The sequence below is a fragment of the Silurus meridionalis genome, chromosome 10, assembly GCF_014805685.1.
Source record: "Silurus meridionalis isolate SWU-2019-XX chromosome 10, ASM1480568v1, whole genome shotgun sequence".
In the NCBI taxonomy this organism is placed as follows: domain Eukaryota; kingdom Metazoa; phylum Chordata; class Actinopteri; order Siluriformes; family Siluridae; genus Silurus; species Silurus meridionalis.
This window is the reverse complement of record NC_060893.1, coordinates 22,289,132-22,408,589: the sequence shown is the minus strand read 5'-3', so window position 1 is coordinate 22,408,589 and position 119,458 is coordinate 22,289,132. Positions and strand designations below refer to the sequence as shown.

Here is a 119,458-nt window from a genome sequence, read left to right as displayed (position 1 = left end):
CAAATGCCGGGTTGGATGGATGGGATAACAGTAAGTTTTTCTGGATAACAGTCACACTTTGAGCATGTCACTTGAATTTCTCAGCCTGTATCCACTACTACATGGTTTGCAACAAGACTACTAACTTGAACATCACTCCAAAAATCTTTGAACTCTTTAAGGGAGGTCAAGGATTCAGCAAGACTTTTCAAAAGATTTCAGAACTGTCCGAAAAAGGTTCATCAACTTGCTTTAAAAGTCTGCAAACTTCTTCCGAAATATTTTCAAACCTTCTTTGTAAATTGTGGAACCTTCCTCATACTTTTGAGAACTTTTGAGATTTGAGAACCTTTTCCATAAAGTCTTATACTTTCTCCAAAGAGATTCTTCAAGCTATTCTAGAACCTTTTTGCCCCCCCACTCTAGACTCTAGAATCTTCTTCCAAAAGATTTGTGAACGTCTGTTAGATTTAGCAACAATCTTCGATACATTCTGGAACCTTCCTTATATATTTGAGACCCATTTTCATTCTGAAACCTTCTTCAAAACATTCTGGAACCTTCTTTAAAACATTCAAGAACATTTTCCCAAAATATTTCTGATCTTTTTGTGAATTTATTCTGGAAACTTCATCAACACATTCTGGAACCTTCTTCAATACATTCCATAGACAACATTTTCTAATCATTCTGGAACATCTTCCCTGAAAGATGTGTGAACCTTCCTCATAGATTCAACAACCTTCTTCAAATCATTCTGGAACCTTCCTCATAGATTCGGAAAAATCCTTCACAAAATTTCACAGTTTTCCTTGAGACATTCAAGAACCCTCCTTCTAGATCCTTTCCAGAAGCTTTGCTCATAGATTTAAAAAAAAAAGTTTGTTGTAAAAAGCCTGGAACATTAATCCAGTACAACTAAGTGATGTGGAAATTGATTTTTTTTTTTTTTTTCCTCAAGCAGAAAGCATTTAGGAGTCTGGCTCTGTGTACAACAGAGAGACTTACAGTCTGGAAAAAAACACCACATAGTGTGTGTTTCTGTATTAAGGTGAGTCATAATTCAGAAAGAGAACAGGGAGGGGAAAAAATTGGGTCCCTGCATTCAGGCTTCTCCTCATTTGTGTGGGAAGGATTACTTCTAAAATCTCTCAAATATACAGTATATATCGATTTTCATTTCACCGTTCTGTAAAGTGCAAAGGAAAACGATGTGGTTGGAAATCACATCAGAAAAAGAAACCACAGATACGAATGTAGGTTTGGGCTTCACATTAGAGCGCTGGAACCTCGGCCTTGTTTATAGACACAGTTTTTTTTAAAGATGCTTGACCCAAAACCTTCATAAAAGAAAGTTAATAGGACTTACATAATGGTGTAATGCATTATACATGAGCAAATGTTTAGATCTTTCTAGACTAGCTTTATTAGCATTTTTCCCTGAAGGACTCCTTTCTTGTAACCTGAAGAGGCAAAGTGTGTGTTAGAGTATAATAAAGAACAAATGTAGAGGCTTTAACTGGTACATAAACATGAAAATCAACAAGATGGGTTTTTTTTTCTGTAACAGCTCAACCCCCAAGTGGTTTATTCCTTATTTCTCGAGAAGGAAATGTGTTTTTAATGGAGCTAAACTAAATAACTTAAAAGCAAAATACAGTTTAAACACATCAGCAAGAGAGCTAAGAAGTTCCTAATGGATAAAGGAATCTTTTTTTAACACACTGAAACCTGGTTCCAAAATATTTCAAATATTTCCTTCATGGATTCTGGAAGTTTCTTTGAGAAGTAGAAAAAAACAACAAGATTTGTGATAATTCTTTTAAGGAAGTTTCTGGAACCTTTTGCAAAACATATTAAAACCTTTTTTCCTAATTATTTTGGATCCTTCCCATGTGGATTCGGAAATGATCGTCGGGACATTCTAGAACCCTTTTTCAGAGGATCTGGAACCTTCTTCATAGATTTGAAAACGTTCTTAAAAAGATTCTGGAAGCTTCTTATTTCTGATCCTTTTTTATTGTGTTGAGAAACATTTCTCAAAACATCCTGTAACTTTTTCTCAGAATATTTCAACATCTTTTAAAGATTCTGGAAATATTTCAACAGATGCTTCATTAAAAAAGATTTAGAATGTCTTAAAAATTAAATAAATATATAACAAAAGTAAATACACCCCACAGATTTTAGTGTATTTTGTCACATGTCCTATTCATCATGTTGATAATTTTGTCTGTTTGGCAGAACCATACAGACTTGTGTATCTTGTATTAGAGCAGTTATAATTTTGTGCTTTGAGTTCAATTCTCTCATACTGAACACTGGATGTTCAACATGCACCTCATGGTAAAGACTCTCTGAGGATTTGAGAATTAGAATCGTTGCTGTTCACAAAAAGGCTATAAGAAGATCAGTATCACACTGAAACGGAGATACAGTACAGTGACCAGGGTCATACAGAGTTTTTACCAGACGGGTTCCATTAGGAACAGACCACGCAAGGGTCCATCAACCCTAATTGACTTTAAAAAACAGACTCGAGTGCTGCAGCATTGCTTTAGAGGTTTTAGAACCAGAAGGTCCACTTGTCCCCTGGTGGTGTAGTGGTTAGGATGCGGTGCTCTCACCGCTGCGGCCCGGGTTCGATCCCCGATCAAGGAACCAACCCCAGCCACTCTTAGTGCTGGTCCCGAGCCCGGATAAATGGGGAGGGTTGTGTTAGGAAGGGCATCCAGCGTAAAAACATGTGCCAAATCAAACATGCGGATGATCCGCTGTGGTGACCCCTGATGGGAGAAGCCAAAAGAAAGTTTTAGAAGCAGAAGGTCCACTTGTCATGTCCCTTTCCCCAAAATATTTTATATCTTATTTTTTCCATGTATTCTGGAGAATTTTTAAGACATTCTAAAACCATCCCCCAAAATGATCTAGAACCACCTTTATATTTTTTGAGAACATTTTTGAAAATATTCTGGAAGCTTTTTTCCCCAAAATATTTCGTATCCCTCTTTCATGGATTCTGTACCCTTCAAAACACTCTAGAAAACTTTCTGAAATATTTCTAATCCTTCCTTCCTAGACTAAATTTTTTATTTTTTTTTTAACCGTTCTAGGAAGTTTCTTTATAGATTTTGCAAACATTCTTGACTTCTGGATTGAAATCTGGATTCTGGATGTAACCTATCATTGATTCAGCCATCCTGAAAATATTCTGGAGCTTAACCATCTAGCTTGCTAAGAAGGAGATGTATGTAATAGTTAGCCAAGTTGTTTTTTGTTTTTTTTTTCAACACCAGATTCGGTTTCTTGCCACAGTTCATAAATTCTTTATGTTTTCTGATCAGATAAATACGTTTAAATCACTTTCTAACTTATGAAATAAAATTTGGCTGAGTTTTAATGAAGTTTGTGTGTGTGTGTGTGTGTGTGTGTGTGTGTGTGTGTGTGTGTGTGTGTGTGTGTGTGTTTAATCCTCCATTTTAAGCCTGAAAGTTTTGACCCAAAATGTACATCCATGAAGCTTCACTTCACTACACAGGTTTTCTTTGAGGTAGGAAATGCAGGCAAGTTAAGGCACACACACACACACACACACACACACACACACACACACACACACACACACACACACACACACCTGCGTATTAGCGTAATCCTCTCAGGAGGATCATTGTGCTGAATAGATCAGGATAGGACGCTCTTGAGAGGACAATGAAGTCTCTTATTGAGTCTCAGAGGGAGGCGCCTCAGTTTCTTCACAATTCTGAATGGAGAAAAGCTGCTGGCTTCTTTATTCAGGACTTTGTTGGACCGCTTACATTTATACATGAACATATCCGATTCCAGAAATAGTTTTAAGCGACTTGATCTTCTGGGTAGCTTTTAAAGTACTATAATAAAATTAGAACAATAAGAGTTGTAGAAGGAAAAGCAGATTTCTTTACCTTCGAACTTCAGCAGTGTTTGAATCTTTTCAGACGTGTTGAAGTGACAGGAAGTTTTGTTCTTAAAGAGCGGCCTGACACCAAAACACCACATCACAGAAATATCTCACCATGTCAATTTTGTATCAGGAACCTTCTACTCTAAAGCAAAGAAGAAGGTACATGAGGGTGAACTGGATCCAGAGCTCCTGAGTACTGCAAGAGAAAAGTGTCTTATTGTCTATGTGTCACAAATTTAAATTCCGAGATGGCAGTGTTCTCTGGGTGGGAGGTATGGAGGAACAGTTTTTCTCTGGTCTCAACAACTCTAAGTCTTTAAGCTCATGAAAAATATAAGGACAAAAGTTTGTAAACACCTTTAGACACAATCATGGAACCATAAGGAATGAACTTTCGCTGTTGAGGATGAGGACGGGTTCCCTTTGGGGCCTGCCTCCTTAAGGTTTCTTCCTCATACCATCTCAGCGCCACTGGCTCACTCATGAGGGACAAAGAGCATAAGATTGCATAAGATTGTTTTATTTTACAAAACATTTGCATGTGTTTGTTTTCAAATGGTTAACAAATGATTCACTTTCCACATCAATGAAAAATGTAAATAATTGAAAAAATTGTACTGATAAAAAAAATAATAATTCAATCTTGTGGAAAATAAATTGAATAAAAATGAATTGGGTAAAAATTGTGTATATATATGGTCTTTTTTTTTATTAAATGTGAAAAAAATTATAATTATCATGGAAATGAAAAACGCAACAAGTATAAATACGCACGAGTGTTGAAAAAAAATGACTTTTTTTTTTTGTGTACAGAAAATACAATGTCAAGAAATTCAGTATCACACAGGATGTGCTTTAAATACATTGAGATAAACCAAGATGGGGGATGGTTCCACATGAAGAGCCTACAATCCATCAGGTAACTGTGACAGGTTCATCTCTAGACCAATGAAGATGGATTTGGTCTGTAATTAATATATAATAATGATATATTTATTATTTAATATTTATATATAATAATAAACAATCTGCTAGAACGGCGTAGGAATACAACTACCACGATTTACACTCAAGTGATCATCAGTGAACAGTTGATAAACCTCAACAATAATGGAACTATAATGAATGGACATTATGATGTCCCCCATATATGAGAATGGTTTCTTCTTCATACCATTTCAGGGTGTTTTCCTTGCTTCTACTGGCTCGCTCATTAAGTGCGAACTTATAGGGACTATTTTATAAAATGTATAAAAGTAATCTTTTTCTAAAGCAACTTTGGCACTATGTCCATTGTTAAAAGTGCTTTATAAAAAAAAAAAGCATTGAATTGAACCTCATTAGTGAACCAGAAGCCCCCTGTTTTGAGCTTGAACAAGTGTTAGATCTGTGAATGTTCATATTCATTCTCTACCGCTTTATGGTGCTCTTATCTGTGACGGCGTTTCATCCTCGAAACCTCTTTCATCACGTCCCTAAATCCAGCCATGTGCACTCGTTCTTTCACGGCTTCTTATTCACTTTAGAATGTGGGATCAAAGGTCACGTAACTCACAGGAGGGTCTCTGTAATGGGCAGGAGAAAACGGGTTTCTGCATGGAGGTGGTAGATAGAGGAGGGGCAAGACGGAGTCTCGAGTCAAGTGTAAAAAGACAGAAAGGAACTTTTACAGATCAGGCGAGATTTACGGCAGAGATTTATACGTGTGAAGAAACACTAAAGAAAGGGGTTACCTCAAGGGACTGACGGTTTGACATAAAGATTAACCCTAAATGCAGTCAAATGTATACAGTGTTTTTCCACTTTTTAACCATTTATAGTTACCTTTAATCATGTGGAATATCATTGAAAGAAAGAGGAAAGACAGAAAGTTAGAAAATTGGGGTCAGAGATTAGGGTCAGCCATGATACAGCGCCCCTGGTGGAGAGATGGTTAAGAGCCTGACAGAGGCAGCTTGCTGATTCTGGGAGTTGAATCAGTAACCACTGAGCTACCAATCTATTCCAGTGAGCAACCCAGAGTCCTATTGAGCTACCATAAGTTCATTCTAGTCCAGGGCAGATCTATAAAAATAATTATTTATGGGGTGGCAAGGGGGTGGCATGAGAATTATGAGGGGTGGCAACCCTGAAGCAAGCATCCTTGCATGGCTCTTGTGGATTCAAGGAATGATATACATTGGTCTATAAAAATGTAATAAAGACTGATGTGTGATTGACTTTAGCTGAATCTGATGTTTGGATTGGACAGAAACTAATTAAATGAGATGGTAAGATATATATATGCTTTGGTTCGTTAAAAGAGCCGACTATAGTCATTTGTGATCAGCGGTCAGGCTGGTTGTGCTGAATGTGTTTGATTCACTAAAACAAAGCAGTTGATAAAGAGTCGTTTGTTCAGGCTACGCTTTAATGGATAGAAGGCATTTCTTGCCATTATTTACAGCTGATTTTTTGAAGCGCTGTAAATCGGTCAAGGAAACGGATTAAATTCCTATTTGATACATTGGGATACCAGTGCTGGGGTGGCAGTTGGGGTGGCAATGCTTATTCTTAGGGTGGCAGTCGCCATCTCATGCAACCCCGATAGAGACGCCCCTGATTCCAGTTATCACTTATGTTACAGCAGAGTATAGACAGCAGTTGTGCCACTAATTTGTCTCTTTTTCTCTTTTGAAGTTAAAAACCACAAGTCTGTAAAGGGCTGATTTCCATACGGAGGAAAACTTCTTGTCCTGACACTGGAGACCCCTTCCAGAAAACTAATAAACGCCTCACAAATAAACTTCACCACATCAATCATTAGATGCTTTTCTGGGTCAAATCACATTTCTCTTACATCACACACACTTTTTTAAAACCCAAACTGTGCATTCATTCTTTCATGGTTCCTGGTTCACTTTAAAATGTGGGGTCGAAGGTCATCAAACTCAGAGATCTTTGCTTCTATTCTAAGCAGCAAGTTCATTATAGCAGCTAGTGATGGGAAGATCGGGTCATTTCGTCAAATCACAGGAAAGAAGAGAAAAGAGTGCTGCGTTCACAAACCGTGTGGGCCATGTTCTGGGCCAGTGCAGTGTCATTGTACTCATCATCATCATCATCATTTTCATCGCTGCCATGAGCCTCGAAGCTCCTGTAAAGAACTTGAGCACTTTGCCTTCATTTCAGGAATAACTTTTTTGACCATCATCATTATATTTGATGCAGGTTTTATAAACACCACCAGGAAAGAGGAAAAGAGGAAGACCAAGGAGGAGGTTTATAAAAGCGGTGAGGGAAGATATGCAGATAGTTGATATGAAAGAGGCAGATGTAGAGGACAGAGTAGTATAGAGACTGATGATCCGCTGTGGCGACCCCTAGTGGGAGCAGCTGAAAGAGAAAGAAAAATCTTGGTCAGATACCATAAGTGGTAGCTCAGTGGTTAACCCTCAAAAACTCAGTATAAATGAGATCAATGTTAAGGTGTCTACTGAATGCCGTAAACGGAAATGCAATAACAGAACCACAAGCTATGGGATTAGTAATATGAGCTGACGACACATCAGATACACCCTAACCAATGACGTCATGTTGTAGGTGTAACAGCTACCGCATGTATAATGACTGGAGAATTAAGAGAAACTCATTTCAAGTTCTAAATTTTTCCATACTTATGATATCGAAATCTTTCACCCACACTGCTGTGAAAATACACTTTAGTTTGCAAATAGTTACATCACAAGAACATGCGTCAGTAATTTCGTTTACTGCTTTATTTCGCCCCCTAGTGGAGCAAATAAGAATAGCTCAGCAGTCAGCGGATATATTCAATCCTAAAGTGTTCAATAGATTTTAGCTTTCTAGAGTCTCCTAGTGTAAATAAAGGGGAAATGCAACATCATCCAAACACATTGTTTACAATTTTTTGCTAACAGTTAAAAAAAAAGATATTATACTGGAAAAGTCGGGTGTCCCTATAACTTTGGCGAGATCATGTATCATTTTAACTCAAAAGTGCCACCTACTGGTGTAACGATGCAATTTACAGTGTCACTGAATGAAACCATTTACAATGAGATTCTGTATTCCTACAATTAGACCAACACAGTCCAAGTATGTAATTAATCAAAAATGGTCTTAACACACACCTACAGTTTATTATAGAGTAGGAGGATTTTGAAAACAACTCCTGGGCAGTTTTTCCATTTACAACACACCTGATTCGGCTTGGAACAATTTTGTGAATCCGATGCTTCATTTAATCCAACAGAGCAAAAACAATAAAACTGTGAGTGAACTTACTGCCTCGTGTGACTCTTGTCTGACATCAGGTGCTATATCTAATATATATTTTTAAAAAAAACACTTAAAATGAACCACCAAGTTTAGCGATGCTGGAATTAAAGAGTCTTTTGAGAAGATGTTCCACTAGATTTTGGCATGTGCTTGTGATGATTCATTCAACTACAAGAAGGCCTGAGGCAGTCATCATTCACATTCATCCAAAAGGTGTTCAATAGGGTTGAGGTCAGAGCTTTACAGCAGATCTTCCACTCCAACACAAATAAAGTAAATCTTCATGGAGCTGGTTTTGTGCACAGGGGCATGGTCATGGTTTGGGTCTGCTAGTTCAAGTAACGGGAACATTCACACGAACGCATCCAAAGATTATACAATTGTGTGGTAACAGTTTGGGGAGGAACCACATGAGGCCGGAAGTGTCAGGTGTCCCAATACTTTAGTCCATACATCTGCAATGTTTTATAGAGAAAAAAAATTAAAAACATTAGTTTTGGCCAAAAAGTTTCTCTGCTGAGCTCATCAAACTTTTTAAGCATGCGGAGGAAGAAATTTTGTCATGTGAGAAAGTGATGTGATCTGCATGGCTTCAGACCAAAAAAACAATAAAAAAAAAAGAAAATGTATCCTCTAATCTACTGAACGTAATCAACTAAAACAGGAAATTATTTTTTTTAAACCAGAAACGCTCCAATATAAAAGAGACCTGAATTGCTTTTTTTTTATTTGATTTTTTATTATATTTATAATTTAAACTTTATATTTGAAACGTAATTAATATGGATGTGAGAGCTGCAGCTTTGTGCAAGTCATGACTTTATCTACGTATTTCATCTTTAATTTCTTCAGAGGAAGAAGGGAAAAATAAAAAATAAAGAAAAACAATGAAAAAGGAAGTGTGGGGTGTAGGTATTGGCTAGTACTTAAGCTTCAAGTATCGATATTACTGATTACTGAAAGGAAGTGGTCTCGTGTGGTCTCTAGTCCAATATCACCATTATTACTTTAAACTGCCAAATAGGACAAAGTGTGCAGGTCATTACTTCATATGAGAGAGACAGAGAGAGAGACAAACAGGAGAAACAAATGTTCAGACCATCCCAGTTTAAAAGCATGAAGCAATTTCATTCATTCTCCCCTGCATTAATAAAGAAATGAGAGCGAATGGATCCCGTCATCTCCAAGTTTTTTTCAAACTGCTCTCTTCCCATAGAGGGACAATTAGATCCATGTGACACAAAGAGAGAGGGGTGAGGGGGATGGGGGGGAAGGAAAAAAAAAAAAAAAAAAGTCAAAGTTCACAGTAGTCATTTTTTTTTCCCTTTTAAATATTTTTTTTTCTTAAATATATACACCAGGCAAAACACATATCTATTACTCCGAGGAATCGGTTAACGTCTGCTCGCTTCACGTCTCCGTCCGACGTGGATGTTTTCGACAACAAATCCGACAGTCTATACGTATGGGTTTTTTTTTGTTTTTTGTTTTTTTACTTGGTACATTTTTAATCGTTACACCATCATGAAGAGCGGCGTGAATCGCGGTCTTCCAGTCACAGACGAAGCCCTCCACCGAACGGCCTTACTGAACACGTCTCTGAATACACTTGCTGAAAGAAGAAGAAAAAAAAAAAAAAAACGCCTTTCGGGTCACGTACACCGGCTTGAAGGCTCTAGAATATAGTTGTTTAAATATCTGGTAAATAAGTGGGCGTGAAAACAAAACGATTGGGGGGAAGGTCACGTCTGTTCACAAGCGTACATACACTCCGCGCTCCTAACTCGTACAGAGGAAACAGAGTCAAATTAAAATATTAATAATGAAAAAGAGGGGAGGGACCAAAGAAAAGAAACACACACACACACACACACACACACACCTGTGAGTCATAAATGTGTATCATATAAGAGCGAATGATCCGTGGAGCTCGGTCCTCGTGGCGTACACATAACGGACTCAGATCTACAGGTGTGCGTGGTCATGACCTGTGCCAACTAAAAGTCTCGGAGAAGGAAGGAACGAAGGGGATGAGGAGGAGGTGTGTGTGGCGGCATCTCCACGGTTCGAGCCGCCGCAGAAGGCCGTAAAACGTGGATCGTTCCAACTCGGCCGTGCTGAGAAGCTGCGTTCGTCTGCTCCGCTCCGGGACGTCAGAAATAAATCTGTTTGGCGTCCGAAGGGTTCTGTTCCATCGGACAGTACGGACACTTCAGCCTGCAGGGATGAGGAAGACGCCGTTATACACGGAGGACGGACATTTCAAATAAAAATCACTCGTAACAACTAGAGGTGACCCCGATTCCATGCTTCGATAGGAGGAGCCCGATTCCACTACCGAGCTCACAAGTGAATCTTTGCAGGATCATGCATTCTGGTTATATGGGGGTGCTCCATAAATAAATAAATAAATAAATCCAATCACCCCTGTGAAAGATTTAAGTTTCAACTTCCAACCATGTAGACGCATTCGGTCTCAACCAGATTTACCCATCTTAAAGTAGCAGGTTTTCCCTGATTGTTATGACACAGACAGACAGACAGACAGACAGACAGACAGACACAGACAGCCCTTCATGAGAAATTTACAACATAGGCATATTCAGGGAAAAACTAATCCTTTTTGGAGGTTGGATCTGTTTCATAAGAGTGTATTTGGAGAAGAAACAGTGAGGGGAGAAATAATTTTTTTACATTTCTGGTCACATATAAATAGTACATAGAGAAAAAAATAAGTAGGAAGTCTTGATCACTGTTTAATTTCTGTTTTTTTTTTATATATAGTGATTGTAATTCATGTTAAGGTGGCTGAATATATACATGTAAAGGCGGTTAATTAATAGCGCTTTTGAACTTTTGAATGATTCAAATAAAATAAATTGAGTAGAGATTTTAAATCCATTGTAGCTGTAAAATACATTTTGTAGAGTAAAAGGGAAAAAGTTCTTGTAACCACTACTTGAATTTTCACTCAGATTTACAATTTAAATCGTTTCTGCTATCAGGTTTGATACCTAGTTGTCGGGATTTGGAACAGAACCTACTTCCCCGCGTTGGTGAGTTTGTTAAGAGCGTCTCTGGAAATGACGTGACCGCAGATGAGCTTCATGGGTGGGTTACTCTCTGACGTCTGCTGCCTCAAAATGGGACACGCAAACACCGAGTGATACCAGCACTTCTTGCCCAGGTCGATCTCAATCTGAAACACACAACATAGACTTCAGTCCAAAACGTACTGCCACTCGCATTCATGACTACAAAAAGTAGACTTATTTTATCAAAAGCTGTGCTGGTTTACAGTGAATTCACCAAGCTGGCCCCTCGTTCCCCAACATCACACACATTTCCATATGGTAAACATTCCATTAAAACCCTGAACACTAATGAGGTTCAGCAGGGACAATCCTTGTTTGTTTTTTTATACACACTATATGGAAAGGTTTGGGGACACTTGACCATAAGACCGAAAAATTCATAAAAAGACCGAAATTAAGAGAACGGAGGAGGAGGAAAAAAAAAAAGAGCGAGAGAATAAGGCAGACTTACAGGCAGCTCGTCCTTGTGTGTCCAGACGCCACTACACTGCCTCTGTTCAATGACCTGCTTAATGTTCATCAACACTGGCAAGGCCATGCAACCTGCTGCAAAACTGAGGAACACACACACACACACACACACACACACACGTTAGCCATGTTATTTAAAAACAGACAATGTAGAACTAGCGTTTGTGAACCTCACCAATTCAGTCCTTTTTTTTTTAATGATTATTTCACAAACTAATGTAAATGTTGCTCAAACTTCACTATATGGCCAAATGTTTGTTTGACACTTGAGCATAAGATTAGTAGGTGCTTTTTGAACATCTCATTCCACATTCCCATTTGCTGTTATAATGACCTCCACTTTTCTGAGAAGATGTTCCACTAGATTTATGCAGATTCATTCAGCTGTAAGGGTGTTAGTAAAGTCAGGTACTGATGAAGGTGAGGTGAGGAGGCCTGGGGTTCAGTCAGCGTTCACCTTCATTCCAAAAGGTATAGGGTTGAGTTCAGAGCTCCATTTCTAATTTGAACCGATTCAATTTTTCTGCTTTGCTTGTTATTTAACCTACACAGGGATGAAGTTTACGGAAATGGAGATGATGTGGTGTCTGACCTGACGCTGAGCGGAGACTCTACGGACAGGCCGAGCAGGGCGCAGGCGTCTCGCGTGAAGATGTTGCAGATCTCGGCCCACTGGTTGGTCTCGAGAAGACTGCGGTACGGGGAGTTCTCGATGCCATTACGCAGGTAAACCAGGCTGCCCATTAACACCTGGATGTCTAGACACGAACAACAGACACAAGGCGCCAGGTCACACAGATCGAACTGGACTACTGGGCTAGAAATGTATAAACATGTCCTACTGCTGATGCAATGGTACATCCATTTTTATAGATTTAAACTAACAATCTGAGCTACTTTCTTTCAGTTTCAAGTAAAACAACAGTTAAGGTCAAACTTGGGCATTTACGTTGTCTATGTCAATATTCTTAAATGTGATTGGTCAAAAGTTGTGGGAATATTAGCGGTTGGATCATAGCTGATAACGATTAAATCGAACAATAGCTTTTTACATTTATACTGGATAAAAGCATAAAAAATAAAAATAAAAAACACCACTTCATGTTAAACAGTACTGAATAAAGAAAATGTGCTAAATTATATAATTATAAATTAATTCATATTTATATAATAAAAAATTTAAAATAAATATAATATCGCACTTTCCATGTAGTCTCGTGTAAAAACATACAGCAAGTGGCGTCAGCTCTCAGAATGAAAGCGGACCTTTTGCAGCAGCTCCAGCAACTGATGCTACCCGGAAAAACTATCTGTATGGATTTTTTCGGATTGTTCCAATAATCAACTATCGGTGTCAATCAGCAAAACCCGACGAATCAGTCGACATCTAGGCGATATGACTGGTATCTTGTTTTTCTTGTTGGAAATATAAATTTTTTTTGGCTGAAAGTTAAATCTGTGAAAACTAAACCCATTTACTGCATTAAATTGCCATATTACATCAAAATGCAAATACAAATAAATAAATACAAATATTAAAATCTATTCCAAATTGTCTTTTTTTGTGTTTGTTTTGGAATTATTTGAGTTAATCGAGGAATCGTTTCAGCCCTTTTGCACTGTGTTATTTATTAATAAATGAAATAAGAGCAGGTAAATATAAATAAGCAGAACAACATACACTTATAAAATCATGCTCATGGAGCTTATTATTAGAAATCTTTTTTATTATGATCTCTTTTTGATTAGCGATCCATCTCTCTCCGTGCGCTACCTCTCTGATGCTGCGTGGCGAACGGCTGGAAGTGGCGAGCGTAGTGTAGCGCCTCCAGCTGGTTTTCCACTCCCCCGTTCAGCAGGCTAATGAAGTACAGACGGTGCAGTTTGAACTCCAGACTGCTGTTCAGATCCAGCAGCCTCTGTCTGTTCGTTACGGCCCATCTGGCAGAGACCACACACACACACACACACACACACACACACACACACACACACACACACACACACACACACACACACACACACACACACACACACACACACACACACACACAATAATTGCACTACACAATTACAGTTCAAAAATATTTCAGAGTAAAGTCCAGAGTAGGTAAGGATCTCTACGCACTCTAGTGCTGGTCGGAGGTCCTGCATCCTTAAAGCCTCCAGAATGCGGTTGAGCTCTAGAAATGGCTGCTTCATGCTCATGTCGATGACCACGCCCGACTCCTGCCATGTAGACAGAAAGAAATAAAAATTCATTTTTCACAAGAAGGATTTAATCCAAAAAGGTAGGAACTGTAATAATAAGAAGCTGCACCTGGCAGAGGTCTTCAGCGACGCTCAGCATGCCCTGTCTGTACAGGTGCTCCACGATGGTCTCGCTGAGGTTCCTCTGCTTCTCAGACGAGTCCCACACCGTCTCGGCTACTACAGCGCTCACCTCCGCATCGAAGTTCTGCATAGCGTAAAAGGCCCAGTGAACACACTACAGAGATGCTCACCTGAATTATACTGACGTGTACAACAGCCTGTTCAATGTACTGTTCAACACACAGACATCTAGAGCCTCATGGTGAAGAACACGTTTCGTTGTGTTGTTACAGCCTGAAACATCTACAGGCTCACACAGAGGGGATCTTATGATTACTATGATGTGAAAATAATGGTGCTAATCAGAGACGGTCAGAGAAAGGCCGAACGACAAGAAGGATACGAAAAATAAAGAACGAAATTATACAAGAGTTGAAAAGAAAAAGTTCGATTCATGGCCGATAAATAAACGAACAACAAAAAAATAAAAAAAGACAGACAGATGAGAAAACCAAAAGAAAGAAAGAGACAAAAAAAAAAAAAAAAGGAACGTAACACAAATGAAAGAACAAAGAAGAAAAAAAGGGATAATATTAAGCATGTCTGAATCACAAAATAAAATTTAATACAACAAAAAGGAGAAAATAAAATAAAAAGGGGGATAAAAGGAAACGAAGAAAAAGAAAGACAAAATATATACAAGTAAAAAAAAAAAGAAGAGGAGACAAAAATTATAAGTACAATATCAAAAGTTAAATAATGAACGAAATCACGCAAGCAAATGAAAAAAAATAAAAAATTAATAATAAAATAAAAAAAGAGACACAATGTAAGGGGGATGAAGTGAAGGAGGAGGAGGGGGGACCCACTCTGTCGATGGCTTTGCCCACTTTGGACACGCTGCCGTGGATGTCTTTGTGGCGAGAGGCGAGCATCTGCACGGTCTCCTTGATTTCCTTACAGCACTGCGCCATCGTCTGTGAGAACACTGATAAATCTGTTTCCTGTACACCTGAGAAAAGAGGAGAATCTCCAGAACACAACGCATTTCTGCTAAATTAAATCAAATCACATACCACAAGAGAACAGAAAGAATATTAGACTAAGAGACCGAAAAAAAAAAAAAAAAAACTGACAGAAAAGGACAACAGACAGAGAGAAAAGGAAGACAGAGAGAAAAGGAAGACAGAGACCGAGAGAAAAGGAAGACGAAGACCGAGAGAAAAGGAAGACGAAGACCGAGAGAAAAGGAAGACGAAGACCGAGAGAAAGGGAAGACGAAGACCGAGAGAAAGGGAAGACGAAGACCGAGAGAAAGGGAAGACAGAAAAAAAAGGAAGACAGAGAAAAAAAGGATCTGACTGGATAAATCATGATCAGCCAGGTTTACAGGTGTTCCTATTAAAGGCGACCAGCGTGTGCTCTTACCGAAGGTGACCAGTTGGCTGCGCAGCTCACACACGGTCCTGAGCAGCTCGTCGAGACGTTCCTCTGACTGGTGTCCGTACGTCACGAACCTGTGCAGCACCTTCTCCAGCTCTCGCTCCACACATGCACACTGCTCCATGTCCTCACTCGTTCTTATTCACACTATCGCACATATGACAGGAGAGAACACACCAACACCTGCAACACACACACACACACACACACACACACACACACACACACACACACACACACACACACACTTATTTTAAGAACAATTACCCTCTAAAAAAAAAACAGGTCACATGATTTCTAAAGCAGCATCCAAGTATCAAAGTATAGTATAGAAATCAAACTAGAATATAGAGTATATAATAGAACTAGAATATAGAGTATATAATAGAACTAGAACTAGAATATAGAGTATATAATAGAACTAGAATATAGAGTATATAATAGAACTAGAATATAGAGTATATAATAGAACTAGAACTAGAATATAGAGTATATAATAGAACTAGAACTAGAATATAGAGTATATAATAGAACTAGAACTAGAATAGAGTATATAATAGAACTAGAATATAGAGTATAATAGAACTAGAATATAGAGTATATAATAGAACTAGAACTAGAATATAGAGTATATAATAGAACTAGAATATAGAGTATAGTATAGAACTAGAATATAGAGTATAGTATAGAACTAGAACTAGAATATAGAGTATATAATAGAACTAGAACTAGAATAGAGTATATAATAGAACTAGAATATAGAGTATATAATAGAACTAGAACTAGAATAGAGTATATAATAGAACTAGAATATAGAGTATAGTATAGAACTAGAACTAGAATATAGAGTATAGTATAGAACTAGAACTAGAATATAAAGTATAGTATAGAACTAGAATATAGAGTATAGTATAGAACTAGAATATAGAGTATATAATAGAACTAGAATATAGAGTATATAATAGAACTAGAACTAGAATATAGAGTATATAATAGAACTAGAATATAGAGTATATATAGAACTAGAACTAGAATATAGGTATATAATAGAACTAGAACTAGAATATAGAGTATATAATAGAACTAGAACTACAATATAAAGTATATAATAGAACTAGAATATAGAGTATATAATAGAACTAGAACTAGAATAGAGTATATAATAGAACTAGAATATAGAGTATAGTATAGAACTAGAACTAGAATATAGAGTATAGTATAGAACTAGAACTAGAATATAAAGTATAGTATAGAACTAGAATATAGAGTATAGTATAGAACTAGAATATAGAGTATATAATAGAACTAGAATATAGAGTATAATAGAACTAGAACTAGAATATAGAGTATATAATAGAACTAGAATATAGAGTATATAATAGAACTAGAATATAGAGTATATAATAGAACTAGAACTAGAATATAGAGTATATAATAGAACTAGAACTACAATATAAAGTATATAATAGAACTAGAACTAGAGTATATAATAGAACTAGAACTAGAATATAAAGTATATACTAGAACTAGAATATAGAGTAAATAATAGAACTAGAATATAGAGTATATAATAGAACTAGAACTAGAATATAAAGTATATAATAGAACTAGAATATAGAGTATATAATAGAACTAGAATATAAAGTATATAATAGAACTAGAATATAGAGTATATAATAGAACTAGAATATAGAGTATATAATAGAACTAGAATATAGAGTATAGTATAGAACTAGAACTAGAATATATAATAGAACTAGAACTAGAATATAGAGTATAGTATAGAAATGGAAATAGAATATAGAGTTTATCAGTTGCCCAATGTTTTTCCTATGAAGGACCAAAGATCAAACTTGATTGAAGAATGTGGGCAAACAAAAAAACAAATGTTGCGTTAAAACAAGCGTTCATGTTGCCATGGTTTCTCTCGTTTACATTTCAAATTTAAAAAGGAATAAATAAGAAACGTGACTCCAATCTGCGTAACTGATGCGGTTTTATATCAAGTTCTCCATCTATAACTATAGGTTCTAGTTTGTGCATCTTTGGTGTAATGTATAGAACTAGAATAGGAATGACAGCTGATATTTGATACACAAATTTTTTACAGATTCCTGAATACGTCACTGAGGTCATTTCCTGTGACAAACTGAGCAAATTCGTTACACATTTCCGAAAAAACATCTGGACTCGTTCCTCCGATTACTTCTTTATATACTTATAATACAGAACAGGTGTTAAGTCATTTATAAAAATAAATACATTTGTTTTACTCAAATCGAGCACCAAAATCCGGCATTTAAACCCGTCCGTGTGGAAACATGGCAAAAGTTCAGTTTGGTGTCCAGATAAATAAATGCTTTATGTTGGGGATGTTTTTCACTAATAATAAACAGAAAATTCCATAAAGCATCCAGATTTGTCCATGGCAATGTTGATTAGAGCATTAAAAACTTTTTATTCATTTGAGGTACATTTTAAAATGACGACGAATTAAAACGTGTGACGAGGTTGTGAGTAATCACGAGTTAACTCATGACAATCGTGCGATTAATCAAATAAATATTTTTATGAATTGACAGTCGATTACTTACACACACACACACACACACACACACACACACACACACACACACACACACACACACACACCATGGGGAGGGGGTAGATTGGGGAAGGAGAGAGAGAGGGGGGGTATAAGTAGGGCAATAATGTAATTAAAGTAATTTCCTTTAGATATAAAACAGGATATTGTTCTTTCTTTATATACATTTATTATATTATTATTATTATTGTTGTTGTTGATTGTAGGAATCTTTCAACAAGGCAAACACTTATAATTGACTTCCTTATATATTAATCATTTTTCACTCCAAAAATGTCACACTATAAAAAAAAACTTAAAAAGATCCCTTTTCATTTTAACAACATATTATTATTATTATTATTATTATTATTATTATTATTATTATTATTACTACATTTCATTAAAACCCTTAAATGTCTTAGTTGCTAGTCAACTATTACAACCAGGTTTATTTCCCCCTTTTTCACACCATCCTTATAAACAAACGTGTGGGTAATTTGGTAGCAGAATATCTAAATAGAAAACAAATAATAACAAATAAACAAACTAAAGAAAAAAAACTAAAACTAAACCCAAACATGGACAGTGCTCTATGCTAGCATGCTAATCAGGATAAACAGCTCGGAGGGTGAAAACATCCGGCATTTTTTAACTCTGTTTAACCGCTGACACTAGGGATAAAAGATACCATGTGGATTTTATGATAAAATAAAACTTATATATGTGGTTTATTCGCTTTGTGGAGGTTTAAATAAATAAATATAAACCGAGCCGTACTCGCCTGTTGTTGTAGCAGCAGCACTCCTCCACCAGACGTCCCCTGGAAACAGGAAGGTCCTTTTCTAGTAGGGGCGCGTCCCAATTTGTGTATAATCCTTCACCGAGGCCACTACGTAAAGTGTGCACGGGCTCGTCCGCTCTAACGCGGAGAGAAGGGCGTTCATGAAGGGAGCGATGGTGTGATTTGGAACTCAGCCAGCCGTTTTCGGCTCCTTCACTGCGGCTTACTGCCTTCTACTGAGCAGGGGGAGGAACATACGAGGAGCGTCCAAAAGTATTGAGACACCCGACCCCTTATGTGGTTCTTCTTCCCCAAACTGTTTCCACAAAGTTAGCTGGAGCACTGAACTTTTTTCTTCATTTAAATTAGAAAATTAAAACCAAAACCCTAACCAGCATGGCAGGCTGTGCACAAAGCCAGCTCCATGAAGATATGCTTTACATCCGTAAGATATGGTGGAAGATCTCCTGCTATAGGGCTCTGAAACACTGACTGCACCCCAGGCCTCCTCACATCACCTCCATCAGTACTTGACATGAATCTCCACAAGGCTTCACAAAGTCTGGTGGAACATCTTCCCAGAAGAGTAGAGATTATTAAAAGAGCAAATGGGCATTACATGTGAAATGAGATGTTTAAAAAGAAGTACTTAGCCATCCTACGGGCAGGTGTCCACAAACCTTTGGCCATAGCGTATATGTGTATATGTAGCAGAGGTGTTGGAGGTATTCAGGTCGGGGATTCAATCTGGATGGAATGTTAGTGCAACACACACACCTACAGACGCCCGTGTCCAGAGCGATGTACAGAAGTGCTTTCAGCCTCTATCAATGAATAAATCTAAACTTGGAAAGTTTATATACGTGCACACACACACACACACACACACACACACACACACACACACACATGTATAATTCACATTTTTGGACTAAATAGAATAGACAGTCGCACCAGCCTCCATGTTTCTTTTATTTGGACAGTGGAAGAAAACTGGACTTATACTATCTATCTATCTATCTATCTATCTATCTATCTATCTATCTGTCTGTCTGTCTGTCTGTCTGTCTGTCTGTCTGTCTGTCTGTCTTTGGCTTCTCCCATTAGGGGGCGCCACAGCGGATTATGCGTCTCCATACCCCTCTCTCCTCTACATCTGCCTTTTTCAAACCAGCTACCAGCATGTCTTCCTTCACCACATCCAGAAACCTCCTCCTTGGTCTTCCTCTTTTCCTACTTCCTAGTGGCTCCATCCTCAACATTTTCCTACTGATATACCCCATGTCCCTTCACTGCACATGTCCAAACCATCTTAATCGGGCCTCTCTTGTGTTGTTATCTAAATGTTGTTATCTAATACATGTATCCAGGCTGAATAACCACCATATAGAACACAAGCAGAGAAAAGATGATCTGGAATGTCACTGTTCTCAGTCATGTTTAGAGTGGTGAGACTAGGGAGCAGGTTGAGAAGAGCCTGGAGAGGTGGAGGTACGTGCTGGAATGAAGGGGAATGAAAGTCAGTAGAAGTAAGACAGAGTACATGTGTGTTGCAGGGAGAAGACGTGGAGAAGGTGGAGGAGTTCAGGTACCTGGGGTCAACAGTGCAGAGTAATGGAGAATGTGTTAGAGAAGTGAAGAAAAGAGTGCAGGCAGGGTGGAGTGGGTGGAGAAGATTAATAGCAGGAGTGATTTGTGATAGAAAAGTATCTGTGAGAGTGAAAGGGAAAGTTTATAGGACTGTGGTGAGACCTGAGATGTTGTATGGTTTAGAAACAGTGGCATTGAGTAAAAGACAGGAGGTGGAGCTGGAGGAGGAGGAGGAGGAGGAGAGAGAGAGAGAGAGAGAGAGAGAGAGAGAGAGAGCTGGTTGCTAGTTGTGCTGGTTGATAGTTGTCGCTGTTATACTAGCTCACTTGGTTTGAGAACAGGTAGGAATGTGCGTGCACCTACATTCCACCACGTAGGTTTTACCATTGTTTAGACAGCGTAGGTAGAGGGCAGGTGCCATCCATTGTATATTTCTGGTAGCGTAGCCTAGTGTAGTCAGCTAGTCTGTTGCTATTTGTTAGTTAGGTTAAGCTTTCAAAATACACCCTAGAGTTGACCTTTTTCTTATGTTCATTTCTTTGGCACTGTCCATGTTCTTTGCCGGTGTGAGTCTAGTCTACTTGACTCTGTTGAATACTTCTGGAATCTGTTTGTTACCTTACTGCACTTGACCATTAAAGCAATAACTACTCTAAACTCTGGTCCTACTTTTTGTCCAAACAACCCGCAACAAATAAATGGTTATTGTTCCCACATTGAACGTAACAGTGACAGAGGAGGGACATGGGGTATATCGGTAGGAGAATGCTGAGGATGGAGCCACCAGGAAGGAGGAAAAGAGGAAGACCAAGGAGGAGGTTTATAGATGTGGTGAAGGAAGACATGCAGGTAGTTGGTTTGAAAGAGGCAGATGTAGAGGACAGGGGGGTATGGAGATGGATGATCCGCTGTGGTGACCCCTGACGGGAGAAGCCAAAAGAAGAAGAGGTACTGGTGTAGCCTTACCACTTGTTCTGTCCAGCTCCACCCTCCATTCGCAAACCGCTGCCACATAATCATAATTGGATTATGGATTCAGTAAATGTGCATTTTGCCTCTTTTTCATTGTTGGACAACGGCAATAATTTTAGAATTAATTTCTTACGTCAGCTTATTTACTTTTAGTTACTTTTAATCCGATGTGATTGATTACAGGTTATTTTAACATGTCTGTCACAAGATGGTCGATCTAACAAAGATCATCGACTGGCTGAACATTTACAGGAATCATATAGATTTATGACCAGTTGATGAACTATTTAGGTTTTGAGATTGATCTATGCAGGGTCACAGACCCACCAAGGTCAAATGTCTGAAAGATGACCAGACTTCTGGTGGATAGTCATGATATAATGATGTATAACTTGAGTTTATTAAAACAGTTATAATTCTTTCTTTTATTATAAAACTCTAAAAAGTGTATGAATATCTGTTGTTGCTCAGGAGCCTTCCAACAACCACCTACTGCCAAAGACTGTGTGTGTGTGTGTGTGTGTGTGGGGTATAAACATCACATCCAAAGTGAATTGTCCCACCTCAATGCCAGCATTCCCAGGACCATCTCTGTATCCATCACAACCCCAACCCGATTTCCACTAACAGAAATTTTTCACATACATTTTACGGCCAAAGGTTTGTGGACACCCAACCATCAGATTTCTATGTGCTACATATTGAACCTCACTTTCCATATTTAGTTCCATTTGCATTCCACTCTTCTGGGAAGATGTTTCACTAGATTTTGGAGACGTGTGAAGATTACTAACACCCTTGTGGATGAATAAAAGTCAGGTACTGATGAAAGTGAGGTGAGGAGACCTGGGCTTTTACATCTAATCAAAAAGGGTCAGAGAAATTCCGGTGTCCAGATACTTCTGCTCACAGAGTGTAGGCATTCCGGATAATTTCCATAGATTGCATAGTAACTTTTATCAGTGGGTGTTGCAATGAGCTTCTTTTGACAAAAAAAAAGGAGATGCATTGTGCGAGCTCCGTCTTCATTCCCACGTCTACCCGGTGTGGCCAGAAGTTTTCATTTTGGTTTCGTTCTGTAAACGTTTCATATTTTGAAAACAAAACAAAAAAATGTCCATTGTGATTGACAGAAACCACCTCAGTGTCTCTACTGTAAAACTTTACTTATAATATTTTCATTTACACAAAGGAGTACAGTACAGTTGAAGAGGATTCTAACATGGCAGCAATGACTTTGCCCCACTTTATATACCCCCCCACCCCCCTTTCAACCCCCCAACCCCAAACCGGTGTGTTTCGTCTTCCGAGCACCAAAGCACACTCAGATTCGGCATCTAACACTCCATACAAAAACACACTCACGCTCTCTCACCCTCATACACACATACACACGCTCTCACACACATAAAAATGTACAACAAAAGTGTAAAACAGTGAGAACTGATTCTACAAAGTCCATAAATATGAAGAGACTAAAGGAAAGCAAACATGCTTTTTTGCTTCTTTTTTTGTTTGTTTTTTGTTTGTTTTTTTTGGACAAGAAAGATGGCTGCTGTGAAGATTACAACCAAAAAATAAGAACCAAAACAAGTGGGGCAGGAAGGTTAACATTCTGTGGATATCAAAAAGATGAATGATTGTAAGGCGGAAACATTGTTCAGACAATAAACACAATAAAAAAAAGACAATTGTCCTTCATTTGGAAATGTCTCTGGCAAGTTAGATTTCATTTCAGGCTGATGGGATTGAATAAAAAAAAAATCGAATCACATATTTCATATACGACAAGTTTGACAAGATTTAGGACCTAATGTAGAGCCTTGAGGTATGCCTTCTAAGCTAAAAACAAAAAAAGGCACAAACCTGTCATGGTTTAGTGGAAGTATTATTGCGCTGCATTCAGATGTGTACCAAAATATTCGAGAAGGATGTTCCTTGTATGTCATTCATGAGAAAATTCGTCGATCGAATGCCAGAAAGGCACAGGGAAACAGGTAATTTTGGAACTAGGGTAAAAACGGTGATAGTGTGAGTGACGGAAATTTTGTTGTCACAATCTCGTCCTGTCTGTTCGTGTGATTACAGCATGGGTGTGTAATTTTTAAAGAAATGGCTCAACCCAGCGATGATGCGTCAGGCTCCCCTACGATTCCATCTCGAGCAGCCTCGATATTCTGTGGTGTCCCACCTGGGGGGCTTTTTTTTAAGGCTGAACATATTTCCTCTAAATTTCGCTCACACTATCTCCAAGGCTTTTACAGTGAACGCTTGTTGCACACCACTTCACTGCTCCATTATAACTATTGGAAAAGGCTTTAAAATAAATGGGCACTGGTTCCAAACACTCACAGACGCCCCAGGGTCGCCAACTCCTATTTCCAAATTTTCCTGTTTCCCTGCATCAACCTGTATAAACGTTTATTTATGCTCCTTTTGATGGGTGCGGGAATGCCAATCATTTCATACCCTTTATAGTATTATAGTTACTTTTAAACTAGATGTAATGAGGTGTGTCAAAATATTCAACAAGGCTATATCGGAAATATTTCCATTCCCATGCTTCCTGCTCTGTATTAAACTCCTAATGATAGCGTAGACGATCTCCTGATCCTTTTAAGACGTTTGAGCATTAGAACCCTTAAAACAAAAGAACTGAACGCAGGTTTAAGGGAATGGAAAAATATTCTGGAAGAAGTGAGGGAGCGATTAAAACAAAGCACCGTAAAACGTGAGAACGTTTTATAACAAAAATGAGCTGAATGGGCGGAAATTTCATTTAGAAAGCTCATCATGGAGGCAAAGACACGGATAAAATCATCAGAATAAAGATCTGAGGAGGAAGCACAAGGGGTTTAAAAAGGGAAATTCCACCCAAATTGTTTTTTTTACAGTTTTTTTTGTGGCTGTACACTGTGTGGAGTTTTTTTTTCTCCGGTATATTATTATTCTGGTTGACTGCTTAAATAGACAAACTGAACAATAGGACCAAAGATATAAAAAGAAGAACACAAGATTAGACTGAATTGTAGAACTAAAGAGTGGTATTTTGTTTTTGGTTCAAAGTCCGTGCTTTCAGGAATCTGAAGTCAAAGCTTGTGAAGTGTGTTTTGGAGTTGGGACAGCAGTTAATTACCTCAGATAAAGGTGTACGATACGAACAAAAAAACAAACAAACAAAAAAAAACCACATCCCACGTACAACGTGCAGCACCGAAATCAGACCTGATGTCCGGAATGAAAGTGTAATAAAAAAAAATAAATAGTTGTGATCATTTCGGTTAGTTTTGTCGTCATCTTCACGACCAGCTTGCTACAACTTTGCAGCTGAGGCTTTGATTTAGAACCAGTGATTGCCAAATGCTTTTTTTTCTTCATTCAAATGAAATCTATGGTCACCGAATTCGGACTAAAGACGCAGAACCGGCCAATAAATTTAGACGATTTACACACCACAATAAAAGTGCGTTAGAGGGATCACAGAAGTCTGTAAGACTTGATTCTGAATTCACCCAGGTTGTCATTTCAAGCGGGAGAAACACCGGGATCCATCTCCACATCCTGAACAGATTATAACTTACAGGCATCCAAATGTTAGTACTATACCTATAGCCAAAGGATTACATCTCCCATCATCCCCTGCACATCACAGGTCCTAGTCAAATGTTTACCTTCAATTAGCATTCAAGACCCACCTTTATACATACAAATTGTCCTTCATGATTGTTGATGTTCATGATCTTCAGTGGCTCACTCGTTTTTTTTTTTTTTTTGGTTTGTGCTTTTTTTATACTTATTATGTATTTACATTTCCAGCATTTGGCAAGAAGCCCCCTGTCCAGAAAGATTTACGCTGATCTCATCTATACCCCTGAGCTGTTCAGGGTTAAAAGCAGAATTGGCTGTAGAGCTGGGATTTAAACTCATGACCTTCTGATTAAAAATCCAGTGTCTTGAACCCTGAGATACTATTTCCACTGTTTACATCTAGAATAAAACTAATACTTAAATCCAATCCCGGTCTCATTACTCGATAAAATGTGAGACTACCACAAGGTTCATGTGGGAACGTTGAACAGTGCTAATAAAAGGTAACAAAAAGCAGGTGTGATGTTCAGTGGAATGTGACTGGGACATATGACATGCAAAGGCTGATTGGGAGATGAAGTACTTTGGCTCTTGGCATGATCAGAATCTGAATCAGAATCAGGTTTATTGGCCAAGTCCTGATTGTCCTGATTGATCGGGTGGCACAATGGTCCAGTTAAAGTGGAGAATCAAGTAAGATGTTACTTCCAGAGTTTTGATGAACCAGAGTCCCATTTCTGAACCAATATTGATTCTTATCCAGAGTCTCGGATCTGACCCAGAATTTCAATTCTGAACCAAAGTATTGATCTCAATTCTGACCCAGACTCTGGATTTTGACCCAAAATCTCAGTTTTGTACCAGAGTCTTGATTCTGACCCAGAGTCTCAATTCTGAACCAGAGTCTCAATTTAGCGCTAGAGTCACGATTCTGACCCAGAGACTCAATTCACAGCCAAAGTCTTGATTCTGAACCAAAGTCTTGATTCTGAACCAGGCTGTCTATCCCAAACCAGAGTCTTAATTCTGGACCAGTCTTTTGATTTTGTCTCATAGTCTCAATTCTGAACGTTATTTCCTAACTATATATATTAAATTGAGATGTTGCCTCCTTGAAACATTTCAAACCATTTCTTGATACAACCTGGTATCGTTAAAAAAAAAAACGACTGGGTCAAAGCTTACTTTCACAGAATTTTTTTTTCATGTATGAGAAAGCTTTTTGAAATGAATACAAAATATATATGTGTGTATTTAAAACTGTTAACTAATTCGACTCAAACACCAATCTATGTCATAAGAACCAGTGTAAATCGGTTAAAAGTTTTTTTTCTGTAATTCATGCGTCATCTGAGTAACAACTGTTGTTCCACTGCCCCACTTCCTGCTTACCAGATGCCACGGTTTGCCAGAGATAAAAAATATAAACAGTAGGTGGAGGAGATGATGGTCATGATGATGAGGACAAAACCGAAAAGAAAACAACAAAGAAGCACCAGACAGTAACTCTACACCCAAAACAGGACTTCTGACTGAACAGCCAAAGGTCCACAGCACCACTTTATTTTTCCAGTCCGCCTTTCGTTGAAAAAGTGAACTTGGTTAAAGAAGGCAAGCCGACTTCTGTCTTAATGTCAGAACGCTGCCTGTGTCCGTTATAGTGGAAAAAGAGCTGCTTTGCATCCAGCTGAGAACACACACACACTAGCCGATCTCTGAGCATCTCTGGATAAGTGAGAGCGCTGATCTGAGATCGGATTCCCTGCTTCTTTCCTACAGGCTACAAAATTTGTACCTAAACCTGCCCGATGGCCGAGATCTTCTACTGTGCGGTGCATGATGGATGAATGCATGGATGAAGGGGATAGAGAGTAAACCCAAACCGCTCACTTCCCCCTATATGACTCGTCCTCTAAACCTTCCGTGACAAAGTCTTCGTCTATGCAACTGTCATCGTCCCAGTCGTCCTCGTCCCACCCCTTTTCGAATCCCTCCTCTTCATCCTCGTCCTCAAACTCCTCGTAATCCACCTCGCCGTCCTCATCTACATCGTCCTCCCCGATGACTTCCAGGCCCACACCTTCGCCCCCGATCAGCCCTTCCACCACTTCTCCTTCCTCGACCTCTGCCATGACGTCATCTTTCACCTCTTTAGACAGAGAAGGGGCGGGGAGCAAGTCTTCGTCCAACACGACCTCGTCCTCAAAGGCCGTTTGCTGCCTGCTGTAGGGCGCTTTCCTGGTGACGGGAGGGATGTAGAGATCGGCAGTAGGCGGAGTTAACCTGCACTTGGGTGGAGGGGATAGGACAGGCATTCCCGGGATATACTCGCGAATCTCTCCGGGTTCCAGGGGGTCAGGGCCGCACGGGTCATGCTCGCTGCACGAGAGCTTGCCGTCCAGCTTTGAGATGAAGAGCATGCCGTCACGGTGCTGCTTGCAGTACGAGCTGGGGCACATCTCGCAGAACGACGCCGCCTCCTTGCCACACTCGTTGCACTGGTGCCACGGGCACTCCCAGCGACCTGACGGCAAACACAAACACACACTTACTTTAAAGCAGGGGTCCCCAAACTATAGCTTGCAGTCCCCCACATTTGGAACGGCCCCCTGAACAATGCCAGAGACATATGTTGGAAATAGAATTTTAAACATGTGTTTTACTCATATCATATTGTGATAAAGGGTATCTGCAAGAGTGAAAGGGAAAGTTTATAGGACTGTGATGAGACCTGAGATGTTGTATGGTTTAGCGACAGTGGCATTGAGTAAAAGACAGGAGGTGGAGCTGGAGGTAGCAGATCTGAAGATGGTGAGGTTTTCGTTGGGAGTGATGAAGAGGGACAGGATTAGAAGCGAGTTTATTAGAGCAGCGCATGTAGGACATTTTGGGGACAAAGTAAGAGAGGCCCAATTGAGATGGTTTGGACATGTGCAGAGAAGGGACATGGGGTATATCGATAGGAGAATGCTGGAGGATAGAGCCACCAGGAAGGAGGAAAAGAGGAAGAGAAAAGAAGGTTCATGGATGTGGTGAAGTAAGACATGCAGGCAGTTGGTTTGAAAGAGGCAGATGTAGAGAACAGGGGGTATGGAGACGGATGATCCGCTGTGGTGACCCCTAATGGAAGCAGCCGAAAGAAGAAAAAGAAGAAGAAGTTTTACTCATATCTGGATTTGATAATAAAGGTAATACACGTTTTCCCCCTTTTTTAAGATTCAGTACTCATTTTTTATGTTTGTAATAAAGTTCAATAACATTTTACATGGAGTGTTATGTTTGTTTTTTATCCAGTATCCATTTTAAAAACAGTTGATTAATCGGTTATTGGCAAGTACAATCCAACCTAGCTATCAGTATCAGTAAAATACACTATGGGTCAACCTCTATTAGTTATCTAGCAGAAGTTATTTGTTTAAAGTATGCTTATCCCCGAGGTACATATTCACATGTTCATTATTTTTGTCAATAGGGATCATTACAGCAGTTTTTAAAATACAAACTCACTCCATTCTGTTTGGTTTGTTTGTAGCTGCAAATTCTGTACAAAAAAACAGATACTTTCCTAAGCACTGTGTGGCTCTGTTCTCACCTGCAGGTCTCTTGGACAGGTTCAGACAGTCAGCGTGGTAAACTTTGGGGCAGCCGGGCTTTTTACAAGAAATTATTTGCCCTCCATCTCCACAGTAGAAGCATTCGTCTTCATGCTCTTTCACAACCTGCAGCTGGCTCTTCCTCTTCGCAGACATCTTCTTCTTTCCTTTCCGGGCCTTGTCATCTGATGGAGGCTGATTCTGCAACAGCAGCAAGATGTACATTAGTACCCTCGACATACGCTATGTGGACAAAAAATATTGGGACACCTGACTTTTTTTATATATCTATTAGGGCTGCAAATCGATTGCAATATTATATAAATGTTATGCTTTATTTATGCTATATTATGCTTCTATATCCTTCCCTTAACAGTACAACTACTTGTTACAAATTACTTACTAAAGATCTGAAGGAAGCTCAACACTGAGCCCTGAGGAATCCCTACACTTGTTTTGTTCTATAAATCAATTTGTTTTTATGATATATTTGCTGATCTTATTTGTTTCATTTTATTTATTTCGTGTCATTCATAAAATTCATACACCAATCAGGCATACCATTATGACCACCTGCCTAATATTGTGTTGGTTCTCTTTTTGCTGCCAAAACAGTCATGATCCGTCGAACATTAACTTCTTCATCAAACCACACGGGCCAGCCGTCGATCCCCACGTGCATCATTAAGCCTCGGGCGTCCATTACCCTGCCACCGGTTCACCACTATTCTTTCCTTGGAACCCATTTGAAAGATACTGAGCACTGCAGACCGAACAGCCCACAAGAGCTGCAGTTTTGGAGATGCACTGACCCAGCCGTCTAGCAATTTGTCAAACTTCCTCAAATCCTTACGCTTCCTCATTTTTCCTGCCGCTAACATATCAACTTTGAGGGCAAAATGTTCACTTGCTGTCTAATATATCCCAAAGACTAACAGGTCCAGGTGCCAGTATCAAGAGATAATCAGTGTTATTCCTGGTCGGTGTTATACGCTCAGTTTATAACAGAGCGTATAACACCGACCAGGAATAACACTGATTATCTCTTCATAACACTGATTATCTCTTCAGTACAATGTATTTATTTTGTTCTGAGTTGGAGTCAGCAAAAGGGCTAATGAGTAAAAGCCTCACAACTCAACCATCAACCTTAGTTCTGTTTAGGAAAATGGGCCAGTGAGTAAATAATGTGCAGTAAGTCTGAAAAAAGAAAGAGGGAACCGTAAACCGTCTTCCAAATTGATTTCCTAGCTCAATAAAATGTTATTTATTTATTTAGAATACTTAAATAATTCCACAGGGAAACTGTTATTTCTTTGTATCCCGAAAGATGTTAGGAAGCTATGGTCAAAGTGGGGGGCTGTATCTGCACCCCTGGAGCACAGAGGGTTAAGGGCCTTGCTCAAGGGCCCCATAAGTGACAGCTTGACAATACTGGGGCTTGAACCCCTAACCTTTTGATCAGTAACCACCAATCTACCACTTTCCTATATCTAATGTTCATGTTGCATGCTGTACCTTTGGTCGCACCCCCAGGAAGCCGCTGCAGTTCGGTGCTCCGCATTTACACACTGTCTTGCCGTTTCCCAGACACTCCAGGTTATAGTTGAATGTGAGCTCGACACCTGAATAAAACAGTCAGAGGAGAGTGTTAAACGAGAAAAAGATGGACGGGAATTAACTGAAAACGGAGTTTTTTGAAAATGAAACTAATGTGACATGGAGGTAGGGGGAAGGACATTAACAGGCAATGGTTTAATACTAGAAGTCAACTGATAGTGGATTTTAACAAATAGCTAGTTTGGATCAAATTTGCTGATATCTGATGAATCAACACATAGTTTTTAAAATGTTTTTTTTTTTAAACCAACTCCCTATAAAATAGCACTGGACTTCATTACAAAAAGAAAAAAAGAAAAAAACAGTACTGCATTGTGAAAATGTGCTAATAAAATAAAAATTAATTATATTAATAAATACTGAGGAAAACTGTAACAAAAATGAATACTCCAAAAAGAAAAGCAAATACATACAAAAAGAAAAAACAATTCAAAATAAACAGCATGTGGTGTCAGTGATTCACCTCTATAGGCCGCTCTCATAATGTATAATGCAGCCCGGAAAAACTATTGGTATGTATAGCGATGAATGGGTTGACAAATGCTTAAAATAAAAAAATCTGACAAGAAGTCTGTAGAGATCAAATCAACTATCAGCATTCACAATGAGGATAAAGTTAATGACAAAAGATCTATCTCACCTTCAGGAATGTCCACGAGGGCGAAGAGGCCGACTCGCGTGTCCCCGTTCACTGTCCATTTTTGAGTCTCGCAGTTGGGCTGGCAGCAGTGGTTCATGAATCGAGCCTGGTTTCCTTTCGGCCCTGCATCAATGATTCGGTCCTAAATACAGAGAAAAAAAACGTGGCTTACGTTGGGGAAGGCGATACCCATTTAATGCTTCAAAAACATATCATTTGTGTTCAAGTTCTATACTATTATATTGAGTTTTATACTATTATATCAAGTTTATAGTATTACACAAATGAAGTGAGTAACCGTACAATCCGTGTCTGTTAAAAGTTTGGAAACACCTACTCTTTTATATTCTGACATACACATGCATGATCCTGTTGTTTATCAAACCCACACCCCCCACAGTCAAACATGGAGGTGGACGTTTTATGGTTTGGACTTGTTTTGGAGCAGGGTTAGATGCTGAGAGAATTTGAAGCTTTTATCCATCCTAAGGATTTTTTAATGAAAATAAAGTGGGATATCTGGACATTTATTTATTTGTTTGGTCAAAAAAAAAAATCTTAATACCCTTATTGATTTTATTGTATAGAAACAAAAGGAACATGTGTCTGTCAAAAACCAGAGTTTTCACACTCCAGCACCATAGAGTGTATGTTCCAGAGGTAGATGTGTCAGATAGTGCACCGTTGGAGGAAGTGTAAGGTACGGAAATTCAAGCAACTTGCCTTATCCAGTGTGAGCATGTAGAAGTTGCAGATGTCGTTCTCCTGTGCATGTCTGATCCTGGCACGACACTCCTCCTCGTCAATCACCTCGCCCACATACTCGCTCACGAATGCACCCTGAAAAAAAAAAGGGGCAGAGAATTAACTCCATGTTGGACTACAGCTGACCAAATGGAAAAATAAATATATAAAAAGTTTGAGGCTTCATTTTGGTTCTGTCATTGGTGTCTTACTCTAGTGTGTGCGCCTGTTCTGTGTTAGCTCACTGAGGTTTCTTTGTCTCGTTATGAAGTCTTGCCAAATAATATTTCAGCCTTTTCTCTGTTTCTATAATTCCTGGATTTAAACTGTTTGTTTCTATAATATGGATTATTCTGTATTATTGTTTCCAAGATATATTTTGTCTCTTGCTCTGGACTTTAATGATGATTTATTAACTTGAGTCATATATAATTTTAAGCCTCGTTTTGTCCCTGCTGTATTTGGACGTCTGCTATGAATTTGAATTGCTATGAATTTCATATATCGAGTCATTCGAACTGCATGCTGCAAAAATGAAACATATGCAGAGATCTGAAAGAAGGCCAACACTAATCCCTGAGGAATCCCTATGGATGCTTTTATAAGCTTTTTCTAATTCCTCTAACACTGCTACATTTCAGTAAATAAAACAAACTCTTTCATTAATATTTATCACTATGTAACAGCAAAAATGTCCTAAAATTAAAGGACAAGGAACAGTTAGAAAAGTAAAAGACACTGTGTTGTAGAACTATGCATCTCCATAACTGAGGCTGATGCGATTCACATCTGGACGTGTAGTCAACGAATACGATAAATTAAAGATACATATGAAGCAGCTACCGATACGATACGATTAACCCCTATTACTGTGCAGTGCGATCCGATTTCAATTATATTCAACACGATGTGATTTAATGGAAGAAATATGATGCTTTGCAATTCAATATGGTACTGCAATGCAAATAGTTCACTTTTATTTTCTTTGGTTCAGACAGACAGCAAATCATCAATGTACTTAAGTGCCTTCTGACTTCTAGCACATGGCCCTTTCACAAACACGCCTTTATGGTGGAAAAAAAAAGATGAAATAAAGCCAGATGTTCTTTTCCTGTTCTGTTTCCATGAAGATGCAGCTCTACCTCTGCCATAGTTATCTGTATTCTATGTTACTCTCAAAACACGCCTCTGTGTTGTGAAGTACGGCACTGACCGGATCTGCATGTAACAAAACTTTCTTTCGGCTTCTCCCATCAGGGGTTGCCACAGCGGATCATCCGCATGTTTGATTTGGCACATGTTTTTACACTGGATGCCCTTCCTAACGCAACCCTCCCCATTTATCCAGGCTTGGGACCGGCACTAAGAGTGGCTGGAGTTGGTTCCCTGACCGGGGATCGAACCCGGGCCACAGCGGTGAGAGCACCGCATCCTAACCGCAAGACAACCAGGGGACCTGACCAGATCTGCATGTAAAAAATGATAAATGTCCAGCATGCCCTCTCACCTTTCTGATGTCGTTGATGCTACGGAGCCCCCAGCCACGCGACAGTGTCCTGAAGATCTCCACTGGAGTGTACTCGCGTTTGGTAAAGCACTGGTTTTGGCACCTTTCTCCTGCAGCACACACCTGCGGGTGGCACTCGTACAATAGCATGCGGTTGATGCACTCCGAGTCCATTCCGCATGGGTTCTCGTCCGTGGCCTTGCAGTTACAACGCGGGAGCTCCGACAGGTCCGCCGTCACGATCTGCACCTTACCTACTGGACGGTTCACCTGGAGGAGAGCAAAGGGAGTGAAGGGTACGAAAATGAATACAGCTAACTCGTCAACCAGTAATGAATATTCAAAGCTTAAGCATATGTAAGGTTCTTCTTGGCAGATCTTGGGCATGAACAAGGAATTGAAACTCCGCTATATTTCACACTTTTGCAAAGAAAATGCGAGCAGATGTCATGACATTTTGGCGACAGAGTCAAAGCAGAAAGATTAAGTCCCACCTTAATGTGTCTGTATGGTGGGGGCTTCTTGTCATTCTTCCTATCTTCCTGAAGCTGCCTCATTTCTTTCTCCGCCTGGAGCTCCCGGAATCGCTCGGCGGCCTCGTTTAAAGCTGTACAAAATAAATATGGATCATATCATTCTTTGGGTTGAATTATCATCTTATTAATAAAACCATTGTTGGTCTTCCGGTGCAGTTTATTTTTCCCTGCTTCTTGTGTTATTAGTGAAGACTTGGGTTTCTGTACATAGAGAATTGTGACACTGTACACAAATATGCAGTAAAATTTACCTGGTCCCTTTGTGCGTCTCTTTTCATATAAGCTATTGAGCACTACAGTGTAGCGTGTAGTAGAGGTCGACCGATTAATCGGCACCGATAGGAACTATCAGCTATTGGCCAAAAATCCACACCGATAGTTTTTCCGGGAACCGGTCTGCTGTCGTTTCGAGAGCGGCCTCTAGAGGCGAATCCCTGAAGCCACCTACTGTTTGTTTTTACACTCAAGACTTTTGCACGCTATATTATGTTTTGTATTTATCATTTCTTGATTATATAATTATATTTATTAATAAATATATTAATATTTATTTTGTTTAGCACATATCAGCACTTAAATTCTTTTTTACATTTTAATATTTTTTTTTAATCCAGTATTATTAATTGGTTGATTAATCAGTTATTGGCAAATTGAATCTATCATAGCTATCGGTATCGGTCGACCTCTAGCCTGTAGCACAACGTCACAAATAAAATTCCATGGTCTTGGAAAATGAGCTGAGAAGCTAGATGAGGAGTCTACTGTGGCTTTTACAAGCACCTTTCTTGTAGACAGCATCTGTGCCTTTGCCCATTTTCTCCTTGTTGTGAGCGTCGCCCTCCATATAGGGAAAACAGCGAGCCTGATAGGTCCACACGTAGTCCTTGGAGCCAAAGAAGTGTACAGGGAACTCGCCTACCTCGTGCCTCATGCGCGAGATGTTCTCGGGTACGTTCTTGGGTTGGGTCACCTCGGCTGGCCACCACCTGCACAAGAAACAGATCAGCGGAAAGTTGTGTCACACAACAAAAAGGACATTGTTTGCTTTGGAAGCGGTTGAACTTGAACTCTGCGGAAGACCGACCTGTAGCGACCGACTTTTACCCACAGGATGTCCTTGTAGTGGGGTTTCTTGCCTGCTCGACAGTCGTTGCAGTACCAACTCTCTTTGGGCATCTCGATGTTCAGACACTCGCGATGGAAGGCAGCAGGACAGGACTCGCAGCACAGCAGACTGCCCCCTAAACCAAAACGCAAGTATTACACAGCAGCATCTGCAGGGGTTTGTCAGTATCTCATTCCTACGCTAATGTGAGCGACTTTGCAGTGCTTCTAAAGTGAATTCCTAACAAGAATTTACATGTATGACATTTGGCAGATGCTCTTATCCAGAGCAACTTGCAGCTAAGGGTTAATGTGCTTGCTCAAGTGCTCAGCAGTAGCAGCTTGGTGGTGCTGGGATATGAAAAATGACCTACTGATCTAGAATCCGATGACTAAACCACTGAGCTACCACCAGCCCAGGAATGCATTCATGATATAAATATGTATTGGTTCTTGCTAGTATTTTCCTACAAATGAGCTCTGCCTCCATCTCAAGGTCACTACTACTACCTAATACATAGCACTGTATTTAATCGGGAACACTCCATCAGGTTTAAAGACGTGCCAGACGAGACCTTCAGAGCAGACGAAGCACCAGCTGACGTTGATGTGCTCGTGGTTCTTGCAGCCTTTGCGGGGAGTGAAATGATTTGGACACAGAAAGCTGTTGTTGGCCAGCGGAACACTGCCGGCGGCCATGCAGTAGTCGTTTGCGTGGTACGCCACTGGACAGCGCACACAGCGGGTCAGGCGACCTGTAGCACACACACACACACACACACACACAACCACACACAGGTACACAGTCAGACTGAAAGCTTTTAAAGGAGAAGCAGGAAGTACTGTGGTTGATAATGGAGCATAAGCAGCATCTGGTACAGCAAGAAGATTTCAACAAATTGTGATTATAAATATAATGTTTGGTTTTGCTACTTATTTAATGTGTAAGAAATAATCCATAGCCAGGAGTTTTTTAATGCATGTTGTGGAGGCGAATGATGGCCCATCGCAAAGTCAATAATAGTGTAAATCCTCCCACCTAAGCGTGGACTCCTGCTTATACCATGGTCACTTGCCAGCATCAACATATTAAAGATGTAATTTATGTTTGCAGTGCAAAACTGACTGAATGGATCAAAATCATGGTTATTTTTGTTAATTATTTTCTTGTTCAAGAACTAGATCAAGAATTCTGTGGTAGCATAGCATTACATTTATTTGGATGTTTTTTAATTTAAAAAAAAAAAAAAAAAAAAAATATATATATATATATATATATATATATATATATATATATATATATATATATATATATATATATATATAAATAAAATATTCACAAAAATTGTGAATTAATTGTCAATGTTTTATTTATCACTTTAAATGAATAATACAATAATAAAATAGTTTTTTACACATTTTATGTAATTTATTAGTACAAACTGTTTTAAAATGGTACTCTGAACTCGCGACCAGCAGTTTTTTCACGAGTTACTCTTAGTCCGGTTCCAAATGAAAAGTCGACAACTATCGAGTGTCAAGGTCGTGAGTATGGAGGTTCCACTGTGTGTATACATATATATAATTATAAGCGCAAGTGAAAGTTAGAGAGAAGGATTTTGTGCATCTGTACTAATAATGAAGCTGTTGCAGTTTAACTCCTGATGCTGTTTTTCATTATATTTCTCATTTGAATGGATTCTTCTCCAATTCGTCAAATTCACCATGTGCCTCGACCCATTCATCAAAATCACTGTTATTAAACCTCACCGACGTACTCGTTAATCTCTGTTTGGATCTGTAACTATAAGTTACTGTGGTTATATTTAGAGTGGAAGATCTCCTGCGATAGAACTCTGATCCGTTAACACTTTGGGAGGAATTGGCCTCCTCACCCCATCTACACCAGTACCTGACTTTAATAACATCTGTGTGGCTGAATGAATCTCCAGAAATCTCCACAAGCACACTCCCTTCACTTGATCTAGGAGACCTGAACATGTTCCACCATGTCAATACACGAGGGCACAAAGCCAGCTTAATGAAGATATGCGCTACATGCGTTGAAGTGAAAGATCTTCTACTATAGAGCTATAAACCCTTTTGAACACTTTTGGGATGAATGTAAAACGCTGACTGCACCCCAGGCCTCCTCACCTACATCAGTACCTGACTTTACTAACACCCTTATGCCTGAATGAATTCCTTCAAATCTCCACAAAATCTAGTCGAACATCCTCCCAGAAGAGTGAAAGTTATTATAGCAGCAAATGAAGACTCAATGTGGAAAGTGATGTTCAAAAAAATTGTAGTTATAATTGTTTATAAGGCGGCATATCAATACAGAACAGTGGTATAACATCGTATTGCATGCTGTTACGGTATACAGTGCATACTGACACCAGGCTGTAGATTTTTATCCTACACATGACTGGACTACTCACCCTTGGAGCTAGAGGGGTTTAAGGGGTTGGTGATGTAGCAGGACAGACAGACGTGGAGAGAGCAGCGGAAGCCTCGGTTCTGTTGGAGCGTGGGGGAGAATTTCATTACACATTCCATGTGGTAGAACTTCCCACACACCGGGATCATACAGCGTCGCACGTCCTTGCCTGGTTTCTTACACACGAAACACGTGTGCACGCCTTGGAGAGAGACGGAACAGACGTAAATAAATGTTTTTTCATCAAAGATAGAGTAGCATTAAAATTATCACTAAACCTAGACAGACAGACAGACAGACAGACAAATAGATTAAAATGGAAGGATTGATTTACAGACAGACAGACAGACAGACAGACAGACAGACAGACAGACAGACAGACAGACAGATAGATAGATAGATAGATAGATATGCTTTATATGGGTTAGAGTGAAAGATCTGCTATAGGGCTATAAACTGTATTAAAAACCATTGGGATAAATGTAAACACTGGCTGCATCTCAGGCCTCCTCAACTCACCTATAGTATCAGTACCTGACTTTACTAACACACTTGTAGATGAATAAATTGCCACAAATTTAACTAAATATGGAATGGGATGCACTCAACCGTAAGAAGGAATTTAGAGAGGAAGAAGCCTTGCTCTTAGTAGGACAAGCAAAAACTACTTTTTTCTTCACTCACCTGTAGTGCACTCCTGACAGATAAAGCGTCCTTTCGGGGTCTCGCTAAGGCCGATACACTGGAGGTGAAAAGCTCCACAGCACTGTCCTTCACACAGTAGCAACTCGCCTGTATTCTCACACACCTTGGGAACACATAGCAGGTCATAAAGACACACTTGGCATGGAGACATTACACCTACAGATATACAGGTCTAGTGCATTCGTTTATTCAATTATACTACCCAATAAATCATTTACCTGGCACACGTTTTCCTTCAGTGAGGCGCCTCCACCTTTCTCAGATACCTTTTTACTGTTTGAGACACCCATTTCAGCAGTTAATGAGTCTCTGGACTGGACCATGTCTTCAGTCAGTGCTGGACCAAACACCTGAATAATAAAGCGAGCAGAACGAGGGATTAAAAAATCACTTCCATCATCAGCATTTGTGATATTTCACTCACAAATCACCAGAGGTGGGAAGTAACGAAGTACAAATACTTAGTTACTGTACTTAAGTAGACTTTTCTGGTATCTTTTTACTTTAATTCATTACATTTTTACACAAATATCTGTACTTTCTACTTCTTACATTTTCAAAACAGACTTGTTACTTTAGTTTTAATCTATTTGGTTAAATATCAATATTTTTTTTTCTCATTGCATGCCATTTTCAGCCCATCAACCTGTTTCCTGTCATTGATTTAAAAAAAAAAAAATATAAATAAATACATTTTAAAGAGGTGAAATTAAAACCTTCAGCACAACACATTTTTTATACTCATGTGTCAAGTCTCAAATAGGCACCCAAATCCGCCATGATGCACAAAATTAACCGTCTGGGGTCGACATACGTGCCGGCGCTTTATGTGGAATAACTCTGTCTTTTTTGATCGTTCAGATAAAAGCAATACATTATTAAAATCAGTAAAGGGTCTACTTTTATTTGTATGTACTCAAAATAACAACAAAATGCCGTGCTTTTGTAAAATAAAGAAAAATTGACAGGAGGCGCTACCAGCTGTGTCTGTCATCTCTCTTCACAGACATAAATAAAACAACCTGAATCTCAGTGAATACCTGCCTCACAGACATAATAAATACATGAATAGAAATTTAAAAATGTCTACTTTGAAAAACAAATATTCTCTGATTATATAATCTGTCTAAAAAATTATACATTTTCTCCGGTATCACCTCATTAACCATTCGATGAAGTATTTTAATCGATTGACAGCCCTAATATTAATATGATGTGAAGTCCGGTTGCCAGCGTGACACTAAACCAGGTAGTAGTAATGGCTACTTTTTATTTAAGTACATGTCAGAGCCCAAACTTCTTTAATTTAACTTGAGTGAAAAAGTGTAGTCAGTCCTTTTACCCAACTTTTACCAGAGTCTTTTAAAACATGAGTTTCTGTACTTCTACTTGAGTGAAGGATTTGTGTATTTTTGCCACCTCTACAATTATTTTAAAATGTATTATCAAGTATAATTGAAATACTAACCTGAACAGCTCTAAGAGACAGACCTGTTCAGTCAATGCAAATTCCGAAATCAATAAAAACATGAAAAATCAGTGTACACAGTGTACAAGTCGTAAATAAAATATATATTACCTTTATTTAAGTGTATTATATTCCCACCAGCAGGTTTTGCAGCATGACACATGAGAGCGTTGACTGTTTCTCACCTCTGTGTGTAAAGGTCCTGAGTCGTCACATGGTTTCATCTCGACCGTTTGGGGCTTAGTCGGACTGCTGTTCTCTCCCTGAATGTGGCTCTGGAAGACTCTGGGTGTTGTGGGTTGCTTTAAGGATGCCTGTGCATCACCCAGTTCAGGTGATATACCTGCGAACAAGAGACAAATTAAATTAAATAAACTGGATTTACATACAGCTAATATTTGTCAAGACCAGGTGGAAAAAGTGCTCACCTGCTTTGGAAGGAGGGCTGGACAGAGTGGTTTCAGGCACTTTGTTTTTCTAAAAAATAAAAAAAAATAAAAAATGTATAACAGCCAAACATTTGCTAACACAGATCTTTTTTAAAGTAAATGTTATTGGTGGGTGGTCAGATGTTAAACCTGCGGTTTGCAATGATCCTTTATTAGAATCTTTTATTTTGTAGCTATGAGAGAAAACTAAATTTCTGACAGCAAACACACCTTGAATGAGTGACAACATTTAAACTGACATTATCTTCCCCTTACTTGGTAAAAGCACTAAAAAGTGTTTTTTATTTGTCAAATGTCCTATACAGCATAATTAAATTCTGATATCCCAATGATGTTAGAAAGCTGGGGTCCGAGCAAAGGGTCAGCCATAATACAGAGCTCCTGGAGCACAGTCAGTCAAGGGTCTTGCTCAAGGGCCCTAAGAGTGGCAGCATGGGGATACAAGGGCTCGAACTCCTGACTTTCTGATCACTAACACAGTCCCTTACCCTCTAAGCTACCACTTCTCCTCCAATCACATATCCTAGCTTGTCAGAAAGCTGGGGTCAGGGCAAAGGGTCAGCCATGATATAGTGCTTCTGAAGTAGATAGGGTTAAGGGCCTTTGCTCAAGGGCCCCAAGAGTGGCAGCTTGGCGATGCTGGTTCTTGAACTCCCAACCTTATAATCAGTAACCCTTAACCACTGAACCACTACAGTCATAGTTCATTTGGTCTGGTTCCAGTGTTCATTTGTATATTCCATGTCCTTGTGAAGACTACCACCATGCTTCCTCAGAATCAAGCCAAAAAATCAGATCTTTTCAAATTTCTGCTTGTGCTATGTATGAAAAATCATCAAACAACCTTAATTTGTCATATATACATTACAGTATAATTATTTTATTCACATACACCAGCTTTTTAGGAAGACAGGGTCAGCAGACTGGGCCAGCCAGGATACCCCCCAGCTGAGGATACAATTGTGGCAGAATGGCAATGCTGGGCCTCAAACCCCCAATCTGCTGATCAATTACCAAGAACCACTAAGCCACCATTGTCCCAACTCTCACACTTGATAGGACATATCTCAAAGGATCTCTTTAGAACATTACTCATAATCTTACATTCCAGTTTCATGTTAGTTCCCACTCTCCAGTGTTCTGTATTGTTTAAAGGCTATAATCACACTCTTGATATCACCCAAATGAGGATGGGTTCCCCTTTTGAGTCTGGTTCCTCTCAAGGTTTCTTCCTCATAACATGTAAGGGAGGTTTTCTTGCCACAGTCGCCATGGCTGCTCATCAGGGATAAATACACATCGTTCACCTTAACTGTTAAATTCTGTAAAGCTGCTTTGAGACAATGTCCGTTGTGAAAAAAGCAATAGAAATAAACTTGACTTGACTTGAAAGAAAGGGCTATCTGCCCCCTTCCGCATACCTCAACTCACAATTGCCCATGATTGCCAGAAAGAAATGCCTTAGTGACTCATATTGTCAGGATTCAAACTCAAACATTAATTAAGACTAAACACAAAAAAAATCTTATACCTGAACATCTTCAACCACCACTTGTTGTATCCATTGACCTTTCAGCCTCGACTCCTGATTTGACACACACACACAAAAAAAAAAAAGATAAATATCCGAACGAATCACAAACTCTCATTGTGCGACTCCAAAGATTTTCACCTTCTTCTTTGGAATCCTGAGAATCGCATCCTCGAAAGTCAAGTCCATCACTTTAGTCTTCCGCGGCCTTTTCCTTTCTGAAGATGCTGCAAGATCGAGAGTCGGTTAATGCGTTCGGGTTGACACAAACCGCAAATGAGGGACTGTACCTGCATTTAAAAAAAAAAACGCAACCCTTACCTGTTTTCTTTTCAACCAATTCCAGTTCGACCGTAGGAGCTTTAGGGGGCGTTGATTTTGGTGGGGAAGAAGCGTTATCGGTTTCATCGAGAGCGAGTTGACGTTCGGGCTGTGATAGTTTTGGTATCCAAGACTCGGACGGCTGACTTGCTACTGAGCACAAAACGTCAGCCAACAAAGTTCTCGGCGTATCCTCACCAACATTAGTGTTATTAATCAAAGACGCCTAGAGGGGGAAATGAGGCATGTTAAAATTTGTTTCTTTTTTATATGTAAAAAGTAAATCTCTAAAAGTTTCAATCATAGACCATTTACATTTATGGCATTTGGCAAACATCCTTATCCAGACAACATTTATTTCGTTCATACAACTAAACAGCTATGGGGTTGAAAGCCTTGCTCAGGGGCCCAGGAGTGGCAGTTTGGAGTGGCTGGGAATTAACCTCATGACTTTTAGATACAAACTCCAATGCCTTAACCACTAAGCTACCACCTCCCAGACCGCATAGCCAAAAGTTTCATTCCACATTTAATCCCCACTTCCTGAATTTTCCCCTGGGAGGAAAACAATTATTGATCCATTTGATAGATAACAGTGATAGATAATTATTATCTATCACTGTCTCCAGATACCTCAGAGAAGTCAAACGCAATACTCCGTTTAATCTTCCAGGAACAGCATCGATGGAAAACTTACTGCTTTGTAGGACTCGGGGGTTTTCCTCGTTTTCTTCTTTGTAGTGGAGATCTGCTCGTAGTCCTCGCTCCACTCGATCAGCCTCTTGCTTGGCTTTCGAAGTCTTTTGCTCTCTGTGAGGAAAAAAGAATGTAATAAAACACAATATTGGTTAATTAATGCTTCAGGAATGAATCGGGCAACTGACAAAAAAAAATCCATATTGTGTGACAAAAAATTCTTCTGAATTCTGTGTACTGACTAAATAATGAATGAAACACAAGATCCATCATGGGCCTCTATTTCTTTTTTTTTTACAATAAAGCATTAAAAAACTCAAAACAGAATTAGTGGAAAATTTTTTGACTTAAATCAATGTACAAAAGGTCTCATCATGAAAAGAGCACCTAACCCTAACCCTAACCCTAACCCAAATCTGCCAACAAAGAACTCAGTTTATTCCAAAAAAATGGACCTTACTACCTCAGGAAACCTTCTGTCAGCCCATACACAGGAATAAGACATTATTTTATTTTTTATTACTGACAAAAAATCATGTCCTATTTGGATTTTCAATACAATACCACCAAATAAGAACAAATCACTTGGTTAGTGAGAATAAACCAGGAAGTGTAAACTCCATTGAAATCTATTTAAAATATTATACTCTATCTTCAATCGATTTTCTTTACCAGAAATCAGAACATGTAATAAATACGATCTGACCGTGTCATGATTGTCCATGCCAAATGGCCTGGTTTGATTATTAATACAAGCGTTTGAATATATAAATGTATATATTGTGTTGTATATAGTGTATATATTAGGGATGTACATCTCCTTGATTACTGAGGCCGATGCATAACCAACGATACAATACATTAAAGATACACACGAAGCAGCTACCGATGCGATACGATACAATTCATTCCTGTTACGATGCAGTGCGATACGATTAACGATTCGCTCAAACACAATGCGATTCAATGAAAAAAAATCTGATACCATGCAATTCAGTATGGTGCAGATCACTTTTATTTCTTTGGTTTAGACAGACAGTAAATCATAAATTTACTTCTACCACATGGCCCTTTCACAAACAGGCATTAAAAAGATGAAATAAAACCTGTCTCCAGGACGATGCAGCTCTACTTCTGCCAATGGTAATCTGTATTTTATGTGACTCTCGGGACATGAATCTATAGCGATGTGTCATATTCACGTAAAATCAATGGTTGGGAAACAGTTTAGCGAGGATAAATCAATCTACATATAAAATGTTGGTCACAAATGATTGGGATTTTTCTAAATAATGAAAGTAGGTTCCCTGGTGGTCTAGTGGTTAGGATGCGGCACACTCACCGCTGCGGCCCGGGTTCGATCCCCGGTCAGGGAACCTACCCCAGCCATTAGGGTTGCACAAGCCTTAGTGCCGGTCCCAAGCCCGGATAAATGGGGAGGGTTACGTTAGGAAGGGCATCCAGCGTAAAAACATTTGCCAAATCTAACATGTGGATGGTCTGCTGTGGCAACCCCTAATCGGAGAAGCCGAAAGAAAGTTTTTCTAAATAATGAAAGTATCTACTAATAATTATATATAAACAAATAGCTTTGATAATATGAATACCGATGAAAATATGTTAAAAACGATGCATAGTGATACAAATTCCAACTTGCATCCTTTTTTAAATGGATGCATTACGTCATTAACTTTCATGCCAATGCACCGATGCGGATCAGTGAATCTTACCATCACTAGTCTATACTGCACTTTTCAGACACAGTAGTTAATAGAGTTTAGTCAGAAAACATCCAGTGAGTAGCAGTTCTGGAGATGGAAATGCCTTGTTTAGTAGAGCAACAGAGAATAATCAGACTGGTTCAATCAGACAAGCGCTACAGACAACTACTCTGTACAATTGTGGTGAGCAGAAAAGCTTGCACAACATGTAAAACTTTGAGGTGGATTGGCTCCAACAGCAAAGGACCACAAGTTTCACTGCTTCACCCAAAAACAACACGTGATAGTTGTAGAAAACCGTAGCCTGGTCTGATGAATATCAAATACAGAATTTGGCACCGAACAGAATGAATTAATTAACTCAACATGCCTTGAGTCAACATTCCAAATTGTTAGAGGTGGTGTGATGGTGTTGGAAATGGTTTCTTCTCACACTTTGGCCCTCATGATCACCATTTACCGTCTTCTAATGGCCGCATCCAACATACTAATATCAATACAAACAAGTCAGAAAGTCTCAAACTGGTTTAATGAACTTGAAAGTGAGTTCTTCAGTGTTCCCAGTCACTGAATATGCATGGACCTAAATCACCTTCTGGTGTGCGGTAGAATTGGAGATTGACAGCATGAAAATGCTCCTGAAAAATCTTCAGGATTTCAATGTCAGCATGAACCAGAATCTCAGGAGAAAGTTTTCAACATTTTGTAAAATCTATTCCAACAAGAACTCAGGCCTTTTTAAGGCAAAGCAAGATGCTACCCAGTATCAGTTAAGCGTTCCTACTGAAGTACTAAAATAAACCAAAAACAAAACTATTCACATTTTGCATAAGGATATATGCTAATATATACTCAATATATACTCTACTTTCACTTTCACTCTGGTTTCTTTACATGTAATCCTGCCCTGCATTTCAATGTTCTAAAAAAACACTGGGTATAAGCTTGTGGGTTATATAAATAAATAATATGTAATGTTTTTTCCCCTTAACAATAATCTAACATCTCTCAGTGCTGGGTGCTTAGTTTCAAGATGCTGAAGCAATGTTGAGTGCTTTATTGACTCATTACCTAACAAATCTCCACATTTTACACATCTTTGATTTGAAGCATGTGACCTGACCATTGAGACAAAGCCGGAATTCAGATACAAGTCATATTTTTGGTTACAGGCTGCTTTCTTTTTTGTTTGTCAGTAGCTGTCTCTTTTACCCTCCGTTATCGGCATTGCTTGGTCTTTTCTTAACTTCTGCACTAGGGCTGTATATCGGCAAGAATCTGGCTATACGATACATACCATGACACGGGGGTTGTGATACGATATGTTGCGATACAGATATTATTTTTGGAAAGCTGTCATTAAGAACACACCACTATATGCAAACCAAAGCAAAACTATATATATATATATATATATATATATATATATATATATATATATATATATATATATATATATATATATACATACACACATATCGGCTAGCGCAATATATTCTTTACCGTTTTATGTCCAGCTTCAAGAATCTTTCTTAAAAGGAGAAAACCCTGACAAGTCCACATTTCAAGGGAGTAAATGAATGAACAATGGAAGTAATGAAGACATTTGTTAAAGTATGCTGAAATAAGTAGAACATTTAAGTAGATCATATCTTTAGAAAATGAAATATATGTTAAACATACACAAACACTGACATACACACCTGTATTACCAAATGGGGTCTAACAAATTCAAACAATTTAATAAAATTTTTCCATTTATTTGCATCAATTAGATTTATTCTATTGAATTTTTTTTACAAAATATTATTTGATTTATAATTTAACAAAGCAGGCATTTTATTTTAATTTATTTTGTTCCTGCACTTTTTAATACCATTTTAAAATTTTCCAGCCTGAAAACCAAACTGCACATAAACAAAACATATTGCTGTCGGCGCAAGTCAGTCAACGCTGCTATTAATTCTGGCGGAAGTAATAGAAAACAGGTGGATATTAACGCTAACATTAGTGGCATGCCCTTAGGCTAGTGCTTCCCGTCACTGTTTAAGTTCAGAGATAAGAAGACTGCGATTTATTTAGCGGTCGGGATTTACATTTAAAACGAAACAGCTACATTGCATTTTGGAGATTCGATACAGTTTCGCCAAACAAAATATTGCAATACTCACGTGTAGCGATTAAATACTTATTTTAGGAAGTAGGAGGAGCATATGGTGACTTATAAGAGCGGAGGTGCTGGATGATTGAGCAACTACTGCAGAATTGATAAGGGAGACAGCTAGAAATGACTTGGTGTGACATCTGGAAATAGAAAAGAAGAAAAAGAGACGTGGTGGTGGAATGAGGATGTGCAGGACAGCATAAAGAGAAAGAGGTTGGAGAAACAAAACTGGGATCGACAGAGTGATGAGAAAAGTAGGCAGGAGTACAAGGAGATGCGGCAGCAGGTAAAGAGGGATGTGGTGAAAGCCAAGGAAAAGGCATATGAGGAGCTGTATGAGAGGTTGGACACTAAGGAAGGAGAAAAGGATTTGTATCGATTGGCCAGGCAGAGGGACCGAGCTGGGAAGGATGTGCTGCAAGTTAGAGCAATAAAGGATGGAGATGAAAATGTGTTGAATAGTGAGGAGAGTGTGTTGAGAAGATAGAGGGAGTATTTTGAGCAGCTGATGAATGAAAAAAATGAGAGAGAGAGAGAAGGTTGGATGATGTGGAGATGGTGAAGCAGGAAGTGGATAGGATTAGTAAGGAGGAAGTGAGAGCAGTGATTAAGAGGATAAAGAGTGGAAAGTCGGTTGGACCAGATGACATACCGGTAGAAGCATGGAGATGTTTAGGAGCGATGGAGTGGAGCAGTGGAGTTTTTACCCAGAGGTGAGAGGATGCCTGAGGAATGGAGAAGGAGTCTGAAGGTAGCAGAGCTGAAGATGCTGGACGTTTTGGAGACAAGGTAAGGGAGGCGAGATTGAGATGGTTTGGACATGTGCAGAGGAGGGACATGGGGTATATCGTTAGGAGAATGCTGAGGATGGGGGCATCAGAAAGGAGAAAAAAAGAAAGACCAAAGAAGAGGTTTATAGATACGTTAAGAGAAAGACATGCAGGTAGTTGGTGTGAAAGAGGCAGATGTAGAGGACAGGGGGGTATGGAGAGGGATGATCCGCTGCGGCGCCCCCTAATGGGAGAAGCCGAAAGAAGAAGACGACTCACTTGTATCAATATTATCTTCCACCCCTATTCTGCACTGAAGAAGAATTCACTCGTCAATAATTACATGAAAGTGAGTGGAAACTATATATATTTTTAAATGTAAATTTGGATAGTTGCTCTTAAAATGCAAAACGGCCAGTAAATAATACAGTGTCACATCTATAGACATTTTGCCCAGGTAGCAACTCTTCCACAGCCTGGGACTGGGTTGTGACCTAGTGGCTGGGGATTTCTGGCTTTATAGATCATTTTTCTGCATTTTTCCCCATCATTTTTCTGCAGTTTGTTTGAACAATTACAGAAATCCCAATTTGCAAAGAGAAAAAAAGGGTTCAGACACCCTGTCAATGTGTTCAGTCGTAATAACTGCGTTGTGATCCGTCACCATACGGTTCTACTGACAAAAATTTCGAAGCAAGCAAACAAACTAACAATGACATCATGTTCTCACACAAAAAATAATAGATTATGCATAATTCTAATTGTATATCGTTGTAAAAGTCGATACTGTAGGTTTTAAACTCGGCACCTCTGATTTGACAATTCATGCAGATAGCTTTATGGTGCCAAAAAAGAAAAAATAAGCAGCTGACAGTTCTGTAATTCTGGAAATGCCTCAATGGGATTGGCCAGATAGGTTCAAACGGTCAGAAAGGCTATACCCATATAATCGCTCTTTACAAGCGTGTTGAGAAGAAAAGCATTTCAGCATACACTAAGCATTGAACCTTGAGGTGACTGTGCTACAAGAGTAAAAGTCCACACTGGGTTCCACTCATGGCTTCCAAGAACATGAATCCAGACCTTCTGCTGCATCTTCTGCTACTGTAGCTCCATCACCTCAAGGTTTGATGTTGTGTTCTGAACTTTTTTCTCAACGTGGTTGCAAAGAATATTTATTTGGGTACTATGTACTTCCTGTAAGATCAGGCCAATCTGATCATTTTCCTTTCATCTTTCTTATCAACAATAAATTTGCGGACCCTCGGCACACAGGACTCTTTTTGTTTTCTTGCACCAATCTGTGAAAACTTCAAAGACTATGGTGTGAAAATCCCAGATCAACAGTTGTCTGAAACCTTCAAACTAACCCATCTGGCAGCAACAAACAATGCTCACAAGTTGATTTTTTCCTCTCACTCTGATGTTTGATGTGAACTAACTAATTAACTAACGCTCTTGTTGATTTATGTATTGTGCTTCGGCCCCATGACTGGCTGACTGGATAACTGCATCAACGAGTAGGTATATTGGTGTTCCTAATAAAAGAGATGGCCAAAGCACATCTATGATTGGTATCCCTAAGTCGCTGTGGTGTACCTGACCTGCCATCGTCAAACAGTCAGTTCTAATAAACTAATTGCTGAGGTGAATTCAAAACCCTTAGCACAGCTTAGACTCATTTAATTTACAACTCTCTCAAAACAAAAAAAAAAAAAAAGGAATTAGAAAAGAAAATGTTGATTAAAAAAACAATAAGATATTGTATAACTGTCTCAACCAATGATTGGACCAATTGCGGGTGTAACACAGTGACACTATTTGTGACTTGTATACTGCTATAAAATATATGTATAGTACTTGAAGGGGACATACACCATTTCAGCCAATCTCACATTAATCTTGCATACCAATAGAATAGCCTTTTATCAGATTTCTGAAAGAAAGATACAGCTTTACGTTTCTCTCCGAAAACAGTTGAGCTCCTGGAGACATGGCATAGGTGTACCTAAACAACCTTTTGAGTAGCGATTGTCTCCGAGCTGTAACGTTGCTAAAAATAAATGAGCTCTGGCTAACAATCAGATCCAGTCGTACATCCAGAATCGGCCCAGGATCAGATCCCGAACCTAAAATTGAACATCAAGAACAATAGCAGCAAGAACAACTACAGCAGGAGGCTTCTATATGGTAAGTACAGAACAAGGTTGTCCATCCCTCACACCCAAAAACACACTTCATTTGATACTTTCTCCTCGAGCAAGTCCTGGGAGGGACTGAGACAACTTCCGTAAGCAAATGAAGCACGGTGATGGGTGTGCTCTCGCTCTCCCAGGAGATTTACCTGTACAAGGAAATCTGCTTTTCATCACATCACGAAGGGCCGTATTCGGAAAAAAAAAAAAGTATAGGAACCCGGAAGGAGTGTATTTGACACATAAATGCTCTGTCATACATCCAAGAGGTTTTTGGAAACTTTTTTGGCCATGTTCAGCATGAGAACCCAACTCTTTGACAATGTAAATAATGTATGAAATAGCATTAGACCCCCCCCCACTTTAAACCCACAGTGGAAATGGCTTAAAGCTCAACTGTGTCTGTTTTTTTAATAGACACCCTTGAAATCATCATTAAACCCCCAGATGTAGAAATATCATCGCTGTACAGCATGCAGTGTGAATTCTTTATGAGTGAGATTCAGGGTTAAGGGTCTTGTTTAAGGGACCAGTAATGGAAGCCTGATGTTACTGGGTTTTGATCTGATCCAACAACTGGGTTTTGAACTGCTACATCACACTAATTCATCAAAGCTGGATGTGTTAAGCTAGGTGCACACTGCGATTTTGGCCATGATTTGGTTGTCTGAGACCAATTTTGTAAATCCTAAAAGCTTCCTATCATCCTAGGCTAAAATTTGTAGTATTTGATCGCTGGTTTGTTTAGCTGATTAATTAACCATTGCGATTATATTTTTCCTCTGAAGGAATTCTGGCAGTTTCAAAAGATTTCAGACTCTTTCCTGCAACGTGACTTTTCCTACGAAGACTTTCAAACCAACTCGGGGGAAAAAGTCAAAAACGAGTCTGGTGGACAATACAGCAAGAAGAGAAACTTATTGCGTTACGGAGTGTTAGTATGACGTTTTTATTCTCAAGGCATGTCGTGAACGCTACAGATTATTTCTGTTTGCTGCTCGCTATCATTAGCGAGGGAACGCTAGTCTAAACGGTTACGGTTAGATGACGTAAAACTTTGGACGAGTCTTTTTCTTGTGGGCGAGTTTAAGATCCTAGAGTGTGACATGGGGTTCATGTTTGTACGGTCTGACAAGCAACAATCGACTATTAAAAATCGCAGTTTGAGCCTGTCGTAAAAAAGTTTACGCAGGTAATGTTTCTGTACGTACCTCCCCGTAATATTACCAAAAGAATTGAGTTATATTTTTCAAATATAAACAGACTCCCAGCATAAAGGAAGTCAAAGCAACCCAGAGCAGGCAGTTAAAAAGACATTGAACAGGCATTGTAAATATATCAAGCACAGCCTTTCTTTGTCCAGTAAACTTAATATCTGTGTGCTTATTATTATTGTTGCACCCTGCAGTTTTGAAGGCATTTCAATCAGATGCCCTATAAAACATCTCATATTTGTATCTGTTTAAAAGCTTATCTTAAGAACATGTTTGTATGAGCAAGGCCTCAACAAGACAGAAAAAATAGCCTACGTGCTCCATCTTCACAGGATCCATAACCTTCACCCCAGTGCCTTGTCCCAGATCTGCCACTGAGAACCGCAGAACAGCAGTGATGACATTGTTCCCAATAAAAGATACCAATTCTCCTTGTTTTTAAGTTTATGGCCACGTAACAGAATTTCATTTTCAAAACAGATCTTTTACACTTACCAGAGCTATCCCTCCTGTCCTTAGCGTTGACCTGGGGGCTTTCGTGGCTCTCTTCAAATACTCCGTTGAGTCTGGTAGGAGGCATGACCCTGTCTTGCTCAAGCAAGCTGCTCTGATCTCTTTTTGGCTTTGCCCTGTCCTCCTGCTCGGCATCAAACGTCTGCCAGCGCTTCTTTGGCGCCACTGCTGACATCATGCCCTTCCCACTGCCAGCAAGGACAGAACCTGTCCGGTACTTTGGCAGCTTCTCGGTTGGAGTCGCTCTCACATCATCTTGTTTCTTGAGCTCTGTAACCGGAGGGAGCAAGTTGTTCACCCCGTCATGTTTTTGAGGTTCTTTTTTGCCTGTGGATTTAGGTTTCAATTTGTTTGGCTTCAGGCTGCTTGGGGTTTTCCCCTGGGGCCCGTTTGGAACCCTAGGAGTCTGACTATCTTTCTTTTGAACCATGTCGGGAGTTGTACGTTCAGGCTGGGGCTGTGCAGGGAGGAGAGAGGGTTCTTCCTTGATAAGGGAAGACGGGGATGTCGGCGGGAGCGTCAGGGGCCTTCCTTCCTTCTCCCGGGTCTCATGCAAGTCCTTCAGCAACATAAGGTAGGTGGTGAATTTGTACTTGTCATCTGAACCGCACTCGTCTTTTACCAGAGAATGCAAAGAAAAGTCTTTAGGCTCCCGGAAAGCCTCGAAGGGTAAAGGTGATGGGGATGAAATGGAGGAGGAGGATGAGGAACTGCTTGATTCTTTCTTGATTTTTAAACCTGCGACTGGCAATTCCGCAGGTCTGGTGGTAGAATCCTTCCTTTTTCGATGAGAGCCGTTTAAAGAGGGTTCCTTGTTGGACCGGATTCTTGTTAACTTGAGCAAAGTTGGGTTTGGGGAGCCTCCACAGTGCTGAGATTTCGGATGTGTCGGATTGGCTACGGGGTCTGTTTTTACTTGCCATTGGTGCTCTGTGGTTTCTGGTATGTCCATGACTGGGGAAAATGAATCGTGCTCATCAGAGAGAGCTGGAGATGATGATCGGGATTCATGGCTAGAATCAAGCTCGTTCTTCTTTTCGGATAGCTCGTAGTTTGCGAGGGCTCTGGAGATAAGGCCGCAACTCGCCGGGAAGTAGAAAGAATGCATCTCAAATGTGCCGTCTGTTGATCCGGAAGAAGTGCGACTCAAGCTGCTGCCGTTCGAAGTGGTGTCCTTTTTGTTTCTGATTGTAGATGACTTGGGTTTTGTCAAAGCCGCGGTTTCTTTTGCCACCTTGCGGACTTTTTTTGCTTTTCTGCTTGTCCGTTCTGCCTTCGGTTCAATGCACAGTTCTTTATCTGACACCTCTTTAAGCTGCTCTTCCGGGCGTTTGGGGCACAGTATCCTGGGAACCGAATCAATGTCCAAGTAAGGGCAGTCCCTGGAGTCGGACGCCAGATTGTTTGCAAGAGCAGCAGGAGGTTTCGAGATGTCCGGCTTGGGGCTTGACGTCAATTTGGAGAACAATTCGTCTTTGTTTTTAACCGGGCTTTTGTGCAGCGAGCTGTTTTTCCTTTTAGCGGATAATTTCTTTTTGCTTCCCTCCTTAATTTTGGGTGAAGCGACAATGGGATGATCGTGTCCGTTTGAGAAAACTGGACTCGGTGAGGATGAGTGAAAGTCTGGGAAGGTCGGAGAAACGGATGTCCTCTCATCCATAACAGGAGAGTGTATCTCTCTGACTGAGGGAAGTTGTAGTTTACTCCTGAGATACTCTGGTAGAGCTGCCTCTGCCTCCAGCACACTGGCTTTCCACAGAGGCATCAAGCGTTTTGAAACCTGAGACAAAGGCAATAAAAAAATAATTAATCTGAAAACTTAACATTACATTTGAAAAACATGTTTAAATGTCTAACTGTATGCAATTTTTACAAATATGAACAAATTATGAGAAGAACAAAAAAGCAATTGCAGACATTACCAAGATTTTATCTCTGCCTCGTCGCCTCAGCACTGGAAGTTTCTCAAACTGCTGTCCTCCTTCAAAAGCACACGTAGCTTTCGCAGACACCCAGGCTTGGTCCACGATCTCCCCAAACGTCCTGACAAAATACATTCGGCATGGCCTGCTGCTGGGCTCTAAAAAATCACATCAACTTCACACCATCAACCAGATCACTTACAAATGTTTAACATTCTCACTGTTTTGACTGATGACAATATACGTTGTGGTATCAAAGGGACTCGAGTTTTGTAACACCAACAGATTGAAACACAAGGCTGCACGCAGAGTCTCAGGGAGCACCAGCCTTTATTAGCCAGAGTGCCGAAAGACTTGAGTATTTCGAGAGCTGTGCGACCAGCGCTATTCTGACCACGTGCCCACTTTGAGTGTAACCTCGCTTTCCGTGCCCACTCAACTCGCCTTTTTGATAGCATTGTAGAGATCCAGCATGAAACGCAGAAAGCGATTGACACGCTTAGAAAAGAAGACTACCGGGACACTTTCCAGAAGTGGCAGGAACGCTGATGGTGCTGTTTTGCTGTGCAGGGGGACTATTTTAATGGTGATAGTGTGTAAACGTAGATAAATACAATACTTTCTTGTAGTCTCGAATTGGCATCTCTTTTGAGAAGTTTGTGAGATTTTGTAACAATAGACTTGCAATTGTTACAAGTCAAACAATGCATCCAGAAAGTAGTAACAACGCTTCACTTTTTCCACATTTTGTTATGGAAACAGGATGCACCTGAGCTCAATTAGTGTCATGGCAAAGGCTGTGAATACTTATGTACATGTGATTTTTGGTAATTAATTTGCAATTTGTCATTATGGGGTATTGTTTGTAGAATTTTGAAAAATAATGGATTTTATCCATGGAAAATAGCAAAGTGCTGTGAATACTTTCTAGATGCACTGGCTTTTACCTCATGTCGTCACTTTTGAAGTTGAAAATGCTACTTTGAGGATGAAAACGAATAATCACCTTTCATCTTGGTGTGGCTGTTTCTTGAATGGTCGATGGAGACGCGACAGGGCCACCAAGGCCTGCGGTTAAATTTGGCCCACACCACATCGCCTACGGTAAACTTCACTTCTGGAAGAGGCTTCTTCTTTGGGCTGTCAGACTGCAAAGAAAAAAAAAAAGGTGCCATGTTATGACTTAGAAATCAATGGTAAACACTGCACCAAGAGTTTGGAAGGCAGGTGATGATTCCTTGGCCAGTTTGGAGGGTCAGAAGAGGAAACTAGGGTCATGCCCACATAATGTATATGCATATTTTTCTCTCCGTTTTGGTCTTCCATCCACGCAGAGACAGCAATTTCAGTCAACCAAAACATAGCTTTTTAAAAAAAGCTCTCCAAAGCGAATACATTTGAAAACGCCGGGTTCGGATGGCTTTAATGGCGTTTTTAAAGAGTCGGGAAAGAAAATGAACACTTGACAAAGTGTCTTACATATTTGCTCGTGCGCAGTACAGTGATGTAAGCGTTTTCAGACCTTTCGGTGTGGACGAGCAACTTTTGGGATGTGATTGAAAATGAAGGTGAGATGAAAACGCCGCTTTTAAATTGATCCAGATTAGTGTAGATGTAGCCTAGGTATTACATCATAATAAATATACGATACTATAACATAGACCCCTGCGCTGCTGCCAGTCAGAAGTCTCTCCCACAGTTAGGCCATGTCCACACCAATACGTTTTCGTTTGAAGACGCAGAATTTTCCCTCCATTGTGGCCTTACCTGCCGCACTGAGTCAACGTTTTTTAGTTAACAAAGACGTAAGTGTTCAAAAACGCTCTCCAAAGCGGGTCAATTTGAAATTCGCGTTCGGAGCTTTCAAAAACAAAGGCTTTCGAAAACAATTACGCATTTTTTTGTTATGTGACGCTGCCTTTCCTCTACACTGTCACGACGTTTCAAAGAGCCGAAAAAGTCGAAGCGTCTTAAGTAAAGGGACGTAAGCGTGTGGATGAGCAACTTTTGGGAAACGATTAAAAAAATCTATAGCATGAAGGCGGAGCGTTTTTAGACGAGGCCGCCTTTTTTTCGATCCGGATTAGCGTAGACGTCCCACAAATATTTTACTCCTTCTCGACTCGTAACCATTTGGCAACCCTACATTGCTGCATATTCTAAAATATTCCTCATTTTACATTACTCCTATCTAAAGCAAAGAATGCACATACCATTGCTGACCATTTAAATAAAAATAAATAAATAAAAGATTTACCTCATGCTAAGCAGTGCTGCACACCACAATACTATTTGTTTGTTCAGCTAACAACAAAGTGATGACAAGAATCCTAGCTAGGCTGTGCTTTTATAGAAAAGTCGCTCTCAAAAACACTGTACACGTTATATAGCTTGTGGGCTGTGTCAAATCTTTTTCTTTTTCAAAGAAGACTTCAGATCTTGCGAGTCTTCGTAGTTACGCTCAGCACTCTCACATGCATAGACTAGACCAATTGATTCAATCCTAGTGTCCACAGACGATTCAGGACTGTCTATCAGGACGGTGAACGCCATCGGTGAAAATGTAAGCAAATGAATATACAATGTTTACAGTGTTAGTTTTGAGAACGACTTTTCTACAAAAGCCTTAGTATTCTTGCCATTACTTGGCTGTGATGAAACAATGAACCAAATGGGGAAAGAAATAGCACTGGGTTTTGCTTGGCTTGAGGTATCATTTTTTCAAATTCTGGCCAGCAACGCTATGTGCGTTCTTTGCATTCGCTAACCAGCACGTAAGATAAAGTTAGGAGCGTGCTAGGATAGTTAGCAATGTAACTTGCGAAAGTATAAGATCGCATAGCCAAAGGGTTTCGAGTCGAGAAAGATTTGGAAAACATCGCTGTTTAATACTCGATGGTATGTAATGGTAATATTCAGTGGGATTCAATGTTATGTAACAACTACAACAATAAGTAGGTGTACAGCTCTTGAACGTGCCCAAACAGCAAACCTCCACATCCTGACTGTAATTACCACCATCAATGCTCTTAGTCTTTGAGCCTGGAGAGGTGGAGATATGCACTGGAGAGAAGGGGAATGAAACTCAGTAGGAGTAAGACAGAGTACATGTGTGTGAATGAGAGGGAGGGCAGTGGAGTGGTGCGGTTGCAGGGAGAAGAGCTTCAGAAGGTGGAGGAATTCAGGTACCTGGGTTCAACAGTGCAAAGTAATGGAGAGTGTGTTAGAGAAGTGAAGAAAAGAGTGCAGGCAGGGTGGAGTGGGTGGAGAAGAGTGACAGGCGTGATTTGTGATAGTAGGGTATCTGCAAAATTGAAAGGAAAGTTTATAGGACTGTGGTGAGACCTGCGATGTTGTATGGTTTAGAGACAGTGGCATTGAGTAAAAGACAGGAGGTGGAGCTGGAGGTAGCAGAGCTAAAGATGTTGAGGTTTTCGTTGGGAGTGACGAGGATGGATAAGATTAGAAATGAGTTTATTAGAGGACAGCGCATGTAGGATGTTTTGGTGACAAGGTGAGGGAGGCGAGATTGAGATGGTTTGGACATGTGCAGAGGAGGGACATAAATTATATTGGTAGAAGAATGCTGAGGATGGAGCCACCAGGTAGGAGGAAAAGAGGAAGGCCAAAAAGGAGGTTCATGGATGTGGTGAGGGAAGACATGCAGGTAGTTGGTGTAAAAGAGGCAGATGTAGAGGACAGGGTGGTGTGGAGACGGATGATCCGCTGTGGCGACCCCTAATGGGAGCAGCCGAAAGAAGAAGAAGAAGAAGAAGAAGAATGCTCTTAGTCTTTACAGAACATTTCCCATGACTATGTTTCCGTTGTAGTTTTCAAATGACTAATAACTTGCGTGAATATCGCCCGGTTATTACTTTACATTGCTCACAGAATGACCTTCGAAGAGCTGGCTGTCTTGTGGTAAGTGGCAAAGGAAACGAGTTGTCTAGGCTTTTAAAGAACGGATGCAAAACACAAGCATGCATGCCAACAAGTGTGATGCAAACTCGCAGCATTTTCAAGAACGCCTCACTCATCAGTAGTCATAATGTGGATTTGATTTCTTTAATATAGTGTCTGACTTTGGAGAGCTACAATCCACAACAGGTACGTCTGGAAATGGCCAACCAATGAGCCACCAGCAGCTAGTTGGCAATGCAACCATGCATGGAAAATATAGTGTTTTATATAGTGTACGTAATCGTCCACATTTTCCAGAACAGTCATTTTATTTCTTGAAAAATGAGTGTCAAATTTCATATTTTTATAGTAGGCATGAGAAACCTGGCAAATGACTGATCAAATGACTCACAGGGATATTTTTTTTTGCACATGATGTCACTAAACTGTCTGCCATGCTGCAATAACAGCACTCGTGTCATCAGGTATATGACATAAAGTGTAGGCCATATGCGTACTCTCTATTGAGAAAAGTATTGTTACACCTGACCTTTCCAACCGTATGTTGTTCTTCCCCAAACCGTTACCGCAAAGTAGTATAATCGTATAGGATGTCTATGGACGCTGTAGCATAAAATGTACCCTTCACGTGAACAAGGAGCTCCGAACCTGGTCCAGCGTGACTACGCTCCTGTTCAGAAAGCCAGCTCCATGAAGATATGCTTTACATGAGGCAGAGTGGAAAATCATTCCTCAACTACTTTATGAAACACCTTTGAGATGAATGTACTCACTACATCAGTACCTGACTTTCACTTTTGTGGATTAATGAATTCACACAAATCTCCACAAGAACGCTCCCAAATCTGATGGAACATCTTCTTAGAAGAGTGGAAGTTCTTATAACAGTGACTAAATGTGGAATCGGATGTTCAGAAAAGCACCTAGGGTATTTAACACGTTTTATTTGAATGTTTGTCTTATACGCATAAAAGAGCAACGATGTCCTGAGTAGAAGATAGAAAAATGTATTTCTGATGCAAATGAGAAGCTGATTAAAAGTGGTATTGAGTATGTATTGTTCAAGTTCACGGTGGCGTATGATAAAAATCATCAACTTCATCTGTAACTTTTTCACAATATCGATTCAAACTGATTTTCGTGGGGGTTTTATAACGACGATGTAATCGATAGTGTAATTCTGAAATATATATATATTTTTTAAGCTGTATTTAGATTGGACTGGGTTTTTTTGGAGCGGTAGGTTAATATAATTGTTTCTGGAGTTTCTCTGGGACCTAAGTTTCACGCAAGAAATGTCCTATCTGGTTCGGTTAGTTTTAGGACCGTTTTTTTTTTTGGGGATTATGTGCAGTGATTAAAGGGGATTACACTCGCTTGTATCATATGGTGATCAATGTGCTATTCCGTTAGATTTCTAGGGTAAAGAAACATTCCCTGAGGTGACCAATGAGTACAAAAACAAGACACGTGAAGCTCTTACAGGATCTGTGTAGGTGCTGCTAGGTGAGCTTGGCCTCTGAGAAAGGCCTACGTTGAACATCGAAGCGCAGTTTTCGGTGCTCGGAAGGTCACAGTCGCTGTCCGAGTAGCCATCCGAACTGTCAAAATCCCTTATCATGTCTTCAACACGTAGTGGAGGTGGAGTAGGAGGAGGTTCCGGTGCTGGCTGTGGAGTACTTTTCGAAACTGGGTCAAAACGTTCGTGTCTGTTCAAGCTTAAGTTTAGGCCTGCACCAGAGAAGCTCTTGGAGTCCCTTTTCTGGCATTTTTTGGCTGAAGGTTTATACGCCACCACGTGCTCCTCTTCGTCGTGGTCGTCCTTGCTGTCCCCGCTGTCGAAGAGGCTCGATTCGAAATGCAGGAATCCGTTTGGGATCGGAGATATGTGCTCCAGGCTGTCCGAGCTAACGGGAGAAAAGCCATTCTTATCCAGATTCTGGACGTTTCTAAACACGTTGTCATCAGCGTCACGACTGAAGGACTGCGGCGAGTGGACGATGCCGAGGCCGAACTCCGATGCGTGGACGTGCGCTTTAGCTCGCCCGTGGAAATCCTTGTCCTGTAGACTCATCTCCGGCCTGCTTACCATAGCCGTCAGGTCCTGGAGCCTCCTCAGCGGACTGTAGTTGGACGTCGATTCCCTTTGGCCGTACCCGAACGAGGACGCCTGCTTGGCGCCATGCTGGAGCCCACAGGACGCGACCTGCGGACAGTGCGGGCCCGGGCGACGTTCCGAGCCATCTTTGGCGCCCAGTTTATACGACTGATTCATGTTGGCATGGCTTCGTCCTGCATTTGAACAGAAACAAAGTCAAAAAAAAGCTTACTGACTAAACCAGCTACATTCAATTAACAAAATCTGGGGGTCGACATGGCGTAGAGGACCAGAACCACAGGTGTCTATAGGTGGTGACTGAACAAATCCAAATCAGCTGTTTAATCAGCGTTTGGTGTTTAATTAGACATTCATTGCTCGAGTTCAGCGCCCTCGTTTAGGCCGTGGTGTCCATCAGGGCAGACAAAAGACACCTTGAAGGCACTGGATTCAATCAGAAAATCCGACAATTAAGCAAAGCCGACGCTGAAGAGCACCCGGACATGTCTTAACGCTTAGGAGATGAGTGAATTAAGCCGTGTTTTTTGTAAGGTAGTGCGGTAGGTATAGTGCCATGATGGGAAGGTAAAAGTGGATACAGGAAGCTAAAGCTTGTACTCTCATGCACACAGACCTGAAAAGCCGTGATACAGCCATGGCCGAGCAGGAACCTCGACTCGGTTTACAAACAAGGAGGAAAGAAAGAGAAACAAAATGTAGCAAAAAATCCAGGGAGGGTGTGAGGGGAGGGGGGGAATGGGAGAGAAAAGTGGCCGAAATCTTACCATTTACGGCTCGGTCAAGATAAAACCATCCGGTCTCCGTTCACAAGAGCAGGCGAGGAGTCACTTTTGGGCGATTTGTGAAAGCCGGAGCTGCAGAAAGCGGCAGAAGGAACAGTGTTAGGCCTGGATTCGGCTTTCATTTCTACTCTCGGATCAGCGCTGTGCTTTCTATCTATCTCTCTTTCTTTTAAAATGAAGAAATGTAAATAATTAGTTCATTGCCGGTAGAAAAATCAAGGCGCCTTCGCTTGCTTTCACCGAGAGCAGCCGTGTAGACGGGTGCAAAACGTGAGCGGGTCGGAAGCACGTTTTGCATGGAAATGCATGGCTTGTTTTGATCGTGGCCCTGGTCATGTTAAAGCAGAAAAGCCTTGTGTGTGTGTGTGTGTGTGTGTGTGTGTGTTGTCTGAGTGTGTGTGTGTGTGTGTGTGTGTGAGAGAGAGTGAGAGAGGAGAGAGAGTCAGAGACCGACCGGCAGTGCCACCCAACCCCCCCTCCGACACACAAAACGCTCCATATTATACACAGTATCCCACGACTGATCAGTGACATTTTATCCCTTCTTCCCTTCTTCCTTCCAGCCTAAAACACAATCATTATATATGAAGGTGCAGGTTTTACGTTTTTTTTTAAATATAAGTTGTGGTTTATTTTTGTATTATTATTTTCAATGCCGTATTTCCTGAACAAAAGACTAGTTGAAACTTCCTCCATTTTAGTATCACCCAGGGCTCACCACAGCCTTTCGGCCATAAATACCACCCAGTTACACGGTGATAACACTGTAATACCTAAATCCCAAACTAATGGAGAGAGAAAAAAACACGTTAGAGACGCGGTGGTAAAATTAATGATCGTATTTGGTCGATTACTTGTAACTTGAAGCCATTTTGGGCATAAAAAAAAAAATCAGGCCAAAGTGAGCTATGTCACAAGATGGCCCTGCTGTTGACTAATCACCACGGCCCCAACAAACGTGAACGAATCAGTGACACGGAATAGATGGCGATTTATTCATTATAATGTTTAATAATGCGATTATTTTTATTTATACACAATTTACAGGCTAGCATAACATTTAAAAAAATGGCCGTTTTTAACGGTCAAATTTAAATGCCATGCACGAGCTCTAACGCGATGAGCTCCATCCGGGTACTTGTCCTCCATTTTTTTATTGTGATACTTATATCCCTATAAAAAAAAATACCATTTTTAATCAAATTAAATAAATGTGTGCCTTTTTTTTTTAGTCCACGTCCTGGACCCTCAAGGAAGGCTAGGCATGATAAAAAAAAATGCCTCCCCAAACATTATAAAAAGGCAATTAGTTAGCACAGACTAGTCATATTTTTTAAGCTAGCAGGTATAAAGAAAGTAAAAAATAAACCCTTGCTTGCAAAGAAAGATATCTGAAGCATGTGACTATGTATCATGTATATCACGAGCATCTCATTTATTCAGCCATATTTAATGAGGTTTATCAAGATCATGGTCGGGGGTTGGATGTGGAACCCATCCCCTGAATGCACCTGTGGGCTCGTCACTATAATGCGCTATAGTTGACTGGGAACAACATGAGTAGAATATGATTAACATTCATTCTAACATTTTCAGTAAGTGCTTTATGGTGGTCAGGGTCCAGGTGGATCCAGAAGCCATCCCAGAAGTGAGTTGGGAATACACCGTGGTTGGTCCATCACATTGGGCCACTTACCATATGATACTAAAGTTGCCTGGGAACATCACAGGTAAAATGTCAATCATTCATTATTAAATGTTTAGCAAGTGCTTTATTGTGGTCAGGATCCAGGTCGATCCATAACCCATGCCAGGAATACCAAGAGTGAGATGGGAATACACCATGATTGGGATGCCAGTCCATCGCAGAAAGCCACTCAACATAAGATGGTAAATTTGCCTGGAAACACCATGGGTAAAATGTTAATCATTCATTCGTACATATTTAATAAGTGCTTTATTGTGGTTGGTGTTGAGGTGTATCTGGAGAGCATCCCAAGGATACTGGGGTTTGAGATAGAAACACACCATGGTTCGAACGCCAGCCCATCACATAACTAGTGCACAATAGTAAAACAATAGAAATATCATCTTGAAATATAGCAAATATTATATTATTTCGTGAGTGGCAGTCCTTTGCAAGGTCAAGGTGAATCCGGAGAACATCTAAGGAATACTGGGTGCAGAAAAGGAATACACCATGGATACCAGATACCAGTTCTTCACAGTGGGATAGTCATCATAATGCGCTATGGGTTAATTATTGTAAATATCACGGGTAAAAATGGAATCAACATTTATTTATTCCCTTTTTAGTAAGTGCTTCGTTATGGTTGAAGTCGAAGAGGATCTCGAGTCTATTCCCGGAATTCTCAATGGTGATAGAGAAATACACCACAAATCAGACACCAGTCTATCACAAGGCTCCATACCATAACGCACAATAACACAACAATGTTAAGATCATGCGTAAATATGTTATAAACATTCATTCATTCATTCTTTTTTGATCTATTATTAATAGTGGTCAGGGTCAAGATGGATCTGGAGCCTATCCCGGGAATATTGGGTGGCAGACGGAAATCCGTGGATCGGATCCCACTCCATCACAAGGCTAGATACTGTAATGTGTTATATCATTAAAATATATTGAAGGATCACATGTAAATATGTCACAAACATTCATTGTTGAGTTAGCGCTGGTCCTGATCTAGGTCAAGCTGGATCCAGATCCGGAATACCAGAATTCCAGTACCAGTCCTTCGCAGAGATAGTTACCCACTGAATCGTGGTATCACTGGGCACATATGCAATCAATATAATTAATTCTTTTTTTTTTAATCAACAATTTATCCTGGTTAGAGCCATGGGGTCACACGGTGTGGATCCGAAGCCCATCCTGGGAATACTGTTCATCCCTGTGAAAGGATACGATTTTGAAAAGCATTTTCCGTGCAAGTAGCATTGCTTACGTGATATTTGTTTATTGTGTGGTTTTTTTTTTTTTTAGTTTTTTTGCAGATTGGATGCTAATTGCTTACACAACACTAAACGAAAGATTAAACCATGGCATTCCAGATTTGGATAAACATGAATATTTTGTATGGAACAGGAACACTACAGGATATACTAAACTATCAAATGTATCACAATCACATATAGAAAAAAAGAATGCTCTGAAGCATTACACTGATTCATTTTTCTCGTCTCACCACAAACGAACAAACGAACGAACGAACGAACGGATAAAAATAATTAATTGAAATAGTCTTCAAAAGTCACTCGACACTACTTTAAAAGGGCACCACGTTTTTTTTTCTTTTCTTTCAATACAAATAAAAGATAGTTCATACCAAAGACGATACAGGCAAAGCACGAATCACATAACACGTTAAGAAAAGAAGGATAAATATGCACGTGATATTGATTAAACGTTTTCAAGTGCGGAATGAAATCGAATGTCGCTACAGAACGGCATAAAGCGGTCACGTTATCAAAAGTTAGGTAACAAGTTTAAAAACAACACAAAAGTGATTCTTTTTTTTCTCTCTATACATTTGCGGTAGGTTTTTTTTTTTTCTTTTTGTGAATACTATTGGCCCGAGAAATGTCATATAATACATACTGTGTTATTGTTTCACAAGACTACTATCATGCACATCTGTACAGTAGGTTAATATACGTTTAAAGGAGCAATAAGCAGCCATTTTTTGGGGATTTGCTTGTCGGTCTTTTTATCGGACAGGCCGTCGAGAGGAAAGGTCTTTGTCTGCGTCTGTCTGCCACGAACCCCCAGGGTTATGTCTAGCCGAGGCATAGCGCTCCATAGGTTGATTTTTTCCTGAAGGTTTTATTCCTTCGAATGAAATGAAACGGAAGTCTGCTTATTGCTCCTTCCTAGCAGGTGTGAGAGAATGAGTAATGCTCTTTGGATAGAGAAATAACACGAAATTGATCATGACGATGTAACACTTCCACATACATAACAAGTGTTAAGTCTAAGTATCAAAATTTGCCTTTCTGCTCTCGCAAGAGTCAGTGCCTCCAGTGCAAAAAAAAAAAAACAGAAAAAAAAACTTCTCCATGGATATACGCGGTTTCGATCCTTTCCTAATAAATACAAAAGCCTGCCCCTCATTCGCTAGTGTTTTTCTCTTTGACTGTGGCTTCACAAAGCGCCCGTTTCTGCATCAGCGTGTAAGGGAAGGGGGCTCCGTTACAGGCGCTATAGTCCAGTTTGTTGAGTTTCGCCAATGTCTTGATGCTACCCGGAGGCCTCCCGGGACTGACCTTGTAACCCGCGGCTTTGGTCGTCCCCAGCGGTCTCCCGGGGCTCGTTTTGAACCCAGCTGCCCTCGTGGTACCAGGCGGTCTCCCCGTGCTTGTCCGATACCCAGCGGACTTGGTGGTACCCGCAGGTCTGCCGCGCCTTCCTGTCTTCCCGAGTCCTTTCTTCTTCTTGGAGCCTTCGGGCGCCTCGGCGGCCCTCATGCGCACGGCCTGAGGCAGGAAGTCGCTCGCCGAGTCCTGCATCTGGCACGACATGGGCTTGATCATGCTCTGCGGTAAGGGCGGCAAATTCGGTATGGGCAGCTGGAGCGGCGGAGGCGGCCCGGACGGATAGAACTTCCCCGATTGCGAGGCGCACAACTCAAAATGTCCACTTGAGTGCTGGCCATCTTCTCCCAGGCCTCCCAATCCGTAATCGTTGTTGCTGCTACCTACTTGATGCATCATTTTTCTGAAAGAAAGAAAAACCGGGAAACAAGAATTTCAGTCCGTACGTGAAATCTTAATAATCTTTAGGAGTATAATCAGTATGTATCGTACGGATACGTGTCAGGATTCTCTTATCGCCAAAATTAACCTGGACACAGGTATCCGACAGGTATCTATAGTACTGACGCTCAAATCGAACTTGTGAATCATTTTCAGACTTTAGATCTACAAAAACACGGTCTATCAACCATTTTCTTTCCCCTCCTGAGAGGTATGCAAAACCGAAAGTACTTCCGTACTAACTAGTACTCACGCAAGGCCGCCATGGCGACATGCACCCTTGCGTACTTCCATACTAAACAGTACGAGCAAGAAAACAGTGCCCATAGGTTGCCATGGCTATTGAAAACCGATACATAGGCAAACACAGGAGCGTACTAACACACTAAACAGTATGCATTGATAAGTGTGTGGTTTATATAGTAGATATTTTCGCACACTATTTAGTAAAAAAGGGTGGCAAAGCTAGTGTTCAGGGTTGTTTTTTTATGTAGGCCTGGAAACAGACATGCACACATTGGTACACACACACACACACACACACACACAAAAACGTACAAAGACCGACGAAGAATATCCTTATCAAAAGGCATCTCTGTCTTTTCTTTTATTGCTCCACGGGTCTCGCTAGGGAAAAGAAACCAGTATTAAGGACCATAATAGCATAAAAAAGACGATGCAGAATGAAGAGAAAAGCACGGTATATTTGGCGACGGAGAAGGCTCCTTTTTTACCTCATTTGGACGCGGATCTCGGAGAGCAAAGGGTTAAATATGAAACAGATAGATCTTCCATCCTTGAAACCAAAGCATAATCTGTATTATAACGTCTAGGAAAGGCTTACGGTGCCGTCCGAATGGCCGATCGCATTGGTTATTGCTTTGGATGGTGAAGGGATTTGACGGTGGAGCTCCGAGGATTATATCTGTAAGGCGGCCATTTTAACTCGAAAAAAAAAAAACAGTACAATATTGAAGAACAGGAGGAGGAAGGGGGTGTTGCTCGGTGCGCATGCGCAGACCGGTGCAGTGTTTGTGTAGTGTGGAACGTGTGAACTGTACACTTGTGATGGAAAGACCTTGTTTGTTTTGAACGAATCTTTTATTCATTTTTTTATTCATTCAGTTCATTTCGTTCCTCAGATCAAAACTGTGACAATTTCAATTAGCAGCTTTGTAATTAGCACCAACTTTGACTATATGGTTCCAATAATATAACAATGCAGATATGATGATAAACAGAATGAGTAGCTTCACTTCTCATATCTTATGGTCCATGTGGGGCATTATTTTGTTATGTGACTTTAATGACAAAATTCAAAACAACAACAAAAAAGATTGCATTGTGTAGCAGCTATAGGAGTCACATGAGACAAACTACTCAAATGACGTTTCCTGTGTAATTCACTTTTATCAAAAGATAAAAGAACGAACGAACGAACGACTCGGACCAGAAAATGTGAGAGGTGAACGACTCAGTTCTGTTTCCTGTACATAACCTACAGAGATTTTTGCATTGCTTTGCCATTGTAAAATGATCGAATCACTCTTTATGATTATTCGCTCTTTTGAGTCACAATAAAGACCCATTCCTGATGAACGAATGGTTCATGGACCCATCGACTCATCACTTATGTTCATGGCTCAGAGTAAAATGCCTGAAACACTAGTGATGTGCATCTCTATAAAATTGAGGCAGATTTGATTCGACACATAACCAATGATACGATACATTAAAGATGCATACGAAGAAGCTACCGATGCGATACGATTCTCCCCTACTAGGGGACTACAGTCAATTATCTACAGTATGTCATATCCATATCCATCCTGTTCTGTCTTATTTTTTTATATATTTTATTCTAAAGTATATGTTTTTATACTTTATAATTGTATTTAATTTTTTTACATGTTGGACAGTCACAGAAAGCATTTCCTTTCTTACTCTATATAAATGTGTATGTGACAAATAAAATTTGATTTGATTTGATTTGAAGATGCAGCTCTACCTCTGCCATGTTAATCCATATTCTATGTGACTCTCAGGCAGAGGTGGCAAAAGTCCACGCATCCTTCACTTAAGTAGAAGTACAGATACTCGTGTTTTAAAAGACTGCGTTAAAAGTTGAAGTACTGACTACGCTTTTATTTAAAGATGTTTTGGCTCTAACATGTATTTAAGCAAAAGGTAGCGCTGGTAACTGGACCTCACAGTAATGGTCTTAAAAATATATATATAAAAAAATTACTAAAAACAAAAAACGTATATATCTACTGCACAAAAGCAACAATTGCAACTAAGTTAAAATAAAACGATTTACAGAGGATCCGCTGTGGTGATCCCTATTGGGGGAAGCCGAAAGAAGAAAAAGACTTGGATGGAAGCAAATTCTCGCACACACTGAGGCAAAATGTCTTACTTAAAACAGACTTTAATATTAAAGGAAGGAACATACAACACAACAAAACCTTGGCCTGTTTTTTGTATTTTTTTTAATAAGATATCGTTCCAGTTAATGTTTTATGTTCTAAATAGTTACTTATTCATGTCCATGTTCATTATTTACACAAAAAGTTCAACTCGAAGAAAACGAAACAGAAAGCAAGTAAAACAAATAAAAAAAAGCAATTAGTGCATTGAAAATAAAACTACTTATACATTTTACCTGCGGGATTGGGCTTGAGGGGGGCTGAAAAATTCGGGTCTCTTTAATAAAAAAGAATTTCACATTTTGTTATCTAATGAATGTGTCCAGGATGAACACCCATGATATAGAACACAAGCAGAGAGAAGATAATGATGATCAGGTGATCAGGAATGTGTCTGTTCTCAGTCATGTTTACATCACTGACTTCCTCTGTCTCATCCACGTTAACCCCAGACTTCTTGTTGCCTTCTGCCTGCTTATTGTGAGCTACATAAACTAGTCTACATCTATGATGTGTGAGAGACAGGAAATGATACAGCAGCGGTAGATTAAAAAAGACACGAAATGACAAGAAACAGGTTGATGTGCTGATAACGGCGCAATGAGAAGAAAAAATATTGCTCATGTCACCAAATAGATTAAATGAAATGTAAGAAGTAAAAGGACAGATATTTGTGTAAAAATGTAATGAGAGAATGTAAAAAGTTGTCCAAAAAAGAAATAGTTGCAAAAAATATTTTGTCTTCATGCTCTATTTTGAATATGGTTTCACTAATAATAAACATGCATTTGCATAAAGTATCCATATTTCTCCATGTCTATGTTAATTAGAGTATAAAAACCATAAAGTATTCATTTATGGTACATTTAGAACAGATGAAAATGTGCGATTAAGTTGATTGACAGCCCTAATATTAATATGATGTGAGGTCCAGTTACCAGCGTGACACTAAAACAGTAGTAGTAATGACTACTTTTTACTTAAGTACATGTCAGAGCCCAAATTCTTTACTTTAACTTGAGTAAAAAAGTAACCAGAGTATTTTAAACATTAGTATTTGTACTTCTACTTAAGTGAAGGATGTGTGTACTTTTGCCACCTCTGGCTGGTACCAATTTTAGGGAATAAGGCAGAAGTGCAGACCTGCGGTAACTACAGGGGAATTAAGTTGATCAGTCACACCAAGTTATAAGTAAGAGTAGTGGAAGCCAGGCTGAGGAAGAGGTGACCATCTGTGAGCAACGGTATGGTTTCATGCCGAGGAAGAGCACCACAGATGCCTTATTTGCTTTGAGAATGTTGATGGAGAAGTATAGAGAAGGTCAGAAGGAGTTACATTGTGTGTTTGTGGATTTAGAGAAAGCGTAGCAGTTACATTGTGTGTTTGTGGATTTAGAGAAAGCGTCAGGTGTGTCATAGAAGTATGTGAGGGTGGTGCAGGACATGTATGAGGACAGTGTGACAGCAGTAAAGTGTACAGTAGGAACGACAGACTGGTTGAAGGTGGAGGTTGGACTGCATCAAGGTTTGGCTCTGAGCCCTTTCCTGTTTGCAGTGGTGATGGACAGGTTGACGGACGAGGTCAGACAGGAGTCCCTATGGACTATGATGTTTGCCGGATGATATTGTGATTTGTGGTGAGAGTAGTGAGCAGGTTAAGAAGAGCCTGGAGAGGTGGATGTACGAGGAATAGTAATAATTCTATATAAATAAATACAAATTTACACATGCAAATATGTTAAAAACGATGCATCGTGATACAAATGCCAACTCGTATCCGATACACACTTTTTAAAATCAAAGCATCATATCGTTACATTTTATGCTGATGCACTTATGCAAATCGGTGAATCTTACCATCCCTAATGCACATGGATCATCCTATTAAATAATCAATGCTTTGATTTTGCTCCTTTAATGTCTTTTCCTTTCTTCAGCCCCTTTGATTTTATGCCTTTATGCATGGTCTTTTATTTTCAAAGACTCTGCTTATTTCCATACAGACATCTCCAAGTTTTTTACTTATTAAATGCACGAAAATGGAAAGAAATAACACTATATGCTCAATTCTACTATTCAATACAAAGGGACTGGACACAAATGAACAAACTCATTAACCGTTTGCACAATATTGACGTTTTGCAGCAATTGCCACTAAACTGTATAGAGTTTACATGTACATGATTTACTATTATGTGGACTTATATTTATTTGCACATCATAAATCTGCTGTACTGGTTTGTGCTGCAGTGTCAGTGTGTCCAATGTCTCATTGTCTAACGTTGTTTCTGTACTAAATGGCACTTATGTACACTGTAGTGCTCTAGTTAGTGTTGGGTAGTTCTGTGTGTTGTATTACTTTTTACTATTGTCTTATGTGGGAACTTTGTTTCCTTTGTTTCATTTGACTGTGCACTGTACTATAGTGTGTATAGTTGAAATAACAATTAAAGCCTACTTGACTTGCATTCCAATGGTTTTCAGTACTATCATATATAGAACAAGTGCAAAAGACTTCTATTTTGGTCCCTTTCCTAAGAAACTCAGCACAGAAATTAGAGGACACCCTGGATAGTGTCTCATGGCAGGGCACAGCTGGACACACAAACACACATATACACACACTACAGACAAACTGGAAATGCTAATAAGCCTAAAAACATGTCTTTGGACTGGAGAAACCAGAGTACCTAAAGTAAACCCCACTGAAATTGTAAGTGGGATTTAAATCCCAAAATCCCATAAAAGTATCTTACATTTTTATTTTTAGCATCATTGAAAGGTCACTGGAAAAGATAGATGTCCAAATTTTTGTTTCACAAAAAAAGTGAAATGGAACAAAGGAAGGTTGTCTGCTTTTACCTCGGAAAGTCTTTAAGGTTTTCCAAGAAGCTTAAAAAAATCCAATCATAAAATACCATGTGCATAGAAGTGTACCAGAGAGAACGAATGCAGTCTTAAAGACAAACTATGGTCATTACTCTTTTCATATTTTGAGTTTATTCATGTCAAACATATTCTGTCTATTTTATTAGACACATGAAAACTTTTTGAAATCTTTTTGTAGATTAATTTAGGAATGTAAAGCAGTTTAAAAATCTCCAAACAGCTTTACAGTAAACGACAAATCTTTTTTATAAAAAGAATTATTTCGAAGTTGCCTGTGACTACCTGTGAAAAAAGCTGTTGTGTTCAAACCTGCCCTGGTTTCCCCTTAAGTGGCCTCAGAAAAAAAGGTTGCTTTGACAGGTGCATGTTCTTTAAGAAACATCCTGTTTCTCGAGAAACTTTACTCTTTACTCTTAACATCTACTACTTCTGGAGCTTCTGCTGATATTTGAAATGCATGACTTTTGAAATGATCAAAATGAAAATAGTGCTTGTAAAAAGGTTTTGGTTTTTGAGACAATGTCATGTTTCAGTTCACAAGTTGCTGTTCATATTTAATATCCATGTAGGTTAAATGATGAAAAGATGAAAGGAATCCTAAACCAACATGGCTACCATTCCATACTTCAACACTGTGTAATCTGGACTGCGGTTCATTGGAACCGTCTGAGCTCTGTAAGCATTATTTAGAGAGCAAAAAGTAATCTGAAGTGTCATCTATCATAAACAAGATCGCAAAGAAATCTAAACAGTGAAGAACACCTTTGGCAAGTTTTACATACTTCATTTACATACTTTATACTGTTTCTTTACCTAGTTTATTGCATAGAAGCAAAAGAACGAGTGTCTCTTATAAACCATAAAAGACAATAAGAAACAATGTATATGGAGTGTCTGCATATGTACACACGCTACCTTTCTTTTTTTATATACTTGTATAATTTATATACTGTATATCTATATATTTATTCTCTTATTATTATTCATTTATGTAAATTTCTTTAAGTATCATCTCTACTCTCTGTAGTATGTGAATTTCCCTCTTGGAATGAATAAAGTTGTTTAAAGTCAAATCTTTCAGGATCATGTGTAGGAACTACATTACCCAAAAGCCACTGCACTTCCTTGTTTGTCACATGTCACTGATCAAACACACCAGTTCTTTTCCATCTTGATTAGCTCTTTTGTATTGTGTGTAGTTTCACCATCCACAATACACATTGTCTCACGTTTGTCTCTCCATACTCATGCAAATTCTTGTTTTTTTTGTGTGTGTGTGTTCTTTCTGTTTCTAGTGTTTGTGTTTGTGAAATAAAAGATTCTGCTCTCGCATCCACTTCCCTCAGTCTGCTAAAATTTTCTCTGTCTTAGATGAGTTCTTGTGTTAGAGCAAAAAAAACGTCCTTAGCAATTGAACATTGAACCACAGAACATGTTTTGTGTTGATTTTTATTTATACGGTTGTGGTAATTTTATATAAAGTGCCTGGAGAAGCTACTGTTGTATCATTTTTTCATTATTATTGTTAATGTAGTAGTATATGTGTGATTATTTATATATATATATATATATATATATATATATATATATATATATATATATATGGTCCCAGGGTCTTGATGGCTCGATTTTACGACGTTGATAGTGATACAACAAAATTGTACAAATATTCTACGTTTACAATATAAACATAACAGCGTATGCTCCACCCTCCACTAGCGAACTGACACTTGTCCACATGCCCACCCCCACATACACTTTATACTGTAAAGTTTATACATATTCCTCCAGCTCCACCTCCTGTCTTTTACTCAATGCCACTGTCTCTAAACCATACATCATCTCAGGTCTCACCACAGTCCTATAAACGTTCCCTTTCACTCTCACAGATACTCTTCTATCACAAATCACTCCTGCTATCACTCTTCTCCACCCACTCCACCCTGCCTGCACACTTTTCTTCACTTCTCTAACACACTCTCCATTACTTTGCACTGTTGACCCCAGGTACCTGAACTCCTCCACCTTCTCAACCTCTTCTCCCTGCAACTGCACCACTCCACTGCCCTCCCTCTCATTCACACACATGTACTCTGTCTTACTCCTACTGACTTTCATTCCCCTGCTCTCCAGCGCGTACCCTCACCTCTCCTCTTTTATAAATGTATATTTTTATATGTAAATATGTTCCTTTATAGTGAGCACAAGTCCTTAGGATGTCAGCTTTTCATATGATAATACATTCTGCTTAACATGTAAATCACTTCAGATACAAATCTCTGCCAATAAGTGAAACATAAAACAAAATGAAATCACAATACCATGACTTTAAGTAAAGTAACTGAAGTACAATTAAACTACGGGTGTATTGTATCAGGAGGGTGAAGGTTCACAGGTTACTGTTTGTTTGGGATTTTCTAATGTCCCATTTCTTCAGGTCTGTGTTGGTCCCTCAAAATATTCGAGTAGGTGGATTGGAAACAATAAACTGGCCCTAGATGTGTGTGTGTGTGTGTGTGTGTGTGTGTGTGTGTGTGTGTGTGTGTGTGTGTGTGTGTGCATAATGCCAGCGTTTCCACAATGTGCTCTTGTTCCACAGTGATGTAAAAAATAACAGATTTACTAAAGAAATTAATGAATGAATGAATGAATGAATAAAAATATTGTGTGATGAATATCATATTCAATAATGAAAACATTGTGTTATGAGGACATTAGGTCATTAAAATGTAATGCATCTTAAAGTATTTATTAGGTTTTCCTGGAGTATGTTTTCAGCACTAAGGATTAAGTATGTAGGGCAGCCAATTTCAGTAATTACTGTGGTAAGTACATTGTTGGCCAGCGGCCGATTTGGCATGTGACTGGTCTTGACCTCAAGCGGTAAGGCTTAGTGCCGCACTTTTGTGCTGGGAATGCGTCAGCAGATTAACCCTCATTTAAAAAAAAGGTAAAATGGTAGGTTTACTGTGAACAAAAAGTGTTTTTAGTCATACTATGATACTGTTATAAAACAGTACAGTGCAAAAGTCGTTTTCTATACTGCTTATCCCTCACAAGGACACGCATTCTAGGAACTCTGTGAACCCAGGAGGGGACACCTGGGACTAGGTGCCAACCCAGTGCAAGGCAGAGTTATACACAGTTACACACACTCTATGGAAAATGTAGATGCTAATCAGCCTTTAAAACTTGTCTTTGGACTGGTGTTAAAATTCAATTTAATTTGTGTAACATCTTTACCAATAGACATTTGAAGAAATGCACCAACCAGGCATAACTTTATAGCCACTAATCAGGCATAAAATTAAGCCCACCTGCAATATTATCTTTGTCCCCTTTTGCTGCTAACAGTCCTGACCCATCGAGCATTAACAGCATTAACTTCATCAGCAACTTGACCTACAGGAGCTTATCTGTTGGATCGGACCACACGGACCAGCCTTCGCTCCCCACGTGACCCTGTCGCCGGTTCACCAATGTTTCTTCCTTGGAGCACTTTTGATAGATACTGACCACTGCAGACCAGAACATCCCACAAGAGCTGCAGTTTTGGAGACGCCCTGCCCCAGACGTCTAGACGTCACAATCTGTCCCTTTTCAAACTCGCTCAAATCCTTACGCTCACCCATTTTCCTGCTTTAAACACATCATGTTTGAAGACAAAATGTTCACTTGCTGCCTAATAATATCCCACCCACTAACAGGTGCCATGATGAGGAGATAATCAGTGTTCTTCACTTCACTTCACTGGACATAATGTTATGCTTGATCAGTGTAAATGGATTAAAAATATACATTTCAACATTATAAATTAGTCCCAATAAGTTTGTACCTAATGAGTGAGCCAGTGGGGATTGATGGTAAAGGAAAAACCCCCTGAGATGGTATGAGAAAGAATCCTTGAGAGAAACCAGACTCAAACGGGAACCCATCCTAATCCAGGTGGCACTGAATGTCCATTCATTATAGTTCCATCATTGTTGTTTTTAAGTTTTTAAGTGTATACTAGTGGACTTTTCATTGAGCTTGTTCTAACTGGAAAATCAGGGACTAAATGTTAAATCAGATGTTCAAAAAGCACAAATCTTATGATCAGGTGATCACAAACTTTTGCCCATAGAGATTTTTTTTCAGTGCTTTAATTACAATTCTATTACATACTGTTTAAACTCTCAACTTAGATGGTCACTGTGTATTCAGAGTCGAAGAAGGCAGAAAAAAGTAATGTTGCAATATGATCATAATAGCATCAGACTAACATGAATACAGTAAATGTCCAGAGAGAACATGCAAGCGGCACAAACACAAGTCCCAAATGGGATTTAAACCCTCTAAAACCAAACATCAGCTTTATGTGAGAAGAAAATGGAGGTCCAAACGGTATGGGTCAAATACCTTGATTTTTATGTATTTTTTTGCACTGAAACCATGAATACACTGCAGGCTTCCATCATAGCTTTGAAACATAGATATATTTTGAACAGCCTGCTCTGTACAATTCGGCTGGTGCTTAATCTGCTGAGATTCGTTTCATGGTCTATTAAATCATCAGACATCAGCAGCAGCATCATCTCCTCTTCACATCATGTCCTCCACCCTCCTGTTCGGAAACGCCTCCTCTCACAGCAGCAGGGGTGCCTTCAACAATGCTGTGCTGAAGTATTGTCAATTAGATCCACTGCCCTAATAAACACTGCGACACGGCACTCGATGATGTTGTGATGTTTTACTGCAAAAATAAATAAATACTATTATACACAAATCCGCATTTGACAGGTTTTGCAGTAGAGTTGAACATAAATATAGAATTCCCACACAGCACAGTTTGTATCTCATAGAAAATTGAATGGTTGAATATGTCAAGGCAAGATACACACAAGAAATACAAACTCCAAATGCCTTCAAACATCACCGCCATCTCAGACACAAAGAAACACAAACACACACTGAAACAAAGAATTAGACATACTACACAAAAACCTTTAATTGTATTGTACTTTGCCACAGCAATACTCTTTTTGTAGCTTTAACATAGAAATCGATAAACGTAAAGGCACAATACCTGCTCCTATGTAAAAATTATTATGTACTACGAAGTATCTCACTGGCATTGAAAGGTACATTTAAGTTATTTGAAGTTAAAGACTTATTTATTGTATTTAGACTTTGTCTGACTTTTCCCACAGGATATGGTTCTTCTTCCCCAAACTGCAAATTTGGAGGTACACAATTGTATAGGACATCTTTAGATGTGGTAGCTGAACTAGAAGACCCAAATCTGCTCCAGAATGACATTGTCTCTTTACATGGATTCGAGTGGACGTTCTTCTGGCTGAATCTCCACAAGCACACTTCAGAATCTAGTGGAACATCTGAAGAGCAGAAATTGTTGTAATGGCAAATGGAACTAAATGTGGTATGGGATGTTCAAAAAGCACATAGCAATCTTATGGTAAGATGTCCACAAACTTTTGTCAATGAGTGCACAATGTTTTGGTGCTGTCATTTCCTACATTTCCATATCTGCAGCTATCAAAATGATTTTCACTTTTTTTATTCGTATTCAGGAAATGGTTTATAACCTTGATCTGGGTACAGTCAAGTGGCTTTTAGTGTCATGAATATTATTCCAGAAAATCTAATTATGAGGCAGGAATATACTCTGGATGGCACACAAACACACACATATGGGCAATATGGCACAACCTCTCTACTGGGAGGTTTTTAGGAGAACAGAGAAAACCGGACAATCTGGATGGGACCTGCAAGAAGAACACAGCAAGAACATGTGAAGTTCACAGTCCTGAACTTGGGATCGAACCACCACGATACCCACAATCAACCTATTAATGAGGCCATAAAGCGAACAGAGAATATTTTCAAAAGCACAAGAAATGAAAGGGTCCCAAGAGAAACAGGCTCAAAAGGGGGGAATGTCAGCGTATGTTCCTCTTGTTTTTTCAAAAATCGGTATCAGTCTTAATAATCTGTGATACTGGTCCTAACAGGACATGGATTTGGTTAGGGGGAATCATTGAACTTTTAGGTGAAATCATCGTTCTTCGGTGCTTTATTCTCTTTGGACATTTCTGACCTTCGAAGAGAAGATGCCGACCCTGCGAGGATCCCAAGCCATCTAGAGATGTACCAGTGCCACTTGGATCCCACTTCATGTAGATTTTGAAACATCGGACTTTGAGGATAAACATCCTCAATCAATACAAACAATTTTTTTGATACATGTGCTGTTTCTCCATCGTTTAACAGCTTGGGCATGGAGGAGTTGGTGTTGAACCTATAATGATCTCAGATATTGATCTAATTTATGAGTTGCTCAGGAGCTCCTGGTTCCACAACCCTCAAAACTGTGAAAAGGATATTATTCATAATCACACACTCCAGTGCTCATGTTTCTCACTCTTCAGTGTTTGTAATGTTTTAATGATTTATAATATCACTCTGGGCTTCACCAACATGAGGACGGGTTCCAATTTTGAGTCTGGTTCCTCTCAAGGTTTCTTCATGATACCATCGAAGGAAGTTTTTTTCCTTGGGATAAATACACATAATTCACTTAAATGTTTGCTCTATAATTATTATTTTCTGTAAAGCTAAACCAAATGAAGAAGCTGATACACATCTTAGTGTCGTACTTTTGACATTTCTGGAATAAAATTAACTGTGATAAATGTCGTGCCACGTTAAAACAGAGGGTTAAACCAGCACTGGTTGGCAGTAAAGCATTGAATCCCAACATCGCACGTCAGGAGGAGAGTAACACTGCACAACGTGATGCAACGCGCTTTGTCACTTGAACGCTGCTCGGCTTCCTCTTCGCTTCCTGCGCGGGTGCAAACCGCATCGGAATAATCGGCGTCTGTTTTTCTCTTTTTTATTTCTTCCTTACGTTTAGGTTTTAACTAAAATAATAATCATTCTCAGTATGCTGGGATAATCCCGAAAATATCTCCAAATCGACCTGATTCGTCGCAATAAATATATAGAAACCAGTGTTTTTTTTTTTTTAACCGGAGAAGGACCCGGATGACACGAGCCCTACATTAGACCATCATATATACACCATCGTGTATTTCTTCCTATATTAACGATTTATTTTTCGATTTTATTTGGTGAAAAATGGACGAGAAGGTGTTTACGAAAGAACTGGATCAATGGATCGAGCAGCTGAACGAGTGCAAGCAGCTCTCGGAGAATCAGGTTAAATTCTTATGCGAGAAAGTAAGTATTTATTTTTGGACGCTAACTTGTAAACCGTCCGTCACACCCAGCGCCATTGAACGCACACTTTATTTTAAATATATTCTATATAAATTGTATGCGGTATAAAATTAAATCCGAGTTACTATAGCTACAGTTCCTCCACACCCCCACCCCTCCTCCTTCTCCAAGATGGCGGCGAGTTCTATTTTTATTGGCTGTCAGTCCTGCCCAAGACGAGTTCTCATTGGCTGGCGGGCCAATTTCACTCGGCACTGATTGGCTGTATTCGAGTGCACTGCAGCTAGCAACCGGAGCTCGCCCCCGGGGTGTGACCGCCATGATGGCGCCCGTTGTCGGGCAGACGACGTTCAAAAAGAACGAGAAAAACATACATTTTATTCATTTTCTACATATATTTTTAAGCATCAACGTTTAAAGTGACTAGATATAGATTTTTTTCTCCCGGTTATCAAAGCAAAGCGCGCGCAAAAGTTTACACCCCCCCTTTCATTCAGTCAAAGAAACGCACTGTTTGGCTCAAAAGTATTCGGACAGGTCATATGTGGTGGTTCCTCATCAAAAATCAAACTCTTCAAGCCACACGGTTGTATAAAGGATGCTGGAGCATGAACGTTTTCACTTCACCTCGACTAGGAGACCCAAACCTTGTTCCAGCATGACGATTAGCCTTCATACAAAGCCATGCCCATGTATATATGATGCACAAAAATCTAGTGGAACATCTTCCCAGAAGAGTGGAGCTCATTATAAGAGCAAATGGAGAATACATGCGGAATGGGATGTTCAGAAAGAAGCACGTACCAATCTTATAGTTGCATCCACCAGTCAATATAGTGGCCCGTCTTTGGGTGTGACGTCAGGGTTTGTAGACGTTTTGTCAGATAATTTCCATTAAATGAAAACTGGAGCGCACCTATAATGTCTATTTGAGAATCAAGCTCACGTTTTTGATTTTCCGAACGTCGAATCCTGTTGACCTTGAATCTTTGATGTGTGTGTGTGTGTGTGTGTGTGTGTGTACAGCCAGAAAAAACGAATACTGTATTCAATTCAATTCAACTCCAATTTATTTATTCAGCACTATTAACATTGCCCCAAAGCTGCTTTACAGAGATAAATCAATTACCAATATAGCTTTACATTTATAGGAAAAACTTCCTGAGATGGTATGAGAAAGAGGAACTAGACTCCATAGAGAACCCATCCTCATCTGGGTGCCACAGAAGCTCCATTCATTATATATGTTGTATCATTGTTGAGGTGATCAGCTGCTCACTAACAGAGCCTCAAGTGTAAAACTGTTCATGGTGATTGTAGATGATCCTAAGCCATTGTTGCAGAATGTTTTTAGAGTAATTACACTCCAAATCTTCATGGTTCTTGAGTTTAACCTTCACACCAACTTTGTTCATCTTTAGACTGGTCATGTGAAGAACAATTGAAAAGATCTTCATGGTACTGAAACGTTCACAACGTACACATTTGTAGCGTAAAAAGAAAAAAAACCCAGACTTTTTCCCCCTGTTGTGTCTGCAGGAAGTTACAGCTCTACCTCTGCCATGTTAATCTGTATTCTGTGAGACTCTCAATCGACATATATTGGCCACATTTTAATTAATTAATTTTATTATCTATAAATAATTATATATAAATCTTAATATTATTTTTTTTAACCAATAGGTCAATAGGTTCAAAACAATGCATCGCGATACAAATGGCCACAGAAAATGGCCACAGATACATACACACATACACACATACACACACATACACACACATACATACATACATACATACATACATACATACATTCTTATATATATGTTTGCGTATGTATGTATGTATGTATGTGTGTGTGTATGTATGTATGTGTGTGTGTATGTATGTATGTATGTGTGTATGTATGTATGTATGTATCTGTGGCCATTTTCTGATGTAGGCTTCATGCTGTTTCTTTATGTATCTTGGGGATGATTTTAAGGTTGTTGACTGATGCTTCCATTTGTATCGTTTCGTGAAGCCAAAGGCAAATTTTCACTCTGTGGACGATAAACTAACCAACCAACTTTATTTGTCTGGTTTCCTCCAGGCTAAAGAGATTTTATCCAAGGAGTCCAATGTTCAGGAGGTGCGTTGTCCGGTCACGGTGTGCGGAGATGTCCACGGGCAATTCCACGACCTCATGGAGCTCTTCAAGATCGGTGGAAAATCGCCAGACACCAACTATCTGTTCATGGGCGACTACGTGGACCGAGGCTATTACTCTGTAGAGACTGTCACACTGCTGGTGTGTTTAAAGGTAAAGATCGGCCACCATGATATATATATCTCCTGATTATAATAAAGAAGTGTCTCATCTGTACTGTTTTATTATAACATATACCGTGGGTGTTTAAATACTGGCTTGTGATTGGCTGGAAGAAAGGTGTGAGTGTCGAACTTTGTTCCACAGGTAGTTTCTATGTTGGATCAGCGTTGTATGAATGAATGAACAAATTTGCTGTTTATACACAACTGTAACCATAGTAACGCACCGAGAAGAAAACGTCGAAATGAAAAACCTAACGAAAAACAGCACCAGGTGTTCACACCAACAGCTTTACTATTAATATCAGAAGCATGTAGTTCACATACACCGTCTTTTTCTGTCTTCGAAAACAGTGTATTTCAGTGCCTTTAATAAGATGGAATCCGATCGCACTAATTCATCTCTGTGTCTTTAACTCCCACAGGTTCGCTACCGAGAGCGAATCACCATCCTCCGAGGGAACCACGAGAGCAGACAGATCACGCAGGTGTACGGCTTCTACGACGAGTGCCTGAGGAAATACGGCAACGCGAACGTTTGGAAATATTTCACCGACCTTTTCGACTACCTTCCACTCACTGCTCTGGTGGACACACAGGTAACGGGATCAAATCTCCAGCACACGGGGTAAAAAAAAAAAAAAAAAAAGCCAATACACGACCGTGATCATACGATCGTGTGAAACGTAATCAGGAGTGTCAGGTAGGCATGAAGAAAGGAGTGTGAGAGGGTGTGAGACAAAATTAAAGTCAGTTTATACATTTTGGAAAGAAGAAAAATATTGAAAACTATAATGTGAAAAATACAAGTGTCGTAAATGTAAGATAAATCTAGTCCAGTGGTTATTCTGCCATTCCCCACTTTAGAGGGGGTTCTATTTTTAAGCCCCACCTGCCCTCAATCACCCCAATTTATGGTAATGAAATACTTTACGTTTTTAAAAATTCTAAATTATTCAAACAGCAAGTAGTAAATCAATAACATCAAATAGCATCAACGTTTTAATTTACTTGCTTTAATGACCTCATATATATATAAATATAAATCCTGCTGTTCATTACGCCCCCACCTGTCATGTCTTTATTCTCCACTAGAGCGGCGCTAAACACACTCTGAGAAGATCCACTGATCTGATCCATCTTCTTACCTCTGTGTTTCGATGTATTATCCTTGCGTCATATCTATTTAGTTTCCACAAAAAATTCTCGATTGCAATAAGTATCGATGTATGAGAACTCGGTGTGAAACAGGTCAGTGTTTCGTTCTACCAAAATAATTTAAAAAGTACTCTAATAAAAAAAAGGTACATGAAAAATCTCCATGAAAAACCCAATAGATATATCTAGAATGGTGACACTAATATACGAGACCATTTCTGATGCTGAAAATCAGTGTATGCAGAATAGATATTTAAAAAAAATCTGGAAGTACTACAAATTTGAGCTTTATATATATATATATATATATATATATATATATATATATATATATATATATATATATATATATATATAATGTAAATATATATATATATATATATATATATATATATATATATATATATATATATATATCCATGGATTGCTGCTGTTTTATAATCACAACTCTGTTTTTATTTCTAGATTTTCTGTCTCCATGGAGGACTCTCTCCGTCCATCGATACGCTGGACCACATTCGAGCTCTGGACCGCATCCAGGAAGTCCCACATGAGGTCTGATTCTTAGCCGGTTTCTCCACTCATCATAGCACCCATTATAGTTCTAACATCATGTTACAAGTACAGATGTTCTTATATGATCCAGAGCGTCTTCTCTATAATTAGAGCCGTTCCTGAAGTGAGCCTCTACCTGCTCAATTATCTAAAAAAAACAAACAAGCATAACAGCATAGCAGTGTATAGTACAAACATAGATGTCGTCTTTTTTATTCTGAATATAACTCCTATCCATAATTTTGTGAAGTGTTGTCATAGCAACGAGTTCAAGGGCAGTCTCCCAAACAGGCATTCAGAGGAACAGACTGTACACCCGTAGTAAAAACATCTAGATGTAGTTATTTTTAGTTGAGTGCGGAGACTTAAAACGTAAAAAAAAAAGGGCTACAATTTAAAAATCTGTATTAAATTCGCTGTTACTTGATGTTATATAATTTTAAACGCACAGCATTTCAGAATGCTTTTGTTTGCTAGTTCTGATGTTGTAGTTCTTTCTTCCACTACATCAAATATAATTCGCTGTATTACGACTTCAAATCAGACCAAACGCAACAATCAATCAGCTTTCTGTCGTCGGCGGATTGTATCACAAACAGACTTTATTTTTCAGCGGTGAAGAAGTGCAAGATACTTCGCTTGAAACAAAAATGCATTCAGGGTTTGATTAAGGCCAGACACTAACAACCTATTTAAATTATATTTATTATCTAATTCTAAACGATGTTTTATTTTGGTAATTTTTATTTATTGTTGTAGTTTAGTTTATTATTATATTGAGAAAATACCAGTGTTTATGCCGATCGTATCTTTTTATTTTGTTCTATTTATCCGCCACACCTTAAAGGCCGGTCCGTGGCGCAACAAAGGTTGGGGACCGCTGCTCTAACCCATGGGCCTTCAACCGGGGATCCACAGCCCCTAGGGGTTTGCGGCGGTACTGCAGGGGGTCCGCTAATTAATCATAAATCACCAAAAAGATTTTGTAAAAAAAAAAAAAAAAAAGACATGGGTAAAAACATCAAAGATTAAAAAAAAAAAAAAAAAATAATATATATATATATATATATAAATTACATTAAAGTTCTAATAAAATAAAAATAAAAGTTCATGTAAATGTATAATAGTCCACCTGAATGTAAAAGAAAAATGAACAACTTGATAAATTTAGATTTTCAATTGCAAAATATATCTGTTATGAGGCATAAATCTTTTTGAAAGATATGAAAATATATGAAAATATACAGACAGTGGTGCCTGTACAACAACAACATGGTTCTAATTGTCTTAACATAATATCACTGGTGTAATATGATTGGTTTCTATTAATATCAGTGTTTATGTGTGACACATTTTCTACCGGGGGGGAGGTCCCATTGTCTCTATCGCCTAAGGATCTGGAAAAAAGTGGAAGACCCCTGTTCTAGCATGTAGTAGTGAAGTGTGTTTTGTACGATGTTCGGGCTGTAAGTGTCGTCATAGCGACGAGTCCGAGCGTTTGTTTTTTACCGGTGATGTGATCGTTGTCCTGATTCGACAGGGCCCCATGTGCGACCTGTTGTGGTCGGATCCCGACGACCGCGGTGGCTGGGGGATCTCGCCCAGAGGAGCCGGCTACACGTTCGGCCAGGACATCTCAGAAACCTTCAATCACGCCAACTCTCTCACCCTGGTGTCCAGAGCTCACCAGCTGGTCATGGAGGTAACTCAGAGCAGAACCAAACTGCGCTCATGACTGAAAAACACGCTCAGGAAAGCACTTAAGAAGCTAGACACACTTCCAGCGCTCTCACACACACACACACACACACACACACACACACAAGTTTATTGTTCGATAATTCAATGCAACATTGACACAGTCACATGAGAAGACTTGCATAAAGGCAGTTTAACCTAATTATTAAAAGCTCAAACAGGGAAGGTTTTACTAGGCAGCCAAAAGTTTGTGCACCCCATACCATCGCACACGTATGTGGTTCTTTTATCTGAAAGAATGGAAAAGACAGACAGAAGATTTTTACTTGTCATTTAGACATTACAGGAAGAAGGTCAGAGCGCAGGGTCAGACATCATACAGTGCCCCCAAGTGGTGGTTTGGTGATGCACCCGACCTCCTGAGCCTTAAGCACTGAGCTCCCACTTCCTTTGTGTGCAAAACATCTCTTTATATGCCCCTTCATCAGCACTAAGAGGACCCTGACCACATTCACTGGGAACACCAGATGTACCCCAGATCTCCTTATCCAACCTGAATTCCTGAACTTATTAATGCTTTTGTAGCGATCAATAATCCACAACCTAAAATCTAACAAAGAGTGTATTTGATTCTGAACGGAATAAATCTGGAAAGGGTTTTTCAACAACTTCTGGATATATATAGTGTATTTAAGCCCTGATGGATTCAAATCACATTGTACTCAAACAAGGAGGGAAGAAATAAAGGGGGAAAAAATCCATGTATTGATTCCTAAGGTCAGAAGTTTATGGTAACCAATACCTTTGTTGAGTTTTTTCTTCCCCTGTGACTTTAGAGGTCATGAATTATATCATAATGTGGACATCTGACTTCAGCCTGATGTTTCAAACCTCCTCTCGCAGGGCTACAACTGGTGTCACGAGCGGAACGTCGTCACCATCTTCAGCGCTCCCAATTACTGCTACCGCTGCGGCAACCAGGCGGCCATCATGGAGCTCGACGACACGCTCAAGTATTCATTGTAGGTGTAAAGCAGGAGAAACTCCTGTAGTCCTGGATATTCTTTCCTTTTTTTTTATTCTTCTTATTACCTGACCATTAGGTGCGACAATTTTCGATATGAGTGTGAATATGCCGATCTTTAGATTGTATTTCGTATTATGGCGCAAATCCGGTCGCCTCCTTTTATTCGAGCAAGACTCGAGCAAGACTCGTTCTCATGAGTCCACCTCTTAAAGCGTGCGTTTTCAGGGTGCAATTACACTGGACTTCCAGGTAAAATTTCTACCGAGACCCGTTACAAACACGGCCAGCGACCGGATGTGCGCCATTGTTACAATGTACACTGTTTCGGTAAGAAAGGACAAATCAGGCATTCTCGTTACGAGTTCCCGGTCTCCAGCGTTCGCACGCATGCGACGAGGAAACACGGCGTAGCTTCAGATGACCAGTCTCTTTTTCAGGTTTTAGGCTATGAGGTCAAAAGTTTGTGGACACCCAACCATAAGCTCTTTTTTTTGAAAATCAAATTCTCCATTTGGTCTTATTATAACCTCCACTCTTCTGGGTAGAGGTTCCACTAGATTTTATGGAGATTCTTTAATCCACAAGGGTGTTGGGTATTTCAGGTAGTGTTGTAGGTGATAATTAGGGTTTATGGGATGGAGATCTTCCGCTCCAACATATGTAAAATATATCTTCATGGAGGTGGATTTGTGCAAGTAGTCTTTGTGGTAACAGTATGGGGAAGAAGCACATAGGGTGTCCCAATACTTTTGGTGTATTTTATTGCATTTAAGATGTTTTGATGAACAAATTCGTTTCTAAGACGAAAAAACAAACATTTCGTTTTCCTCCTTCAGTTTGCAGTTCGACCCGGCGCCGAGAAGAGGAGAACCGCACGTGACCCGCCGGACCCCCGACTACTTCCTGTAACGTCTCCGTGCCTGCCTCCGCGTTTTTCTTCAGCATTATCCCGATCGCAGACCGAACTGTCTTTCACCAATAATCACCTCCTCATTTTCTCCACCTATTATTCTCGCATCTCAATTCGTTCCATGGACCAAAATGTGTGCCATCAGCATAATGTGGGGAGGGGGGGTTGAACACACTGACATACACAACGACATACACAACACACAAGTTTTAGCCATCGTACATCTACAGTGATTCAATAAATCTTCGGTTCTCCTTGATATCAGTGAACTCCATGCAGATTCCTATCAGTGTTCTGAAATAATAGTTTTCTTCATTAGATCATGATCTATAGGAGCTTTTGGCTGGACATTGTGGTGTATAATGATGATATGAATAATATAATAATCAAAACGTCGCCACGCGTAGTATCGTGCCGATCCGGCGTACGTCCCGATCCGGCGAAAGTCGAAACGAACGTTGTCGAAATGATATGAAGTACTTTTTGAAAATGCACTTTCTTCCGTGGTACAATCTTTCAGTGTTACGGCAGCATAGGTTATTTCGAGGCAGGTTTGTTCGTTTCGTAACTGCATCACTGTTCCCACGTCCGCCTCCTTCGTATCACCGAGCACTTTTTTCCTTTTCTTTCAGTTTAAAAATGTACACCATGTTTTTAAACGCCTGAGATACCAGATTAGGAGATAAAGCTGTTTTTCTGCCTGATTTCTGCAAGTGTTTTCTAGTGTGTGTGTGTGTGTGTGTGAAGTCTTTTTTTTTTACCCTAAACATTCTATACACAATTTTTTTCCAAACACGGCTGAACTTCCACATCTTCAATAGATATTTTATTTTCCATCAGAGTGACACTATATACCTGAAATTTGGTGGACACCTGACCATTTAGTCTCAATTTCCTGTTTTACTGATCTCCACTCTTCTGGGAAAGTGTTCTGCAAGATTTTGTGGAGATCATGCAAAGCAGATCTTCATGGAACTGGCTTTGTGCACAGGTTTCGGTTTCCCAGTTTAAATATAGGAAAAATCCATGTTCCAATATCCAAAGACCTCCAACGGTTTTGGTGAAGAACCGTGTCTTAATACTTTTTCCCCATATAGTGTCTCAGTTTTTCATTAATTACTACCCACCATATAACAGTGCAGCCCTGATTCACATTTAGCAGACATCTTTAATTAAAAAACCTCAGTAAACTCATACAACTGAAGTTAAATAGTAAGGGCCTTGATTATGGGCGATGCTGGGATTTGACCTCACAACCTACCAATTAGAAGTCCAACAGCTTATCCACTAAGCTACCACTCCTTCACTGATCACCATCTAACCTAATTTATTATTCAAGTGCAAAAATCATGAATGAAAATAGGCTCCACCCACTTAGACTTGATTGGCAGTCATATTGTTAGCAAGTATTACGTGAAAACAACGGGACCTGAATTAATGGTCTGGGGTCTGGGCCCTTCGGCCGCCTGTCTGGGGTCTGGGCCCTTCGGCCGCCTGTCTGGGCCCTTCGGCCGCCTGTCTGGGGTCTGGGCCCTTCGGCCGCCTGTCTGGGGTCTGGGCCCTTCGGCCGCCTGTCTGGGGTCTGGGCCCTTCGAATCAAATAATAATAATAATAATAATAAAAAAGAAAACATACACATCATCACAAATGATCCCGTATTTATTTGAATGTCACAATTTTCCAAAACATGGAAGAAAAAAAGAAAGAAAAAAAAAGGTAACGTATTCATTCCTCTTTCATAACACAAACTCGCACATAAGACGTGGAAAAGACGTAGGTATTGGCGTTATCATCATCATCATCATCATCATACTCTCTAGAGCCTCCAGCATGATAATACTGTTTCCTCTTATGACCTGCAAGTGAAAGAGAGTGTAAAATCAATCCAGATTGTTTTGATAATTTTTAAAAAACTGGCTAACGAGTGCCTTTATTTCTCACATGTACAACACAACACAGTGAAATTTTTTCTTTGCATGTCCAAGCGGCGTTAGGAAGCTGGGATCAGAATGCAGGGTCAGCAATGATACAGCGCCTCTGGGCCAGAAAGGGTTAAGGGCCTGGAGCATGGAGCTTTAAATCTCAATCTTCTGGTTAATAACCCAGAGCCTTATTAATGAGATACTACTACACAAGAGCACACAATGATTATAGATACTATATAACTCTTGAAAGATAAAACAAGTGCAATCAAACACCAGTGATGTCTCTGTTGAAGAAGGATAGAAAAAAAAAAAAGGGCAGACAGACAGAAGGACAGATAGATAGAGATAGATAGGGTGATGTTTAGATAGATAGATAGAAGGACAGACAGAAGGATAGGCAGATAGATAGATAGAAGGACAGAGACAGACAGAAGGATAGATAGAAGAACAGACAGAAGGATAGACAGAAGAGTTGGTCAGTAGGTAGGTAGAAAGACAGACAGATAGATAGATATTTAATCTAAATGAATAAATTAGATTACTGACCACCATGCCGATGGTGTTCTGCTGTCCACCAGTGGACACCTCAACACAGTCATCCACCACCAGGTTCATAAAGGGATCAAATCCCCGCAAGATGCCTTGGACATGGCGACCGCCGTTCAGCTTCACTACAGAAGGGAGAGAGAGAAAGAGAGAGACGTGAGATCTACATCTGACAGTCACAGCTAATCTGACCCTTTTGTTTTCAGATTTTCTTTAATTTTATTCCGCTGATCAAATCAAATTAAAACGCTAGATTGATCCGTGTGCTTTTTAAACGCTCCATTCCACGTCTAGTCGCCATCTGCTGTTCTTAATAAGCTCCACTACTCGACGATGATGTTCCACTAGATTGTTGTGGAGATTCTTTCAGCCACAAGGGTGGTAGTAAAGTCAGGTTCTGATAGCAGGTGAGGTGAGGAGGTTTGGGGTGCAGTCTGCATTCACATTCATCCCAAAAGTGTATCATTGGGGTTTATAGCTCTAAAGCAGGAGATCTTCAACTCCATCCCATGCACATCAAATCTTCATGGAGCTGGCTTTGTGCAGAGCGGCACTGTCATGCTGGAACAGGTTTGGCTCTCCCACTTCAAGTAAAGAGGGGAAAAAAAAGATCCAAATGACATCTTATACAATTTTTTCCAACTTTGTGGGAACGATCCGAGCTGAAAAAATCCGGTATCCCAATAACCTCCGCAGTGTAATTCAGGTTCTATTTGCGGTGCCAGAACGCAAAGTGACCAATTTCTACAGACCTTAGGTTGTAATAGTTTAGAGTAATATTTCTGCTCTCATTTCTTTTAGGGTCCCAAAGCAGCGTTACAGAAATTAATAGATTACAAAAATAAATGTTAGAATTAGTCCCTATTCGTTTTTCCCTAATGACCGAGACAGTGGTGAGAAGACAGTGTAGGAAAAACTCCGTAAGATAATGAAGAAGAGAGGACCTTGACTCTAAAGGGAACCCATCCTCGTCTGGGAGACACTGAATGTCCATTTACTGATGGAGATTCGAGTGTTAAACTGTTCATGGTGATTGCAGCCTTAAACCATTGTAGCAACCAGTATATGAGAATTACAGTCCAAATCCATCTTCAAGGCTCTGGAGTTCAACCCTCCTCAGTAGTTTATTGACCTAGATGCGAGTCAAAAAGACTTCCAGCTCTTCTTCTGCTTTATTATCAGCGGTAACATAACCACCAACACCAGCATTTCTAAGTCGGTTGTAAATTCTTCCAAGCAAATAGTCTCACACACACAATTTAACTACAAAAATTATTTATTTGTGTTTTTCCACTATGGAGAAACGCATCACAGGTCAAACTGGAAGGAGAAAGACTGACCCTATATTGAAACATCCAAAATCAGCGCAAACATCCAATCAGTGGTTTCAGACAAGAGAAGTTATAAAAGACGATATCCGTCCTCATAAACCATCAAATGAGTCGTGTGTGTGTGTGTGTGTGTGTGTGTGGATGAGCACTGGTTGTTTTCATTAGAGATGAAGAGATCTGAGGACTGAAACACCAGTCTGGATCATCACAGGGGGTAAAGAGGGACAGAGTGACACAGAGGAACACACAAAAACTGTTATAGTAAAGTATATTAAAACAGCTACTCACGTGACAGTTTCTTATCCATAAACCTGCAGAGAGATGGAAGAGGGAGCAAGAGAGAGAAATAAAAGGTAGGGGGAAACAAAGATAAAGAAAAGAATGAGATAGAGACAGAGAGAGAGAGAAAGATAGGGGATGAGAGAGAGAGAGAGAGAGAGAGAGAGAGAGAGAGGGGGAATTAACACAAATCTCCAGATTTTCTAAAATGTTCATTTACTTAAACAGCAGCAGTGAGTAACAGCAGCAGTAACAGTAGATAATAGTAACAGTTGTGATATTAATACCAGTACTAGTAGTGTTATCAGAATTAGTACCAGTAGGATACGTAGCAATAGTAATCAGTAGTAGTTATTAGTCAGTATTAGTAGTAGTTATTAGTCAGTATTAGTAGTAGTTATTAGTCAGTATCAGTAGTGGTTAATAGTCAGTATCAGTAGTAGTTATTAGTCAGTATTAGTAGTGGTTATTAGTCAGTATTAGTAGTGGTTATTAGTCAGTATTAGTAGTGGTTATTAGTCAGTATTAGTAGTGGTTAATAGTCAGTATCAGTAGTAGTTAATAGTCAGTATCAGTAGTATTAGTAGTAGTTAATAGTTAGTATTAGTAGTAGTTAGCAGTCAGTATCAGTAGTAGTTATTAGTCAGTATTAGTAGTAGTAGTAGTAGTTAGTAGTCAGTATTAGTAGTGGTTAATAGTCAGTATCAGTAGTGGTTAGTCAGTATTAGTAGTAGTTATTAGTCAGTATTAGTAGTAGTAGTCAGTATTAGTAGTAGTTAGTAGTCAGTATTAGTAGTAGTTATTAGTCAGTATTAGTAGTAGTTATTAGTCAGTATTAGTAGTAGTTATTAGTCAGTATCAGTAGTAGTTATTAGTCAGTATTAGTAGTAGTTAGTAGTCAGTATCAGTAGTGGTTAATAGTCAGTATTAGTAGTAGTTAGTAGTCAGTATTAGTAGTAGTTAGTAGTCAGTATTAGTAGTAGTTAGTACTCAGTATTAGTAGTAGTTAGTACTCAGTATTAGTAGTAGTTATTAGTCAGTATTAGTAGTAGTTAGTAGTCAGTATCAGTAGTAGTTAGTAGTCAATATTAGTAGTAGTCAGTATTAGTAGTAGTTAATAGTCAGTATCAGTAGTAATTAGTAGTCAGTATCAGTAGTTTGTGATTCTTGTTAATAACCCGCGCCGGTTATTAGCCTCATTAGCTTTATGTTTGTGTAGCTATAAGATCCTCATCACTATAAAGCTCTCGGTCTCATACTCACTTCTTTAACTCCGGTGGATGCGCTTTACTCATGGTGATCTGTTTTATAAATTATTTCTCTTTTCCGAGGACTGAGGAATCGTAAGAAACGCGTCTCGCGGCTGGAAACAAAAGGGAAACACGCGCGCAAAGCCGGAAATGTGAATCTCTTCGCGTGAAGGAGCTGCAGGACTGACGCGGTGCAGCAGCGACACCTGGCGGCGCGGAGAACAGGCTTTAAACGGAGAAGGCTCGCTGCAGGCGATGGGAGAATCGGATCATTTTAGTGAATCGGTTCTTTGAATCTCGCTAATCAAAAGGAATGAATCTTTTATGAGTCATTTAGTTTGTCTCGTTCCCCTTGATCAGAAATTAAAACAGAATGAGTAGCTCACCCCTACACATCTTTTGGTCTGTTTCATTAGTTCTTTTTTATGTAACAAAAATTTTCATTGACGCAAATACTTACTTTTAAGATATGCACTAAGATATTAAGAAAAGTACAGGCTTTTGCAAAAACAAAACAATAAAACAATGTGTTGTGCTGCTTGATTGTTAATGAGAAATGCAGTTACTAATATTTGCAAATATTAAGGATGATTCGAGAAAACGCTCCAAAAGCAACTGAGAAAATGTTCACCTTTTCCTCCAGCCCTGGTGGTGGCGGTAATGAGCCGAAACGCCATTCCTTCCTAAACTAATAAGAGACGAGGAATGGCTGCAGCACTATCTCTACCTAGCTGTCAAGGTGCAAACATATAGGTTTGAACAAATTAAACATTAATGGACCCGTCGAGATTTTTGTTTTACGCCAGAGGTAAGTGAAACCGAATCTCATCAGCTGAGCTGCTCTAGTATCCTATAGGGCGATGGTTGAATTCCAAATGTCTTCTTACTCCCCATATAAGTGCACAGCGTAGAACATAAACCCGTGACATATACACCCTAAGGAGTGCACTTGTGAAGCAAGCGGGCATTGATTTGGGACACAGCCTTCTGTACTAACCTCTGTTACAGTACACTGGGGTAATTGTTATGTATTATAGAATATAGGTTTTATTTCTTATCGATTGATGATGATGAATTGTTCGAATTGGCATTGATCTAATGAATGGATGTATTTATACATGGTAGTATATAACAAAGCAAACAATGTGCTTAAAAACCTCAGCTTCCCTATAAACCCTGAGCATTCATTAGACAACATTGGAGTTTCTGATAGGGTGATGAAGGTGAAGATGGAAGTTGAAGGGGTGATGATAAATGTCATCAGTGGGCTGTGAGATGGAGGAGAAGGAAATATTCTGGAGTGAGTTAGATGAAGTGGTAGATGGTGTACCTACAAATGAAAGATTGGTGATTGGAGCAGACTTTAATGGGCATGTAGGTGAAGGGAACAGAGGTGATGAGGAGGTGATGGTAGGTATGGTTTTAAGGAGAGGAATGTGGAACTGTAGATTTTGCTAAAGAATGGAAATGGCAGTGGTGAACACTTACTTTAAAAAGAAGGAGGATCATAGGGTGACATATAAGAGTGGAGGAAGGTGCACACAGATGGATGCAACCTGAAGGAGATTGGAGACTGTAAGGTGTTGGCAGGGGACAGTGTAGCTAGACAGCATCGGATGGTGATCTGTAGGATGGTTTTGGAGGTGAAAAAGAAGAGGAGGAGAGTGAGGACTGAAAGAAGAATTAGATGGTGGAAACTGAAGGAGGAAGAGTGTAGTGTGAGGTTCAGGGAAGAGGTCAGACAGGAGCTCGGTGATGGGTTGATTGAGCAACTACTGCAGGAGTGATGAGGGAGTCTGCTAGAAAGGTACTTGATGTGACATCTGTAAATAGAAAGAAACACAAAGAGACGTGGTGGTGGAATGAGGAAGTGCAGGAGAGCATAAGGAGAAAGAGGTTGGAGAAACAGAACTGGGATCAACAAAGTGATATGAAATGTAGGCGGGAGAACAAGAAGATTCAGCAGCAGATGAAGAGGGATGTGGTGAAAGCCAAGGAAAAGGCATATGAGGAGCTGTATGAGAGGTTGGACACTAAGGAAGGAGAAAAGGATTTGTAGCGATTGGCCAGGCAGAGGGACCGACCTGGGAAGGATGTGCTGCAAGTTAGAGCATTAAGGATGGAGATGGAAATGTGATGACTAGTGAGGAGAGTGTGTTGAGAAGATGGAGGAAGTATTTTGAGCAGCTGATGAATGAGGGAAATGAGAGAAAGAGAAGGTTGGATGGTTAAAAGATGGTGAAGCAGGAAGTGGATAGGATTAGTAAGGAGTGAGAGCAGCGATTAAGAGGATAAAGAGTGGAAAGTCGGTTGGACCAGATGACATACCAGTAGAAGCATGGAGATGTTTAGGAGAGATGGCAGTGGAGTTTTTACCCAGATTGTTTAACAAGATTCTGGAAGGTGGGAGGATGCCTGAGGAATGGAGAAGGAGTGTGCTGGTACCGATCTTTAAGCATAAGGGAGATGTGCAGACCTGCAGTAACTACAGGGGAATGAAGTTGATCAGTCACATCATGAAGTTATGGGGAAGAGTAGTGGAAGCCAGGCTAAGAGAAGAGGTGACCATCTGTGAGCAACAGTATGGTTTCATACCGAGAAGAGCACCACAGACGCATTATTTACTTTGAGGATGTTGATGGAGAAGGTCAGAAGAAGTTGCATTGTGTGTTTGGGGTTTTAGAGAAAGCGTACGGCAGGACATGAATGAGGACAGGAGCCACCAGAATGGCGGAAAAGAGGAAGGCGAAGGGGTAGGTTTATGGATGTGTTGAGGGAAGACATGCAGGTAGTTGGTTTGAAAGAGGCAGATGTAGAGAACAGAGTAGTATGGAGACGGATGATCCGCTTTGGCGCCCCCTAATGGGAGCAGCTGAAAGAAGAAGACGATTATTTGGACAATATTCTTTCAACAGCGGTTTAATTTTTATTGGTACTTTCTGTGAATGTATAGAGTTTTCTTTAGATACACAATCAAAATGAGACCGTGTAAAAAATGACATCTTCCTCAAATAACAGTAAAAAGCTTTATTCAGATTTGATTAGTTTATCAGGAGATGATTTAGAAATACGAGTTTATTAACTAGTGGTATTTCTCACAAACTTGGATGTAAAACCTGTATATGTAACCTGGTCATATGATCACAAATTTGGATATGCAATTACGGTAAAAAAATTCCAGGAATTTTCAAGACTGGAAAATTTCCATTGAAATTAATGGGAATAAACTGGGAATTTGCAAAAACATTTAATTTTTAAAATCTGTTTTAGTTTGCATGTGTCCGCTGACCAAACAAAATTGTTTATATGTTTATATGATACAGGTTATGTAACTTTTCACAAATTTCTAATTAATTTCCATAAACTCTCTAAAATTCCAATAAATTCTTGGTGATTTCCAAGTTGAAATAGTTCCAGAAATCCCCAGATGAAGTTACCATGGAAAGTTTCCAGTAATTTCTTGGAACTTTTCCACCCCTTTCCAATCCTACAAACAATAAAACAATCATCCTAAAATATATAAGAAGTGTTCGATTTTTCATTTCCAGTTTAGGAAGGGTTTGATATTTGGGGCATTGATTCATTTGTACAGACTACATATGGTATGAAGAAGAAGTAGAAAATGGCTTTACTTTTATTGTGCTTGCTGGACAAAGCAAGATTATTACAATGATAATCCTCGAGTCCTTTATTCCTGCAATACAATAAAATGGGAAATTAAATGAAGAACAAAATGTTCTTTATTTCTGTTTTTCATCCTTGTGGTATGATGTGAATGAAGATTTGAGGTGGTTTGCTGACTGATTGGAGTCCTTGATTATAATTTTGTAAGCCCTGCTCTGAAATATACATTCTGTGACTTTATAGATTTTAGTTTAGATGCACAATCTTTTTCAATAAGCTCTATTCAGATTCTATTTAGGTTCATTTATCAGGAGATGATTAGAAATATGAGTTTCTTGCTGGTCGTATTTCCCACAAAATTGGATGTACAAACCCGTATATCAGGGGTCGTAAGATCTCACATTCATAATGGGGTGGTAAAGGAACTGATGTAGAAAAGAGAAACCCTGGTTCTGGAGTGAAAAAAAAAATATTTGGATGACAATTTGGAATAGAATTAAACAATCATCCCAAAATATACGAGAAACGTTAGATTTTTTGTTTCGTAGGAAAGGGTTTAATATCTGGGACATTGATGCGTTCATTGTTTACACAAAATATGGCAAGAGGACGAAGAAGCATTGTGAAATTTTTGTATTCATGATTTTACAGTTATTGCACTGGATATGTGATTCCCAATTTTAACAGTCTGGGTGGGTGTGTTTTAGAAGACAGACTATTAGGTATTCTATTGCCTCATTGTAATAAAAATAAAATGTAAGTGGTGTACAGCATGCTTTACCAAGTCTAGATATGATGCAGGACTAACACATAAGGCATAAGGGCACCCATGAAAATAATGTGGCCAGTCATTTCACCTAAACAAAAGTGAAGGTGGGATTGACGACCAAATATCCATAAAGTTTACCAAATTACTTTAGTCCTATAAACCCTCAAGATCTGTGATTTTACTTAAGAGAGAAGCTTTTCTTTAAAGTATTTACTCAAAGAAATAATCTTCAGGTCAAAGATGAAAACCTCCAGAACACTAACTGAAAGTTTGTTTCATAACTGTTGGACTTTGTATGCAGAATCTGCTATAGCCTGCATTTTTCTAGGAACCAACAAAGACCCTGTACCCTTTTTATTAAAAATGATCATATCTTAGTAGTATTTTATGATGAATGTAAAATTTTACTTTTGCCCAGGATAGAATTGATATGGATATTTTTTGGTTGTGTTCAGGACTGCCTGCTGCGCTCACAGGAACATCCAAACAGTAAAACATTACAGTAGTACAACCTGAACTAAGCGTTCCGCATTCCTCATTCTGCACCATGCAATGACATATTTCTTAAAATGTTTTTACAATTGAATTTTTTTCTGCAATTTGCCACTTTTTACACGTGAGACTGCGTTCTGCACAAAGAGCGCTATATTACATTGAGTGATTATTTCTTTACATCTGTCAGGCGCTAAGAACTTACTGTAAACCAACGACGGCCTTTTAATGAGAAAACAAAAGGGCAAGGCAGAAAGCATGGAAAAAAAGAGCACCCAACTAGGGTAAACTGAACCAAGAGAATAACTGTGGCAGAGTGAGAACAGATAACACACAGAATCTTGTATGCCAAGCGAAACCAAACTGAGTAGTTTGGGTAGTCCTGAATGTTCGTAAGCCTAAGCTGTAGAACGGACAATGAGCTTGTGGATAAACAGGGTTCTTATAGTGTGGTGACTGATGTGGACCAGCTGCTTGGAGTGATTGGAGGGTTTGGGGAGGGTGTGGCTGGTGGATCCCTGACAGTACCCCTCCAGGGTGGCTCGACGCCTGACCCTGCGCCTGGACGACCCTGACCCCGGGGTGCAGGACGAAGCGGATGAGTGGCGTGGAACTCCTCCAGGAGCGCTGGATCCAGTATGTCCCATCGCGCCACCCTCGACCGTTCCTCGGGGCTGTAACCCTCCCAGTCCACGAGATGACTGTGAGAGGATACGCGGCTCCCTCTAGCCAGTGCCTCCACTCCTCCAGGGCCAGCTTGATGGCTAGGAGTTCTCTGTTCCCGATGTCATAGTTCTGTTCGGCCGAGGACAGCTTCTTAGAGAAATAGCCGCAGGGATGGAGTCGAGGGGGGGTCCCCGCCTGCTGGAAGAGGACAACAAACGGGAGCTGGGGGTCAGGATGACGTAGAAGCGGGGTGGCACAGAACCTCTTGCGCAGCTCCTCGAATGCCCTTTGCGCCTCTGGGAGAGTCTTGGCTTTGCCTCGCAGAAGGGACGTAAGTGGGGCAGAAATCAGGCTGAAGCCTCCAATGAACCGGCGGTAGAAATTCGCGAATCCCAGGAACCTCTGGAGTTCCTTAATCGAGGTGGGAACTGGCCAGTCCCGTACGGCGGCCACCTTCCTCTCATCCATCCTGATACCTGCTGCATCGATGATGTAACCCAGGAACTGTATCTCCGAATGGTGGAACTCACACTTAGGGAGGTTTAGATATAGTCGGTGTTTTCGAAGTAGTGCTAGGATCTGGGTGACGTGCTTATGATGTTCTTGCAGCGTCCTTGAATAGACCAGGATGTCGTTAATGTAGACAATCACAAACCGATGGAGGAAGGGGCGGAAAACCTCGTTCATAAAGTTCTGGAAAACTGCCGGAGCAATGGAAAGGCCATACGGCATGACCCGGTACTCATAGTGACCAGAGGGGGTAATGAATGCCGTCTTCCACTCATCCCCTTTACGGATATGCACCAGGTTGTATGCACTACGGAGGTCCAGCTTGGTGAAGATGCGGGCCTCACGTAGATCTTCCAGGGCTGCGGGGACCAGGGGGAGTGGATACGGAAGCGGGGAGATCTGTGCATTGAGGGCCCTGTAGTCGATGCAGGGGCGCAATCCTCCGTCCTTCTTCGCCACAAAAAAGAAGCTAGAGGCTGCCGGGGAGGTAGACTGGGTGATAAAGCCCTGTCGGAGGGCCTGTTGGATATAGCTCTCCATCGCTTGGTGTTCCGGAGCTGACAGGGGATAGACCCGACCCTTAGGCAGTTTGGCCCCAGGTTTCAGTGGCGCAGTCCCATGGCTGGTGTGGGGGTAGCAGAGTGGCTGCCTCCTCACTGAAGACATCAGAGAAAGCATGGTACTCCTGTGGGACGTCCACCTGAGCAGGCTGGGGAGCTCCCTACACCTGAGTAGCTGCCAGGGTCAAGGTATTCTGGATGGGAGTTGGGAGTGGGAGTAAACACTTCTGCCAGCAGGCGGGGCTCCACTCCAAGATGTCGCAAGGGTCCTAGGAACATATGGGGGAGTGCTTGGCCAACCAGGGACGACCCAGGATCACGTCCACTGTCGAATCCTCCAGTTCGAGAAGTTGTATTTCTTCTTGATGTAGAGCCCCGACTTGGAGGACGATAAGTGGTGTGCAGTACTTCACCTTGCCTCTTCCCAATAGTCTTCCCTGAATGGTCTGGATGGCTAGTTCCTGAGATCCCCTCTGCCGGCGCAGCTGGAGGCGTTCTAGACACGTCTGGGAGATGAAGTTGCCCGCAGATCCAGAGTCGACTAGGGCAACTGCCGACAGAGAGAGAGCAGGGGTTACCAAGAAGACCATGAGCGTGGACAAGTGAGTAATGTCAGAAGAAAGTGTAACAGTACTCCCTGTCCGACGAGGAGGCCTAACAGGACATTGGGCCACGCGATGTCCTCCCTCACCACAGTAGAGGCAAGCTCCGGCCGCCCACTGACGCTCCCTTTCCTGCCGAGACAGCCGCTGTGAACCGAGTTGCATGGGTTCAGGTTCAGGAGCTGACGAGACTGCTGTAGCTGGAACTGTTTCGGCCTCTGGGGATTTGCAGGCTGCCAGGTGCTGAGAAACGCGAATGGATCTCTGGATGAAAGCCTCAAGCCCCAGAGAGTCATCATATGTGGCCATAGCCAGCCTGAGCTCCTGATTCAAGCCTCTTCTATATACAGCCAGCAGCGCTTTCTCGTTCCAGCCAGCAGATGCCGCCAGAGTGCGGAAGCGGAAGCTGTAACCCGACACACTGTTTCTCCCTTGGTGGATGTTTAGCAGCTGATCGGCGGTTGACGTATCCCCGGGGGCGGTGCTAAAGACCTCGGTGAAGTGTCTCGTAAAGGCCGCATATGTCGTCAGCTCCGGGCTCGCTGCGCTCCAGAGCGCTCTAGCCCATGCTAGCGCTCTTCCGGTGAGCAGCGAGATCAGGAACGCAACCTTTGCTCGTTCGTTCAGAAAGCTTTGAGGGTGCATATAGGGAAACCTGGAGCAGGAATCCATGACATTCTGCTGCGTTTCCGGAAAAAGAAGCCGGGAGAGCCATCGGGCTGCCGGATGGTGGAGGAGTTTGGTTGGCGGTCGCCGGTCGGAACGCCTCCCGGAGCGCAGCGGTGAGCTCCCTCACGAACTCAGAAGTGTCCTCCACGAAACCAGACGTGGCAGCGGGCTGGTCCTCCATGCTAAGGTAACGCGGTTTTCCTTTGTTTTTCCGCTTTCCGGTGACCCTCGGTTTGTGAAGGTCAGTTCTTCTGTCAGGCGCTAAGAACGTACTGGAAACCAAGTGGAGTAGTTTGGGTAGTCCTGAATGTTTGTAAACCTAAGCTGTAGAACGGACAATGAGCTTGTGGATAAACAGGGTTCTTATAGTGTGGTGACTGATGTGGACCAGTTGTGGATGATTAGTAAGTTGGTGAGCTGCTTGGAGTGATTGGAGGGTTTGGTGAGGGTGTGGCTGGTGGATCCCTGACAACATCATAAATGTAAAAAACTAAATCAGGTCTAAGATATTTTTCCCCAATACAAAGCGAATTGTTCCATTTTTTTAATTTACAAATGCTGTTATTTGCTCTATTTTATAAATGTCTGTGATTTCCATTCATGTATTCGGGGTAGGACTCTCCTTTGACACAAACTCTCAGCCACTAGCAATGTATTCATTAAATATTTATCTCCATATAACCATTTTTGGATAAATGTCCCCATTCACACACCTCATGGCATTATGTCTAGCCAGAACTTTAACCATGCTTTGGTAGATGGTGGTTTAATTACTGTCTGAATGAATTGCCTTAAATACTCCAGAAGTATCTAGTATTTTCCACCTTATTTGGAAATTGCGACTTTTTGGACAGCTGAACCAGTGCCTCTATTTCCATGAAGTGATTTGAATACCTTGCAATGCCAAAACACATCTCTAGTGTTTACCCTGCCTGTGGGTCACTTGTTTAGACAATCAAAGGAAAAAAGGGGGTGTATATCATACTTCAGCTAATCTTTGACCTCTAACAGGCTGACAGCCGTCTAGTGACAAACGTGCTAAGTATCTTGGCTTTCTACATCGCTGTAATACCTTCATTGAATTTAGGATTTAGTAGCCAGGTTTGATGGTGTAGTGTTAATTTTTTTGGAAGTTATTTCCTTAATCAGCTATTTAGCCTGGAAAACTCTGTAAGTGGCTGTAGTTTAAGTCTGTAGTTACAAATACACAGCCTAGAGGTCAGATAATGCGATCCTGTCCCAGCAACAAGTTACTAGAAATTTCAGGCAACAGAAATTAACCAGACAACTTGCTGACCTTCATACTCCAGGATTTCTTATATATTGCTGGTGGCACCATGTTGGTTTGCTTAGTTTACAAATGAGGTCATTAAAACTCATAATTTTATTTTTTGAAATATTAAAGATGGATTTTTGTTGGTAGTTCTTGTGTTCATAAATAATAAAACGTCCATTCAGACTTTCATTAGGATCAAATAATCTGTTGCGGATGCCAAAAAACAAAAAGCTATATTGATTATGGGGTTTAACAGCAAGCAAAGAGAGAAAATAAATAAATAAATTGAATGTAGAGATGCAAGTTTGGAAGCAGAAAACTTCCTTGGTAACTTTAATTGTGAACTTAATGGAAAAATGGATTTGACTGACGAATTCAGAAACCATAGACTTGGTTTCCCCAGAAACATGTTGATACAAAAGTCCCTGATTATAATTTTTTATTTTAATTTTCTTTTCCCCCTCAGACTTTCACCCTAAGGACAACTTATCATGGAATCAGTAAAGGTCTGTGCTCTCATTTTATTCTTTAATAATAGTTCCTGGTTTTGTTATTTATGAGTAAATTGCAGATACATTGTGTGCATTTTATTTGTGTTGTGGTTTTTAACGATTTTGCAGTTATGATATTACCATCACTTCCTCCAGCTAAAGCCCCAATTCACAAACCAGTGCTCGAACACACAACTGCTGCCAATAGTTGTACCAATAGTTGATTGCTGGAATGATAGTTTTTCCGGGTTGTGTTATACAGTATGAGAGCGGCCTCTCAGAGGTGAATCACTGACGTGCGTGCAGTTTATTGGAAGTGTCTTTATTATTTACTTTTTAAAAATGTTTTATTATGGACCTAACTGTTTTTATTTATTTAGTGTTACTTTTTGTATTACTTTGAATGCATGTCTTATTTTTCTCCGTATTTTTTAAATATAATAAATATATTTATTTTGATTTGATTCAGCTTATTTTCATGATTCAGTTTTTGTAATAAAGTTCATTACTATTGAGGGTTTATTTATTTATTTCTATCCATTCCCCTTTGGTGATTAGATTTGTAGGGATGTGAAGACCGAGATGTGCACTACTTCAGACGGTGGGACATCAAGCTCTGAGGAATTTGTCAACCCTGTCGATCTACAGACACTTGTAAAAAAGGAAGAACCCGAAGATGAAGGCTATCTCTGTAAGAAGTCCACTGTGTCCCAGTTAAATCTTTTAGCATTACTGCTTATTTTGTGACTGTCACTCTGACTTTCTATGTGAATTTTTGTACTTGTAGGTGGTGATACATCAAGCCCTACAATATGTGTCATATCTTTTGACCAACAGCCCCGAGGATTCCAGAGGATAGCCATAAAAGAGGAAGAACCTGAAGATGATGAATTCCTCTGTAAGATGTCCTTGTTGGTAGCAGATGATCAACCAGTCTGTTAGTCAGAGATGTTGCATAGAATGTTTTATCCAGCTGTGGTTTTCCTGCGAACAATTTTTGTTGCCGGAGTAAAAAACAAACAAAATATTTGCCTATATTTTGTCTAGAATGTCAGTTACTTTTTAAAATTTACTGTTTATAGAACTGTTGTACGAAGGAATGTTTATACACCCAATTATGTTGTTATACTTAATATAAGCATGACTGTGATTATTTGCAGTTTAGTGTTTTAAATATAAAACAATTTACAACCTCAGTTCTAAAAAAAAGTTGACACTGTGTAAAATGTAATTATAAACAGTGAGATGATTTGAAATTCTCAGAAACTCATATTTTATTCACAATAGAACACCGAAAACTTCAAAAATGTTTAAACTGAGGAAATGTGCCATTTTCAGGAAATAAATAAGGTCATTTTGATTTTGATGGCTGCAACAAGTCCAAAAGAAAAAGGTCCATGATTACCACTGTGTAGCATCATGTATTCTGTCTGTATACATCTGGGAGCTGAAGAGACCAGTTTTTGAAGTTGTGGAAGAGGAATGTTGTTCTATATGTGTCTGATACAGGATTCTTGCTGCTCAGCAGTTCCAAGTCTCCTTTGTTGTATTTTTTCATTTCATGAGGCGCCAAATGTTTTCAGATGGTAAAAGGTCCAGGCCTTTTTAGCAACTGGACTCTTCTACTACAAAGTCATGCTATTATAATAGATGCAGTATGCAGTTAGCATTGTCTGGCTCAAATAGGCAAGGACCTTCTTGAAAAAGAAATGTTCTGCATAGAAGCATTTGTTGCTCTAAAATGTATATATAGGTTTAGCATTGATCGACCATTTCCAAATGTGCAAGATGCCCATTCCACAGTCGCAGCTTTTTTAAAATTGGGGTTGTGTAAACAACTTCTGTATACATACAGCTTTAAAGCTACATAATCTGATCTTTCTTGTCACACAGGATGCCCTGATTGTACTTTAACCTGCTCATGTTAAAGCTAAGATGTTGGAATTCTGATAGAAAGGTTGAGTTCAAATCCCAGCACCACCAAGCTGCAACTCCTAGCCTTGAACAAGGCTCTTAACCCTCAAATGCTCAGTTCTGTTAATCAGAATATTGAAAGTCACTCTAAAAAAGATGTCTGCCAAATGTTCTAAATATAAATGATTTTTTTTAGTTGTTACAATTAACCATTTCATTATAGAATGACTAATGGTGATGTTTTACTGGTATTCACAATCAAATGCAAGACTTTCAAAAAAATGTTTAGTTGGACACAGGAATTTAATTTGTTGCATTGTCTCCTTCCAGACTGTGAGCACTGCAGATCCTCCTTCACCAACAAGTGTGAAGTTCATGGTCCTGCTCTTTATATTTCTGATACCCCTGTTCCCATGGGGGTTACTGACCGTGCCATACAAACGCTTCCACCCAGTCTGGAGGTTCGAATGTCTGATATTCCTGGTGCAGGCTTTGGGGTGTTTAATAAGGGGGAGACTATTCCACTTGGTGCACACTTTGGGCCTTTTGAGGGAGACCTGGTGGACAAGGAGGAAGCCATGAATAGTGGTTATTCTTGGGTGGTGAGTTAATTTAATAATACCTATTTTCCACTTTTTGCAGTAAATGCCTATATTAAAAAATACATGATTTTTGATTAAAAGATGCAATACTTGATGCATTCATTAACAGTCACTATTGTGTGGTCTTGCAGCCAGGTGCTTTTTCACCATGTGCTGTTGCTCTGGTATTGTCCAATGGTGTGTCAGATTTGAAAGGAGCATGCAAAGGAGTTCTTAGTGATGTGTCGTCATTGAGTAACCTGGGCACTGGTGCATGCTCTGCTTCATCAGACCAGTGCCAATAACTTTTGTTGCAGGCAGTCATCTCTAGGTCCCTTACATTTAAGGACTGTGTATGGGCCTTGCCAGTAAACCAGGAACACTCTTACTTTATCTGTCAATTTGAAAATGTATTGTTTTTACTACATGTGCCATTGGGCAATGGGTACCACTAGGTCAATCAACTTCTGCATGATCAGAACATTTATAAAGGGACTGTAGAATCTGTGCAGAACAACAAGTACTTCTTCTAAAGAGGGGTTCAAGGAGGTGAAGCATGTGAATGCTTTTGGTGTTTCTCATAGAGCAAAGAGGAGTTGGGGTAGAATGAGGTCACCTGAGTTTCATTCTCACTCATCTATTACCTGCATTAGTTGGTCCTTTTGGATCTTTACCTGGCTAAAGAGGAGTTTTTTCAGGAGAAAAAACTACCTTGGGGTATTTGTTTATTCCCATTGATCTGTATCACCTGACAGTTTTCCAGGCAGTTGTTTTCTTTTTGCTCATGACTTGTTAGGTACCCAGCAAAACACAAAAGAGATTGGCTTGGTGTAAGTCACTTTCAGACTTCAATTCAGCTTCTTTTTCCTGGGCCTGGTAAACTGGATAGACCCAGGGCTGGCACAGTCAAGGTCTTCTTTGAAGTGTTCTGGCCCCCAGAGTTTTGGTGTGAATGTGGGTGTCACAGGTAAATCTGTCCAGCCTTATCTGTGGATCAGAGGTGCTAGAAATTCAGGTATCAGAATATGAAAGGCATTGGTATTGAAATGAATGGAATTATTGGAACAATGGGAGGGTGACTGGTTTAGATTTGTGTGGAATAGGTGGGACTGGTTGTTGGGACTATTCTTGGGTTCTGATATGTGGCATTCATGTATTTGATATATTCCGAGTTCATGCATCTAATATATGATGTATTCTTTTGTAGATAACCAGGAACATGCAGTGTGAGAAATACATTGATGGCCAGAGAGAGATGCACTCTAACTGGATGAGGTGAGGAACACATTGAATAAATCAGCAAAAGCAAATGCATCATTGCACGCTCCTCAGAAACAAATGAGAGAGAATCCCAAATCCCAATCCCAAATACCACCGAATAGTTTTATTCCATTCAAAAGTGTTCGGAACCTTTAGGCAGCATTAAGATACAGCATTTCCAACAATCACTAAATGCAAACTGGGATCATAAGTAGATTTGACTTATCCATTTCAGCTACATCCTCGATTTAAGGTTGAATGTACACTGGTGACATAGGAGGAAGCACAAATGTGAGTGAATGTGCACTTCTAAGGGACAGTAACTTAAGCTTAGGCTTGACCAAAACAACAGGAACACTGCATGCAGACACTGGTGCCAGAACCTGTAACATTAAAGAAAAATGTATTACTTGAATCACCTTAACACCAGTGTTCTCAAGGAACTGCGAATAACCTGTCACATTTTTTTTTTCCTGAAGAAATTTACTTTGTGACAGTCTGAAATGCCTTATTGCCGGCTAGTGCCTTAATGCAACCCCATTATATTTCCTTGAAACTTCTAGGTACCTTTCTGGAATGAAAACTTGAGACTTCAGCCTGTATTTCCACCATTTTCTCTTTAGACAGGTAATGCTGAGGTCCCTTGATTTTACCCTCAGATTCTTATACAGGTACTTCAAAAATGTAGGGAAAAAGGGTCCTAATTGCAACGGATGCCCACACAAAGCCACAACCAGTGACGTGTGAGAAGCTGGTGACAAAATGCACATGGGTCAGGCTGCATTATAGTTCTGCTTGCATTATTCAAGCCACTGACGAACATTGTTATATATCAGCCGACTCAAAGGGATCTGTTTTTTCTCTAATTGCTCACTCACTGTCCCTTTATTTTCCAGGTATGTGAATTGTGCACGTAACGAACAAGAACAAAATCTTGTGGCATTCCAGTATCGAGGAGGCATTCTTTATCGTTGTTGTCAACCCATCAAAACAGGACAAGAACTCTTGATGTGGTACAAAGATGACTACGGGAAAGACCTTGGCCTTGAGTTCGACTACCTCTGGAAGAAGAAATGCTTCTCAAATGGTTACGTACAACCTTAATTTATATTATAATTACCCACTACACCTCAGCCTGATCATTTTAGATGGTGCATTGATGTGCTATACACAGTTTGCACAAGTAGAACTGCATGATGGCCTCAAGTTATGAAGTTATGAAAGTGGCATCATTGTGGTTCTGAGGCAGGTGGTCTGAAGGAGACCTTGAAGTAGGATCAGACAACATTCTCTAAAGAAAGTCCACCATCAGTATGCTAATGCTTTTGTTAGACTTCAGTGAGAAAATCCAGTGAGAGGCCTTTAGGGTACCAATAGGAGTACAGTTGTCCTATTGGTAGCTGTCTTGAAGCTTGGGATTGAGCACAAACAGAACAAGATGTGACAAATTTCTGTATATCCTAGTGGAGACTAGGCCATTAAAAGCAATGGCAGGCTGGTAATATATTTGATAAATGCACATTTTCTCAGGATGATTGTAATTTGGTATCCTAATTTTGCTAGATAGTAAACCAATGTTGATTTATTCATTGATTTAAAATTCAGTGTACTTGAATGGACTTTGAGGCATGGATTTGGATCCGAAGGTCATGAGTTCAAATCCCTGCCACACCAAGCTGCCACTTCTGGGCCCCTGAGCAAGGCCCTTAACCCAATAGTTTCTCAGTTGTATGAACTAGTTAAATGTAAGTCACTCTGCATAAGGTTGTCTTCCAAATGTTATAAATGTATATGCTGTAAATGTAATTTCTGCTGCTGGTCTGGATTGGTACCTCATAACTGATCTCTCAATGGACAGGAGCAACCAAATTGTTGGATCATCCTGAAATCATAATCTCAAAAAATTATTTTATTTACCATTATTGGAATATGTTTTTTAGGAATTGGAGACACTTGATTAGGATTTATTATTATTATTATTATTATTATTATTATTATTATTATTAGGAGATCAAAGAGTGATTGAACACTGTGTGACAGTGACTGTTTCCCAATGGTTAGCTTGATTGTGTGGTTTTCCAAGTTGCAAAAAATCACAAGTTCTCTCGGAGCTAAAACAAACATCTACCACAGGACTACTTAGGGCTTTCCTTTTAAGCTTCCTATCCTAAGGTCAATATAAGCAGGCTCATTAGAAATACAGGCTCAAAGAAAAATACTTATTGTCAGCCAGTTTGTTGTTAGTCTGTATATGGCACCTTGAAGTTACAGTTTGCAAGATTATAAATTGTAGTTTTGCTGTCAACTACTCACATGTGGATTTTAATATTTACAGGTAGTCCCGTAGTTACGATGGATATGCTTTACAATGACACCGTCGTAACTTGAAAATAAGTGGAGACATGGCCTAGCCTACCAATCTCACAAGGTGAGAGATGTGTACATCCTGGCAGCGTCCCAATGTAACATACAAAAATGAAAATGGCATGGGAAAATAATTTCATATCGCTATTGTTGTCGTAAGATAAAAATATTTGAGGTTGAACCATCATAATTCGGGGACTGCCTTTATTGAATTATCTTTTTGGGGAACTGCTCTAGTGTTCTAAAAACTTGGGATTGTTTTGTTTCTTTTCACAGTGACTTTTTGATACTTTAAATTGTTGTACCCTAGAAATGAATGACGCCATGCTGCAAGTCTTCTCCTACTTCCAGTTTTCAATTTCCTATACTTCTCAAATTTACCTTGACAATATCATAATTACAAATCACCACGCAAAACATATGCTAATGGTATTGAGTGAAAATAAGTGGTAATGTGATCCATGCAGAAAAACTCCAGTAGACAGCAACCATCCATTGGTTCGGTCCACACTAGTACCACTCAAAGGCAAAAATACAAATATCGTTGCTCAGACTGTGGAAAAAAACACCACCATGGGAAGAAAGCCTATAATAGAAAAGGTACCTATACCTTAGGTACCTATCTTATTTCAGACAACTGGGCCCCCTCCAACAACACCGGCACATTCACGCTGGTGAGCAGAGTTTTACCTGCCAGAGTTGTCTCCAAATACACTGGCACATTTATACCAGAGAGAAGTGTCACTGCTGCCTAGACTGTGGGAAGAATTTCATTTTCCATCTCAGAACACACCAGGTTGTTCACACAGGAAAGAAGCTGTATCGTTGCTTAAAGTGTGAGAAAAATTTCCAATATGCAGTATATAGTTGGATATACTATGTTTTGCATACTTTATTTATATACATTTACAGACTATCAATTCCAAAATAGTCCCATTCACAGCAATACAGCGCTCCCAGCGTTCCTGCCACTTCTGGAATATGTCCTCGAAGTCTTCTTTTTTAATCGTGTCAAACATCTTTTGGGATTCGACCAAAACTGCTACCTTTCATCTTCGATGCTCTCATTGTGGAAAGGGGTTTAATAAATGCAGGGTTTTTCGATGACACCAGCGTATTCACACATGGAGAAGTGGTATTCCTGTTCACAGTGTGGACAAAGATATAATTATAATCAATACATTCAAGAAACACAAGTGCACCAATATGGAGGTTCCGCTTGTGCTACATGATTATAAATTTCTGAAACTATAGTACTCAGCAGTCAGTTCAAACAAAACTTTACCATAGAATGCAAATAATGTTTTTTCTTTTTGTTCTACATTAACAACAGAAATTTGATTGATAAACTTGTAGTATTCACATCGCTTTACTTTTTCCACGTTTTATGATGTTACAGCTTTGTTCCAAAATACATTCATTATTTTTCTAAAAATTCTACAAACAATACGGCATAATGACAACGTTAAAGTTTGTTTGAAATCTTTGGATTTCTCTGGATGGGAACATCAGTGCACAGCTATTTTCAGATCTCTTCAGTGATGTTCAATCTGGTTCAAGTCTGGGCCATTACATTCACAGAGTCGTCCTGTAGACACTCCTTTGTTATCTTGGCTGTGTGCTTAGTGTGCTTTGTCCTGATGGAAGATGAACTGTCACCCCAGTCTTAGGTCCAGAGAGCTCTGGAGCAGGTTTTCATCAAGGACGTCTCTGTACATGGCTGCATTCATCTTTCGCTCAATCTTGACGAGGCTCCCAGTTCCTGCCACTGAAAAACATCCCCACAGCATGATGCTTCCACCGCCATGCTTCACTGTAGGGATTATATTGGCTAGGTGATGAGCGGTGCCTGGTTTCCTCCAGACATGACGCTTGGCATTCAGGCCAAGGAGTACAAACTTTGTTTCTCAGGGTCTGAGAGTCTTTAGGTACCATTAAGTAGACTCCAGGCAGGCTGTCATGTGCCTTTTACTGAGGAGTCTTCTGTCTGGCCACTTTACATATTACACTTTACCATACAGGCCTAATTGATGGCGTGCTGCAGAAAAGGTTGTTCTTATGGAAGGTTCTCCTCTCTTTACAGAGAATATCGGTTTCTTGGTCGCCTCCCTAAGGCCCTTCTCCCCCAATCACTCAGTTTGGCCAGGCAGGCCACTCTAGGAAGAGTCCTGGTTGTTACAAAACTTCTATTTATGAATGATTGAGGCCATTGTGCTCATTGGGACCTTCAATGCTGCAGAAATTTTCCTGTACCCTTCCCCAGATCTGTGCCTCGATACAATCCTGTCTCTGAGGTCTACAAACAATTTCTTAGACTTTATGGCTTGATTTGTGCTCTGACATTAACTGTTCACTGTGGGACCTTCTATAAACAGGTGTGTGCCTTTCCAAATCATGTCCAATCAACTGAATTTACCACAGGTGGACTCCAAACAAGTTGTAAAAACATCTCATAGATGATCAGTGGAAACAGGATGTACCTGAGGTACATGTGACCTTTGTTCACTTTTTCATTTTTAATAAATTTGCAAAGATTTCAGACAAACATCTTTCATGTTTTCATTATGGGGTATTTTTCTTGGAGAGTTTTAATAATAATAATGAATTGGATCCATTTCGGAATAAGGCTGTATCATAACAAAATTTGGAAAAATTAAAGCGCTGTGAATACTTTCTGGATGTACTAAATAGTGAACAGTGGTCTTGGGTGCCTCTGGTGGATCTGCATCCTATTCCTGGAATGTCATGACCCTAATTAGCTAAAGTGGTCACTGAGGCTGATAAATGAATAGTTATTCCTATGCATTGTATAATCCTGTATATATGTATACATACAAGTAGTCCCTGATCGAGATGCACTACAATTACATTATAGAAACTTATAAATATAGTAAGACTAGACATGCCACTAAGAAATGATCAGTATGTAGTAGTATACTGTAATGTGTTAATAGTTTAACATATTTTATTAAATATATATATAAAAACTACACAGTATATATGTGTGTTAGCGAGGGCATTGACTAGCATCATTATGCTGCAACATCTGCCTGCCGTGTAAAATGTAAAATATTTTTACAATTGTCATATTGCTATCGTCATCGCAAGACGAACATTTTTATTTCTAGAAGTTGGTGACCCTGGGGAGTTGCCAATTGCTTGGAAACTGTGCGAGCTTGATTAGAACCCCTTGCCATTAGGATGGATGGATGGATGGATGGATGGATGGACGGATTCCAGCTGTATCCACAAACCTGTGCAACAAGGCATGCAATAAATCCTAAAAGAATAATAATAAACTTAGGTTGTGCAGTCCTGAAGTCCTGTGCAAGTCAGTGTTTTAGGAAATCCAGTGTAAACCGAGTGTTAAGGTGCATAATGTACAGTGTGTAGTACAGTTCAAAACAGTGAGGAAATAACCCCAGAGTGGAATTCAAGAGCCGCATGACATGGGGGAGATATGACCTCCTCAGTTTATCCATAGAGCTGGGCAGTGACAGCAGCCTGTCACTGAAGCTGCCACTCTGCCTGGAGATGATGCTGTGCAGTGGATTGTCCAGTGATTGACACAAGCCTGCTCAGCGGCCATCTCTCTGCCACATATGTCAAGCAGTCCAGCTCTGAGCCCACAACCAAACCCACCTTCCTCACCCACTTGTCCAGACGTGAGGCATCCTTCTTCGTGATGCTGCCTCCCCAGCACACCGCCGCATAGAAGAGGGCACTCACCACAACACTGCTAATGGAGCAGCGGAGTGGTGCGCAACGAGCGTTTGCTGTAAAAACTTTTATAAGAATGGTGACCAAGAAAATGGAATTTGTCCGTCATTATCAGTTAAGACGATGATCGTGATCCTTCTGCAAATGCTATTATAACATGGGTGCGTCATTTCTTACAAACAGATTTAGCCTTAAATACAGAAGTCCCCAGGTGGTGTTGGACCCTCACACCAGAGAATTTCAAAGCTGTTTGAGCTGCCATCATAAGGAGCCCTCGCTTCCCCATCAGCTCACACGCATTCACTTTGCTTTGAGCATTTCTCCAAAACCATATTGTAATCGCACAACATCCTAACTGGTAACGACGCAGGAATTCCATTTGTGCAGCACTCACACTATCACCATTTTTATTAAAGTTTTTTTCAGTGAACGGTCGTTGGGCACTACTCCACTTCTCCATTGTAAGTAATGGCAGGAAAATCCAAACAAGCTCAAACCGGTTCCAAACAATCGCTGACGCACCAACTCCTAGTTTCAAAATTTCCTGTTTCCTTGTGCCCCATGTATTTTATTTGCTGTTTCCAAATGTTAAGTATTTTTTTTTTCACTAGCAGAGGGCATTGTTCATTTGCTTTTCAAACCGAATTTGCCATTTCTTCAATTATTATAATTTTTTTTTAAATAGATCAACAAGGTAATGGTAGAAAGCTGAGTCACATTAAGGGTTACTAATCCTTTTTATTTGTTTATGCTTCAGAAATGAACCATGCCCTGCTGCAAGTGGTCTTCTGCTCCTGGTGTCATCTTTCCTACACATCTCAAAATTACCTTGACACTCACATAAGGAGAAGCCACAATGAAGAGCATGTGAGATGTGTGCTGAATGAAACTGAGAATTGTGGAAATGTAATGCCCGTAGAAAGCTCCAATATTCAGCAAACATGCTCTGATGGGGTTCAGCTTGGCATTACACATGGACAAATGCAGTATGAGATCTGCACACCAAACCCTGAGAAGGAATTAATGAATCTCCATAATCTCAGTAAGCAAGAGTGTGTGACAGCAAAGCCATTTCCTTGCTCCGAATGCGGAAAGAGTTTTAAGACGAAGAGCGGCCTTCGGCGGCACCATCGCATCCATACGGGAGAGAAGCCGTATCAGTGCTCTCAATGCGGAAAGCGTTTTAATAAATCCAGCGTTTTACAACAACACAAGTATCTTCACATGGAGGAAAGGCCATATTCCTGCTCACACTGTGGAAAGGGATTTATTAAAAAGTGTGATTTACAGCGACACCATCGCGTTCACACCGGAGAGAAACCGTATCGCTGCTCAGAGTGCGACAAGAGTTTCATTGATCAGGGTGGTCTGACGAAACACCAGCGTGTTCACACGGGAGAAAAACCCTACTGTTGCTCGGATTGCGGGAAACGTTTATGTGACCTGCGTAGCTACAAGGAACACCGGCTCATTCACACAGACGAAAAGCCGTTCCAGTGCTCGCAGTGCGGGAAACGTTTTAGACGGGAGCGTCAATTCAAAGAGCATCAGCGCCTTCACACGGGAGGGAAACCATATCTCTGCTCGCAGTGTGGAAAAACGTTCAATAAACGCAGTCACCTACAAAGTCATCAGCATATTCACACGGGAGAGAAATCGTTTCATTGTACACACTGTGGGAAGAGTTTTGCCCATAAGTATACGCTCATAAAACACCAGCGTCTTCACACGGGAGAGAAGCCGTATTACTGTTCACAGTGTGGAAAGAGCTATGGGTATTTAAGTACATTTAGGAAACACAAGTGCACCGACATGGAGCATTCCACTGGTGCTACATGAGCTTCAAACAAAACTTTATTATTGCTGTTTAATACTCACATACTTACACATTTTCTGGTCCATATTGTTCACAGAAAGAGTTTTTGTTTAGAAGGAAACCAGTTTTTATGGAACAGCCTGGTGTTCCTGGAATAAGACCCAGATCCATCATGACCTTAACCAGCATAAAGTAGCCTCTGGATAGTTCATACACCATATGGACAAAAGTATTAAGACACTTGACCTTTTTAGCCGTATGAGGTTCTTCCCCAAACTGTTACCACAAACTTGTAGGCACACATTTGTATACAATGTTTTTGAATGTGGTAGCAGTCAAATCTTTCTCCATGCTCCATGATGATACGGTTTACATGGGTTGGAGTGGAAGATCTTGAGTAGCCCTTATTCATTCATTCATTCATTCATTCATTCATCCATCCATACATACATATCTACATCCTTATACAGTATCTCACAAAAGTGAGTGCACCCCTCACATTTCAGCAACCTTTTTAGTATATCTTCTCAAAAGGACAATACTATAGAAATGGACCGTGGCTATATTTTAGTCAGTGTGCAGCTTGTATAGCTGTCCTCTGAAAATAACTCAACATAGTTATTATTGTCTAAATAGCTGACAACAAAAGTGAGTACACTTTAAGAGATCTGAACATGTGAAAACTGTGTCCAAAGTGTCAATATTTAGTGTGAGCCCCATTGTTATCCAACACTGCCCTAATTCTTCTGTTCATGGAATTCACCAGAGCTACACAGGTTGTTGCCGGGATCCTCTTCCACTCCTCCGTAATGCCATCACGGAGCTGTGGAATGTTAGACACATGGCGCTTCTTCACCGTTTTATGAATCCAATGTTTTACAAAGACACCAGCGTATTTACACTGGGGAAAAGCACTATCAGTGCTCACAACGTGGCAAAAGGTTTATTGAGCCACCTTTGAAAACACCAGCCCGTCCACACGGGGAAGAAAATGTTCCATTGTAGATAGTGTAGGAAGCGTTTTGCTTACAAGAACAGTCTGGAAACACACCAGTGCTCACACAGAGGACAGAAGTTATTCCCTTGCTCTCATTGCGGAAAATTGTTTAATAAAGCCAGCGTTTTTAAAACAGCACCAGCAGCACTGGCGCATCCACATGGGGGAGAAGCCGTATTACTGCTCACAGTGTGCGAAAAGGTTTAACCAACATCGATCTTTGGAAACATCAGCCCGTTCCTACCGGAATGAAACTTCCATAGTGCTAACTGCAGGAGAAATGTTGCTTATGAAAGTACTCTCAAAACACCCCAGTGCATTCACACAGGGAAGAAGCTGTACTACTGCTCACAGTGTAACGCACATCATGTACATAAAGAAATTTCAAGCACGTTAATATATTGCCGTCATATTGATTTTCGTTTATCTCGATCATCAGTTACCTCGATGCTTTTTGGTAACCCCCTAGGACATCGACATAACCGGGTTCCACTGTATGTGCTTTACATGGGTTAGAGTGGAATATCTCCTGCTATAAAGCCTTGACCTCAACCCCATTGAACACATTTGGTATGAATGTACCTGACTTTACTAACTCCATTGTTGCTGAATGAATCGCCACAATTCTCCACAAACCTCTTAACTTAGTGGAACATCTTCTCAGAGGTTATTAAAACAGCAAATGGGCTCTAAATGTGGAAATGAATGTTCAAAAGGTACATCAAATAATATAGAAAACACCAATTCCAATAGACACTGTAAATTGATTCCCGGTCAGGGAGCCAACCCCAGCCATTAGTGCCGGTCCCAAGCCCGGATGAATGGGAAAGGTTGCGTTAGGCAGAGCAAGAAAATTCCCATATGTGTCTGATATAGGATTCTAGCTGCTTAACAGTTCTGTGTGCCCTTTATTTTTATTTTTCCTGATGGACCAACTGTTTTCAAATGGTGAAAGGTCTAGACTGGCAGGTCAATTCAGCACCTGGCCTCTTCTACTACAAAGTCATGCTAGTGTAATAGATGCAGTATGCAGTTAGCATTGTCTTGCTAATACTGCATATGCAAGGCCTTCCCTGAAAAATATGTTTTTGACATGGAAGCATTAGTTGCTCTAAAACCTGTATATACCATACCATAAGAGATACGGCTTCTTGAACTAAACGCTGATAAGCCAGATGGTCCCGCTCCTCTTTAGTCCGGAGGATGTGGTGTCCATGGTTTCCAAATAGAAATTAACATTTTGATTTGTCTGACTACAGAACTGGCTTCCACTTTGCCACTTTACATTTTAAATAAGCTTTGGCCCATAGAGCAGGGGTGGCCAACCAGTCAGAGACCGAGAGCCACATTTTTTTACTGTGTTACCGCAAAGAGCCACATCATACACATAGGCACACATGAACATTACCCATCCCTTCCTCTTACACACACACACACACACACACACACACACACACACACACACACCTCTGCTCAGCCAGATTTATTGTAAATGTCACACACCAACATAATGACAGAAATTGATTCCTACAGTTCTAAGACCACAGGGCAGTTATTTTCAACAATGAACATTGTGTGCACTGTCTCACACACACAAACTCTTAGTTTAACCAAGTCCACAAAAAAAATATAATAATTTACAATAGTGTTTTTCTTTTACTATGCATGTTACTTAGTGGGAATTTTGGCATTCCTTGCCTTGAACAATCCCCTTCAAATCTGTCTCGTATTCCGTTGTTGCCACTCGAAGCAATTCTTTCACATGGGTGTCAGTCAGAACAGATCGATGCTTTGATTTCACGTGTTTCAGGGTAGAAAACACAGACTGTTTGTGTTTTTTTTTTAATGTGCGTGTTCACTTCGCTTGAGTTCAGTACGGTATTTTTGTCAAATGCGCATGCACGTGAGATAAATATACCGCAAAGTTTCCCAGTACGGGTAGGGGCGAGATCATTTAAATCTTAAAAAAACCGTATTGAACTCAAGCGAAGCGAACACTTCGATATGAACGTAAGAGCCGCATGAAACCAGCCAAAGAGCCGCATGCGGGTTAGCCACCCCTGCCATAGAGGATGTCACCGTTTTAACTTATTAATATGCCTATGCAGTGTTTTCTATGTTCTATTGTGAATAAAATATAGGCTTATTAGATTATTGGATCATTGCACATTTTGTTCACAATTTACAGTGTCGTAACATTTTTTGGAATTGGGGTTGTATAATATGTTGACTAATACTAAAATGTTGAATAAAAATCTGCTTAGAGTGAGGCAGGAGTTTTATTCAGCAAAGCGATCTCCAAAAGACACCAGGGTTTTCACAGAGGGAAACAGCCGTATTACTGTTCAGAGCAGACTTTTAATGGACAACGAATGGCAGATATACCATACAATTGCTCACAGTGTAGAAAGAAATGTACACAACATGGCAATCTTAAAGAGCATGAACTCATTCATAGAGGAGAAAAGCAATTTCGCTGCTCTCTTTGTCGAAAGAGTTTTAATACTAAACGATCTTTAGGGCGACATCAGCACATCCACGCTAAAGAGGAGCTGTTTAACTGCTTCGAATGTGGGAAGCGCTTTAATTAGATGCATGAACTTTAGATACACCTCAGAAATCATACAAGGAAAAAGACATCACTGCGCACACTGCGGGAAGAGTAATCTCAAAACACACCAACGTGTTCACACGGGAGAGAAGCTGTATCAGTGTATGCAGTGTGGAAAGAGATTCCCTTAGAAAGCCTCACAGCATGGACTGTGAGGCTTTCTAAAACGACAATGTATTTTTAGTCATGTGACCGTGCCAATCCTGGACATTGCTGCCAGAAACTAAATAAATGAAGTGGTGAGTGCTGGGTTTATTACAGTTTGTAATGGTGAGTTATGGTCGCAAAAGGCTTAAGGGAAAAACTGTTCTGTAATCAAAATTACATGCTCTGAAGGTTGTTTTTAGACTGCCGAATGCCAAACAGTTAGTGGCAGGGTATGAAGTACCCTTGATTATGCTAGAGATGGCAGCTTGCACTGAGCTAGAGGGTAGTTCAATAGTCAGGAAGTGTATACTCTAATGCTTCTTGTTAGAATGCAGCATGCCAAATAGTTGGTGGTAGGAAATGGTCCATGCCTGCTGTTTTGGCGATTCCCTGGCTTGTGTTAATAAAAATTGGGGGCACAGAAAATCCGTGATCAATTCAGGGTTGAATTGTAGAATCTGTTGTGTGTGGGAATTCTGGTGGATCTACGGATTCTGGAAATACCAATGGCATTTTAGTAGTGAAAACCAAAAAAACAATACTCAAAGGACCCCCCCTCCAAATCCTCATGTCTGATATGATCATCAGCTGAAGCCCTTCACCTGTATCTGCATGATTCCTGCATTATGCAGTGCCACATGATTGCCTGAATATTTGTACAGTATATCTCTAGTATTTTATGCTCCTTGAATAAAGTTGGCTCCCTACTTGAAAATGATATATACTCTTTTGTTTCTTTATTTCATTCCAAGAATATTTCATATATACTCCAACCAGGCTTAACTTTATGGCCAACTGACTAATATTGTGTTGGTCCCCCTTTTGCTGCTTTTGCTTGCTTTGCTTGCCCATTTACTGTCCTGACACATTAACATTATTAACTTCTTCAGCAATTTGAGCTGCAGTAGCTCGTCTGTTGTATTGAACCATGCTGAAGAGATAGTGTTATTCACTCACCAGTTATAATGTTATAATGTCATAATGATATGTCTGATCCAGCAGAGGGCATAGTTCATGTGCTTTCCAAGCAGTATGCTCAAGACAATTGGTTTTAGCTGTTAGCAAAACGTTTCCAAAACCAAACAGCACCTGTAATAATTTTTCAGAAGGTTGTGATCAGTGGTAAAATGAAAATTAAAAAAATAAAATTCAAGCCGTTTGTTTCAAGTGAGTTACTAATCATTTCATTTTTTATGCTCCAGAAATAAATGATGGCCTGCTTCAGCTTTTCTCCTGCTCCTGGTGTCAACTTACTTACACATCTCAAATATACCTTAACGATCACATAAGGAGAAGCCACAGTGAGGAAAATGAGAGATCGTTAAGTTCAATGGAAATGCAAAATGACAATGCGATCTCCACGGGAAGCTCGAACGCTGAGCCAACATGCTCTGGTACTTTTGAAACGAACCCCGCTCATGGACAAAATCAGAAAGGACTCCACCACTGCTCAAGCTGTGAAATGGATTTTACGACTCTCCATAACCTCACTAAACACCAGTGTGGCCATGCAAGACAGAAATTTCCTTGCTTACAATGTGGTAAGAGTTTCAATTACCAGAGTCATCTCCAGCAGCATCAGCACATTCACACGGGAGAGAAGCCTTACCAGTGTTCAGAGTGTGGCAAGAGCTTTAATAACAGGAGTAATTATAAACAACACCAGCGCATTCACACGGGAGAGAAGCCGTGTCGGTGCTCGCACTGCGGAAAGAGTTTTACTTACCGGAGTCATCTCCAAAAGCATCAGCACATTCATACAGGAGAGAAGCTGTATCACTGTTTAGAGTGTGGCAAGAGCTTTAACAACAGGAGCAACTACAGACAACACCAGCGCATTCACACCGGAGAGAAGCCGTGTCAGTGCTCGCAGTGTGGAAAGAGTTTTACTTTCCAGAGTCACCTTCAACAGCATCAGCAGATTCACACCGGAGAGAAGCCGTACCTGTGCTCCGTTTGTGGGGCGAGTTTTAATAAGAAAAGCACTCTGCAAAGGCACCGGCTCATTCACACTGGCGAGAAACCGCACCAATGCTCACAGTGTGGGAAGGGTTTCATATCGTTGAGCAATCTCAAGGATCACGAGCGCATTCACACCGGAGAAAAGCCCTATCATTGCTTACACTGCGAGAAAAGTTTTATATCTCTGGGCAATCTCAAAGATCACGAGCGCATTCACACCGGGGAGAAGCCCTATCAGTGCTCGCAGTGTGGCAAGAGTTTTAGTAAGCAAGGTCATCTCCGGAATCATCAGCGAATCCATACAGGAGAGAAGCCGTTTCAGTGTTTGCAGTGCGGGAAGAGCTTTAATCAAAAGAGCAATCTGCAAAAACACCAGCGCGTTCATACGGAAGAGAAGCCGTATCACTGCTCACAGTGCGGGAAAAGCTTTGATCATCAGAGTGATCTGAAACAACACCAGCATGCTCATATTGAAGACAAGCCGTACCCCTGCTTACAGTGTGGGAAGAGATTTACCTACTTCAATGCATTCAGGAACCATAAGTGCACCAACATGAAGTAGGGCATGTATGCAGTCATATCTATAGACAGTTGTATGCGAAAGTTTGGTCAGCTCTGGTCAAAATGAATATTCTTTTCATCGTTGATGGGAAAAAAAAAACTTTGGCAGCAACCAAGATAGAAACATCTTCTGTACATATTAATAGGCAGGTCATTTTTAATTAGATGAACATCACACAAAAAAAATGTAGTTGTCAACCTGACATGTGCAAACCTTTTGAAACCCTGCTAAGTCACTTAGCGCCCCACAACCCAGACCTTCCAAACACTGCTTGTAGCCACCTGAACCGCTTCTTTAATGAAATTTCTTCGACTCTTCCTTATAAACGCTTCTAAACTCAGGCATAACTTTATGGCTACATTGTGTTGGTCCCCCTTCTGGACCAAAACAGGCCTGACCCGTCGAGCATTAACAGCATTAACTTCTTCAGCAGATTCAGCTACAGTTGCTCATCCGTTAGCTCGGACCACATGGGCCAGTCTTCGGTCCCTACGTGCATCAATGAGCCTTGGCCACCCATGACCTTGTTGCCAGGTTCACCACTGTTCCTTCCTCTGTCCAACTTTGATAAATACTGACCACTGCAGACCGGAAACATACCACAAGAGTCACAAGGGAGATTCAGAAAGGTTGCATTACTTTTAGCAATAGCTAGAAAAGTGTTGTAGATCCCATTATCTCTTCTTCCGGTTCTTGGCTGGTTCTTGCATCCCATTTGCTGTCAGAATTCCCTATTATTAAATATTGGAATCCCTTCTTGTATCTAAATTTTCTCTGGGAGTGACTTCCACACATCAGCTAAACAGAATGAATCTACACTCGTTCTTTTCATTGTGGCCTTTTTTCATCAAATGCTGCTTTTACTTTTTGGCCATTGACTTCCATTTTTAAAATCATTAGTCCACAGCCATTTCCAAAATGCCTCTGACTTATTTAGAGGTTATTTTATGTACATCAGAATGTTGACATTTGTGGTAAGGGCGCAGGTAAGATTTCACTTGATTCTTCCATTTTTTTTGGAACTCTTCCTGCACATTAATTAGAGATTTCTGACAGAATTTTGGCTGAATCTTGCCTTGATTTACACATGTTCCCCTTAGTTGGGATTTGTAATGAAGGACAGTGGAAATTGTGCAGTGGTGACCATTCTTCTTCTTCTTTCGGCTTCTTCCATTAGGGGGCGCCACAGCAGATCATCCTTCTCCATAACCCCCTGTCCTCTACATCTGCCTCTTTCAAACCAACTACCTGCATGTCTTCCCTCACCACATCCATAAACCCCCTCCTCCTTGGTCTTCCTCTTTTCCTCCTTCCTGGTGGCTCCATCCTCAGCATTCTCCTACTGATATACCCCAGGTCCTTCCTCTGCACATGTCCAAACCATCTCAATCTCATCTCCCTCACCTTGTCTCCAAAATGTCCTACATGTGCTGTCCCTCTAATAAACTCGTTTCTAATCCTGTTCATCCTCATCACTCCCAACAAAAACCTCAACATCTTCAGCTCTGCTACCTCCAGCGCCACCTCCTGTCTTTTTGGACAATAACAATGTAAATGTAATTCGTTCCTGTCCTTAAGTAGCTTTTTACAGCATCTGTACTTTACTGAAGTATCAGGGGAGAGCTGTTTCGATATTTGCTTGGTGGTATGTTCTTAGCACTAACATACAGTTCAGCATCAGATCAACAGCAAGCATTTTGAGGAGAATAAATGATGGAAGAAACTCCTGACCCTAGCTTGCCACAACACCCTTGGCCTAGGGATTTATTCTTTGATGGAGATTTTAAAGCACTTTTGTACCTTGCTCTGGATAAG

General features: G+C 40.1%; 6 protein-coding genes across 12 annotated transcripts; 2 read left to right on the top strand and 4 right to left on the bottom strand.

Moving 5' to 3' along the window:
* Positions 1–3,554: 3,554 nt before the first annotated feature.
* rmnd5b (required for meiotic nuclear division 5 homolog B) lies at positions 3,555–18,961 on the bottom strand. Of its 3 annotated transcripts, XR_006927230.1 has the most exons (11): positions 18,894–18,961; positions 15,511–15,708; positions 14,952–15,112; positions 14,090–14,227; positions 13,898–13,998; positions 13,544–13,710; positions 12,362–12,527; positions 11,750–11,852; positions 11,248–11,402; positions 10,060–10,420; positions 3,555–3,616 (listed from the first exon to the last, which is right to left on the bottom strand). XR_006927230.1 is itself a non-coding variant. In XM_046860096.1 (10 exons), the coding sequence occupies exons 2-10, from the start codon at positions 15,647–15,649 to the stop codon at positions 10,357–10,359; spliced, it is 1,176 nt and encodes a 391-aa protein (XP_046716052.1). In that variant the 5' UTR covers positions 15,650–15,708; positions 18,894–18,961; the 3' UTR covers positions 9,311–10,356. The 3 variants fall into 3 exon arrangements, 2 of the variants coding, with proteins under 2 accessions (XP_046716052.1, XP_046716051.1); XM_046860096.1 differs by lacking the exon at positions 3,555–3,616 and having other exon boundaries at positions 9,311–10,420; positions 14,952–15,094; XM_046860095.1 differs by lacking the exon at positions 3,555–3,616 and having other exon boundaries at positions 9,311–10,420; positions 18,890–18,916.
* Positions 18,962–26,572: 7,611 nt separating this feature from the next.
* nsd1a (nuclear receptor binding SET domain protein 1a) lies at positions 26,573–60,089 on the bottom strand. Of its 2 annotated transcripts, none has more exons than XM_046858725.1 (24): positions 59,704–60,089; positions 58,304–59,112; positions 53,906–54,047; positions 52,900–53,057; positions 50,960–52,757; positions 42,402–42,514; positions 41,705–41,930; positions 41,525–41,610; positions 41,384–41,437; positions 39,832–39,880; positions 39,589–39,746; positions 38,154–38,285; positions 37,915–38,038; positions 37,232–37,432; positions 35,363–35,542; positions 34,768–34,924; positions 34,464–34,669; positions 33,642–33,754; positions 33,148–33,417; positions 31,620–31,736; positions 30,897–31,038; positions 30,155–30,261; positions 28,636–28,837; positions 26,573–27,567 (listed from the first exon to the last, which is right to left on the bottom strand). In XM_046858725.1, exons 2-24 carry the CDS (start codon positions 59,093–59,095, stop codon positions 26,930–26,932), a joined length of 6,165 nt encoding a protein of 2,054 aa, XP_046714681.1. In that variant the 5' UTR covers positions 59,096–59,112; positions 59,704–60,089; the 3' UTR covers positions 26,573–26,929. The 2 variants fall into 2 exon arrangements, with proteins under 2 accessions (XP_046714681.1, XP_046714682.1); XM_046858726.1 differs by lacking the exon at positions 59,704–60,089 and adding an exon at positions 59,553–59,656.
* A 2,596-nt stretch (positions 60,090–62,685) lies between these two features.
* Positions 62,686–65,489, bottom strand: si:ch1073-44g3.1 (uncharacterized protein LOC797133 homolog). Of its 3 annotated transcripts, XM_046858727.1 has the most exons (3): positions 65,235–65,488; positions 65,059–65,127; positions 62,686–64,462 (listed from the first exon to the last, which is right to left on the bottom strand). In XM_046858727.1, the coding sequence occupies exons 1-3, from the start codon at positions 65,237–65,239 to the stop codon at positions 63,856–63,858; spliced, it is 681 nt and encodes a 226-aa protein (XP_046714683.1). In that variant the 5' UTR covers positions 65,240–65,488; the 3' UTR covers positions 62,686–63,855. The 3 variants fall into 3 exon arrangements, with proteins under 3 accessions (XP_046714683.1, XP_046714684.1, XP_046714685.1); XM_046858728.1 differs by lacking the exon at positions 65,059–65,127 and having other exon boundaries at positions 65,345–65,489; XM_046858729.1 differs by lacking the exon at positions 65,059–65,127 and having other exon boundaries at positions 65,235–65,481.
* Positions 65,490–76,663: 11,174 nt separating this feature from the next.
* ppp2caa (protein phosphatase 2 catalytic subunit alpha a) lies at positions 76,664–85,422 on the top strand. Its single transcript, XM_046859762.1, has 7 exons — positions 76,664–77,060; positions 79,153–79,362; positions 79,796–79,969; positions 80,994–81,083; positions 82,624–82,785; positions 83,685–83,803; positions 84,645–85,422. Exons 1-7 carry the CDS (start codon positions 76,959–76,961, stop codon positions 84,715–84,717), a joined length of 930 nt encoding a protein of 309 aa, XP_046715718.1. The 5' UTR covers positions 76,664–76,958; the 3' UTR covers positions 84,718–85,422.
* A 938-nt stretch (positions 85,423–86,360) lies between these two features.
* Positions 86,361–90,236, bottom strand: snrpg (small nuclear ribonucleoprotein polypeptide G). The gene is made up of 4 exons (XM_046858677.1): positions 90,064–90,236; positions 88,810–88,832; positions 87,191–87,315; positions 86,361–86,575 (listed from the first exon to the last, which is right to left on the bottom strand). The coding sequence occupies exons 1-4, from the start codon at positions 90,093–90,095 to the stop codon at positions 86,456–86,458; spliced, it is 300 nt and encodes a 99-aa protein (XP_046714633.1). The 5' UTR covers positions 90,096–90,236; the 3' UTR covers positions 86,361–86,455.
* Positions 90,237–97,723: 7,487 nt separating this feature from the next.
* On the top strand, positions 97,724–118,904 carry LOC124392451 (oocyte zinc finger protein XlCOF6-like). Of its 2 annotated transcripts, XM_046859512.1 has the most exons (8): positions 97,724–98,129; positions 99,685–99,724; positions 100,268–100,400; positions 100,497–100,607; positions 101,954–102,225; positions 103,412–103,479; positions 104,361–104,551; positions 116,322–118,904. In XM_046859512.1, exons 2-8 carry the CDS (start codon positions 99,710–99,712, stop codon positions 117,641–117,643), a joined length of 2,112 nt encoding a protein of 703 aa, XP_046715468.1. In that variant the 5' UTR covers positions 97,724–98,129; positions 99,685–99,709; the 3' UTR covers positions 117,644–118,904. The 2 variants fall into 2 exon arrangements, with proteins under 2 accessions (XP_046715468.1, XP_046715469.1); XM_046859513.1 differs by lacking the exons at positions 97,724–98,129; positions 116,322–118,904 and adding an exon at positions 110,306–111,842 and having other exon boundaries at positions 98,233–99,724.
* The last annotated feature ends 554 nt before the right edge of the window (positions 118,905–119,458 follow it).

Bases quoted from the DNA above. Each gene is read 5' to 3' on its own strand.
- rmnd5b (XM_046860095.1), bottom strand. From the start codon at position 15,649: ATGGAGCAGTGTGCATGTGTGGAGCGAGAGCTGGAGAAGGTGCTGCAC. The intron at 12,528-13,543 runs GTAGCGCACGGA...GTTCGTGTCTAG, and splicing joins CGCCACGCAGCATCAGAGAG to ACATCCAGGTGTTAATGGGC. The intron at 10,421-11,247 runs GTAGGTTCTGTT...TCATCCCTGCAG, and splicing joins AAACTCACCAACGCGGGGAA to GCTGAAGTGTCCGTACTGTC.
- nsd1a (XM_046858725.1), bottom strand. From the start codon at position 59,095: ATGAATCAGTCGTATAAACTGGGCGCCAAAGATGGCTCGGAACGTCGC. The intron at 37,433-37,914 runs GTGAGTGAAGAA...TCTCTCTCCAAG, and splicing joins CTGTCAGGAGTGCACTACAG to GCGTGCACACGTGTTTCGTG. The intron at 34,925-35,362 runs GTCTCGTCTGGC...GTTTTGGTTTAG, and splicing joins GTGCTTCGTCTGCTCTGAAG to GGGGCAGTCTGCTGTGCTGC.
- si:ch1073-44g3.1 (XM_046858727.1), bottom strand. The intron at 64,463-65,058 runs GTACGTTTTTGT...TCTTTCTTTCAG, and splicing joins GATATTCTTCGTCGGTCTTT to AAAAATGATGCATCAAGTAG.
- ppp2caa (XM_046859762.1), top strand. From the start codon at position 76,959: ATGGACGAGAAGGTGTTTACGAAAGAACTGGATCAATGGATCGAGCAG. The intron at 79,970-80,993 runs GTAACGGGATCA...TTTTATTTCTAG, and splicing joins CTGCTCTGGTGGACACACAG to ATTTTCTGTCTCCATGGAGG. The intron at 81,084-82,623 runs GTCTGATTCTTA...CTGATTCGACAG, and splicing joins TCCAGGAAGTCCCACATGAG to GGCCCCATGTGCGACCTGTT.
- snrpg (XM_046858677.1), bottom strand. From the start codon at position 90,095: ATGAGTAAAGCGCATCCACCGGAGTTAAAGAA. The intron at 87,316-88,809 runs GTGAGTAGCTGT...TCCCTTCTGTAG, and splicing joins TATGGATAAGAAACTGTCAC to TGAAGCTGAACGGCGGTCGC. The intron at 86,576-87,190 runs GTCAGTAATCTA...TTTCACTTGCAG, and splicing joins AGAACACCATCGGCATGGTG to GTCATAAGAGGAAACAGTAT.
- LOC124392451 (XM_046859512.1), top strand. The intron at 100,608-101,953 runs GTAAGATGTCCT...GTCTCCTTCCAG, and splicing joins TGAAGATGATGAATTCCTCT to ACTGTGAGCACTGCAGATCC. The intron at 104,552-116,321 runs GTTACGTACAAC...TTTATGCTCCAG, and splicing joins GAAGAAATGCTTCTCAAATG to AAATAAATGATGGCCTGCTT.